Here is a 144,179-nt window from a genome sequence, read left to right as displayed (position 1 = left end):
TAATCTTAAAACAATTCAGTGCAATAAAAATTGAAAAACAATTGATCACCATGGATCAATACTAGTTAAATAACATTCATTATATAGGAATAGGACATGATTCAATTCAGGCTCATAATAATACATCATGCATTGAACATGTGTATTGTCAGCAAATGTATATAATTATCTATTATTTTATTAAAAAAATATAATAATATTCACATGTTCATATTTCTGGGCTCGTTATTCTTTATCTGGGCAACCAAAATACTAAAGATGGTTGCCCACAATAGTAAAAAGTTAGTTTCAATCCCTGGCATATCATTGTAACTTTATTGTTTAACTGCATTGCATTAAAATTGTGATTGAGGTAAGCTTGTTGTTTATAGTATATTTACTTTTGAGCTCGACTATTATATATGAAATATATATATAGTGTAGCTATCCTACTCACCCCGGCGTAGGTGCGCGCATTGGAATGTTTGCGTACCACCTCGAATATATTTCCTATGTCCATTGACATATTGCTTTCATACATGTATTTTGCTTCTTAACCAACATGACCCCAATGTATAAACAAAAGCAGATAACTGTATCAAGCATTTTGTAACAATTATGGCCTTTTTTTCACTAAGAATAAGCATATAATTGATAAATCTATTTTAAAGTTTGCGTACCACCTTTAAATTGCCACAACTTTTTTATTATGCTCTCCCCAAATTTTTTAAGGGGGGAGCATATAGTCGCCGCTTCGTCTGTCCGTCCATGCACAATTTTTGTCCGGACTATTTCTCAGCAACTAATGACTGGAATTCAATTTAACTTAATGGGAAGCTTCACTACCAAGAGGAGACATGCATATTATCAGCCGGTTCTGGTCAGATGATTTTTCACAGAGTTACAATGTATGGCCCTATGAAATTTTCCATTAACTGTACATATAACGCGATCTACCTGTTGGCGTATTCGCTATTACTGGGAAAAATCTAGTTTTTGATTAAATCACGAAAAAGTGGTGTTTTTTATTGCACAATCGCTATAAACATGTGGCTTGGCCGGAAGTACATGTAGCCTTAATAGCAACCCCAAGACAATTCACCCCCAGGAGACAATTGACGGGCTAGACAATTCAAATTAGATTTTTCATACCCCAATTTTTCGATTTTCGTAATCATTTTTGTCGTACCCAAATGTTTTTCGTACCCAAATTTTACGTACCCAATTTTTTTCGTACCCCTTTTTTTTCGTGCCCAATTTTTTTCGTACCCATTTTTTTCGTACCTAAATTTTTGTTCGTACCAAATTTTTTCCGTAACAATTTTTTTTTTTCGTACCCATTTTTTTCGTACCCAAATGTTTTTTGTTCCTAATTGTTTTCGTACCCAATTTTTTTTTCGTACCCATTTTTTTCGTACCAAAAAGTTTTTCGTACCCAAATTTGTTCGTACCCATTTTTTTTTCGTACCAATCTTTTTCGTACCCAAATTTGTTCGTACCCAATTTTTTTTTCATACCCATTTTTTTCGTACCCAAATAAAAAAATCGTACCCATTTTTTTAGTACCCAATTTTGTTTCGTACCCAAATTTTTATTTGTACACATTTTTTTCGTACCCAAATAGTTTTCGTACCCTATTTTTTTTTGTTTCCTTTATTTTTTTGTACTCTAATTTGTTTTCGTAACCAAATTAGTTTTTTTTCCTGCCCATATTATGTTCGTACCCATTATTTCTTCGTACACAAATTTGTTCGTACCCAAGTTTTTTCGTACCCATATGTCGTACTCAAATTTTTTTCGTACACAAATTTGTTCGTACCTAATTTTTTATTCGTACCCATTTTTTTCGTACCCAAATAGTTTTTCGTACCTTTATTTTGTTTGTACCCTTTTTTTTCGTACTCAAATTTGTTTTCGTACCCAAATTATTTTTTTTTCGTACCCACTGCCCACATATTTTTTCGTACCCAAATTTTTGTCGAAATAATCGGCTTTCAATTTGATTTGATCTCCCCACTCATTCCATCCCGCGAAACCCTTAAGGTGTCGCAACTCTAGTTAAAATGTAAGTGTGTAAGCATTGTGTATCATCTATTTCTATAAAGAGCCTCTTTATGCATGACATATGCATGAGCTTGCAGCCATCGAGTTTGTTCAGGTCTGTTTGTTCTGGCACGTGTTACCAATGCCTTTGTTCGGATATCAGTCGACTCGAATTACATTTCAATAAGTATTGTACATCTCTTTCTTGCAAATTATAAAAAAAGGCTCGGTAAACTGTTTATTTGCAAATATACCGGATACAAAATTCAATTATGACATCGAAGTTGCATAGTTAACAAATTTCAATTATATGAAAAACGCGATTGTATATTATAACTGTGATAATATATACAATAATGTTGAATACTTCAGAATGAGTACGAAATAACAATCGAATTGTTAAAATGTAAGTGTGTAAGCATTGTGTTTCATCTATTTCTATAAAGAGCCTCTTTATGCATGACATATGCATGAGCTTGCAAGAAAGCAAACCTAATAAAGCTGTAATTATATCGTTTAAAATCAATTTGGAATAATTACAAAAAAAACGTTTAATAACGTACTTAACTTCCGTGGTGTTTCTACATAATTAGAATGGGTCTCGGAAATCCATTGATAATTAACTAAAAAAAGATCTATTCACATTACGGGATCCCCATATTAGCGGCTGCTATAATTATCTTTGTTGTGTGTTTGTTTAATTCAAAAGTTTAGTCGTTCATACACCGACAATAAAATGTAAAACATTTGTGTTAATTATTTACAGAACTTTGGATGATGGATTGTTAAAATGTAAGTGTGTAAGCATTGTGTATCATCTATTTCTATAAAGAGCCTCTTTATGCATGACATATGCATGAGCTTGCAGCCATCGAGTTTGTTCAGGTCTGTTTGTTCTGGCACGTGTTACCAATGCCTTTGTTCGGATATCAGTCGACTCGAATTACATTTCAATAAGTATTGTACATCTCTTTCTTGCAAATTGTAAAAAAAGGCTCGGTAAACTGTTTATTTGCAAATATACCGGATACAAAATTCAATTATGACATCGAAGTTGCATAGTTAACAAATTTCAATTATATGAAAAACGCGATTGTATATTATAACTGTGATAATATATACAATAATGTTGAATACTTCAGAATGAGTACGAAATAACAATCGAATTTAAAATTCCTGTTTAAAGATTTTAAACTAGATCCTTTGAATAAACAATTAGCGAACTAATTCATTTTAAAGTGTCGCAGTTCTGCACATTTTTTTGCTGTGTAAATCAGTGATTCTCGTTGCCTGAAAACTCACTGAAGTTTAGTGCTAAACAAAAAACATTGAAATGCTTAACAGTCTTGTGAAACTGGATTATAGCACCATACTATTGTCTAAGTGCCAAACAATTGATTAACAGTAAATTAAACGGATAATTATATATTTATTGTTGATGCTTTTTATCTCACTCCAATATACATTTTGAAAATTATATTTTATTTTAGATGAAGCAAGAACGAAAATGCCTACTGTACCGATCCTGCCAATCATGGGAGTGGTTGTTCTGGTTATGATGATCGTAGGGTTCATTGTGTGCAAACTTCTTGGATGGTGCTCTTCAAGAGCCGAGATACCCAGTCAAGCAAACGGGTAAATCAATTTTTTTTTTTGGTTCGCATATTTTAATTGCGTGGTTTTGTGTTATTTTTTTATTATTGTTGCTTAGTATGAGGAAAAGGAAACCGTGAAGGTAATATTCAGTTGTATGCGTCTAATCTTTACTGTTCGCCTTTAACAGCTATCATGCATCGATCGACGTGCATATCGTAGTCGTGAACAATAGACATATTTATGAGAACGCAACTGCTCTTCCTGAAGGTCATCAGAACAGCAATGTATCTCCGTCACAAAATTGCACTGACCGAAGATGTCAGGTTTGCACGATTGGTGAAGAAGGAACTCGACTTACCAAACAGATCGTCGAAATGAATCGTTTCCGTATAAGTAGTACTGTAGAACTGATCGAAGATAACCAAGAGTTCTAGACAAACATATTGTTTCAAACGGCTCTGAAAGAGCAAAATGTCGTTATTATAATTACTCAATGCATAACTAAATAGTGTTCGTATGTATGTGTGTTTACTTAATAATATACGATGGTATCGAATGAAACTAAATTGTGTGGTTTGTGTGTCTTCACTTATTTCATTATTTGTGTCGCTATTATTCTTTTAGTTACATTCTTGAGCACCTACCTTAATTTAGACGTAAAAGAGATTGTCTCAAACAACATTTTTTCAGCTTTAAGTTCTACATTTAAAAGTGTTCTGAGTGGATGAAATGCTGAAATTAGGTTTGAAATTTAGAATTGTAAACATACTAAAATTACACAATATTGTCAAGCAGTTGTTGACTTCATTGAAGTCGTCACATTGTCGGCACTTTGGTTCTGGTTTTGATGCCCGCACGACTGATTGTGTTTAGCAAATGACAAGATGGTGGTCTTGTATCTCAATATTTTTGTTTCTGGGGTATTTTGCAGAGCGCTCTTTTACAGTTTCATATATTGTACATAATTTTAGATTTTATTTAATCCTCGAAGTGGGAGGAAAAGGCAAAAGTGTGCGTTCAGTTGTAGTTCAGTTGTATGACTGTTTGCGTTTAGCAACATACAGTCAACGTGCACATCGACTAGTGCAAAACGGACATACAGATGAAAATGGTTCTGCTCGTCCTGGTGTCAAAACAACAATGCATCTACGTCACATAATTGCACTTTTTGATGTTGTTTGGTTTGGACAATTGGTTAAGAGGGCCAGTAACTAAGCTCTGACTTACACACTTTGTGTCGACCATAACGCAGAAGAAAGTGTAACCAATACACAAACTAGAACACTTTGTTTGAAAGTATATTGAACTGGTGAAATGTTTACATTTATTTTAAAAAAGATTGATCGTTAAACAAACAAACTAGATTATAATAAGTCAAGAAGTGTTTAACTGGATTACAACAGTTACAACAAAGTGTGTAGAACGCAGATTCCCAAACATTTTGTATCACAAACCTAAAGGTATGTTGGGAACAAATGTCCACACAAAAGAAATTTGCATAGTTCCAAATTGTTATTTATATTGACATCAAGTTTAATCGCCATAGCATTTATAGTGTTTGAAGTTATGTGCGATACAAATGCAAAATTATATTTGTTAAAAAAAAGCAACTCCGCTTATGAGAAACTGTTGAAATAGATTTTTTCACAGATAAAACTGCCGTCCCCTACCTGATGTGTGTCAACAGAGTAAACAGTCCCCATAGGTTTAATTAATTTTCTTTAACTACCTTAAATTATGGCAGGATACTCATCTAAGTTTCAAATTATTTATGTAACAATTCAACCAAAGTATATTCTGGCGATTTTTTTTATTTATTAAATCACCATTTGGTCTCATATCCAAACTCGAGATGATACACCAGGTGATAGTTTTTGAGCCACAAGACTAATCAAGGTATACATAAAATGATTGCAACCAAATTTGATAAATATCCACCCATCCAACAGGGTGACTTGGTAGGATATCCAACAAGGTGAAATAAGAGGTCCACCCATCTTACACTGTTAAAAAAATTATGGATAAAGATAATGTCTCCCACCACTTTAGTGGTTTGAGAGACATTTGATTTACCTCTGTGTGTCTTTCTTTGTGTCTGTCACACTTAATGTCTGAACTCAAGTTCTTGTTTGTTTAACATGCATTTTGATCAAGCAAACTGCTGATTAGATAGCAGGAAATTGCATCATTTCAAGGTGCCGTTGAAAAGAAATCAATGACGGGATGGCAAACCCCACCCGAATCCTCCCCATTTGAGACCCCCCCCCCCTCTGAAGAAAATCTGGATACGCCTCTGACTCCTGAGTTTTTTTTTGAGAGTCGCAAAATCCTGATTATAGTTTACACTAAATTCGGTAACCAAGACAATAATAATTGTTAACTGACAAAACAACTCAAAAAGTATGCACATTACTTATATGAATTTATAGTTGTCGCAATATAAAGTAAATAATTTTACCTTATTATGTTACTAAAGCAACAACGAATTTTTGTATGACAAACGAATGTCACGTTCATATTCTGCGAATGACCATCTAGCCATATACTGTATTCGATCAGCATACAGCATCGTTTGAGTTATTGCCAGATCTAGACTCATTGGAAGAATGGAAAGACGGAGAGAGAAACAGAAACTTAAACTACGTTCATAATCCTCATATTACCCTCTTACCAAATACTAAGTTGCATCATCATTGTTTCGTTATCCCTGGATCAAGATTTTAGATTTTCAATTATTTGAGTGATAGTATCACGTGCAACAACAGTAACCGACGACAGAAAAAAACTGAAATAATATGCATATTCCATATATGACCTTTCTTCTTACCAAGTTTCAGCAAAATAGTTTGATTACTATTTTACTTAGTATCGCAGTACTATTTTACTTAGTATCGCAGAATCAATATTTTACTTTTTATATTTGATAGTTTCAATAGCGATCATAAATTGTGTCCTACCTCCGACGTCAAAACTAAAAAAACTGTGTTGATTGACATATGGTCCATACATTCAAGAACTAAGTTTCATCGATCGCGCGTATCTTCTTTTTTAGTTATCGCTGAATGTAGCTTCCAACGTCCTCTATCGTTACACCAGTGAGAGGCTTAAATGAAGCCAATTAAGAAATAAGTGACCATCTACATGCTTGATACGTTCACAAATGTATTGATAATCAATAACTTTTCTTTCAAGATCAAAATAGCCTTAACAAAACAAAAGTGTCGTGTTTTAAAAAGCAACATAGGCATCTACAACAAACTTGGGCTTTACGTGGTTGAAACTGCACATAAATACATATTTGTGCAAGGTTAAAGGCTAGTTAATACGATTAGATAGTTTCATTACACTGACAGCAAAAACAATCCGAGGTTCGAGTGACACAAGTTTAAGAGGGCAAAATGGTTTATGTAAAAAAAAACTTATTTGAATACGTATGTGCACATGCTCACATACTGGTTAATAGGTTTGTAAAGGTTAATCATGCTCAAAGCAAAACTGTTTGATAACGCGCAATACGAGTTACAAAAGACGTATCTTTCTTTTAAATTTATTGTTCACAACGTCGGTGTTGAAACACATTAAATATTTAAACATTCAGATGCGCACACTTATACGCTGAATAATAAGTGTTTATAATCATCAACATTATTATCACAGAAAATCATGACTTGTGACGTGTCAAAACAGCTTTCGTCGTTGAGGGTCGCCAGGAGAGGGCTTTTGTGGGACAACGCGTGTTTCTGTAATGTTCCGAACGTACTCGAACGTTGGTCTTGCGCTTCATGTAGGAGATCCAGAGCAGCCTTCGGAGACACTTGTTTCCTAATGCCTGTGTACTGCCTTCAGTGTCCAAATTAATCGTCTAGGTCTCAAAGCCGCAAAGTCGGAGGGAGACTACTAAGGACTGCGTGTACCGCAGAGGGGGAGCTATTGAAGCTGTTTGTCCACAACCTGCGCAGTCTTGCCAGCGCTGTGGTCGCCAAGACAATTTGACATGTATGATCACTGCCCGGAAAAGGTCTTGTGTTTGCCTTTTTAATGCTGTACTTAACCGTTGCTTTGCAAGTATGAAATTGGTCACGTTGTGTACCTTTGCCTTGTCTAGCATGCCTTTTTGTTCTGGACGGTTGTGTGGGTGCGGATTGTTGGCCGATGTGAGTTGGTGGCTTCTGGCTAACTCAAAAAGTCTTAAATCTCTGTCGTTGTGCACATCTTTACCAAATCTACCTAATTTCACCGACCAGTCTTTTAAGACATCTGGCCCAACCTTGGCTTCCCAGTATCATTTTACAATGTGAATTGTTTTCTTTGGACATTTACTATGATGTTCAATATGTTTTCATAGACATGTCCAAAACTTACCGTTTTCGTAGTCGGATATTTGTGCATGGATCTGTATGCGGGTGAAGTTGTGCGGGCTCGCTGAGGTACGAATGGAGTGCAAAAAATATTACCACCTCCTTCCTAAAGATGAATGCGACGCCATGCAAATGGCAACGTTAAGAATCATTGCCGCTGACCAATAGCTTGTGCCCTTGGTTTATTGAGGTTTCTCTGAAGCGTAGACAACTGACCTCGACTTGTCCCAGCGATAGCGCTTCAGCTCTTGCGCCAGTTCTTCGACCTTGCCGCACTCATGTAGTATTCTCACGTCCCTAGTTCCTTTACTAGGTCCATTTGTCGTCAAATTGACCGATGTAATAGCTCCAGCGGCTAACTCGTCGCATCAGCCCTGGACACTAGTAGTGGAGTGTTATTCTTGGCCGCGACCTATCCGCCTTAGTTTTCTGTGTTTTTTTTCGTCATCATTGCCTTTAAATAAGCTTGAGTGAATCTTGGCGGCGCCCTCTTCAAGAACTTTCAGCCTGTCGTGCGAAAAATGCCAGTCTCCTTTTTCGTCCGCCGCCAGACGCGATTACCCGGGTGTAGTTGAGTCGAATTCCCAGAACCAGAAGTGATAGTGTTGAGTCAGCTGAGAAGCAATTGGACCTGTCAATCCGAGGGAGCTGTTGCAAATATTAATCTAGCTTCATAAAATAATAAACAATGGATTTGTTTGGCAGTAAATATTTCCAGTATGACAGAAAATATTCTATTTAAATGTATTCATTAGGAAACCAGAATGGTGTTTGGTGAACTGGAATACATGTGTTTATTTGGGAATAATCGCAATCTGTACATATAGTTCCGCACATAAATCATACATATTCGCATTGATGCTAAGTCTTTTATCTTTCAAAATACATGTTTGTACTAGGTTTAAGGTAAATAGTTTTAAAAAAACAACAAGAGAATCTACATGATTTTGAAAGTCTATTGCAGATCTGCGAACTTGGTAACATATCAAACTCAACATTTAAAAATACATTAAATGATTTTACAAATAGTTTCTTAGTGCGCATTTATCGAGAAATCAAAAAGTGTTCAGCTTACTGGTCATTACGTCCTTCAATTACGTGAACATTCAACAACAGTTTACCCGGAAATGAAATGGTACTTTTTCTTCTAGTACCCTATGTGCTATGTCTATTCTAGTACATTACTCGTAGCAAACGTTGTTGATTAGTTTAATTCAAATTTATTCAGCTTTCATTAAGACGCACACGACATAAAGAATGAATATGGACGACTACATTAGGAGCAGTTAAAACACACTTAACTTGAACCGAGATAACACAAGTGTGCACTTGGTTTAAAGTATATTGCACACGTGGCTTGAACGCTGATTTCGCAGGACTGCTGATTTTAAATAAAGTTCTAATTAGGAAAAAAGTACTTTCAATAATAATAATGAATAATGGACGTTCCTTCTTAAATGTTTCAATGCAGTATAATGGTGTTGGAGTGAAAAAAGTATCGCCCTGTAAATATATAGATACATTATTATATTACATGTACTAATTGGTGAATAATTTTAGCGAAGCTTAGAAACACTGAACAATCAGCTTATGCAAGAAGTTAACTAAATTATATACGACCATCGCAAAAATGTCAAGTTTGTTCTCATTGCAACCCTGTGGTCTCAATAGGCCCCAACTCGAGTTTTCAATCGTTATAGAAAAAGAGTAGACGTCCTTAAAGTTGAAAAAATCTACAAATGAATGTTCGAAAACTAGATCATATATTATTTGTGTAATAATTATTTTGAGTATTTTGCAAAACAAAAATGTGTACAAAAGATTGTGATCTAGATTATATATTCATTGTAATGCGTTCTTTGTTAAGCATATGCATATTGAAAAAATGAGGGATAGATAACATGTTATCAATATGATAAGTTTACGAATATGTTTATACCACGTTCAATTTGCTACGTAAGACACTTCTGCTAGAATGATGACTTATGAACTGCGAATACAATCAATATCGTATAACCAACGATAAATATACTCAAGTGTTCATTTTGTTTTAAATAACGAGGACAAATTCGCCGAAAATAAATGTACACGTACATTGGGTGTTGCAGGTTTGAACATGTGATGATCGATTGAATTAGGTGTTTCAAACATTGTCAAAGTGGTCACTTCCTATATCAGTAGAAATGCAACATTTGACCCAGTTGAAAGCGAAAAATGAGTTTTGAATGTATAACTGTATTTAATGTGGATGGGGAGAGTAACAAACATCACGCCAATTGCTGGTATTTGCTGCATGTGTATACAGTTTAGGTTATAAAAACGTCTATAGTAGCTTTAGCATGGTTTACCATTATTGATGTGCATGCTAGTATAACTAATATTAAACATATTACATTGCATTGTTACAACACGTATCACTAACACCAAATGATATTCCACGGTAGTTTGAAAGCAAATAACTACGTTGAATTGTAAAGACCAGTTTGAAATTATACTACACAAGAAAATAAAAGATATAAAATCACACAAAATTAAATCGGAGTATTTTGTTGCCATATTAATTTATATATACATGGATAGGTAGTCGTTAGAGAATCTTATGTCGGAATTCACGTTTCAAAATTGCAATGAAACTTTGAAATCAAGCGCACACTATCTTGTCCACTTTAGAATACACGTTAGTTTATTCCTTTATAACCAAAACATATTTTTTGCACCACTTTCCTATGTTAGTATTTGTCAATAACCCTAAATTTATGAACAGAATCATAAAATAAAGCAGAGAAAACGTATCTGGATCAGCAGAAGAGAAATCTTATAAGGGGCAGGGGATATATGTTTAACCAAATTTCGAGTTCCGAAAGGCCGCAAACAGTCAAATCTATTTCCTCAAAACAGAAAGTGACACAAGAAAGACTTTTTGTGTCAGTGTCATAACATAGTCAACATACATTGATAATACAACCAAAGACAAGGCTGGCTTCTTCACTTGTGAAACTATGGCCATTGATCTTTCCCCCCCCCCACCTTATTTTTAATGACAAATTGAGAAATTTGACCCATTTCATGGCATGCACAGTACATTCAAACAGAATGCAATCCTAGTTGCGGTCATAAATTGCAACCATGTGCTGTGCTTTTTTACCTAGAAAAGTGTCTTCCATTCGTTTAGATTTTTCACATTTTACCTTCAAAGTTCTGTTCTGTTTCTGCAGCGTAAAATATTGACTTCCGCCCAAAGTGAAAACCTCCTTTTTGAAGATTCAAAATTTACTTACTACGGAGCTGTCATTAGTTTCAATGTTTTTTTTTTCAAAAATGTTAAAACATTGTTTTTAAAACCTTAAATACACCTTATAAATACCTTATTGATTTTTAAAGACCATAGGTTACCCCTACCCTAAAGATATGTAATTTTCATGGAACCCCCCTTTCACTGATATATCCCCTGCCACATTAAGTTTTTTCATATATGCATGATAAAACAAAAAGCTTTTGTTATATTGAAATATAATGTTTAATGAATTAAATGCAACATTTCTTAACTGTATCCTGTGTTTTGTTCGTATTTTATAGTAGTTCCAAAATTTCACACAATTCAAGGGGAACAACCAGAACAGAAATAATCCAAAAAGTGTTCCTATTCAAAACAGTACACTTTATATAGAGAAGCACAAGTTATAGTAATATGTTTAAAATGATTATTGACAATATCAATCAGTCTTACAGATGTATATCCCCTTATGATTACATAATACATGCACCAAATATTGACATTCGTGGTCAATGCCGAGAGAAAGTACAGTCTCAAAAGTTATTTGATTTATAATTGTGCACCGATTACAAAAAAGACACTGGATAAAATACCCATACTTCATCTGTAGCAACACATACTCAGATTCATAGATCATGACCGAACACTAGCCCTTCCGTGTTTGAAAGCAAAACTGCAGCTTTATTGTAATCTGTTTGCACTGTCCACAAGGGACCTAAATCCTATGTCCATAATTATGCAAGTTTGACTCCTCTGTATTTGCATTTGTACTAATTGGTACAATAAAACAAACAATATCTGGACATCTGACTCTGCTGCACTCATTATGTAGATAAAAATGACCAGAATTTGCGAAAACAATGAAGTGGCCTTATTGTTTACATGTCTATAGTGTTGAGCAGATGTATCTCTAAAAACATCTTGGATAAAAAACCATTCAAAATGAGATCACTCCATAAGAAAGCACAGCACAGATATAAAAACAATCACGCTAGGAAAAACAAAGGTGCACTTTTAAAAAAGGAGCATTTCCAAAATATAACTGCAGTCATGAGCGCTGTGTAGGGAAACAAGTTCAAGATTATATTCCGTTGAATTCAGACCCTGACCTGAAAAGTGTCGTGCGATTGGGTCATTATGTGGCTAACGATGTCTTGAAATGCGTGTAACCGTTCTCGGGATCAACTCGTTCTCCCTTTTAAACTGCGACCACGGCAAACAGTACCACAGTCTGAAAGTCAAAGTGCTTCAATTGGAAACAGTGCAAATATATCTGACAATGACATATTTGTAAACAAGACACAGTTTGGAAATATGTTCAAGTGCATGGGTAATCACAGCTGTAATTAACCTAGCCTGGATTACAATATCACAGACAGAAAAGGACTGTGTGTGGATATTAAGGTGTCGTGCCACAACTGTGACTTTTGCTCAGATGAAATTCCATTATACACCAGCATTCCACAGAAGTATGGCAAGCCACTAGGAGTCCTGAATATCAGCTTGCTTCTTCCAGTGCTATGCTCAAAATTGGACATATCCGACGTACAGTTACTGCGGGCCTGCCGTAATATACAGGCTCCAGAAAAGAGGGGCATGCAGAGGAAGCTTATTACTGTTGCTGACCAAGTGGAAGACATGGGACGACAGCAACTAGTGAAAAAACAGGAATATGTGAGGCATATTTCAAACCTTGCTTGGTGTTCCGGTGAAACAGATGTGGAGTTTGATGTCGCATATACAAGGAGACCACAAGCTGGATGTGACACCGCGACTCAAGTGTTCGCATCTGTAATTGAGAAAACAGCATCTAATCACCTGCCTGTAGATCTAGACATTGCAAATAAACTTTGCAGCAAACCCAATACTCCGATTTAATTTTGTGTGATTTTATATCTTTTTTTTTTCTTGTGTTATATAATTTTAAACTGGTCTTTACAATTCAACGTAGTAATTTGCTTTCAAACTACCGTGGAATATCACATGGTGTTTGTGATACGTGTTGTAACAATGCAATGTAATATGTTTAATATGAGTAATTACTAGCATGCACATCAATAGTGGTAAACCATGCTTAAGCTAATATAGACGTTTTTATAACCTAAACTGTATACACATGCAGCAAATACCAGCAATTTACGTGATGTTTGTTACTCTCCCCAACCACTTTAAAAACAGTTATACATTCAGAACTCATTGTTCGCTTTCAACTGGGCCAAATGTTGCACTTCTACTGAAATAGGAAGTGACCACTTTGACAATATCCAAAACACCTAATTCAATCGATCATCACATGTTCAAACCTGCAACGCCCAATGTACGTGTACATTTATTTTTTGGCGAATTTGTCCTCGTTATTTAAAACAAAATGAACACTTGAGTATATTTATCGTTGGTTATACGATATTGATTGTATTCGCAGTTCATAAGTCATCATTCTAGCAGAAGTGTCTTACGTAGCAAATTAAACGTGGTATACACATATTCGTAAACTTATCATATTGATAACATGTTATCTTTCCCTCATTTGTTTTCAATATGCATATGTTTAACAAAGAACGCATTACAATGAATATTAAATCTAGATCACAATCTCTTGTACACATTTTTGTTTTGCAAAATACTCAAAATAATTATTACACAAATAATATATGATCTAGTTTTCGAACATGCATTTGTAGATTTTTTCAACGTTAAGGACGTCTCTTCTTTCTCTATAACGATTGAAAAACTCGAGTGGTGGCCTATTGAGACCACAGGGTTGCAATGAGAACAAACTTGACATTTTTGCGATTATATAATTTAGTGAACTTCTCGCATAAGCTGATTGTTCAGTGTTTCTAAGCTTCGCTAAAATTATTCACCAATTAGTACATGTAATATAATAATGTTTTGTAACTCGTATTGCGCGTTATCAAACAGTTTTGCTTTGAGCATGATTAACCTTTACAAACCTATTAACCAGTATGTGAGCATGTGCACATACGTATTCAAATAAGTAGTTTTTTTACATAAACCATTTTGCCCTCTTAAACTTGTGTCACTCGAACCTCGGATTGTTTTTTGCTGCCAGTGTAATGAAACTATCTAATCGTATTAACTAGCCTTTAACCTTGCGCAAATATGTATTTGTGTGCAGTTTCAACCACGTATAGCCCAAGTTTGGTGTAGATGCCTATGTTGCTTTTTAAAACACGACACTTTTGTTTTGTTAAGGCTATTTTGATATTGAAAGAAAAATTATTGATTATCAATACATTTGTGAACTTATCAAGCATGTAGATGGTCACTTATTTCTTAATTGGCTTCATTTAAGCCCCTCACTGGTGTAACGATAGAGGACGTTGGAAGCTACATTCAGCGATAACTAAAAAAGAAGATATGCGCGATCGATGAAACTTGGTTCTTGGATGTATGGACCATATGTCAATCAACACAGTTTTTTTAGTTTTGACGTCGGAGGTAGGACACAATTTATGATCGCTATTGAAACTATCAAATATAAAAAGTAAAATATTGATTCTGCGATACTAAGTAAAATAGTACTGCGATACTAAGTAAAATAGTAATCAAACTATTTTGCTGAAACTTGGTAAGAAGAAAGGTCATATATGGAATATGCATATTATTTCAGTTTTTTTCTGTCGTCGGTTACTGTTGTTGCACGTGATACCATCACTCAAATAATTGAAAATCTAAAATCTTGATCCAGGGATAACGAAACAATGATGATGCAACTTAGTATTTGGTAAGAGGGTAATATGAGGATTATGAACGTAGTTTAAGTTTCTGTTTCTCTCTCCGTCTTTCCATTCTTCCAATGAGTCTGGATCTGGCAATAACTCAAACGATGCTGTATGCTAATCGAATGCAGTATATGGCTAGATGGTCATTCGCAGAATATGAACGTGACATTTTTTGTCACAAAAAAAATTCGTTGTTGCTTTGGTAACATAATAAGGTAAAATTATTTACTTTATATTGCGACAACTATAAATTCAAATAAGTAATGTGCATACTTTTTGAGTTGTTTTGTCAGTTAACAATTATAATTGTCTTGGTTACCGAATTTAGTGAAAACTATAATCAGGATATTGCGACTCTCAAAAAGAAACTCAGTTAGGAGTCAGAGGCGTATCCAGATTTTCTTCAGAGGGGGGGTCTCAAATTGGGAGGCTGCGGAAGGGGTTTCCCATCCCGTCATTGATTTTTTTTTCAACGGCACCTTGAAATGATGCAATTTCCTGCTTTCTAATCAGCATTTTGCATGATCAAAATGCATGTAAAACAAACAAGAACTTGAGTTCAGACATTAAGTGTGACAGACACAAAGACAGACACACAGGTCTCAAACCACTAAAGTGGTGGGAGACATTATCTTTATCCATAATTTTTTTAACAGTGTAAGATGGGTGGACCTCCTATTTAATCTTGTTGGATATCCTACTAGGTCACCCTGTTAGATGGGTGGATATTCATCAAACTTGGTTGCAATCATTTTATGTATACCTTGATGAGTCTTTTGGCTCAAAAACTATCACCTTGTGTATCACTTCGAGTTTGGATATGAGACCAAATGGTGATTTAATAATTTAAAAAAAACAAATCCCCAGAATATACTTTGGTTGAATTGTTACATAAATAATTTGAAACTTAGATGAGTATCCTGCCATAATTTAAGGTAGTTAAAGAAAATTAATTAAACGGATGGGGACTGTTTACTCTGTTGACACACATCAGGTAGGGGACGGCAGTTTTATCTGTGAAAAATCTATTTCAACAGTTTTTCATATGCGGAGTTGTTGTTTTTTTTTAACAAATAGATTTTTGCATTTGTATCGCACATAACTTCAAACACTATAAATGCTATGGCGATTAAACTTGATGTCAATATAAATAACAATTCGGAACTATGCAAATTTCTTTTGTGTGGGCATTTTTTCCCAACATACCTTTAGGTTTGTGATACAAAATGTTTGGGAATTTGCGTTCTACACACTTTGTTGTAACTGTTGTAATCCAGTTAACCACTTCTTGACTCATTATAATCTAGTTTGTTTGTTTAACGATTAATTTTTGTTAAATAAATGTAAACATTTCACCAGTTCAATATACTTTCAAACAAAGACATATAAGTGTTCTAGTTTGTGTATTGGTTACACTTTCTTCTGCGTTATGGTCAACACAAAGTGTGTAAGTCAGAGCTTAGTTACTGGCCCTCTTAACCAATTGTCAAAACCAAACAACATCAAAAAGTGCAGTTATGTGACGTAGATGCATTGTTGTTTTGACACCAGGGCGAGCAGAACCATTTTCATCTGTATGTCCGTTTTGCACTAGTCGATGTGCACGTTGACTGTATGTTGCTAAACGCAAACAGTCATACAACTGAACTACATCTGAACGTACACTTTTGCCTTTTCCTCCCACTTCGAGGATTAAATGAAATCTAAAATTATGTACAATATACGAAACTGTAAAAGAGCGCTCTGCAAAATACCCCAGAAACAAAAATATTGAAATACAAGACCACCATCTTGTCATTTGCAAAACATAATCAGTCGTGCAGGCATCAAATCCAGAACCAAAGTGCCGACAATGTGACGACTTCAATGAAGTCAACAACTGCATGACAATATTGTGTAATTTTAGTATGTTTACAATTCTAAATTTCACACTTAATTTCAGCATTTCATCCACTCGACACACTTTTAAATGTAGAACTTAAAGCTGAAAAAATGTTGTTTGGGATAATCTCTTTTACGTCTTAATTAAGGTGTGTGCCCAAGAATGTAAATAAAAGAGTAATAGCGACACAAATAATGAAATAAGTGAAGACACACAAACCACACAATTTAGTTTCATTCGATACCATCGTATATTATTTAGTAAACACACATACATAAGAACACTATTTAGTTATGCATTGACTAATTATAATAACGACATTTTGCTCTTGCAGAGCCGTTTGAAACAATATGTTTGTCTAGAACTCTTGGTTATCTTCCATCAGTTCCTCAGTACTACTTATACGGAAATGATTTATTTCGATCTGTGTGGTCAGTCGAGTTCCTTTTTCACCAATCGTGCAAACCTGACATCTTCGGTCAGTGCAATTTTGTGACGGAGATACATTGCTGTTCTGATGACCTTCAGGAAGAGTAGTTACGTTCTCATAAATGTCTATTGTTCACGACTACGATATGCACGTCGATCGATGCATGATAGCTGTTAAAGGCGAACAGTAAAGATTAGACGCATACAACTGAATATTACCTTAACGGTTTCCTTTTCCTCATACTAAGCAACAATAGTAAAAAATAACACAAAACCACGCAATTAAAATATGCGAACAAAATTAATTAATTGATTTAACCGATTGCTTGACTGGGTATCTCGGCTCTTGAAGAGCACCATCCGAGAAGTTTGCATACAATGAACCCTACGATCATCATTACCAGAACAACCACTCCCATGACTGGCAGGATCGGTAAAGTAGGCATTTTCGTTCTTGCTTTATCTAAAATAAAATATAATTTTCAAAATGTTTATTTAAGTGAGATAAATAGCATCAACAATAAATGTATAATTATCCGTTTAATTTACTGTTAATCAATTGTTTGGCACTTAGACAAAAGTATGGTGCTATAATCCAGTTTCACAAGACTGTTAAGCATTTCAATGTTTATTGTTTAGCACTAAACTTCAGTGAGTTTTCAGGCAACGAGAATCACTGATTTACACAGCAAAAAAATGTGCAGAACTGCGACGCTTTACAATGAATTAGTTCGCTAATTGTTTATTCAAAGGATCTAGTTTAAAATCTTTAAACAGGCATTTTAAATTCGAATTTTATTTCGTACTCATTCTGGATTATTCAACATTATTGTATATATTATCACAGTTATAATATACAATCGCGTTTTTCATATAATTGAAATTTGTTAACTATGCAACTTCGATGTCATAATTGAATTTGTATCCGGTATATTTGCAAATAAACAATCAGTTTACTTATATCTTAGCCGAGCCTTTTTTATAATTTGCAAGAAAGAGATGTACAATACTTATTGAAATGTAATTCGAGTCGACTGATATCCGAACAAAGGCATTGGTAACACGTGCCAGAACAAACAGACCTGAACAAACTCGATGGCTGCAAGCTCATGCATAAAGAGGCTCTTTATAGAAATAGATGATACACAATGCTTACACACTTACATTTTAACAATCCATCATCCAAAGTTCTGTAAATAAATAGCACAAATGTTTTACATTTTATTGTCGGTGTATGAACGAATAAACTTTTGAATTAAACAAACACACAACAAAGATAATAATAGCAGCCGCTAATATGGGGATCCCGTAATGTGAATAGATCTTTTTTTAGTTAAGTATCAATGGATTTCCGCGACCCATACTAATTATGTAGAAACACCACGGAAGTTAAGTACGTTATTAAACGTTTTTTTGTAATTATTCCAAATTGATTTTAAACGATATAATTACAGCTTTATTAGGTTTGCTTTCTTGCAAGCTCATGCATATGTCATGCATAAAGAGGCTCTTTATAGAAATAGATGAAACACAATGCTTACACACTTACATTTTAACAATCCGTCATCAAAAATTATGTAAACAATTAACACAAATGTATACATTTTATTGTCGGTGTATGAACGACTTAACTTTTGAATAGACTGATCCCGGAAAAGCACGAGTTTAGAATAACCCACTAATCACCCCGGTACAAACGACGCTGGTCCATTAAATTAACCAAAGATAGCTTACTTTAAATAATAACGGTTAATACGGTGTGTGATTTTGAAGGATTATAAATGGGTCATGTTTATTTCTACCAGCAGATTAGTGGGTTTTTCCAAAAAGTTGCTTTTTCCGGGATACATATATTAAACAAACACACAACAAAGATATTAATAGCAGCCGCTAATATCGGGATCCCGTAATGTGAATAGATCTTTTTTTAGTTAAGTATCAATGGATTTCCGCGACCCATACTACTTATGTAGAAACACCACGGAAGTTAATAACGTTATTAACCGGTTTTTGTTTGTTATTATTCCAAATTGATTTTAAACAATATGATTACAGCTTTATTAGGTTTGCTTTCGGTATATAAATTGAAAAACTGATGAAAATCGAGTATTGTTAGTTAAGGCTTGTTCAGATTACAAAACGGCTTTGAAATCTGCAAAACGAAAATATAATATTGATCGTACAAAAAAACTTGAAACATATAGACGTACACATGCTAAACTATACTGGAATATGTTAAAAGATGCTTCACATGTAAAGGCCCCGAATAAACCATTGTCTTCTTTTGAAACTTATTTTTAAAGCAGTAAATAATCCAGATGATCACGTTTTCAATCCGGATGAAGATGTATTGTACTTCAATGAACGATTTGTTAATAATGAATTTCATGTTATGTTTGGTGAGCTCGACGTACCTATAAGCAATATCGAAACCACAACTACCATAAAGGAATTGAAGACAGGAAAAAGTGCAGGTCCAGATATGTTGTTAAATGAGTTTTTGATACATGGATTGGCCAGTTATTACCTTTTCTGAATATCTTATTTAATACTATTTTTAATACAGGTCATTTTCCTGAATCTTGGTTGGAAGGATATATTATACCGTTGCATAAAAAGGGTGTTTTTAATAACCCAGAAAACTACAGAGGGATTACGCTGTTAAGTACTATTGGAAAATTATTTACCAGAATCTTAAACAATCGTTTAACTAAGTGGGCAGATCAATACAATGTTTTTATGCATAAGCAGGTTTTCGTAGCGGTATGAATACTGCAAATAATATTTTTGTTTTACATGGCTTAATTACGCATGTTATTAATACTGGAAAGAAGTTATACTCTTGTTTTATAGATTTTAGTAAGCGTTTGATTATGTAGAAAGAAATAGTTTATGGTATAAATTGATAAAAATTGGTGTTAGAGGTAAAATACTAACTGTAATTAGAAGTATGTATAGTGGTATTTAATCTCGTGTGAAATATAGCAATAAACTTAGTAATGTGTTTACATGTATGCTTGGTGTTAGACAAGGTAAATGCCTATCAACTTTCCCCTTCTCTATGTTCTTGAATGATATTGAAGAGTATTTGATTTTGAACAATTTTGACGGAATAGATACTTACATGACCAAATTATTTCTTCTATTATACGCTGATGATTTTGTTGTTTTTTCTGATACAGCAGATGGATTACAAAAAGGTATGGATTTACTTCAAGAATATTGTAACAGATGCAAACTTAAAATAAATGTTTAGAAAACTAAAGTCATGGTGTTTAGAAAAGCTGGAATTTTGCCAAGAAATTTGAAGATTGTTTTTAATAATGAAAATATTGAAATTGTTAAGTCTCTCTCCTACCTTGGTTTTGTATTTCCTCAAGGTGGGTCTTTTAGCGAAACTCGAGTACGTTAGCTAGTAAAGTATAGAAGGCAATTTTCAAATTAGACAGATATTTATTGAATTGCACTGATGTGTCTGTACTTCATAGATTAGAGTTGTTTGATAAACGTGTTGTACCTATTCTATGTTATTCATGTGAAGTTTGGCGTATTTATAACGATGTTAATATTGAGAGAGTACATACTCTATATTGTAAACGAATTTTAAGAGTTAAACGTTCCACACAAAATGATTTTGTATATGGTATTTTAGGTAGATTTAGTTTAGAAGATCAAAGATATATTATAATTGTTAGATTTTGGTTAAAATGTTAATAAGCAATGACAACAAATAAACTCGAGTAGTATATAATATGTTAAAAGCTGATGCAGATATATACCCTGATAAAACATCTTGGGTTACATTAATCCGAGATTTACTGTCCTAAATGGGCTTCTACGAAGTATGGCTTGCCCAAGGAGTTGGTGATATTGATGTGTTAATGTATGATTTTAAGCAATGTCTTCATGATAGTTATATCCAGTTATGGCACCATTGTCTGTGTAACTCGACCAGAGCAACGTTTTTTTCGGGAGGTAGTCGACTTCGATTTTCAAACGTTTCTTAAGTGCATAAATGCCCAAAAGTTCAGGATTGAATTCACTATGTTAATTGTTTCTTCTCATAATCTTCAAGTTGAGTCTGGAAGGTGGCATAGACCAACAAGTATCCCATTAGAAGATAGAAAATGTACTGTTTGTGATAAGCTTGAAGACGAGTTTCACTTTATTTTAGAATGTCCTTACATCATGATTTACGCAAACAATACATGAAAAAGTATTTTTGGTGTAGACCTAGTATGTTTACATGAAAGCAGCTGTTTGAAAGCAAAAATGAAATATTACTGCGGCGTCTAAGCATGTTTATATTTAAATTTTTCGAAATCAGAGAATCTGTAAATGATGCATAATTTGTAAAAGACACCCGGTGTCTTTTTTGATAGTGCAACGCACACTATTAGTATTATTATACGTTCAATTGTATTGAGCATCTTTGATAATTTAGAAAAGCATTTTAATCATAATCATATGACTGTGTATATTACAGTTGTGTCTTTTTTTTAATATGCCCTCTAGTTGCATTTCGATAAACATATTCATTGAATGTTTTGTAAATTTTGTATTCCGTATAAAATTACGACAGAGAAGACTCATTGTATATAGTCATATGTGTGCATTTGTATTTCGTCTCTACCGATAGGTATTGTAAAAATGCTATTTGTTCTTGTATATTGCGTCCCTACTGACATCTACGAGACACATGATTGTCATATGTAACTATCATATGCGTATCTTTTGGGCAACATTAAAACAAATCATTGAATTATCAACATTATTTTGTTTTTGAAAGTTACGATTATAAATGATAAATGTATAAAGATTCGGATATATACGAGATGCAAATCATTGTAAAGTAAAATAAATTATGTGGTATGTGTATATGGCCTTTGTATATATTTTGTATTGACATAAATTAAACGAACAGAGATATAGGGCCCACAAGACAAAAGAAATGTATAATTATATACACCTCCACATATTTGCGTTTTGTCCGATAACCCCCCCCCCTTTTTCCTCTGCTCGTATTATTAATCGGCATCTTTTTTTAATTAGTCAACACAACTCATTCCTATAAATGTATTGGTACTTGATTTATTTCAACACAACGTTTAAATTTTCATTGTGTCATTGACCTGCTATTACTGTTTATGTACATATTTGTATGTTCACATGGGCCTATGGCCTATTGATTCTGAAATAAAATCTTCTACATTACTTTTTAAACGATACTAAAGTTAAAAATGATTATCTCTAAACGTAGTTCTTCTTGAATGCTTTGAGCTTTAATGAGTACATACGTACAGCTCAAAGTTCTTCCTCGTAAAAGCAAAATAAAATGTAAACAATATGCCTCACAAATGTCTATAAAGTCGATTTCAATCAACCGAATACATCGTAACAAACACAAAACCTGTAACAATCAGCATCGATTTGCGTGTGTTTTTTTTGTGGAGAAATGCTCACAACACAAAAATGATAAAAAAACGTTATCCAGTCTAACGCGGAAGTTTTTAATTAACGATTCAATCTATCACACGGAGGTTTCGGACATAGTCGATTTACCACTATTGGTTGATTAGACACGAGATCATTCATGCGGAGGATTCCGGAGATAGTATATTTTAAGCATATTTTCAATTTCGGAATACTCGGCGTTGTCCATTGCAAAAACGTACACATTTTCATAAACTGTTGACATGTTTGAAACTTGGACTAATATCATTATTCTGCGAGCACACCATATCACTTAAATTTGTTTTAATGTGCGCATTACGAATATATTAATGATCTGTTTGTGTTTTTTATGCCATAAAATAGTCTATTTTGCTATATTATCGAGTAATATGCCGCTTGTATTTCAGGCGGCGAGTTTACATGACAAAAAGCCTTTAGGATTTTTAACTCCCAGCGATCCGGAAGGTCATTATCTGGGAGTCGAATTATTGCAACTATCTCTCAAAGGTATTACTTACTCACCGGTATGGAGATATCCTTGCATCACAAACGACATTTAATTTTCTCTGGTATTTGTTTACATTCCTATTTCTTTTCATACTTGCGATAGCATGTTGTTCTTCTCATTTAGTGTTATTTTTTAAAACAAAACTTGACTAAAATACAAACTGGTATTTTTATAATCTTAGGGCCGTAGTTTCTGTTTCGCTAGATATGCATCAAATACAGCCTACTTTCCAATCGTGATACATCGACTAACTCCTGAATCCTCAGTAAGATAGATTTATAGATTTATGTAATACATCTACTGCTGATCAAGAGTGCCTACTCTCATGTTAAACTATTGAACGGTGACAAAGCAATGATAATGCGTTAAACCGAAATCTACGTTCGTATACTGTTCGCTTATAACTAACATTCGATTATAACATTACTTTAAATTATGCAATTGCAAATATCTAAACTGTCATTAACATGCAGTTTCAAACGTATAAATATCGGTATTGAGAAAACAATTGATTTATTCGTAACAAGATTTTATGAAATGGATTTTTATTTCGGGATACAACATTTAATATAATTTACAGGCAAGAATTAGTCATGTATACACAAGACATAGTCATTTACATGAATCTAATATTCACTAACATTCCTTTCCGTAGAATTGAACTGGGATATGTAAAATAAGTAATAATCTAAAACAAGGTTTCCCTTTATAAGGCTCCATGCTTCGTTCTGTATTGTTTCACATATTTATCAATTACATATCCGTGTTATACACAACTGTAATCTGTATAATTTCGTAGAGGATGATAAAAAAAGGAAAGGCGCGAAAAAGCCTTGAAACTTGACTGTTGTAATGGGATAGTCGATTCAAGTAAATTATATTTACAACGTTGGTGCAAAAATATAACAAACTCATAAGCTCTATTGAGTTTTTGAAACCGACTTAACACAGCGAATATTTAATATCTATTGCAGCCCTTCTGGGGAAATTATGAGTATGTAACAATTTAACGACGTTCAGAACCAACCATTATGTATTTGTTTAAAACAATTTAGTACCTATAAGTAAAAATTGGCGGGAAACCTTTGCCAACACATCGCTGGAATGTGTATGACGTATATAAATTTCACAGTTAAATACATGTTTTTTTGGCGAATATGCAAATGCTGTGATAGCAGAATGAAAATATGTGACTGTATAACAATAATACAAAACGCGTTCCTTTGTTTCACTAGAGTCTTGGAAGCCTTAGAGTTTTGAAAAATACCAAAATTTAGGTCATGTTTATTTACCTTGTTTATCATTATCTGTTTTATTGTATAAAGCATATGATCTTCATACTAAGCACAATACCTTTATCGTCTAATGTTTACCGTGTTTATTTTTAATATCATCTATATATGATTAAACAACATAAACCGTGACGAGTCGTTTTGAATGCGAAGTAAATGTTGAACATCAATAACATTATCATAATTGTTACTTGCTTGAGTGACGTGGTGGTACCGTATCGATTAATCGGTGGCCACTATTATAATGCGCGCCGCATGCCAATGACACGGGTGCCAATGAAACAGCACATCGTAAGGAATTGAATTTCACTTCGATTAATATTCTTATTTTGATATCCGTAATTAAAATTTTCAAAAGTTTTTGGTTAAAGTGACCATAATTCAGTGCATCCATATATTTTTTATTGATATTTTATGTAATGTTTATTTCAACTTAATATCGTAAATCGACACAAATTAATGGTATCTACTCTTTAATATTCCATTTGATCTCTTTTTGAATTGAAACACTATATTTCCATTATTTGAAGATATTAAGTATTACCATTCATAAAAATGTCGTAAATATTTTAAAATGCGCATGTATCGATACGGAATTATCGACAATGCCTATTTAATACTATGTGATGAAATTGACACTCGTATTACGTATATTCATTTACAATGTACAGTATGACATCATGAATACTTCATATCTTTCTGTATGATGAATAGGTAATATTAAATGAAACGAAAATGTATTTCTCTTTATTTACGTGTCATAAAATCAAGCTGAAAGAACTAAATAATGAAAGCTGTGTCAAATTCAAAATACAGACAAACACTTAAACAAACTGTTCACTTGCACAAATAAGGTGATTTTTTTCCACACCAATGCTGAAAAAATACATTTGTCTTAAATGGTGTTGCGCGAATTCGGTGAATTGTTTATCATTTATATATTTTAAACTTTATAAATCAAATAAATAATATGTACACACACTTAAAACATGGGATAAAAGTTTTTTTTTTGTTAATTGGCTGAATAAGCAAAACATGTATTTGGCCACATACTTAACTTCTTATACAAAATATGATAAAATATATCAGTCAAATGCAACACCACTTAGTTAACATTAAATTACGCATACATTAATGTTATTAGCATGAATATACATATTATGACATATCGACATATCGAATACCATCTCGTCTTTAGGCATGAGAAAACTTATTATTCTCTTTTCTCCAAATATTTGGAAATTATCAGCATTAGCACAGTAGAAACAGCAGTGGCATTATAATCATTCAAATCACCATTATCATTATAAGAAGTAACCGAAATTCTTTTTTTATAAATAACAAACGGCATAAAATAGATCGACATAAAAATACTAGGTGACAGTTGTTCATATCCTCTCGACCTTCCGAATGAATAAACATCAGCGTCATATATTGATGTCTGAGCTTCTCGCGGAAGCGGGCTTGCCTGTACGCATACAAGTTCTGAATTCGAAACCCGGGACTGGCACACTGTTTAATAGAATTTTTCTATTTCTCTTATAAAGATATTAAACTTTTTCAGATAATAAAGTTGTGTTGTTAAATGTATATATTGAATGACATTTTTTCACAATAAGAACATTTGTAAACAAGCTCTTTTACGTCAGTAACCGTATACGAATAATCGATATTATCCAGGTAGACATGTGATGCTATACAAACAGAAGATTCATGCTGACAAGCTTTATCAATTGTTTTAAAAATTTAACATTAAGCGTTACATTTAGACATTGTATCCTGAACAAAAACTATTAGATTTGTGTTTTCATCGATGTATAGGCAGTTTGTAGTATATTGTTATGTATGTATATGAAATTCATTTATATTACATGTACTTGGAAACAAACAAAGAGCTTGTCTGACAAATTTTTCATTTGTCATTATAAACGGCTGTAAATATTTTCACCTTGCTAGGCAACATCAGCGGTTATTGGTTTGTTCAAGTGTTTTTTGTGAAATGAACTCTAACATAATGGAACACAATGACGTCAACGCATTCGTTAATTATTTGTACACTTTTCTAGAATGGTTATCTATCAAACATGTATTGATACACAACTAGGTCACACTGCTCTAAGAGCACTGAACTCATAATTGCGATTCAGGAAATACCTTTTCACTTTTGTTATGTTGAGTGGCTGTTAAACACATTCTCGCTATATCTAATAATCAAGAGTTTACAAACGTCTCGCGGAAATTCGCTGGCCATTTCTTGAAGTTATTGTTATGTAATAATTAAATAAATTAATGTTTATGCCACAATCAAGTGTACGTGTGTTTGTCTTCTTTGAAAATTAAATATATGTGGGACGCTATTGTAATTTCTTTTCCATTATTTGTGTTTTTATTTTAAAGGCATTTGTATCACATTACCTGATCAAGCTGTATTGGAGAGTGCTTATGGTTGGTATAAACTTGTTGTAACCTCAGATGAAAAAGTGTCATGCCCGTTTTGATGTGTTCTTCTGCATACTGGTGTTCAGTTTTGAATTATCTTCTAGATCATAACTACAGCGAGATGTATAATTTCAGCATTTTGGTATCTTCAGTGAAAGAGAATACTGATCAAGCTCAAGGTTCAAGCGCTGAGAATGCTGATATGGCCAGCATGAAGTGCGTGGTAAAAGAGATAAAACTCATGCTCTCTTGTTTTGGGAGTTATTTCCCTTTGTTATTTTTAATACTTTAATTTTTGCCGGAACTTATTTTGAAAATAAAAAGAAGTATAGACTACAAACATTATTGGTAGATTGCTCCCATTGGGTGGAAAAGAATACAATACAATTCAAAAGAACGACACATATATCTGCCACAGTTAGAAAAATGCGAATATAAGAAACTAAAGATATACTTAATTTGATTTTTCTGCTATTTAAGGGTCTTGGAATTCTATTAGTTTGGGAGACTTTATATAAATCTCATCTTAAACATGCCTTCTATGCAAATTTATGAGCCATTGCAACTGACAATTTTATTTTACTATGTATTGCGCATGAACACTTATTGCAATGTTATGGAATGATCTACTTAACTGAATCCAAACACTTGTGTTATCAAGCACGCATTCCATTGTCCGCTAAATCGATTCTGTTTGCATGTAAATGTTTTGTATTTGTTGATAGCAACAAGCATCACATTTTAATATTACGGACGAGTTCGATTATTCGAATTATATTTGTATAACTCGATAGAACCACATTTAACAATTTTTGATAAATAGGTTAATGAACAACAGTAGGCATTTCCCATAAATAAAATATATAAACGTTAATTACAACCATGGTAATAATAGTTTCATCGTTTTCCTGAGCAGTTTGAATATAAATACTTATTGCACGTTCGGTTAATGGTATCCAACTTGTATAAATAACACATTAATCCTCAGTCGTTTTAACATAATACATATGAATCATTTACTGTTCAGTTAATCGTCCTATAAAAGCAGAACATGTGATACAATTGGTTTGGGCCATTACACTAAATATGAAAAGATACACAGGCCAGCAATTGTGTTGACTTGAATGCTATTTTAATTTAAACCCTGTAGAATTGATAGCAATCTCCACGCCGGGCTGTCGTTGCTTGCTCTCATATACAAGCTCTGCTATTACAAGAAAATCCTGCCAGATTTGGTAGGATTTTTTTGTTGAAGTATTCTTTTATGAAAAGTAGAATCATTTTCTTTTATATTTTGAAAATAGCATATCCATTTAGGTTCATAATAAAAAATAAATTACTTTAATTTTAAAAAAAAGTTAAAATAACAACGGAAACATTATTGAACCACGTTGCTCGGGTTTCATAACGTGGTTTGTTATGAATGCAGGGATTTGATCCAGCTATGCTGGTTCCAGTCAATCTCTGCGCGGAGGTTGAATTGATAGCGTAAGGTCTTATTTTCCTTTGGCGTAAACACAGTTTTAGTGTCCGCTTTCTAAGCCGAGAAGAAAGAGTGTATTCGCCGTCTCAGTCAAATTATCAGGTATATGTGTAGATGATATCACAGTGCTTTCGGAATTTAATTACACGAATATTATATCATTTGAATATGAGTCGTGCTCTGTGAAAATGACGTTAAATGAAGGTACGTTAAGTGTCGTCCCATATTAGCCTGTGCAGTCCATACGGGCTAATCAGGGACGACACTTTCCGCCTTAACTGGATTTTTGCTTAGAAGAGACTTTCCGTAAACGAAAAATAGTTAAAATTCCATAAAAGCGAAAAGTGTCGTCCCAGATAAGCCTGTGCGGACTGCACAGGCTAATCTGGAACGACACTTTACCCACATGCATTAAACTCCCTTTTCATAGAGCACGGCCCATATATTTGTTGTTTTTTTGTTTTCGATAGCGTGATTCTGAGTCATCGGGTTTCAATCTGTTATATTATTGAATTGATGTTGTGGATAACATGTTTACAATTTAGTTTATTTAAAAATTATATTACATTGGTCCATGTTTGAAACGGTCAAATATTGGCAACTAGTTTTGCATAATACCTTTTGTCTTTTTTCAATGCAATTTATAATAAAATACTATAGAACCAAAGTTGTGTTGTGCCTGACGGGCATTACTATGGCTTTCAAAACAATTAGAATATAGTGTGCCTTTTGAGAGCTTAATTACGAATTCATAGGCGAAACATAAATCATACCTTTTGACACTTTTGTTTAAAAAATAATATACGCGTTTACGGGACAATCATGAAGTAATAAAGTCTACTGAGACCAAACAGTGCGAATGATTCTTGAATGTATTGAAATGCTTGCGACGCCAATACTGAAAGTCTAGAACCGTACCCTTTCATTCGTTATAATTTATTTATTCTAAAGTCTAAACATAACAAAATCGTTGAGATACCGGTATACGGGTAATTCATATAATGGAGTAGTAGGTACCGTAATTACTCTTCGAGCGCACTTAAAACTTTGTTTTCGTTTCGGCACATTTAGATATATACTATACGTACTTCATCAATGTTTGGGCATCCCCATGTCACTTGCCGACCTGCCAACGCGTGTTTGTAAATACCACTTATTTAATTGTTTCAATAACTGAACGATAATGAAGGCGTACGCATTGCGTTTATAAAAATGATTTTGTTTCCAGAAATTATTATTATGATTTGTTCGTTTCAGGTTGTGAAGATTTCATTTTATTTTCATTAATTGACAAGCGCAGCGCTATGCCTAATTCTGAACGTCATAATAAGCGAGGAAGAGCGTCAAGGGAACCTAGACAAACTATTGATAGAAGCTCAGGGTCGTGAACACAGTCTGCGACCAGAACAACACATAAAGATAGCCCAATCGAGGTAAACATGAAAGCAGGTCAGGAGTATAGCGACTATGGTGGAGGGGCTCAGAGGACACCCATTTCTCTTAAAATAGCTATACTCGAACAAGGATTAAATATCTCGTGGTCTAGCTCTTGTTGAGTTCTTTGCTATAATAACGATTTAGTATAGGTCCATCCGCACAAGATAAGGTCAAAACCAACCATCGGCGTCGTCAAGGTGATCAAACTACGGTCTTTTTCGAAACTGCTGCGACCTTGGTGTTAGCACTACGTTGTGTTTTCGTGTATTGTGCCATCAAGGCGGTCAAAACATATTTAAGCCAGCACACAGTACGAACGCAGAGCTTCGGTTTTTACTTTTAACATGTCCAAAGTAGTCACCGTAAGTCCGTCAACTTCGGCGTTCTTGGCGTATGGGCGCTGTCTTCTTGCGTTCTCAAAACCATGTAACGGCTTCCTAGTTCTTATGCGATCATACGTGGTACCGGGTCGCCGGATGAACGCAGTAAGACGCAAGTCTAGACTATTAAAGCCTTGGTCGGCGTACTCACGTCGTCCTGGCCAGACCGCCGTAAGATGGCTCCGATGTTGCCATAAACACAGCAACAGATCGATGTAAATGGGCCTTGCTCTGTGAAAAGGGGGTTTAATGAATGTGCGAAAAGTGACGTCCAAGATAAGACTATGTTGACCCCACAAGGGTGACACTTTCTGCCTAAACTGGATTCTTGCTAAGAAGAGACTCTCTGTAAACGAACACTATCATAAAAGCGGACTGCACAGGCTAATCTGGGACGACACTTTACGACATGCATAAAACGCCCTTTCGCAGAGCACAACTCAAATGCAAAAAACGTGATGCATACCATAGTCGCATTGGAAACGAAAAAGTATCTGTTCATAGACGCCAGGAGTCTTAACGGCGACCCTTCTTCATTTATTACGACGCTGTCAAGTTTTGATCATCGCACTGTCTTAGTGCAAGCTTTAAGTCCCAGAAGACACATCAAGAGACGCAATGCCATTTCCGATGATCGCTGTGTTCGAAGCAAGACCTCGGCGCGATAGTTGATAGTATCTTGATTTCTCACAGATAAGACACATTAATGTTTTTAGAACGACTATCTTAGTTTTCCAAAAAGTGACTTCTTTGGTTGTAGAAAAGACGCCTGTCCTTGGCACGGGGTTATACTTTTTATTACATGACGAGAACACTGCGTAGATTGGATAAAATTAAACCAGCGCGATGATTTCTGGTATGACGATTTATTACAGAGCAAATCAAATCAGTGGTTATGCTAAGACTATTCGCGTTTTTCATAAGCTGACTGTTTTGGGCGTTGAAAGAAACCCAGTCCGGTTAACAAGTTTGGTGCCAGTAAGCTATACATAACGCCGTTAGCATGCATATAAGGCTCTACGAACCCCTTTGTCTCCTTAATATAGTAACAAACTAAAGGACATATTAAATCATATGCGCATGGAAATTATGCATACAAAACTAACATTATACATGTGTTTATTCTACATCCACCAAAACAAAAGATTGTAGTCCATTCTTCAGGCAACATAAATCATTGGTATTAGGGAGAGGACAGGTAACTCACGAAACCTGATTTATGAAAGCGAGATAACTCGATTTTGATCTTTAATATAAGCAAATGAGTAGATCTCAATGTTTGCTTTCTTTTCTCATTTTAATTTTCTATATACGACATGTTTAATAAATGTTTTACAAAGAACTTGTCTGTTCGTACTTATACTATTAAAACATCAAGCTTGCGTTACTTTATTTTTTACACATATTTATAACACATACCTTTCGCGATGACTGTGTAGCTCGTTCTTATAAATAAAACATATTGTCCCATTCGAATCGCACTTCTTCAGTGAACGACTCTGCCAGAGAACTCGCATTTGTCCAGCAACCTTATGAATATTAAAATATTATTTAAGATGATAAGAAACATACCGTTTTAGAGGAATGCTTTGTTTAAACGGACATCCCTTGTGTTGAATTCAACTGTATCTATGTATTTACATGTTAAAGAACCCTTTTTAAACATTTTACTTTTTGAAACGTTTTCGTCGAAAATGCCTATATCATTGTCACATGTATGCTTGTTAAATCTTTAAATATGAACAACAAGACCCTGGTAAAATGAATTTGAAGTGGAAAACATGGTTCCAGTCTCTGAAGATATACAGAAAACAGTTGTGGTACCTAGTTTACGTAATGAACACGGAATGCATATTCATACAACACGTGAAGACCATTTTATGAAGAATCTATCCTTACCGTCGCAGTCAAGTATTCATACATGTACGTGTAATTTACCGACAATAAAATATTTAAGTGTTGCAAAATTCCTTTGGTATTGCAAATACCCTTATCTTTCCGTGCAGCTCTTTTTATGCTTTTGTGAAATGCACGCGGAAGTTATCGATACATTTCAATCGATTGCTGATTGTTTGAAGTTCCTGTTAATAAATACAAACAAAGCGTTATATAATTACATAGTTTGAAATAAAAACTGGAAAACCACTGCGTCATACCTATATTCGTCGTTCAATCTAATAATATCGTTCACCATGTTAAGGCGCATACTGTATATAGCGTTAGTAAATCTTCCCACAAGACACACGCTCTACGTTTGTTGAATCGCCACAAACAGACTCTATATTAATTGGTGAAACACTACGTTTGTTGACCCCGTTGACTAATTGTTGCAATAGGTGATCTATTTTTAAACTACAAAACACGTGAAATGATATTAAAATCCCTATCCAAACATAGAGCCATGCTATTGTTTGCTGGCTAATTTTGACATATAAAATCTTGATATATATTTAGCTTGCCCTACCAGCTTTAAATGTGTCTTTGGCAAATTTACGTAACGAGAAAATAATGTGCTCATTTTTCTTGAGCATATATATTTACGGCACCCCGAACGGTCCATGAGTATGTTCATAAAACTGCGATAATTTGGTCAAAATTAAACAAGATACCGGTTCTAATACGCACCCTACAAAAGCCATTGTATATGTTTACGTGTGTTTTAAATAAATCACAATATATAATAACAAAATGCTACTTTTTATAATTTTCAAAATAACACAATAAACAACCAAAACCAAGTATCGTAATGAAATGTAAAGCACATTAAAAAATATATTTTTGCGTAAATAGCTTTAAAAATGAATATTAGTAATTCGGAAATTAAAATACCCTACGATTCGGTAAGCATTAACTTTGAATTGTGTCCAAAAAATTGGTTTCCCATCAACACAGCAATTTGTTTTATACACATGACACGTACCGAAACTGCCATTTATGATTCACGGGTTTTGTTATCAGCAAAGACGAAGTAATTTATCGATCGATCGACACTTCATTGGCGCTATTCTAATATATATTATACAGTCAATAATACTACAGAATGGGGATTGTGAATTTAATCAGAGTCGGTGCGCCTAATAGATAAACTAGGTTACAGTATGTCAGGTCTGCAATTGCTACACTCTCTTAATAAATCAACACTGTTTATTTGAAGACACATTTTCCCGTATGGGCATCAGTCATGACTTTATGTTTGAGTGTTTCTTTGTACGTGTGGTTGGATATACATTGTTGTGTTTTACAAATTCAGCGTTTTGCTAAATGTTGGAGACTATATGATGAGATCTCAACAGTTGCCTGTATACATTCAAATGGAGAGTAGCCTTAAAAAAGATGGCCGTAAAACAGTGAACGACGATTCGCCTCAATCACTTTCTTACAAATCGCATAATCCATCTTTATTTTGTTTACATAAATAATGCTGGGGATGGAAAAGCTATGGTTATGAGGGTTTCTACGCAAACAATGATGAGTTTTTGTGTGAGCTGAAGTTATTGTTTATTCATTGAATTATTAAGAAAATATTTTAGTTTATTGTGACCATTATCATGTAATTGGTAAACATCCTGACAATAAAAAATACTAATTATAATGTTAACAAAACACACTGCCGCACTGTTGTGGTTTCTATATATTATATATAACGTGACTGTACACAATACTCGATTTTATTTACTGAAATTCATTTAATGTAGAATGGATATTAAATATCATCGCGTTATGCTGTACGTGCTTTTAAAGCTCATTCCACAACTTTCCAGTTAACATGTGTCCTTGGAAAATGATGTTTCATTATTTGAGAAGGAGAAACTAACGTATTCCTCTGAAATTGATATTATTAAAGTGACTCTGTTTAAAAGACTGAATTACAGTGTGTACGAATTTCTTTTGTTTTTCTGAAACGATAGAAACAAGACCAATTGGAAAAGATTTGTATTAGTTACAATTGGCTGGCCCTCAATCGCGAGTGATGATAGTATAAAACACTATTTACTTAATGGTTACAATTCCCGGTACTTTTTACACGTGTTAATCCGTTATAACAAAATCTTTTTTATTTAAAGAAAAAACATGGTGGAAACGTCCGACCGCAGAGGAAATAGATTATATGTGTTGGTTGAATGGTACTATAACAAATCGCGTTTATATGCAACAATACATATCAATTACTATTATTCTAGCTATATTGTATTTGAAATAATTATGACAATCAGAGCTGCTTCTTCCATTTTTGCCATTTTCATTCCGTACGAAATTACCGACTTATACGTTTTACATTATGAGTTATTCAATAGAATCTTTTTTTATTTTATTGTATGTACACTACAAAGTGTGTATAACAGGACGTATGAGCCCCTGGCGACCAATGATAGCCTGGCTCTTTAAAGTCCTTCATAATTCGCTGTTATCATATGTTATGTCTTCCAAGATTACACTTCTTATTACAAAGCAGTTAACAAGACTCGTGTTCAAAAACTTCCCGGAAACACTCTGCGTAGGGAGAACGAATGTGCATCGTAAAAACTATGGAAACCCACGTAGTTCTTGGAAAGAAGTTTATCATTCGACTAACTCGTTTTCAAACTAATTTGTTATAAATTTGCCTGCTCGTGAATCTTTTTTTCTTGCACAATGAAAACAACAATATACGAGGAATAAAAACTGAATTTCTAGTAGCAAATGTAGGAATGCTTTCATGTTATACAACTCCGGGTACACTATGAGATAATTATTCAAATCGAAACAATAGATAGAATCAGGTTATACAATCATACAGTTACACAGAGAGACAATATATTCAGACTTATATAAAAGAAAATCGTCTTCATACTGAAATATACACACAATGTTCTGTTACGTTAACAAGTTTCAACAAAATAACATAACATAACAGTAAATAGTATTTTAAGACTACACAAAGAAAAACAAAAGAAACAAAATCAATAACAAGTAGTTTCATTAAAGAAGATACTGATATTTACTGAAAAGTATTCTTTAGAATCACATATCTTATAACAAAGCTTCTTTGATATATTTACATACATTATAAATTTCTGATTTTTCTCATGCAACTTGTAACTTATGGAATTTATATATGATTGGAGTATATAAAATACAAGCTAAGATATTTTTTCTTGGCCCAGTGTAGCAGCGGCATATAAATATAAAATGCTACTAGTCTTCTATATAAGAGTAATTACAACATTTACAAAACGTTTGTTTCGTGGAATGTTATTCTGAGCTTATCTGCCAGTTAGGATTCTCAAAGGGTATGAGTAGACTCTTAATATTTCAAAAAATAAGCGCAGGCGATGAGGAAGTAAGTCTTAATATTCTTCATATTGCAACTTTGTAAATTTCTAATATAAAACTATTAGACATTTCACCATAGCAATCCAGTTTGAAGTTGGCGATAAGTCTACAATTGAATTCGCTAAGCAAACTATTAACTTGCACAATGTTTAGATTTTCAAATACGTAACCAAAAATTCAAAATTATTAAACATGTTCTTGACATTTGAGACCCAAATTGTATAATCTTTAAAACAGTCATGTAAAGCTTTGTTTACGCATATGGCATTATGCTATTTTAATTGTTAAGAATTTTATAATTTTAACAAATCTGTTAACCCACAATGGGTATCCACCCAATTCTCCATAAACAGCAACATTTTAACCTGTATTAATCGTTTGATGTTTTCAAACGAATGCTTTCAATATCATCTGACTTTGTGAACCTCCATACTTCGGAAGCATCATTTAATATAGAAGTTACAAAACAGTAAAACAATTGACAACATATTTTTGTTTCGTGTCAATATCATTGCATTTAAGCAATAATGTATTCAAATAAATGTTCTTGGTTTATTTAATTATCCTTTTTAAGGCAACACCGTTCCTAAGTAATAAAAGTTATCAACCATTTCGATTAAATAAATATTTTATGTCCATTTTTCGTTTGCCTTCTACCCCACACCTCTAAGAGTTGCAAAACAAATATAACTTGTCTTAATGTTCTACAGCAGGTGATTGCCTAAAAAAGCCATGCCATCAGCAAATAATTGAAACAATTAACACATTAACATCTATATTGAAAACAGAGATAAGTTTATCGTGTAAGTAAAGTTCAACAGCAAATTAAGAAAACAAAATCTGCAACATTACCTCCCCTTGCCTCAGTGCAACAGCATAACTCGAATAATCTGAATACGATGAACAAGATTTAAAACGTGACTTAAAATGTGGCCACATATCATTCACTTGTCGCAACAATTTACCATTTATACCGGGCTTAATCATGTTCATCCATAATGCATTGCGGTATAAACAATAAAATAATTTCAACATACAAACGTTCATTGTCGTTTTAATAATTAAGCACGATATACTTCAATACAAAAACACATCAACAGTTGAATAACCTTTCCTAAATTCGAACTGCGCAATCGAAATAACAGTGTTTTCATTGCAAAGCGTGTACATGCGCTTGTTAAATTTTTATGTAAAGGGATTTTAACCAATTCTGTCGATTTATCGGGAACAAAGCACAATTCAACAAGATGTGTTTGTGACACACTATGTCCCCCATATATTTGACCTTTGACCTTGAAGGATGACCTTGACCTTTCACCACTCAAAATGTGCAGCTCCATGAGATACACATGCGTACCAAATATCAAGTGCCAAATCTTCAATATTGCAAAAGTTATGGCCCATGTTAAAGTTTGACGTAAACAAACCAACAAACCAACAGACTGGGCAAAAACAATTTTTCCCCCAGTTTAGATTGGGGGCATAAAAATACCGTTAAACAAGTCAAACTAATGGGCGGATTAACTATCGCTGTTCTAAATAAAATGTTCGTTCAAAATGCAATCAATACTAGATGATTTATAACGTTTTAAATGTTTCATTGCATAGTTTACTTCTTCAACACATATAGGTCCGCCAAGTTCTGAAAATGCAGAATGTTAAAATCGTTGTTTACACAGAAATATTCTACTGTATAATACAAATAAAATATGTCGTACTTTTACTAATGATTTCTAAAACCGATGAAAATTCTTTTTTTAAATATTTTATTTTTGATGACATTATGGTGTTTTGATTTTGAAAATCGCCGAAAGTCCCTCGTTTTGTGTTTTCTTATTTTTTTCAAGCTCCAACATTTTAAAGTCCTTATAATATCTTTTACTGACATACTCGAAACGATTGGGACAAACATCTTGACATATTGATTAAGAGTCCACGTAAATGTTTTCTGTTTACAATGTGCAGTTATAAAGAAAACTTTTGAAATGCTAGGCGCAAGTTTCACTGATAAGCGTTTATTTAGGATGTTTAGAAGTCTATCATTTCTTTAAACTATTTTGAGAGGGAAGTTTTTGTTGAATTTATTTATATTTGGTCTACTATGATTAACTAGGCTTATGTTACACTTTCAAATATCTCGATACAAAATGATATTTATTTTCGGGAATATTACAAATGTTACATATCCTTTCTTCGAATGATATTGCTATTTGTTTATGCCATCGGCCAATTTCAAACTCTTATGAACAGAGACTCTTAGTTGTGTTGGGTCCAATTAGTTTTTTGGAAATAGTTACATCATTTAAAATGTATTGGAATGTAATTGACTCACGTAATTCGGAATTCCGCTCGTATGTATAAAAAAATCCGAAACTCCGTTAAAACAACTTTAAAATATAACATCTCACTCTCCTTGGTTCAGCCATACATCATAACAGCTACACTTTTCGAGAACTCTTTTAACCATATACACCTAATATGTCTTATTCAGATAAACATCAAAATCCCTGTATAATATAAGTTTATTTACCTGAGAATTTCAAAATTCCTTGGCCAGTTAATAAATTACAATAATAACAACAACAACAACCACACAATTACCAACTTAGAATCGGATTATAATTGCATACAATATCGTGTCAAATGTGACCGTAATCACCCGAAAAAATATCTCCATTAATCTTTATTTCGGATAAGTACCTAAATTTAAAGCAGAGATGCAATTTCTAAGCATCATTGGAGTCTTTCCACGAGTACATATAAATTTGTCATTGCACAAGAATTTAATATGTATTATGTATGAAATAAAATTAAAATAACACACACTAATAAATCCCACAAAAAAAATGCACTTAAGGGTCAAATACAGTATATATTTTACAGTTAATCTGTGAAACTAGGAATTTCATGAAATTCCTTTGCGATTCAGGATTTTCGTGAAATGACTGTTTCACTTAGGGACTTCACGAAATTCCTATTGTTTCAGGAATTTCGCGAAATAGCTGAAAATGGTGACACATTTTTACGCAGTGTTACTAGAGGCCTTCAAGAAGATTCATGAAATTTGTGTTATGTCCTTGTTTGATTTTAATCATTACATAAGTATATTGCTTTCTGTTTATTAGTGTATTAAGTGGTTGAAATAATACCATTGTAGGCACATATTGATTAGTTTGTTTTTTGTTTAGTTTTTTTAAGTTTTTATATGATTTTATAATTATTGACATATGAGCCGCGTCATGCGAAAATGGGCTGTATGCCCTATGCTGCATGCGTGGCTTCAGACCAGACTGTGCAATCGGGCAGTCTGGACAGGAGCTATGCTGTCCGCTATAAAGTCACGCAAGGTTTCGTGGTCTCCTTGGCGGACAGGGTAGCTCCTTACCAGACTTCGCGGATGCGGAGGCTTGTCTGGAGCTAATCTGGCCCTATATGGCTTAAGACCCATTTTCACTTGACGCGGGTCATATTGTTTATTCTGTTTATGTGAATTGATAACAATACAAATTGATTTCCTGTGTTATTAAAATGTGTTAAGTGTGACTACGGAACACATTTTGTTTAACCAATTTAGAAAGTTATTATAATTTGTAGGTTTGCTTGCGTTCACTTACAAATCTGCTTGCAAACCAATTTGATAACTAGTATATGAAAGTTATCTTTCAGGCTCATAATATGAGTTCTTGTTAATGAAAATTGCTTCAAATAATCAACGAGGAAAAATCAAAGTGACATTACCTTTATTGACAGCACACTTAACGAATTTATGACCTCCGTAAATATTGACCGAATTTACCATTAGTAAATTGTCAGGGTACATTTCATCCACCATGTACAGGAGTTCTTAGTTCTTAAAGTGTCCATCTTTTTAAATGAAAACATTAATTAAGTGGTATCTGTGGATTTTAAATATTCTATTTAAATTGAAAACAAAACAAACGTTAATCGTAGTTTAGTATCAATCGCGTAAATAAACAAAATCCAAATATGAAATGAGTGTCCAAATGCAAAAACATTGCTGTCAAGTAAAACTTCGCGTTCTCCGCATGGAAAACGTAGGCGGTTATAATTCAATTAAAAAGCTTTGTAGTATCTTAGCTAAATGCAACGAGTATATTCCTCAATACGATTTGAAACCAACAACATGGATCAAATACACGTTGATATAGAATTCAGAGAAGCTCTATTCAAGAGGTATTCAACACATGAGAAACATCTTATCCTGAAAGACGTGTATAACCCGCATCTGAAACTACTTCCACAAAATCACGTCATCAGTACTACATTCTGAAGAAGTACGACGAAATGCAGTGTGGTGACGTCGAGAAGCTTATTAACAAGAGACAGTCTCCTAGTGATCAACCTGGCTACTACGTAACCATAGAAGACACTTTCGATGTCATCAAAAAGGCTCACATAGCTACTGATCATGGAGGCAAAGACAGAATGCTAAAACATGTTAACGTCAAATACACCAACATCACCAAGGATTAAGTTGAACTATTCAAGTCCTACTGACAAATCTACCAAGAGAAGAAAACACACCCAAAGACGAAAGGCATTGTTGTCAAACCATTCCTTATCAGAGAATTGGTCCCATGGTCAGTTAGATCTGATAGATTTTTGAGTAGAGATATGAGCTTGCTTTATATGAAAAATTATTTTCATCTTTTGTCTCAATATGTAAAGTATGAAAACAGTGTGCAATATCTTGTTAGAGTTCATATTAATACAGGTTTTCAAAGATGTACACTTTTCTGAATAAATTAATGTTTTAATTTCAGTCGCATTCATTTTATAAAGCAGTTAACAATTGTGAATAAAGCTGAAATCGTTTCAGGAATTTCATGAAATGACTGAAGGCATTTTGCAGTCAGTTCGTGTAATTCCTGAAGAAATCAGGCATTTCGTGAAGTCCCAAAGTGAAACAGTCATTTTCGCGAAAATCCTGAATCGCTTAGAAATTGTGTGAAATTCCTAGTTTCACAGATGTAGTGTAACATATATGAATAAAAATGGAACATATATTCTTGTTAAACTTAAAAAAATAGTACCTACTACAACCATCTCATGAAAGTGTCATGAGAAACACAATTTACCAACTTTTTCATTCACACGTTTTTCCTTAAGCGAACTGTTTAACGCGTGAGTATAGTTGTTTGTGAATGAAGACACCATCAACACGTTTGTTTAAATATGTTGATAAATCTATATTTCCCGCTGTTAACGATAACCTTACAGTTCGATGAATTCAGAAATGCTGACTAGGTGCTTAGGCTTCAAGGGGTTAACACGACAAAGCACGTAACATATAACTGATCATCAAGAAATGTTAAATGGGTGCTAACGTTTGAAGGGGTTGACACGACAAAGCATGTAAACTTGAACTGATCGTCAAGAAATGTTAAATAGATGCTACGGCTTGAAGGGGATAACACGAAAAAGCACGTAACATAGACCTGATCGTCAAGAAATGTTAAATAGATTCTACGGCTTACAGGGGTTAACTCGACAAAGTATGTAACATAGACCTGATCGTCAATAAAGGTTTAATATATGCTACGGCTTGAAGGTTATTACACGACAAAGCATGTAACATAGAACTGGTCGTTAATATCTCGGCATGATTATTCAAGGCTCTTATAAAACAAAATTTAATGAAAATGCAAGAGACACTCTTTACCACGAGTAGCAGGCGTCCCAAGCATCAAACTAGCACACAGAGGAATTGGGGTGGGATGTGACATACAGGGCAACACGACCGTATGTACGCTTTCAATAGACACTGAAACGCATGACTATCAACCCTGTGCATTAAATGAAACCATGCTGGTGTCTGACTGAAGCCACTCTGTACATATCAGTTCTGAATAATCAAAACAGCGATGCAGATGCAACGGTGCAATAAACCATTAAATGAAATTGGAAATTCAGCTGAGAGAAAAGCTTACAGATACAGATAAGATACTCTTTGATATTCTTCATGATGGATTAATTCACTGACAGGGCTACCTCACGATGGGCCAGTCAGCTTCTACACTAAGCCTGTATCGTAGACCGTGTCTCAGAAATGTTCCTATGATCAAAGAAAGAACAGAGCTTGGATTCGCTATATACTCATTTAAAAACTATAAATTGTAGCAGTAGTACTACCGAAAACAATCAGTTGAACTTACATGCCCTCGCAAAGGAACCTGTGTACAACACGCTGGAATTACACATGCCTTTTACCGAAAGTGAAATTAAAGCGAATATTTAACGCTTAAACAATTATAAAGCAGGGAATGATAACATACTAAATAAATGCATACAATTAACTAACCACATGTTTCTTACCATTTATATAAACATATCAACATGCCCCTCGATACTGGTCATATGCCTGATGTCTGGCTTGAAGGCAATATTTACGCTATATACAAAAATAAAGGTGACAGCGGCGATCCTAATAACTATAGGCCTATAACATTACTAAGGTGATTTGGAAAACTCTTCACATCAATTTTAAAAGACGGACTCGAGAGCGTTTCTATAAGCCCCAGACGTTCGATGCAAACGAGCTAAAATAAATAAAATTCAAGCAAGTTTTAGAAAAAAATCATTATTGTACGGACCACATATTTGTTGTTCAATCTCTTATTAAAACACTACATAGCAATAAAAAGAAGTTGCACTGTACTTATATAAAGTTCTCTCAGGCTTTTGACAAAGTTTGAATGTTATTTATAATGCGTACTAAAATATCAAATCATGTGTTTCAATTGATCATAACTATGTTTTCAAGACCTGCTTGCAGTGTGAATAAACTTTAATTACGAAAACGTGGACTATCTACATACATTTTGTGAATTTGCTACTGCACTGTTAAGACGTGTCAACTAGTTTTTACCAAGTTTTGTGTGTGACCCTAGATACATAAAATTGAAAACAATAATCTTTTGCATTCATATTGTGTCAGAAAATATAACATTTTTGTATTTTTATGTTTGTTTATGTTTTGTCCGTTTGTTGTTGTTGGTGGTGTTCCTTGCACATGTAAGCCATGTGATCATTCATATATCGTGTGTTGGCACCACCTCATGTCATAAGCGCCACCTCCTTGGCCTTGGCTCAATCTCTTTTCGAAAAATACAAAATTATTTATCAGATCTGCAAGCAGCAATGTATTTGTACATGCAGCACAGTATATGTTGAACGCAATCGTTTGATGTCGTTCGGGAATTAATCGGGTGGAAATTTGCCCGTCACACAGGCAAAATATATCTATTTGCTTTCAAAAACTGCACCATTTTTCAATTTATAAAGGTCCTCACGTTTCCGAATGGGTTGTGATTTTGTTTCTATACATTTGTAGATGAATTAATCTTCGCTGCATCGCACTACATTGCTCGATGTTTTTAAATAATGCGAAATATGTTGGAAACACATATAACACCTACACACCACGAAGACTTATCCGTGAAATTTAAAAACATCCGCTCCTGAGCGCCACATCGGGAGTAGCATTGGTTCATTAATGAATATATCGCAAACAGGGTGGCGCCCGTGATTAAAGGCCGTGGTTGTGAAAATATCACAACTGAGTGCCAATCAGCGTAGTGTAATATATGATCAATGATCATGCCATAACGAAGTATCGTTCGAGTAAACATTCCGGATTGTTATCTTATAAACATTAACAGATGATTAACCTTGAAAAAATAGAACAGTAACTTCGTGGGGGAGAGTGTATACGCCATATATCCAGACGTCGGTTTATTTACGTTTTCTAGGGTGACGCTCATAGGTATACAAATGAGAAACCGATAATAAAACAAAATTAATAAAATATTACTCTGAGTCTTCAATTTGGAAAGGATCGGTCCCGAAAGGAACGGTATAACATTTACTCAAATAGTTGATTTTATTGTACTAATAACCCATATAAAATAAGTTAGGTTTTGAAGTTCTAAATCATGTTTCAGAATGAATCTCCACTTCCATCGTCGTATGGAACACTGCATATTTTGAGGGACTGTGTTTAAAATTCTTGGTAAAGTCGTCACTAGCTACGCTCTGCTCATATCCCCACCTTACGTACGAACTAAATACTACTCTGAACACTTCTGAAAATTGAGGATCAAACTGGAAGGGACTCTATATATCTATCAAATAGCATATATCAATCAATGGGAGAAACTCTTGCCATGCAACTAGATAGAACGATGATTTGCTTTAAATGTAATATTCACTTTCACAATGAATGGCAAGCATGATATTTAATCGATCTATTTACAATCTATGTTTATATTATGTTTGCGTTTTCTAAAACTTAACCGACTCCTAACATGGAAGTAGAAACGTAATCAAATGATCAAATCATTAAGAAACTATAATGAATAGCGCAAGCGCTTTAATTCTTATTAAGGTGTTATTAACAATCACGTTATCATGCATGTTTACTAGCTGTGTCGTTGTTTAAAGAAATGAGCCGATATTTGCTTTTATTTGAATAAATATTCCATTACACGACATTCCCCTTAACTGATAACGTTGTATTTGCTTTCTTAAGTGCCATGATAAGTTCACGTTGGTCTTTCATTAAGCCGCTATTTGAAAAAAACAGATAACACGTGTATACAAAGCAATTCAAGTATAAACTGAATTTAAAAAAACGTAGTGATAATGTCTATACAGGACTCCGTTCCCAAATCAAATTAACATCAACAAGGCAAACAGCGTTTTTTTTAAATAAGTGTTCATGAACAACGCAGCTGCCACAACATTTGATTAAAAGAACCATGTTTAAAATAAGCAGTTATTATTAAAGTGCAATTATTAAAATATGTCGATAGAAATCGTACTTCGCGACCACAATTTTACTAGTAATCACCACATACATTACATGAATGCGTATAAACACCGCCGCGCACTATTTATAGAAATAAGCTCCCTCTCTGAATCTTTGTACTCCCCAGAATTAATTTCCTTGTTGGTTGGACTGTTTCAATGTGCAAAACTATTTGTACACAACGATGCACGGTTATTTAAACTTGATCAAATGTGTTGTTATCTTTTTCATATTTATTTATAAATAACAAAAACTCTACAATTAATAATGTTAAATTTGTATTATAAAGTATAGCAAATTAAGTACTTTTGATACTATTGATAGTGAAAATATTTACTACTTACTACTTCCTACTTCCCAACTTGTGAATTGTACCATTGAAAAATTACCTTATCAATTTATGTCGGCTAAATAAAATAGTTATTAGTTTCTGTGAATGAATATCTCATTTGAATTATAAATGACAATCATTAACATTTTGCGTAAATACATTAAACCGTTGTAAGGTTGCGTTCCTTAAAAAATGACTGCGCAATTATATTAGCAGTCACACTGTTCGACTTGGAAGTAGGTACTATGTGATATCACTATAAGTTGTATGAAGAGGATAATACCTTTTGCAGTTATTTATTGTATGTAAATGGGCAAATCACACACAAAGTAAAACTAAGAAATATAAAATGATAAAATAAAATAAAATAGGAAACACTAATGTGGGCTTTATTAAATCCCAGATATGAATACTGATCTTAGTATATAAATGTGATGTATACCTATTTGAAATAAATATGTTTAAACCAATGTCAACAAAAAATACGCTTATTATGTCTCAAGCATCGTGAAAATAAAAAACAATATATTAATTCTGACACTGTTGTAGCATAACAATTAAGCCCCGCCACGGTCATTTGTCAAGGTATAATTGTTATTGAAAACAATAAATCTAGCACATTTGATAGCGCGAACTTGTTTGTGGCTCTTGGTTGTTTGAAAGTTGGTCCAGCCCATCTTGTAACCTGAAAAACAAATACATTGTTTTGTCTTTGTTTGTTAGTTGTCCTATAAACATACCGTAAGCATGAACGCCTTTGCCACGAACATCGTAACTACATATAATCGCACCACTGTCCCCGGGCATGCCAAACGCATTCAGATTTGGAATATCGCCGTATTCTGCTGCACCCGCGTGTTGTTCTTCAGAATCATAGAACTCGTTTTCAATAACCAGATATTTATACTGAGTTCCCCTAATATGGTAAATCGGGATTGATATATTTCCTAAACGTGGGACTTTACCTGCAGCCCATGAGTGTACCCTTTCACTCTGTAGTAGTTTGCTTATTTCCTTATCAGGTTTATCCTGAAAGTTAAAAATCATATTATTGCTATGACGACCTTTAGAGTCTTTGAGCCTCTTGTCACCTATATTTCGGGGTGTTAAAATTTTAACAGCTGCAATATCAAGTTCCCCGATATTGTAACCTCGATCAGCAATGGCGAATTTGATGGCAGGGTTAGGAAAAGAACTGCTGATATAAACATACTGTTCTTGAACGAAGGCACCATGTCCTCGCCTACTTGGGCCAGTGTTGTGATCCTCTGCGACATCAAGCAAGTGACGTGAAGTCAGGGCGTATAACTGATCAGCTTTGAATGCAAAACCGCCTAATGTTCCGCGTTTTTCATCTATTACAAGCTCTCTCCATGGTTCATAGTTGATGTGGTATTTAGTTATGTTATGACGCTTTAAGATATCACAAATGGTCTCGAAACTCTTCTCATTATATTTTCGATCGACGACAATTTGTAGGATATCGTGTTGATATCCAAATCCTTTTATGGAGTCGTCACATTTTAACAAATCGTCAGCCAGATACAATAATTAAACAATACTGTAATGTACGCTACATAAATGCAATTATTTTCTTGTAAGTATATAATACTGAACATGAAATAACAACAAAAGTGAAATAAATTTAGTTTACAAAACTTGTTTACGGGGTAAAACTAATTCGATTTCTGAAAGCAATATTAAATCATTCTTGTTGTAGCCTATAAATAGATATTGACTTATCAAATATACAAAGTACATGTTCACTTCAAAACCTGCAAACATTGTTTACATTTTAAAAACGAATACATGCTTACTGTTTCATCAAGGACAGAAGTTTCCTTGATTTTAATTTCAGGCCATTCTTGTCTCGGTGCGCAACTTCTGTTATAAACTGCCATCACGTCAGATACAAGGCGCTCAATTGCTTCCTCACCTGAAGCATGCGAATCATTTTGTGATAAATATTATGATGGGTTTTTAATAGTTGTACAGCATATACATATACATACATACATGTATATGTAAAAATAACGAGACAGTTACCTAGCATTATAATTTGTTTTATATCATATTAGACAGGTTGATAAAAACGCATGTATTGGCTATTTTTAACCAAATTTAAAGATCGACTCAAGTCGAACAACAACAACAACAACAAAAACGACTACTACTACTGCTGCTTCATCTGCTGCTGCTATTGCAATTACTACTACTACTTCTTCTACTACATCTATTATTACTTCTACTACTATTGATACACTACTACTACTACAACTACTACTTCTACTACCACTACTACTACTACTACTACTACTACTACTACTACTACTATTACTACTACTACTACTACTACTACTACTACTACTACTACAACTACTACTACTACTACTACTACTACTACTACTACTACTACAACAACTACTACTACTACTACTACTTCTACTACTACTACTATTATTACTACTACTACTACTACTACTACTACTACTACTACTACTACTACTACTACTACTACTACTACTACTACTACTACTACTACTACTACTACTACGACTACTTCTTCTACTTCTACTGCTGCTGCTTTTGCTGCTGCTGTTGCAGTATTAGTTGCTGCTGTCGCCTTTGCTTCTACTGCAAAGGTTGCCGTTTTTGCTACTTTACAATGCTTTTTAACTACAATGTGTTCTTTTTCTTTAAGTAATGATAATTATATTTATAATATTTGTCCCAAAAATCCATTTTTATGCCATGCTTTAAAGGGATCTTTTCACGCTTTGGTAAATTGACAAAATTGAGAAAAGTTGTTTCAGATTCGCAAATTTTTGTTTTAGTTATGATATTTGTGAGGAAACAGTAATACTGAACATTTACCATGGTCTAATATAGCCATTATATGCATCTTTTGACGATTTTAAGACCTAAAAATTATAAAGCGTTGCAACGCGAAACGATTGAATAATTTGGAGAGTTCTGTTTTTGTCGTTAAATTTTGTGAAACTACGAAGATTGCTTATATAAGGTATAAAATACTTCAAGTATATGTACTCGGCGGAATAGCTCAGTAGGCTAAAGCGTTTTTACTTCAGGACTCTGGCAGGACTCCAGGGGTCACTGGTTCGAAACCTGGTCCGGACAATGTTCTTCTCCTTTTTTTAATTTTATTCTTGATTTTTTCCTGGAGCTTTTACGATCCAATGTTTACATTTATCGATATAAAGCATTTAATGAATAAGTTAAAAAATGCCAAAATCTGTGAAAAGGCCCCTTTAAATACCTTTTTACGATGAAGCGTCGATGTTAGAGCGAGATGAAACATTTTGAAAAAGGTCCTTCAAAAAGCTTAGCACATATCTTTCCAAAAGAAGGTTTACATTTTCTTTCAACTCTTTAGTCGATGAAAAAATCACGTTCGCTCCTTTGTTAACAGTTTTGTTATGCTGACCAGTATCGAGTATCACTCCATAAACACTGTCCTCAGGCATATCCATGTTGTAGTCAGATATGAGGATTACTGGTTTTGGGTCTGATACTTGTATAATATCAGTGCTGTCAGACAAATAATGTTCAGTCCAGTTGCTTATACAAAATGATAGTGTCGAACCTACACTTCGTGATTCCATAATTGACGTTTCATCATCACTAGGTAAGGAATTTGTTTTTAATCCCAGATGTTCGAATTGTAATTATATCGCGGAAATGTATTACAAGGGAACATGGCCAATGAGCACTGAATGTGTTCCTTTTTTGCCATGTTATTTTGTAAATGGTAAATACGATTTATCTGTATATTTTTATACGCTTGTCGTACAAATGTTATTTAATTGACAAAAACTGTTCACACCAATCTTATGGTGACACTTCATAAACGTGAGAATGAAATAATGAATAAAAGATGAATCAAGATCGCCTTCCGCACTGTCGAATGGCGTTATCATAATGTGCGCGCTAACTGAATGTTTACAATATAACCCCCTCGCAGCTACTGTAATGATTTCAGATAACGTTTTACAGACATGCGCATTGTCAATATATCTATGTTCTGAAAATAAGGAAAATAGCGCGGTGCCTTTAAAGCAATATTAAACTTGGGACAAAGAATGTACTTATTTACATTGTGTATTAACATGGTTAAAATACATAAAAATAATAAATTTGTAACGCTTTTTACGGATTACTTTTGTTGATTTCTACGAATCAGAATTGTTTAACAGCAATCCAAAGCATTTAACAACTAACAACATAATCATTTAACTTATTTCAGTAGCGTTTAACAACAATATGTAGCGTTTTAAACAATCAGTAGCGTTAATGGATATCAGTAGCGTTTAACAACAATATGTGGCGTTAACAACACGCACTTGCATTTAATAGCAATCAGTAACGTTTAACAACAATAAGAAACGTTTTACAGAAATGAAGAGCGCTTAACATTAAAATTAAGCGTTTAACAATCAATAGTGTTTCACTACAATTGATAAGCGTAAACATTAATCAGTAGCATCTAACATTAATCATTATCTTATAACAGTCATAATAAGGGTTTGTCAATAATCATTGGCGTTTACCATTAACCAGAAGCGTTAAACTGCAATTAAAAGTGTTTAGCAACACCCAGTAGCGTTTAACTTAAGCTGTTCGAAATCTAAGCCTGGATTAGTTCACCAAGGTCTCGGATTCTATTTCCGGTAGAGAAAAATGTTCAATGAAAATGTGCATACACCTAATTTTCATACTTCCAGGTTTTTGATTTTTAATGACATTATAAAAGAATATGTGTACAAGTCCTTAAAATGTTAATAAAATTCAAAACGAATCCTATTTATTTCTCTACAACAATACTTAACAGTTAAAATGATAAGTATGTGATGCACATAAATTTTAATAATTAAACTATACAGTATTACATTTGCATATTGAACAAAAAATAAGGAAATTATAATTTTCTTAACAAAACATGATACCATTAAAAACAAGTGATGTATGTATTGTAATGGATTTAAACAAATTTGTCTATTATATATGATAGTTATGGCCTCTTTTTGTACAGATCTATTCGAGATAGAAAATCATCATCATCAGAAAACAAATAGCGCCATAAACAATAAGCAAGTGCGACTATTTTGCATCCTCGTTCGCATTTACACTAGTCTGTTGTGATGGTGGTTTGATAGTTTCTTTTTTTCTGTATCTTTTCTTTCCAAGAAATATTGAATATTTTAAAAAGTGTTGTTTGCACAAGTAATCTATCATGTGTTGTTATCATGCTCTAAATGGGACATGTATTTTTTATTTAAGTTCCTCCATTAATCTTGTTGAACTAAGACGCGGAATCTCATGCAATCGTTTATGATAATATATTTTTACAACAACGTATAACTTCCTGTTTTACATGCTTATCGTATTTATAGTTCTCTAGCCGAAATGAGTTTTGAATTTAAAGGCCCGGAAATGTAATGCAAAGTTCCTATGGCCATGCTGTCCGAAACGAACTCCATGATTGTGTACTATATTTGAGTCTATGACACTATGTAATTTCTAGTTCAGATACGATAACATAGGGTCCGAAGGGATAGTTTCAAATTAGTCCACGATTAATTTCCCTGAATATTACATCTGTTTACGAGTTATTACGTTACCATATGTCAATTAAAAATGAAAGTGTGCAACAAATGTCATAATTATTTTATCGACAAATTTGTGTCGGTATGGTGGGTAAATATTGTGAATGTCGCCAACACGCCAGAACGATAGGCAAAAATCAGCCCCCATACGCCTCTGCACGTTGAATTCTAAATTGTATTACTAATACTTTCCAATGCCATGGCGTTGATAGACACTAGTCGAATTTACTCGACGTGAAAACGTATATACAAACTGAATAATAAGCATTTCTATTACTCATTTAGGGCAAGAACATTATTCTTCATTGTTTCTTATAAATAATAATGCATTTACAGGTGCTGAATGTCATGCTAATTTTTACAGAAATTTGCTTTAAAAACATTACCTTTTTTTTTAAATCTCCAATTGTTTCAGACTAAAAATAATTCTTAATATGTTCGAACCCATCGTTGTTAACCTTCAAGGCCGATGTACTGCAGGTTGACAACTAAGTTTCTAGACATGGACGATCATATGTATTAATCGGATGCAACACCCACACTCAATCGTGTTCGCAAATGTTTATAATTGCACCTTTATATAATGAAAAAATAATTTACAGTTACCGAATGTAATATATTCCGAGTGACGATATTAGTTAGACTTTAAACTGTGTGTAATGAGATTATATACGTTTATGTTTTAATGGACATCTTACAGTGTATAAGTGTCTATCGCAACCGTTGTTTTTTTTTGGTGTTTTTACTTCATATACACTTATATTTGTTAATGCAGCATCAACATACTAAAACAATATCCCGGAAAGAGAAAAATAATGCATTTGAATATCAACCGTACTTTCGTTTTGACAACTGACGACAGAAATGATTCGATTTACGATGTGAATCTAAATCTAGTTTTAAGGATCATTTCGGCTTAGAGGACTGGGTGAGTCATGTAAAATATCTAATATATTATATTTTTTTATAAACTACTGGTAGCAAGATTAGTTGCAGATAAATGGTCAGTAACGACATTTTAACTAACTCTTTTGAACTCTTAATTCTTTTCAACTTAATGCAACAGTGAACAATGCCCATAATATCACTTTAAGAATCCGAAACACACTTTCAGAGACGAATCTACGAAGATCTTTAAACGCAAAGTTGATAACGTACAACTTCAATGAATGAGGCTTGTGTGCTACTTTTTATGTTGTTTAATCGCTGGAACAATATTGCGGAATATAAAAAGAATCTTAATGTTTTCGACCAGAGCCATACTTGTCGTGATACTTATAACATTAAATCATGAAATGTATTGAAATGAGTATTGTTATTTTAAAGATAATTTTCGGAAGTGGTCGTTTTACTATAAACAAAACATTTTATAAGCCTTATGTTCTCTAAAGTAGTAACGGATGACGTCATATGTTATCGTTCATAAGACGCAAAATACATTTAATATTTAAAATATGATAGAGAATCTGTTTTGAAAATTTTAATCTGTTACAATATGTCAACCACTTAACAATTATTATATTATTGAATCAACCACTTAACAATTATGATTTTATTGAATCATAAATAAAAAAATTAAAGGGAACGTTTAAAATATCACTACTGGTATATTACATTACTTGAAAAAAGTTGTTAAGTTTTCATATTTTCAGTATATTCGGTATAAAATTTTACTGGGTATGTGTACAAGGTAACTACCAGTTAACTATAAATAACGCAAGTAGATTGATCATCATCGTCACTTGGTAAACCCAGAAATGCAAATTGTGCATGCGTAGTATATGTATCTATTTTATATTTAAAATAATCAAACTACTTGCGATATTTATAGTGTGTATATCGTTATGTCACCTATTTTCGCGATGTACTTTCGATTTCACATCGCGAAATTTTATTACCGAATACATGTATACTGAAAATATGATTTTTTAACAACTTTTTCAAGTAATGAAATATACCAGTCGTGATATTTTAATCAATATAAACTAATAATTGTAAAAAATACGGTATTTTAGAACTTTTCTTTTTTCGTCAATCTGGCTGACGGTCCCTTTAAATTCGAACTTGACCGGGTTATAATTGGGACAAGAGATTTGGGAAAGTTTGATAAATTTATATGTATTTGTTTGCATTAAATATATTGGCTAGTGTGTTAAACGTTTTATATATATATATATATATTCGGTCCCAGCGCTCTTGTTATCAACTACACAGTTACAAACAAGTTATCATAAGGACATAGATTTCGACTTGAAAATCGGTAATTTAAACGAAAGCTGGATTGTTAACTAGCTTTTTATTCAGTTTGACCTAGAGATGAGGCTTTTGACATATTGTTTGATAACATAAAGTGGTTATTAAAAACGATCTTTAGAGTCACAAAAATCTTTTTTCTTCAATTCGACATAGTTATCAAGTTGTTGACACCAGTTTACCCGTTGTCGAATAGGAGGGAAATCATTAGGACAAGCTTTTTTACTAAGGTTTCTGTGGATTTGATAATGACTGTGAATTCCAGAGTGCTAAAAAGCTGTTCTTCATTTAAGGTGTTTGACCCTTAATCAACTATTTGTGAATTTGTGATTTCAGCCGGACAAAAGTTCTGACATTGTATCATAAAGTGTACTAATCTTACCTATGTTAAAGATTTAAGTTAAGTATAGTTTTTATTTGCGTCGCTCTGGAGAGCGGCGAATATGTAATGCATTATTTTTCGCCTATGGGAGGAGAAGTTATTTTACGGATCAATGTATATATTTTTGTTTTAAGAATATCTTGCATAGTAGTGATTTTTTGTGTAAATTAGTGTTAATAAGTACTGCATTTGTGCCTATTACATTTATTACAACATTTATTGCCAATAATGCAAAGCTAATTGGTTTAATTAATAACTGATCCACAACTGATCACAGGGGAAATATCACAGGGACTGGGCAAATACGCAAAACTTTCTGGTTTTGTATCAAAACAAAACATAATCAAAATATATTTATTTTGTGTTTGTTCTAATTTGCTTATTTAGTGGAGAATCAATGTAGTACGATATTTGACGACCTATTGCGCAAGCAAGTTTATTGGAAGGCGTAGTGGTACGAAAACGTACAATGTATTAGTTTATTAATAGACATATAATTACGATCGCTAAACACAACTTCACCAAATAGCAGAACATAAATGATGTCAGCCGGAATAGCTCAGTTGGGAGAGCGTTAGACTGACTGACGCAACAATCATCTAAAGGCCCCCGGTTCGATCCCGGGTTCCGGCACGAACGGAACAGTTCGGCGGCTGACATTTTTTTTCAGTCAGGTTATTAAATATAAAGCTTTATTTTATGTAGACATTTTAAAATCCATTTTACTACAATTGGACATTTTTATTAAAATTAATGGATGCCGCGTGGTGACAACGTTAATTAAAATTTCTTACATCACTAAAATATCTTATAAAAAATACACGTGGTTTTATATTAACAAATAAATGCAAACAACACACCTATTATCCATGTTTTGTTATGGTTGTCTATCATAGGCCCATATGTACTATCCCTACCACATATAGAGCGCGAAGCGCGACACGTATTATTGATTGTAACAATGAGTTGCGATAAAGGTGTGAATAATATATATAAAGCTCTAAGTTTACATAAACTATATAATTACTTCTGATATTCAAACTTTGTCTCTGTGGTGATTATATCGGGTGACTGGCAGAACCGAAAATAACATTTCCAAAATATTATCAAAGTTGTACATATTCTTATAAAAACATTAGTTTAACCTTTTTTTATTAAAGCTGTATCAAACGTAAAGCAGAAAGCGTGATGTATATACTAGCAAGTGTATTTACTTAGTAGATAATGTATTCATACTTTCAGAAAACACCATGAACGGCGCCGGTTTGCTTAGTTCGTATAGCAATGGACTAAACAGCTAAAGATCAAACATTCGATTTCCGACAAAGTCACGCATTTTGTGTTGGGGTAGGACAGTAGTGAGTAGGTAAAGAAGATAAGACTGAAATAATACTGAACACGGCAAAGGTTCAAAGATAAACAAAACGGTTCCAGGGCGAGTACACTTTGGACTTTTGATGAAAATGTGAATACCATACACAAAACCCACTATGACACGACCTCTATAAAGACATGCTAGCCAGTGATTTTTTTATGATGATGCATGAACTGGTAATGTAAATTTACATGAAAGACGATAATGTTCATGTACGTGCTGAAGATTCAACTTTTTTAGCACCGATCGTCACGTGTTTGAGAAAGAAAAATTGATTAAACAAGCTTTTACAAACAAAGTGTTCGAGTGATATTAAAGAAATTTTATAAATATTAAGATATTTGTTAAAAACATAGATAATGTAAGTTGAAACTTCAACATATTTTAATTTTAAGTTCCCAACAAAAACATTCCAATAGAAATAAATAAATTTTGACATAATATATAACAGTGCGCGATACTGTTGATATTTATGCTGATGTTTATATACTTCACAGGATAGTTAATCGGTATTTGTCATCCAGTCTATGTGATTTATCTAGTATTCAGATTTAGAGCATGGCAACATTACACATACAGGCTATATACGGATATCATATTGATCGTTCATCACTGTCCATATACGAGTATATGTCGAGTGGCTGAAGACATTTTAAATTGTATCTGGAGTTCACATTTTTCTGGTGGACAAGGCGATTAACAAACAGATTAACTCACAGCATCTTCATCTTCAATCTTATTTTTAGCAATTATAGTATTGTATCAAAATAAGGTTGTACACTACTTTAGTCGGCATTTACCGGTAAATGTTTGTTGATGTAAGGCGGCTACACATTGTTCAGAAAGCTTCCACGACATGTGTCATTACTCTTTGATATTATTTATTATATTGAAGATCGTTTTTTCACCTACAATAGAATACTTACAGTAATGCCGTATATATATATATATATTTAAAGATATTTCTTAAGAATTTGTATAATTGCAAAATTATTGCTTCGCCATACCGACTATAATACATATGTAAATATCACAATATATCAACACGAACATCTCATATAATTGCGATATACACGTATGTCAGGTTGAACACCTACGTCTTAAATGCCTTTTACAAATATATCGTTTTCATATTAAATAAATTTAAACAATTTTAATACGTAGGTTACTAATAGTGTGTTACACAGTTTAAAATTCCTGAGTGATCACGAGATAACGCACAATCGGTAAAAATAAACATAAAACAGGAACATAACAGAGGGGGTAATCACGTGATAGTCAAGATGGCGAAGTTCATGCCGATGCAGCCATTTTTCGCCGTATTATACCCTTTATTACTTGTACTTATTGTTTAAATGCCGATCACTTTCCAGCCATATCAGCAATAAAGTTACTAGCGTTTATTTCGTTTTGATATTCGCTCTTTATCTCGACTTTACTCGGTGCGAAATTTCTTAGCGGGATGACCTAATAAAAACTCCACTGAGAAAATTTGCGGGGAGTAAAGTCGGGATATAAAGCGAATTTTAATACGACATAAACGCTAATCACATGTTTACTGATTAGGCTGGAAAGTGAGCGTCATTTAAAAATTAGACACAAATAATAAAGGGTATACAACGGCGAAAAATAACTGTCTCGGCATGGACGTCGCCATCTTGACTATCACGTGATTTCCCCTCCTGCATAATATGGTAAATAAATCTAAAATCAAACACGCATGTTCTACTCAATTTAAATAAATTTCATAATGTTTAATTTTATTATACAAGAATATCCAGAAACAAATATTGCTGCTTATGTTATTAACGAAATAGATATTTGAAAACTGTCCGTTTATAAATAATACGTGTGGTTTTTCTTGTTCTTCCCTGAATAGAATATCTCACACTTTAATGCTACATATATTTAAACACTGAACGCATTTACTTAATTTTTGCTCTGCTGTTGATCTATTGTTTTCACATTTTTGCAACAACTTGGGTATATGTTTTCTTGATAATTATTGAGAAATATATCATCAAAATTACTGTAACATAAAAAACATAACAATACAACTAATTTGTTGATCACAACGTTTTTTTCTTACAACCAGTTTAACGGAAAATAAATCAACAGAACACAAACCTACACAAATGATGCTCATATGAAATTTCTTATTATTATATATTCAAAATAGAGTGTATATTTAAAGAAATGCTAACACAATACATATACATATTATTTAAAATATACGGCGCTGATTTTAGTTTGTGTTGGTTAAAGATAATCGGGTATATTAATGAGATCAAAGATCGCGAATGCCTTTCTTGTGCAATTCTTGGCTGCATCCCAACCATATCCATTATGGGAGGATAACTTATTTGCATGATTAAATACTTTTGATTTGTGACAGAAATACAGTAGAGGAACGCAAATGAAATAAAAACTGTAACAGTTAAATGGCCAAACCCGAAAAACCCGTACATATTTCAAATATTAATACGCGCGTTTTGCGAACAGACATGCTTAAGTTATATTCTTTATTTCCTCCGATATCGATGATTCGAACAGCATAATTATATAATAATCACAAAGCATGTTTAACATAGAAAGAGTGGCAAAATTTACAAAATATATAATCATGAATAAATACAGACACACACGCACAAAGTCCTAATGATATCATTTCAGCTGTTGTTATACATGTATTTACAATATCACATACCATAGTCGAAAGCGAAAGTTGGTGTTATATTTGTAAACTTATAAAGTATTCAATTACCACACTATTTCGCTATTATCGATCACTTAATTTACTTTACCTTAAACGAAAACGACAATTCAAGCTAAAGTTAGGTTATCCATAATATACTGACAATATCATCCTGTTAGTTATTACAAAGAAACATTATAGTCGATTTAAGCGAATATATTATAAACAAGTTAAAACAAATCACATATGAGTTTGAGTAAAACGAAATTGCTAAAAATGCCATCTTCAGGTACTGCTAATGCAAGACCATCATTGCCAATACGAGACGAGTCATAAATTGCATAAATCTGCAGTGCCCAATCACTCTGTACAATTCAACAATAAGCTTAGTCCTTTTGGATTCTGTTTTTTCACAAAACCAGAGAGTATGGTTCACAATACTGTCGCTGAACTTGAAACAGATTGCACATTTACTTGCAAATTGCCTCGACATCGCCATACTAAGGTTCTTCATTGATTTGTGGTTCACAGAGAGTGACGGTGAAGTCTTAGAAATGACGATGGCGGTAAGCGTTCTATCAGCTTCAAATAGCTTTGAATCATCGAGACATGTAATTTTATTTGCAATTTCTGAGCGTCTTTTTCTGTTTGTAATTATAACACTGTTTGTAATTGTCCGTTTCCATGCCATCTTTCCGGGGAATACACTACTTTTCAGATATGTTTCTAGGGTAGGCATCAAACTGTACTTTTGTAAAAGTCTGTAGATGTCAGGAATCAACCCTTGCATATTCACGCACCCTAAGTAATATCGTACAAGTCTATTGATGAACACTTTCTTGGCCAAAAATCTAACTGGAAACCCGCACAGTTGCCCAAAAAAACTCAAGTTTCTCAAAGTCTATAAGTTCTTCCGCGGATTCAATGTTTAAACATGAAAATGCAACATCGGTGTTTGTGTTCCTACCGACGCTAAGAATGTGTTTAATACATCTTCTATGGGATATTTCAAGTTGATTTATGTCACCATTAGAATTGTTGCACCATAGCGGCGAGCCATATAAAACTTTGGGCAAGACCACATTAACATATATTTTTCGAAGTGTTATAGGATTAATTCAGCATGATTAAATCCGCAAAGAAGAATAGAATTGAGAGTACCTCTCATCTTCGACGAAGCTTCACACATCAGTGCATCGCTCGACATGTTACGGTCACATTTCAGTCCAAGATGTGTGTACGATTCTGCTTCCTGTATAGTTTCACGTCCGAGTGTCCAAATACGTTCCGCTCGACTGCATCGCTGTTCGTTGAATACTATAACTGCACATTTTGATGGATTACATTCAAAGCGCCATTTACACGAATAGTCATAGCATATTTTCATCATGCCATCAAGTGCGTGCTTTGAAAATGCAATAAGAATCATGTCGTCTGCTACTGTAGGACTGTCCATATTCATTCCGTACATACAGAAACCTAGACCAGAATGTTCAAGAGCATTGAATAATCCATTTATATATACTAGATAGCAGTTCGGTGAATTTTTCCCGCCTTGGCGGGTTCCCTGGCGAACAGGGAACCAGTTCGATGTATGGCCACGATTTTTGACACAACCGTCATGCCACACTTTATCGAACAATTGTCTTCCATCCAGGTAGCACACGTATAGCTTTGATCCATGTTCACGTACAAAATAAACACTTTCACGTAACATGAATGACGTCATCAGACAGCAAAGGCTCCTGGAAACCACCCTGTTGAATGTTAATGTCGGCCATCTTATTTGTACTACACCGTTGTAGAAACACATATTCAAAGAGCTTTAACACAATAGATGTAAGGGTTATAGATCTGTAGCTATCCGGATTGTCCTTTGGTTTCGATCCTCCTTTATGTAGGGTTATTATTACACCACGCTTGAGAATGTCAGGAATGTACACTGTACGAAGGAATGCAGTGAATAGATGTGCTAATAATGGCGAAATAGCACTCGCTACTGGCTTGAGATGCTCGTATGTTATACCTTCATATCCAGGAGCCTTTCCCTTTGGACAAGAACGTATACACATCTCAATGTCTTCGGGCATTACTGTGGCGTTGCTGTCAGGTATCACTGTCTCACGCAGTTGCCCGACGTTTTGTGATACATGATCATGCTATTTGCCATCAAAATATTCAGAGTTAGATGGCGAATATAGTCTTTCAAAATAAAACCCCCATTGTTCCGTAATCGCTTTCTTGTAACGATATACAATTTCACCGAACTTGATACCAGATGTGGACTTATTACAGTTATAGGCCATACGACGTGTGTTGGCCTGTTTCCAGAAATCATTTGTATTCATTTCTGCAGATTCGTTAATTTTCCCGGTTCAGCTGAATCACATGCTCACTTGCTGCCTTTCTATGGACTCGCCGGAAGTCCCTCTTTGCCGCCTTATAGGACATATACTCTGTCTTAGTTTTGTTCCTCGGACGTCCAGCACGACACCACTAGGACCTATAATAACGCATCTGTTTATGGTATTCACGTAAACCACTATCCCAGTACGGCTTTAAATAAGACTGAAATGGTCTTTGACCGATACAAGTTCCTGCCGCTCCTGTCAGCATGTCACATAACATAGTATATGTTGAGTCAATATTTTCTTTACTATCGCACACATATGTACATTGATTCAGAGAGTTTGTAACATTTCCAACATAGTCACTAATTTGTGCATCCGTGGCTCTTTTCCAGCTAATACGTTTAAAATATTCTTTACTGATGTTGAATTTACCGTCTGACACAGGAAAGTTTATGCTTACTGTGACAGGCCTATGTCGAGATACATTAAGACAATCATCATCTAAAATTTCACAATGCGAAACGAGATCAATACAGTCACTAGATAAACAAATATAGTCAATCACTGATTCATATACATCATAATATGATACAAATGTAGACTTCATACCATTACAAGCTGGCAAACAGTTTACATGTATATTCTGCGAATCTGAAAAGAACTGCCTAAGAACCAAACTTCTTGGTTTGTCATCAAGTACAGAACAATGAAAATCACCCATAAGAATAACAATCCCTAACTCACAATAGGCACACCAAAGTTCACACAATTTCTGCACGTAATCCCTGTATTACACATTAGAGTGATTTGTACATGGCATATACATTTGAAAAATGAAAACATAATTACTTGGTGATATTTGTAACTGTATACCAATAATCCTTTCATCATCAATTTCAAGTGGCGAAACTCTGTCATTAAGTTCATGTCGCCAAAGAAGGGCTACCCCCTCCCCCCTTTTACTAATTTTCCGTTTGCTAGGCAATAATAGATCATTATCACACTTCACAATATATCTATAGTTTAAGCAGAGTCGAGAAAATGTACACTGTTATGAAGCAATCAATGTTCAGAAATACCACAAATATTTATGTGAAGGTTAGTCAATGTTTCTCACAAGTATGATGCGCTGGCCATAATTCCAGTTGCATTCCATGTCAATAGCTTTAACTTAAAGTCTGCCATTTCAACACATTAAATGGGGCCATTATCACAACCAACACTCGGTTCAGTCCATCTCAGTATCCAGACTGCTAAATCGATTTACCCAGGGGTCGTTATCATAGGAATCGAAGCGAAGAGCGTCCACCAGATTGTCCAAACGTTTACGTCGCTCTCGAAGTATCGGCGACTGCTCTTTCGCCGCCCGTGTACGCCATGGCCTACAAGAAATATATCTCGGCTAAAAGTCATATTCCAACAAGCGGTCGGTCATTTCATTATCGTAAACGTTAAGTCGAATCACAACCTTTCCTGGCCTTGACTTAGAGGGGAAAACACGCAGCATTAACACATATGGGCCTTTTCGTTCTATAACTTTTGTAAGAATGTCTGTGTTAATCTTTTCACTTAGGCCAAGTAGACAGAAACGACGCTTCCGCCTTTGCTTTTCGATTAAATTATTAAAAGTGTCGGTAGTCATCGCGGTTATACGAAATATTGTGGTCTTGTGTGTGGAATAATTCTTATAAAACCAATCAAAAAATGTAATTATCATGTAAATGTTGTTAACAAATTAACAATATATACTAACAATACCATGTGTTCATGATAATAATAATATACACCCAATATCTTTATAAAAGAGACATTATTGGTCAAACCATGATTATCATTTGCTTGAGTCAATGCGCTGAAAAAACAATCCGTTGACAGACTGACCGCGAACTGACAGAGAGTCTCAATACACATAAAGAGATACTTAAAAACACAAAAATTCAATTTAGCAAACTTGTTTATCACGGTGCCTATACCACGTGACTTTTTAAGATCTGTGTGGGGAGTTAAATGTCAACAAAAGCACGACAAAGGTAAGATTTTTAAGGATAACTTTTTTAATATGTCATCATTTTCAATGGGATAAAGTGGAGAGCTCGCTCATTCATGAGAGTTTTCTATAGGTATCATGCTTTTGTAAAACAAATGAATATTTTTTCAGTAAAGTGCAACCGCGCGTTTGAACGGTTAGGAAAAGGTAGGATCAGTGTGGGGACATTATTTTATTATGACACAGAAACATCACCTCTCGTGAAATAAAGCAATAAACTTTATGGGCGGAGCTTACACTATATCATTTTGCATTCTTTTTTCAGGTTTCTTTCATATATTTATGAAAACAAAATCAAGAAAAATATTCTAACAGTAATATGATCTGTGTGGTATACGTGTTTAGAAGGATCTGTTTGGTATCCGTGTTTCTACAATTTACGGATAAATTGAGATAATAACGACAATATATATATTTTTTAATTAATTTCAATTATTTCAATACAACAATTACTACTACTACTACTACTACTACTACTACTACTACTACTACTACTACTATTACTACTATGTCTGCAACTACTACTACTAATACTGCTACTACTACTACTACTACTACTACTACTACTACTACTACTACTACTACTACTACTACTACTACTACAACTATTACTACTACTAGTAGTAGTAGTAATAGTAGTAGTAGTAGATCTATTATTATTATTTAAAAATTCATTCATTTCAGTAATCACCTATTTGGCACTAGTGAGCGGACAAGGGTTAAGGGAAGAAAAAATAGAGGAAACAGTTTCACGAGACAGGAATGCCATACAGGAGGGGACACTAGGAGTAAGGTGGGAGCGGGCGAGACGAAACGATAGCAAACTGTTGCCAACAATAAGAATGCGGATAGACTAACACACTGGACATTTTAATTTTGACACAAATTCTGCAATAGAAATTGTGTCAAATATTACACAGGTTGACAAAAAGCAAAGGCATGTTCTTTCCTGAGTAATACGTATGTTTTAAAATCAAATTTGGAATGCAAACTGATAAAACAGAACCCACCAGAAGTATTGGCTTGTCATTTTGTTGTTATTTAAAGTTTAAGGTAAACGGTATGTTTAAAAACAAAATACTGGTCATAGTAGAAACATATATATATGTTTGTGTTTGTGTGTTTTATTTCATATATGGAATTCATATTGTTGCATTAGTTTATTACATAGTATAGATATTGACAATCATTCGCCATGTGTTGGTGATAATGTCATGTTATAAATTATGTCGTTGTATTCAGTGAAACAAGTGTATGCTTATCTTTAGCGTTAATTATTTTGACGAGAATATAAAAAGTAAATGAATAAATATTATATTAAATGATTATATATGTACGATTCTGTGTTGTGGATGGATGCAGCTCTGAAGAATGTCAAGACGTATTTCAAATTAAGGAGTATTGTATTGTATACACAACCACATTGCATACATTGTTTACTGTCAATTACCACGGCCTAGAGTAATTATAAGCAGGCAGTTAATTATGTAAAACAATCGTGTAAAACCCTAGTATTAGAAACCCTGGCTGCTTATGATTATCGAACTAGCTCGTGACAGCGGTATTTAAAATTGCAACCAACGAAAAAACATCGCAAAACTTTATTCAAGTTATAATTAAAAAAGAATCACATATTCGATAATACAAATCACAGATGCGATTTATTAATGAATAACGTAAATCCAAATTATTGCACAATTATTTGAGAATGATTTCAAACACACAAGCGAACTAAACGAAACCTAAAAATTAATCAAATTCGGATAACTTTAGAATCATTTTGAAAAGTAAAGTAAAAGTAAAACAACGAATAAAATAACGTAAAACGATAATGAAGTTTCACAGACAAACTGTAAACCATTATGATTTTTAATCAGTATTCACGGATTTATGTGAAGTCCTCACCAATCGAGTAAGGTTTGTTTTGCGTTTGTACGTTTTTAAAACACTCCTCACTATTGTAACACTTGTCATGCATGTGGGTATTGACGTGCTCTCTGAGGTCATTCTCACTCCTAACTGCCAACCCACACTGGTAACATTTCACCAATCCCTCTTTTTTGCACTTTTCTCCCTAGCCACGAGTAGGTACTTGTCCGCAAAGCTCCTGCCGCACTGTACACACACGTGACATTGGGGTCCTTTGTTCGTTGAAGCCTTCTAAGATTGTAGGCATCCTGAGAAAAAAACAACATATTTTATTCACGTGACATTTCAATGCGTAGACACGCTATTTAAACAATGTTAGTATCTGAGGACACGCGTTCGTTAGTTTTAAATTACAAACGATTTGACGATTATTGAGTTATTTCAAAATATATGATAACCTGAGAGATGAGATATATTGTATATTTGCGTTGTGTCAAGAAAATCCGTTCATCTGGTTAGCATAACTGTATAAAAATGTAACTATTTTTAAGGTATTTAATCTTACCTGAAATGCTTTCCCACAGCAGTTATAGTTTCCAGAGTTAGCGTGTCCCCTAATGTGGCGCAATAATCCAGCTCTGGTCTTCGACATTTTTCCGCATTCGGAGCATTGAGCCATACCTTAAAGCAAATATAATATCAAAAATAATATACGATACATTACTTCACCTCACAGTTGTGTTTGGCGCCAAAATAAAAATGGAATTTGATACAATAACATAAAGTGTGCACTTATTTAAGGTAAGCATGGACTTGTCATCGATTTAAGATGCTCCAGCGTAAGATTTTAATATTATAATGGGGATTGTACAGAATGCTTGTAAATCATAATTATGTATTAGTTCAACAAGCGGTGCAAGCGTAGTGTATAGCCATTATGTGTTTTACATGCTAGCGCATTTAAAAATCCCGTTTCAAATACATTGTTGACAAGCATTTTTTTAAACAACTAAATAGAACTGAAAAACTTAAAAACAGTATACCACACAGATCCGTTGAAAAACGTATACCACACAGATCATATTACTGTAAGAATAGTTTTCTTGAATTTTGTTTCGTAAATAAATAACAGAAACCTGAAAATGGATGCAAAATGATATAGTGTAAGCTCCGCCCATAAAATTTATTTCTTAATTTCACCAGAGGTGATGTTTTTGTGTAAAAAAAATAATGTCCCCACACTGATCCTAACCTTTTCTAACCGTTCAAACGCGCGGTTGCACTTTACTGAAAAAATACTTATTTGTTTTATAAAATCATGATACCTATAGAAAACTCTCATGAATGAGCGGGCTCTCCACTTTATCCCATTAAAAATGGTGACATATTAAAAAATTATCCTTAAAAATCTTACCTTCGTCGCGCTTTTGTTGATATTTTACTCCCCACACAGATCTTAAAAAGTCACGTGGTATAGGAACCGTGTTTATGGTAAGGGGTATTTTTCAGAAGAAGACATATACTTGTAACGAACTGTACTGTATTTATCAAGAAAAATTGCAGAAATATACACCTTATTCTAATAAAGTGATTTTGCTGCATTTTCAACTGTTTTTAACGCATTATGTGAAGAAAAAACACGGAGTTAAATTCGTATTATATACGCAATTAATATACTGTTTTGAAAAGGTGTCCATTGTGTTGTGCAAGAATGTGACAATCATATCGCTTTTTTATATATTTAAAGTGAACGTGTATACGACATACGTAAATATCGCATTTAGAATGCATAATATATTTAGAAAACTCGCTGAAAGGGCGTTTTTATTGAGTTGTTATTGCAATAACATTATATAATATAACACCACAACCACCACCGCCACCGCCAACGCCACCGCCACATCCACCGCCATCTCCGCAGCCGCCATCACCATCGCCATCACCGACCCCGAACCCCACCACCACAACTACCACCACCAACGCCACCACCACCAACAACAACAGCAACTACCACCACCACCAACGCCGCCACCGCCGACGCCACCATCACCACCATCACCACCACTACCAACACCATCGTTTATTGTTTTCAACATTGTTTGTTGTCAATTTGCTTTGTTTGATCGATCAAAAATACGTTTTAACAGTGGTTATGTAAATGTCCTGTAATTATTCATTAAGTCCAGGAATTAGAATTCTGGCTACTTCATAAAAACTTCAATGTATCATCAATAACCCATGGATCGAATCCGTACAATTTTGTGTTCCATAAGATCCTTCTATGAAATGCAATATGTTATATTTTCAATACTATCTTACATTTGTGTTCGTCTGGTTAGACTTTAAGTTTACTTTTTTTTTCTTATAAGTGGCACTTGTTGAACAATTAATTGAAGCACACGACAGTACTTCAGTATCTTAAAATTGACAAACTGTATATTGACAAGCAAGTGTATAAGGAATAGGACGTTAGTGAGGATGTCATTAAATGTGTCACATGGAATGTGGAAGGACTAACTACGTTTAAATGCTCTGATAGTAAGTTTTCATCTTTTCTTTACAACCACGATATAATATGTCTTACTGAAACTTGGACAAATAAAGACTCTACCATAGATATAAAAGGCTATAGCAAACCTATTCACTCGTACAGACGACTGTAACACCATAGAGCGAAGCGCTCGAGTGGTGGCATTGTGATTTACATTAAAGACTCCATTGGTACAGGTGTTACATTAGTAAAAAATGACATTGATTGCATTGTTTGGCTTAAATTAGATAAATTGTTTTTTAGTATTGAATCAGATTTATATTTATGTGTTGTATATATTGCACCTGAAAATTCCCCTGCTCATTCTTTGTATACTAATGATATTTTTCAAACTATTGAATTTAATATAAATTTTTATCAAACCAAAGGAAAGGTATTTTTAACTGGAGACACAAACTCGCGAACGGGAAAAAAAGCCTATTACATCGAAAATGATAGGTTTATAAGCGATACCGATTTTGATATTGTCCCAGATACTGAAACCCTAATCCCACGCTCAACCTGTGACCTAATTACGAATCGATTTGGAGACTACCTGTTAGATATATGTAAAGCGACTAATATTCGCATCGTGAGCGGACGTTTACATAACGATCAAAATATAGGTAAAATAACGTGCTATACATATAATGGTGAAAGCTTAGTTGATTATTTATTAACTGCGCGCACCAATTTTAAGGATATTACAGATTTTACCGTTAACAATTTCACGGAATTCTCGAATCACGCGCCTCTGACATTTGCCTTCCGCACGAATAACGCTGTTTCAACTAGTAATACTAATCCGATTGTTTATTTTAAATGGAAACCCGAAAAAAATGCGACTTCCTTAGTGATGTTTCGTGCAATGTACATAATCTGGAACAAATGTAATTATCACAGATTGGTTCAAATTCTGATCCGGATTTGCTAGTGGGAGAATTTTCGAACTTCTTAAATTCTAAAGGAGAACAGTATTTTAAGCGCATAATAAAACTTGAAAGTAAAGGGTTTATAGATTCTGATAAAAATAAACAAAAGTGATTTAACGAAGAATGTAAAACCAAACAACCTGTATGTACAAGAGCTATATACGTATATAATCTAAATAAAAACGAGCGTACACGAGAACAAATGATTGCATCGAAAAAAGATTATAAGTATACATGTAGGAAAACAAAATTAAAATACAACACTGATCAAAGCAAGCATATGAACACTATGAGAAGGAAATCACCCCGTGAGTTTTGGAGATTATTTAAACGTAAAAATACATCACAAAACTCAGATACGATACGGTTAATCGAATTTCACGATTATTTTAGTAAATTAGCGGACGAAGGTGACGTAAATATCAATTCGATTGACGCCGATACTTTCTTACATGAATTTGATAATAGGCTAAATACAGAACCCTCATACCCCGAACTCGACAATCCTATATCGAAAGACGAAATTATAAGGGCAACAAAACGGTTGAAAAACAATAAAGCTCACTCGAGTGACAATATTATCTATGAATATTTTACTGAAACAATCCATGTCATCGTCAGGCCGTTAGAGTTATAATTTAACTACATACTTGATAAAAAGCGTTTTCCCCGTAGTTGGGCATCCGGAATTATAATACCAATGCATAAACGTGGAGACATATCAGACCCAAATAACTATCGAGGAATTACTTTAATAAGTTGTTTTGCGAAATTGTTTACAAGCATATTAAATGAACGTCTTAAACAATGGGCAGAAACAAATGACATTCTAACGGATGCATAATTCGGCTTTAAACCAAACTGTAGCACGGTCGATGCAATATTTATTATTAATGCCCTTATAGAAAAACAGTTTCAGAATAAAGATAAACTATATTGTTGCTATATTGATTACCGGAAGGCATATGACGTCATCAATCGCGGCCAATTATGGAGTGAGATGATTAATGTGGGCATCGACGGTAAACTCTTAACACTTATTCGATCCATGTACGATGAAGTTAAATTACAGGTTAAACACATGGGTAGCTTATCAGACTTATTTAGAAGTAACGTCGGCCTATTTCAGGGAGAGATAACCTCGCCCATATTGTTTTCTCTCTTTATTAACGACATCGAATTCGATTTGCAAAATGGAATAAACGCCGGAATATCTCTAGATCAAATATCGATATATTTATTATTATTCGCTGACGACGCGGCTTTATTTTCTGAAACACCGGAGGGTCTCCAAGAGTCATTACATAATTTAGCAACCTACTGCGATAAGTGGAATTTAACAGTCAACATTGAAAAAACTAAGGTAATGGTATTCCGGAAAGGAGGCACAATTAGTAAAACGTTAAAATGGACTTATAACGGTCAAGAAATAGAAATTGTTAACAATTTTAATTACCTTGGAATTGTCATGTCAGGCGGTGGCTCATTTGTGGCCGCAACAAATACACTGTATGGCAAAGCTTTAAAAGCAATGCATTATTTGTTCTCTCTAACAAAAGACATGAACGCACCTATAAATATCATGTTTAATTTATTCAATGCATATGTATCATCAATTTTAAACTATAACTGTGAGGTTTGGGGATTTATGAAAGCGGAAAACATTGAGCGCGTTCATCGTAAATTTTGTTAAAGATTATTAAATGTAAAGATGTCAACAAACTCATTATAGCTATATACCGAAGTTGGTCGATTCCCCTTGTATTTAGACAGATATGTTAGGATCGTTAGATACTTTTTAAAACTATATACAGTAAAACAGAGTAATTGTATTCTTAAACACATTTTACTATCACAGAGACTAGAAATTGAACCAAAAAATAACACAAACAATTGGTCATCGAGAGTACGGGACATTCTCAACCAAACCGGTTTTCACGATGTATGGCTATTTCCCGAATCCGTGAACTCTAATCAATTAATTCCGTTACTTAAAACATATTACGAGATCAGTATATAACTAACTGGAATGTAAGTGTAACATCATCTAGTTCAATGATTTTATATAAGGAATTAAAACCAATATTCGAAAGATCTGCGTATCTGGATATTGTTGAAAATAAAAAAACATAGGAATATCATTGCTAAATTACGTTTGTCGTCTCACAAATTATTTATTGAAACGGGTAGACACAAGAACATTGTCAGAGATCAACGAAAATGTGTTTTATGCAACCTAAATGATATCGAAGATGAATATTACTTTGTTATTTAATGTCCTTACTATGCTGATGTTAGGAATTCATTTATTCCAAAGTATTATAGATCTCGCCCAAATATGTTCAAGTTTATAGAACTACTTAATAGTTCAAATAAAATAGTGCTAAGAAAACTAGCGATGTTTTGTTTAAAATGCTTTAAAATGCGAGAAAATGTCTTATATATGTAGGATAAATTATATGTTTTTCACAAAGACAATATGCTTATAATTATGTTATACGTGTTGCAATTAATAAACTACATTTTTACATTTTGTAATCACTATGTAGTAACCTCATCCATGTGACGTCCTCACTAAAACATGTTGTATTTCATTCCTTTAATTGATATTTCTTCGAAATGATGTATGTTTTGTATTTAATTTAACGCATGCTGTTATTGCTTATGTATGTTTATGACGACGAGCTGTATATGCTTAAGTCGTAATAAACTATTCTGTTCTGTTCTGTTCAGTGAATTAAAGTATTTTAATAATTGTTATTTTATTCTCATGACCATTTACTTCATAAATACACGTGATCGCATCATACAGTCCCAAAAAGGTTGTTGTTGTTTTTTTTTCAAAAGATTACTGCGAATGCCACGATGAAGAGGTACGATAGATAATATTATTCGAGCTTTTTAACGCTACAATACGATTAGATAAGAATTTATAAAACGAGTCAGATTGACAATTCAGCGCAGTTTTATGTGTTACATGTGTAATTCCAAAAAATGCAAAAAACAAAGCACTTTTCAGAGAGTTCGCACGATTTACACGATTGAAACGATTGGTAAGAAGTTCCGATAAAAGTGACTCATGTATTAAATCTTGTACGATTGTATTAAATCGTTACAAAGCGCAGTATAACTTTTCTAGTGAAACGTTCACACCTTGGTTAGCGCTGTCGCCATTATACATGAAAACCGTCACTTTCTGTTTCATAAATTGCAATCTCAAGATTAAATGGTGTCGAAAGTCAATTTTCGCTGTATTAAATGCATTCAGACGAACTTCTAGCTCTAATAGTTAAAACCGTCACTATAATTGTATAAATAAAGAATCTTTAATCTGATCGTGTTGGAGAAGAGCGCATAAATATTTGATTAACGTTTGATACCGTATCTCCTCGAATAACAAAGAACTGAATTTGGGAAAACATCTTGATGATCGTCACACTCCCAATGATTATCATATTCTCGTTTTCAAACTTGAGATGATTCCATTTAGGTCAAGCTATTGTAAAATCGTAAACAGGTCGCATACGTATCATAACGTACGAACGAACGATACTGATCAGTTACGTGTATCCAATCGTGGCTTATGCTGCTTATCGCATGACAGTATGAACCTAGAATTGAGATTTCAAATTCGTACGCAAAATGACTGATGTTCAATGTTAGGTTATTATGTTCATATTTTAGTAACAATAAACACGTTTAAGCGGTTGCCAAATATTAAATAAATCACCGCGCAGCAAAATATATGTAAAAAATTATGTAAAGCATGGTCTTCAATAAAGAGTCTTTAAAGTTAACATATACTTTTCACATTTATTCCACATAATGTTCGACATTCACACGCTTACCATTTTACATACAAAATATATTACGTATCATCGTTTTTAACATTATAGAAAGCAGTTTGTTATTACGGATACACATGCTATGATATAGCCATGAAATTAACAATTTAAATACCATTTACATTACAGAACAGAACGTTTATTTTACCATTAAGAATCTATGGAAAACTGAACACACACGTTAACAACAAACGAATGCATACACATGCTAAAGCACATCAATACAAGCTAACGTATACATCATTAAGATAAATTTTGTTCAAGAGTTGTATGCAAATGCTCTTTTGGATATGGAACAAAACACAATTCAGTGAAGTTAACACACATTTACTCTTTATTTATGATTATTTATATCTGAACTCAGACCTTTGTGATACAAACATATTAAATCAACACCTTATTATGACAATTTAAAACTTTAAACAATCAAGCAACACGTACGATTATATAATTATAATTGATTTATATATTATAGGAAGTTTATTAATAAAGGGTAGTGAATAAAACGCGGACATTATTGTCAGCACAAACTTTAAAGTGATTTTATTTATTATTGATGTTTCATCAAATATCAATTCTCTTTTTTGTCTATACAACGAAAAACCACAATAATGGAATTGTATACACAATTACATGTTGACAAACGATATTTTTAAAAAAGATATAACAATCTTTGACAATCACATAAAATTAGGGAAGACATTTATACAAACAACTGCTAGGTTGTCATTACAAATATCTTAATTCCGCTGAGAAATTGTACGCTGGCTAAACATAATCACGTTAATTTGTCTATTCATTCAAAGAGAAGTATTCCAATGTTTTCTCGCCTGCAAAAAGGACATGAACTTAAATATATCAGCATTTTCATTATTGATTACATAACAAACTAACTAAGTTATCAACTTAATAAAAATAAAGCAATTTGGAGAAGAACACGACACACATCAACTGGAATATAGCTTCACTCTGCATCATTTATATGTATTGATGCTATCTGTTTCAATCGTTCAATCGTTCAATCGTTGCATAGATGCAACAACCATTCACATCGACGAGCTTGTTTATAAAAAAATGAAATATCAGTTTCAAAAGTCCATACAGACCCGTTAAACCTTCAGAAAGTTTCATACGGATTTGTATGTAAATTTTAGATGCAAACAATGTTTAATTATAGTTGATTATCTCTAGGTTAATTCTTAAAGATGCTTGTTAACAAATATTCGTTCGTTTTATACGTATAAGCAAATGTTTTTACAAAATTTGGACAATTCAATAAATTTCAAATAAACATACAATCTTAGAAAAAAGGGATTAACACTACGTTGCCTTTACGTGTATCAGAATAAGGAGTGCAATCGGACGAGCTTTTACTGAATCATGAAAGCTTTATACAAGCAATTATTTAAATATTCTGAATATAGTATTTTAAATAATAGGTGCAAAATAGTGAAATATATAATTGTATTAGTGAAAGAAAATTCGACCGGTTAAAATATATAAAACTGTATAACTGCATATTCGTGTACATAACGCAAACAAAACATTAATTTGTATCAACAACAGCACCCATTCCATTGAATCATAAACATGACTACGTGTATATAGTATATACGAAAAAAAGTCAATAAAATAAAAGCACACAGCATGACACAGTTGATCAAACCTTTTTTTTGGGATACACACGTAGTCAAGTTTGCAATCATTTATGGGGTCGTATTTATGTTAACGATTCATTAAATACGCATTTATAAAAAATGTTTGTTTTACTCATTTTACTTTTTACACAATTATACTAATATGTATAATAATTGAGAATTATAATACACATTAAATGTACAAACTTTAAAATGTTATGATAAAATTAATTGTTTAAGTGGTTCTTTAAGCAACGCATTGCGCATGAAAAAAATATGCATAAGTGTATATAATCACAGAAAACACTAAACATTCACCCGCAAAAATTTAATACACATACTTAAATAACATCAAAGTATATAGATAGCAAATAACTATATCAATATATAAACACTGTTAAAGCCACAGTCCATCCAAACTAATTATTTCAATACTAAATAACATTATTCTTAAAGACATAAAATTACGATTTTTTATTGAATTTAAAACTATTTTGGTTGGAGAAAATTTAGGATGTTTTAAGTTCATAATCGATAGCGAATGGTTATAATGGAATTTATTCCAAATTATATGCTTGGTACTAGCGTAGTGCGCTTTTACGATTCATGTTAGATGTATAACCTGCCACACGCATATGAAGAAACTATATGTTAATGAATTTTGTATTGATTTAAATTTAGCTGTTTAGTCGTTATTGGTTACATATCCATTTTGAAAGGATTTCTGTAAAGTTTTGTTGTACATGTTAGGGGATTTAGGCTTCAACCCATACAGTATAAGATTTACCTAAGTGGAAAGTGTCTACAACGATTCAACAACAACTGTTCTCGTCGAAGGATCGCAATGCATTGTCTAATTTGTTTTACATTTACATGCATATGAAAACACTGCACAAGTTTTAATTAATAATAAATATATGTTGAATTCAATTTTCAGTTGTGTGTCAAGTTCTCGCATGTAAGTCACCTTTAACGAATCGCAGTATCATCATCTTATTTTGTTTAATGTTCATATTCAACATGTTCCTGATGCATATCAGCATGTGGCCACTTATATGAATTACCACGCAGACAAATGTATGTTAAAATAAAAGTAAAGCATGATCTTAAATAAAGTTAACAAGTACTCTACACATTGATTCCACATTTTGTTCGAGATTAACACGCTTACCATTTAACATATAACAAATATTACGTATCATCGTTTTTAACATTATAGATAGCAGCTTTTTATTACGGTTAAACATGCTATGATATAGGCATGAACTTATCAATTTAGTACCAAACTGTCCATTTCCATCACAGAACATAACGTTAAGAATCAATGGAAAACTGAACACACAAGTTAACATCAAACGAATGCATACACATTCCAAACAACATACATACAAGCTAACGTATACATCATAAGCACAAATTTCGTTCAAGAATTGTATACAAATGCTCTATTGGAGTATGGAAAAAAAATCAGTGAGGTTAACACACATTTTATCTATATTTATGATTATTGATATCTGATCTAAGACCAAATTGGATCAGCGCAAGACACCCATCGACAGGAATATAGCTGCACTCTTCATCATTTATATGTATTGATGCTATCTGTTTTAATCGTTCAATCGTTTCATAGCTTAAAAACCATTCACCTCGACGAACTACTTGTTCATTAAAAAATAAAAATATCAGTTTCAAAATTCCATACAGACCCGTTTGACCTTCGGAAAGTTTCATACGGATCTGTATGTAAATTTTAGACGCAAACACTGTTTAATTATAGTTGATCGTCTTTAGTATAACTCTTAAAGGAAGTTGTTTACAGATATCCTTTCTTTTTTTCTACGTGTAAGCGAATAAATTAATATAAGGTGGATAATTCAATGAATCAGAAATAAACATACAATATTAGAAAAAAGGGATTAACACTACGTTGCCTTTACGGGTATCAGAATATAAGGAGTGCAATCGGACGAGCTTTTACTGAATCATGAAAGCTTTATGCATCCAATTATTTAAATATTCTGAATATAATATTTTAAATAATATATGCAAAATAGTGAAGTATACAATTGAATTGGTGAAAGAAAACTGTATATCTGTATAGTTCTGTACATAACACAAACAAAACAATTGTTTTCTACCAACAACAGCATACATTCCATTGAATCATAAATAATACGATATTGTATATACGAACAAAAGCCAAGAAATTACAGAACCACACAACATGACATATTTGGTCAAATCTTTTTGTTTTGATACACACGTTGTCAAGTTTACAATCATTTATGTGTCGTATTTATGTTAACAAACCATTTAATACGCATTTATAAATACACACACATATAAATATAGAAAGCTATATATAATTGAGAATTATAATACAAATTATATGGACAACTTTAAAATGTTATGTTCAAATTCGTTGTTAAAGTATTTCTATAAGCAACGCATTGCTAATGAAAAAAATGGATTAGTGTATATAACCACAAAAAACAATAAACATTTACACTCCCAAATTTCACACACATACTTGAATAACATCAAAGTATATAGATAGCAAAAATATATCAATATATAAACACGTTTAAAGCCCCAGTCCACGAACAATAATTATTTCAATATTCAATAATATTAGTTTTAAATAAATAAAATAACGATTATTTAATTTAAAACTGTTTTGGTTGGAGAAAATGTAAGAAGCACATAATCGATAGCGAATGGTTAGAATGGAATTTATTCCAAATTATATAATTGGTAGTAGCGTAGTGCGCTTTTACGGTTCATTTTAGATGGTTAACCTGCCACCCGCATATGAAGAAAGTATATGTTAATGAATTTTTTATTAATTGAAATTCAGCTGTTTAGTCGAATTTAGTAACATATCCATTTTTGAAGGATGTAAAGTTGTGTTGTACATGTTAGGGGATTGGGGCTTCAAACCATACAGAATAAGATTTACCTAAGTGGTAAGTGTCTACAACGATTCAGCAATAACTGTTCTCGGCGAAAAATCGCAATACATTTGCTAATTTTTATTACATTTGCATGTATATTAAAACACAGCGCAATTATTAATTTATATTAAATATATGTTGAATTTAGCGTTCAGTTGTGTGACATGTCCTAGCATGTAAGTCACCTTTAACGAATCACAGTATCATCATCTTATTTTGCTTAATGTTCATATTCAACATGTTCCTGATGCATATCAGCATGTGGCCACTTATATATAAAGTTGCCATGCGAGTACCACATACACAATTCTTTTCAACGTCTTTGCGACTTAATGTAATTATCTTCAACCTGAAGACGAAAAAACATCCACGTTGATAAAATGTATTTGATATCTAACTCAACGCATAGAAGGCTTGCATGAATAGACAAATACAAACAAAAACACGCAGATACATTTTGACCAACTTACTTGTTTATTCTTGTCCACATATGTTAGCATAATTCATGTAATTTTTGGGCAAGTATGTTACACATGGTCTGAGTTACCTTACACTTACTGGATAATCTTAGTAAAGCGATATCTTAACAATATTTCGGATCGCTGGGTAAAGTGCCAATGCAAACATACTTAAAATGCGATATCTTAACAGTAGTAAGGCCTCTTGTATTTTTACGTGTTAGATAACAAATAGAGCATATATCTTGTCTGATAGCATATTAATATCAACAAAAAGGCAAAACAGATAAAACGAATGTTATCAGAGTCCTGATAATAACATGACAACATTTAAGCAAATAACTCTCTTTAGGCTTGATGTGGTCTATTACTTGGTAACTATACAATATGGACCTCATGTGGAATCCATATTTGTATGTGCATATTGGGGCTATATGGGTCCCAGTTGTCTACTTTGGACTTCGCAATTGCGTTTGTACCAGATGGGTCTCATATTTGATCCACATGTATGGTCGTTTCAATGGCAGACCCAAATGGGTCAATGTCAAAACAATCAATTAAGCGCTCAAAACACAAACACATGGCACCAGTCAATTTACCAAACAATAAATCCCATTAGAAAAGATCACCAGACAAACACACGGAAACTTGTAGATGAGGGGTTTACCAAGTTTCATGATCAAATTCTATGCTTGTTTGAGCCAATAATTTAAAATTTGAACCAGTTCTGCGGAAGGACGATTTGACTTAAAAATACATATATTTTGTCTTTTCCAGCGATAAACAACTGTTGTAAAAAGGAATTGACATGCTCTTTTTCAAATCTTGGTATTAGAAGTATTCTGTTGTCAGACTCATATTTCTATTCTTTACCTATGCATGAAAGTATTATTTCAACAGCGTTAAACTTGTTGTATTCATTGTACTATTATTATTATCATTATATTATCTATCATGAAGTAATTATTATTATAACATATTTGGCATATGGTCTAAAAATTATTGGCATGTCTATCCGAAGTATCGGCCCTCGTAATAAATACAAACGAATTTTGGAAGTGAAAAAATACAAAAACACGCGTGTGTTACAAGTCAATATATTGTTAAACGTGTATTCTTGGACATAACAACGAAAACTGCATTTTAATCGGCATTATTTTGACAAACCACTGGCTAACCTTAGCTCCCTGTTGTATTATGTATCATGCACAATTGTACTACAATATCGGTCCTTCTGATTGGTTAAGAAGGTTTGATATTATACGCATGAGCTTTTTATGAAAAAAGTATTTTAATAGAAAAAGGAAACTCTCGCTAATTGTGTTCTTAAAATATGTGTACATTGTATTAAAAAAATGCGGCATTTAAACCATTTAATAAAATAAATAACAAAATTGTGTGTTAAGTAATTGATAACTCATAGCATCAGTCCTTGAATAAACTTCACATTCTTTCCAATGAACATCGGAAATCATTTAAATGATCGTCGTAATAGTCATGAATAACGATCAAATAAATTTAAACTTCTAACAATTGAATTTTTGTTAATATCCCAGCACTTTTTGAGGGTTTTTCGGTAAAATCACGACACGGTAGAGGGCCGATAATATACGAATACTGGATTTATGTGATATTTTTTCGATTCTGCGAATAAAAAACCAATTCCAAACAAAAACAAGAACGCAAACCGTTGCATTCAATAACCAATTACACAACGATTTGTGTAACTATATGTACCACAGTTTGTCAGATGCATTCAAATAATTGTGAAAGAGTATTTAAAATTTCTCCAAAACCATTAATATATATATCAACGTATCACACATGGTGTAAGCTCCATCAAAAATCAAGCTTAACAGTTATGCTTATTATTTGCAATAGGAATATAGAAAATTATAATAAATGCTTTGCAAAGTTTTCCTTTGTAGTATTGAATAAATATTTACATATGTTCACATATGTTTTATTATAACGTCGAATAAGGGCTTGTCACAAACATTACAACTATCCTCGCATCATTGTGTCAGCTATGATCAAAAGAAATAAATCAGGAAAACGTGGATTATTAAAATATAAAGAGGTGTCTTAACAATGCTTTAGATGGTAATGGCATAAATGCAGTTAAACTGTTATTGCTTGACACATTCACAAATTGTTCGCTCCACAAACCTAGACTGGCATTGTCTTGCTATGGCTCAGTTTAAAAGTATATAACTCATGGAACAAGTTATTCGTGAAAAGCAAAGTGTCTTACCAATCTACAATTAAAGATGAGTATATATTGTAAGTTTCTATTTCTTGATAAATATGAAAGTTGACCGCTCAACAAAATTTTTACATTTAATAGTTGACCCTCATGTCGCCTACTCTGCGGGGATGTTAACGCAGTTACATTGATAGGCTAATAAATCTGACACGTGTGCTCGATGGTCAAACAAAATGCATCATTAGTAACGTCATGTAAGTTTTAATTTGATAAGTGGAAAAAATGCGCCACAAATTAAAACTATATTGTGCGGACTTTTTGACTGATCGACTTACAGAGTGTTTCCAATATATCCCCTTCCTACGGGGTAATACTTTTACCTTTGTCTCTAGTTTTGCTACTTTCCTACTCAGCGCGTCGAAACTCTGATGTATGAGTTTGAACTCATCACGTCTGAAATATCAACGGATAGAAGTTAGCAATATGTTTGTACTTTGTCTGGGAAAAACCAATTACCAATTCCATGCAAATAGAATACAATACATTAATCTCGATCTTCACAAATAAACAACGTGTTAGTGACATTCCATCAACATTAACAAGCTCATTTTAACAGTCATTTCAGCCATGCCAATAGGTGAGTACTATGGCACACACCAGACTGCTGGGATGTTAATCTTCAAACGCTCAAAAGGCTCACGGCGAATAATTATTGTGACTTTCATATCGCCACTTAAAAGTGTTGACATATATGAAGTGTTGCATTATTGACTTGCGCTCCAGAAGCATTGAGCATTATTCTCTTTCCCATTACCAAGTTCAAGGTTTCATAACTGAGGAAAAAGTGAATCGTTAAACTGGTCTTGCATATCCACAGTTCATGGTGATGACACATATTAAGTTTATCATGATGCAGTGGCTAACATATGCCTAACAATTCAAATTTAGTTTATATTCATATTAATCTGGCTGTTACATATGTATGTTAGAAATGACTTCAATATATTTGTAAATGCCTCTTTTCTTATTCGAGAAATTTCGTTGCAATGTTGTTTTCTTTTATCTACAAAAAAACTGATTAAATTCAATTTGAAAACCAACTCATATGGGCCGCGCAGAATTTATTTATTCTTTTTGTCATTTGATTCTTGACATGACAAACATATAAGCCAGATAGCTGACGCATCGATTTGTTTGGCTGTTTTTGCATGCATTTTATTAATTTTTGTTAACGTTTGTCTTTCAGAACGCGAATAAGTATTTGTATTCTGGGACTTATGTGATGATATATGATAATAATCGTATATACACGACCGCACAACGGTATACGCGAGGTTATCACATTTGTCTCTCGATGACAGATCTTTTATAATTATCGCCATTCGCCTTTACTACTCTTAACAGCGTTTTGATGTTTTCTTTAAATCCAACCTTACGTGCACGCATGTGTATTTGTTTTCAAGCAGTGCGGTGTTTAAAGAGTATTTAAATGGTGTACGTCTATATTATAAGATTTTACTAACTAATGTGTGCTACGGTTTCAATAACAATTTTAATATGTACTTAATAAACAAAACAATGTTTGCTTCATTGATGTTTTGTTCTAGAGTCTTATTTCTTTAATGAGCTTTGGCGAAGGTGCGTTTATTCTAAACAATAGTTTGTGCACCGTACCAAGATACACACAGCATAAATGGGCATAATAAGTATATAAAACAATTGTTTACGTACATTAAGCTTCTTAGTTCATCGTTCAGGAAAGCCTGCAAAACATGTTAACTAATTAGCAATCAATACACACCAAGTTGACATTATTTAAAAACAAAACGAAAATTTATTCATGTAAACGTACATTTTTATAAAGTTTCCAAACTGTTGACACATCGGTATTGTTATGAAATAGGTAAAAAAGTTAAGTGTGCAATGAAATTCGCTGAACACAATATATGATTTGCACGATATATCATTTGTAGCGATTTTCTCGTTTTAAGCACATTATACTATAAAATATTTACAATTTACAAATGACATTGTATGACAGTCATTAATTATTCAACAAAATTAGGACTTACAACAGAATCGATTTTATTATGCAGTAAATGAATATACACATATACATTTTAAATAAAGTTTTAACAGGTATGAATTGTGTAAAAAAAGATGCATGTTTTAAATAAAAAAACATGTATTGTACAATTTCAGCACTAATTAAATGTATACTCGATCTTATTCTGAATCAGCCCTTTACTATTATCCTTGTAAAAGTAATCATTTAACATTCAACTACTTACAAACCTTGCTTTTTAAAATATATCTTTCTGTTATTGCAAATACGGTTTGAAGATCATTTAAGAATCTAATATGGTTTATTCAGTATATACATTAGACAAACTGTCGATGAGTACACATGATCAAAACAAATATAAAGACATGACATGTGATCAGTATTGAATTTTATAATTTGTTAAATAAAGTACATGTATCAATACATGAAAAGGTCTCGGACACATTTTTTTGGATTACAACATTTATAATCTATTTCAAAATCAATGCTATAATGGTAACATCAAACACAACAAAGACGAATCTACTAGAGTAGAGAGCAAGAAGTCAAGTTTGGGTAACGCATTATATATATTTTATCATAATAATATTTATACAGGTTTCTTTGACTAAATGCTTTATGTACATACATAGCTAAGTTTATGTTGGTACTTGTATTATTTGATTGCATTATTTCAATAACTTGTATCATATTTGGTCTTTTCCATTAATATTTATTTATATACAATTTCCTAATATCATCATATAAAGAGCATTATAGTAAAAAATGATATTCATCCTCAAGGACATTGCAATGTTGACATGTTCTATCTTGAAATGGTATGGCTTCAGGTTTGTGCCATCTGCCTGATTCAATTTCTAATCTCTGGGATGAAACCCTAAACCTACAGAGATCAGATCTAAACTTTTTTATGCTAACATTTTTTTAAGTTAGGTTGGAATTCAAATTTACAAAACTGCCTGTAACTTATTGCTCTTGATAAATCATTACGTTCTGACATCCAATTTTGGATAAATGTATCATTTAATCTATACTTTACCAAAGATAAAAAACACTTTTATCACCTACACCTTGGTTCAGCCATGCATATTGGAAGTCTAAGGTTTGCAACAGATTACATATAGATTTTGCCCAAGAATGTTCATTTGGTTTATTTATTAAATTCTCACACATGTGGCTATAAATATACTTTACATACTGCATTATCTTCTAACTGTATAATTTTCAACTAATACCGTATTACATGTATGGCTCTTTTAGTTATCAAGGATGTTCTTCCAAGTTCCCTATATACAAACTTATTTTGTGTTTGAATTTTCACGCCAAGTAGTTTTTTGCAAAATTTAAGGTGAACTCTTCCAAGTGCCATAGACTCGGTTAAGCCCCATAGTTCTGACCCATAATTTAAAATTGGTAAAACAAGATGATCAAACAACTCTAATTTGGTAAGTATTGAAATTGTTGGATAATTTATTAAATATGAGTTAAGCTTAAAACAGCCTTTGAGGCTTGACCTGCAAGTGTTTAAAAGGTATTTGCAAAAGATCCTTCTTTAGTGAATACAATGAAGTGAATAATATGCATTCGCAGTATCGTTGTTTATCGACATTTCAACTTTATTTTTATTTGGTTCGTACAAATAAGTGAACATTGTTTCTTAAATATCAGCATCGACAGAGCTTTATATCAAAGGTAACGTGAATCGGGCTATTTGCTGAAGATTACCGTACCATTTGGTTGACGAATAGTATGTTTTCGGAGAAATATATAACGAAATTACTAGATCAAGATAACTAAGGAAACAAATGTCCTTCAATATCAGCCAATGGTTATGATCAATCAATTTTCACCAAGTAACCTCATGTTATTAGCAGTTTTCATCCATCATTTACATTTTATTTAAGGTAAACATATTCGTTTTTAACTATTGAAATGACGAATTATTGAGTACAAGTGCATTTAGTGAGGTAAAATTTTAAAGATAGTGAGACCGAAATTAACTTTTAAATAAGTATCAATATTAAACATAGAAACAAATAAATGTTTATTTATATAATAAAACATAATACATTTTTGACAGTATAACATAACAAATTAAACAAATACTCCAGATCTCGTGGTGACGCATTGGGTTTTTTGTATCATCATAACAAATAATTTATTTATACAATATATTTGAGTCAGAAATGATAACGTGTACATGTGTTGGGCAAAATACGGTCCTTTTCTCTAACATAACAAATCATGCATAATTTCATGGTGATTTTGGTTTGTCTCTATATAAATGAACAAAGAGGAATCTATTAAAAACTTACAACCGCTATTTATAATAACGTATCAGTATTCAACAACTGGTTAATATGATAGATTCATAAAAGATTAGTTATGCTATTTCCATCACAGTCACTCATGCATTATATTAAAAACTACCAATTACCTATACATAGCCGATACAGATATATCCGCCGAATAAAACTTAAACAGTCGCGTTTGACTGTTTTCAAGTTACTTTTTAATTGACAATAGTATATTGATGTTACGTTTTTTTTTAAATCACTCCGAACGAAGAAAGGTATAATTTATTTGAAGCGGAACTTCAAAGAATTTGTTATTACCACGATAACCAACATTTAGCCGTGAATATATATTTAGTTTATGATTATCAACATTTTATACCGGGGATATTCCTGTTTAAACGAATTGGTTTGATAGATTTAAGCATCGGGAATAAATATGTAAAATATATAGTCCAAGTATTAAATAGATAATTCAAACTTATAGCATAATAGCAAGAGGGTCAAATGTCCAAATGTGCTCGCCAGAGACACCCTATGTATTTAACTGATCTGAATATGTAGCGTTCACAATGTCTAATTATTAAAGGACAAAAAACTAACCCGCTGCGACAGCATTTTTTGTAAATTATCCATAGGCATTTTCAAACTCGGTCGATATATCAATAGAAAGAATGATACAAGTGGTATAATGATTGGGCTGATTTTTGAAAAGAATTGATACTAGTCATATAGTGAAAAACTGCAATCTTTCTTACATGGACCGTAACCATTAAAAAACTTTGCCGAGATAACCTAAGCACTAAAATTCTGAGTTTAAGCAAGATTCACGAGGATAGTGGAATATCCGGTTACCATTTTTGTCTGATGAGCTGCCCTGAAATAAAAACAAACGCGATTTTATAAACGATTATATATGTAACTTAAATCATGTCTGCTGATTTCATAAATGTCATGCTTAGCCTGCGTTATTTACGAATTAGAAAACAATGTATAACTTACATTGATCTTCTCAATTCTTCTACTATGTCTTCATCGAGGACATACTGAATTGAACATTATACATATTTTAATCCCTATCGATCGGGATCTCTAATAAAATTCAAGAGTGAAAACGACGCTTATGTAAACCGAAATTGGCCTTGCATATTCAGCAGTTCCCATTCAAACGGAGGCATTACAACAATTAAACAAAACAAAAGCCATGCGTTTTACAAATTAAGTGCAGAAAAATATATTATATGTAATTTAAAGCAGTTGCCATCGAACAAGTATTATTAGAACATTCGAATTCAAGTAATGAGTGGCATCTACAACTACGTACCTTGTTATGCCCCAGATCAACCCTGAAATATTATATGTAATATGTTTTGTAAAAATCGAATGTCTTCCTAACTATAGTGTTGGACTAGACAACACTTCATTTAAAATATTGCTAAATAAACAAATATTGCAAACACAACACGACCATACTATATTCTTTCTATTCTTTTGATGTGTATTTCAAACGAGAACTGAGAATATGAGTATTAATTTGGGATCCAACAGGCTACTTGGCTAATTACTCAACCTACTGAATGATTTTTTCACTGATACAGTTTTAGAGCAAAGGTTTTCGAAAAATATTGTTCAAGCATTTTACCATAAAATAAACAGTTCATTTCTATCGTTCGAAATACCACCATTAGCCCTTATACTATTAGCAACAAACCGATTACGGAAATCCATAACGGGTCAATAAACAAACTCCCCACACAAGGAACCAGTACTTTAGTTTCACAATTTGGGACGAGCTTGGGATAACAAACAAAAATAAGTATTATTCCATTTTCAACATTTATCTTGAGCCCTTTGTGTAATTTTGAGCCTGTTAATCGAGACGTTATTAGCACGCTTTCTGTGTTTGTTATTTTACGTACACGGCTGTTGCTCGCAAAAAAATATAATCAAAAGTAATATTATTTGTTGCTTTATCAGACTTTAATAGTATTCATAGTAATTTTCGTTATTAACTATGCCACCACAACCGCCTGAGTTAGCAAGTATAAATGAAAAAAGCGAACAATTGATTTAATTTCGTTACAATACATCACTTATACAGTTATTAAACATAAAATGTGGTTGTTTTTATATTTATATCAAAGTTGTTCACCGTGGTATGTTTTAAAGCATAATTAGTAAGCATAATTTCAGATCGTTATACTTATAAACATTCTTATAACTTTATTGTAACAATAATTTAATGTATTTTATGTTCATTTCACTCAATTTCATTTTTTTTTAAATTTAATTGTGAATATATATATTTTCAAGCGTGGATATTTTTTTAATACGCGATTGTCTTGTTTGTGTGTCTTTAGTTTTTCATTTATGAAATATTCTTGTGGTATTCGTCGACTTATAACGTTCTGTAAATTAAAATGAACATTATGTTACACTACCTATCATTCAGGCCTAATATAAAATAAAAAGATAGCGATCATAACAAGGCTATAGACGTTATACTTCAAACACGAAACATTAAATTATTGAAAAAAGAATGATACGGTTTCAATATGCAAAGTCGACCGATGTTTACGTCGACCAGATATTAAACAACAACATCAAGATTTTTACATTAAGTAAATCTGAAACATACGAAAATCAAAATGTCATAGACAAATACACTATTAATTACAAAAAATGCACTACGCGATACTATGCGAATGTAAGCGGCGACTACAACTATAAAATAATGATACATTATAGTAAAGCGTTGAATTGATTTTTTTTGTTGTTTGTTATTCTCTTTTCCGCAATATATTTAAATACTCTCGAAAACAGAAATTTAAAAGTCTATTACATTTTAATATATTATTAATTCCTTATTTATACCAGAACATAATATGGGCGCTAATGTAACCAGCGCAAGCCCCACATATAAACTTGCGTCAGAAAGAGAGTATTTGCACGATTCATATTAGCTTTGAAAGCAGTATTGAAATATTTTAAGATTGTTCATATAACCGGTTATTTGAACCGTTGACAATTATAGGTTAACAGGTAAATGTTTTGGAAACCCTCTCCACTCTTAGTATGAACTATTTGATATAACACGCATGTCGACATTATACTTGCTATTATAACACACATGAAACACATGTATATAGTACTTATGATAACACTATGTGACTTATAATACATAAACATATTTTGTTTGTTATATATAAATATAAAAACAAAAGGGCAAATATGGTCCTAGATCGATCAGAGGGATAAACAAAATATATTTAAACCCAGAATGTCCCCATTCTGACCCTGATCATGTTTCCTCTGAGGGTGGTGGCACTATTTGATAAATATTTAAACAGAACACGATTTTATCAAAGAAATGGGCTTCAGATACAATTTTAAGAGTTATTTTACGGATCAAATGTCTGTATATTTCATTGACATCTTCAATCCCATATCGTGACAACTTTTAATTCCATAGAAATGATTTAATGTAAATTAGCAAATGCCTACTAAAGAATATTCACGTTTGGGAAGCGCTGTTTTTGAGTTTATATTTCAAATTGTTTTGCCAATAAAGGCTTTATTAAGAAAGATATGGGATCGCCAAAGACCATGATTAATGTTAAAATTGTTAATTGATTGAAAATTCGTTGGTTCAGTTATTGCGCCTTACAACTAATATGATTCTAGCGACAGGGAGATGCCGGGTACGATCCCAACCGAGGGAGCGTTCTTTTGATATCCCTCAAAAGCACTATACATTGGTTCTACCCAGGGCGTGGACTCGATAACTCTTCCATAATCTTTACTTTTTGATACAATCGGGCTATAATAAAAATGTTTTAAACCAAAGTTGATGTCATGGCAGTGAGTAGACAAATTAATATTACTGCCTTCCTTTACTTTTCTTGTTACAAATTAGACGTTGTAAGTTTTGACATCAGGTCAAGATTTCAACATATTTTCTAGAAAACGACAAATATAGCATAAAACACGATCTTTGTCGTTTATAAAAATATAATTTTTGAATTTGATATGTCAACAAGTCTTTAGAAATATGTGAGACCTATGTATTGGCCATTGCGATCAGAATTAGCATATCAAGTATCAATCCTCTTGTCTTTGGAGAGGATTGTTGATTTTCTTTGATTTTTTTGTTGGGATTGTCAACTTTGGACACATCGACAAGTTATGAACAAACATTTTAAGTATCTCTAGATAACGCTTCACACACATATGACATTTCTGTTCAAGTATGAAAGCCTTGGATTTTCTTGTTTCAACCGCGAAAGTTTTCAAATGTGTCCCCTATATAAATCAACGTATAACTGGGTATCCCTAGGGCGAGGTCAATTTTGACCATAAGTTTGCTCCGCTGAGAGATTGATCCGTTAATCAATTACTTCGTTTAACATATATTTATTATAATGTATTTTAATATGCTCCGCTTTTATGTCACACGTAGAAATAGTGAACAATTTTGCGAAAACTTTTTATATTTTATATTTATGATGTTACATGCATGTGCACGGGATCACATTTGTTCAGCAAGGTTCAGATAAATTCAAATTGTAGAATAGTAGACACACGGTCATTATTCAATAAATTTCGACCTATAAAATATAACTGTGGGCTGATATGGAATTTAATTTTGATCGCATTACAATATTTTAATTTTTTTAAAACGATAATAGTATTTTCACTGTGGTAAATCCTGGATTTAGATAGAGAAGTTTTATCACAAAATGTAAAAGAAGAAAACACACAACATAATCTGATATAACGAATAGTACATATATGCGTCCTCTGGTTTAAAAGAAGGAGATAATGTTACTTTAAATTTTAAACAAACAAACTTGGTTAAGTTGGCCTTATTTGACATCAAAATGGGACGATGTAAACAATTTTCCTATAGGAATGTCTATGAAAATTCCTGCGAGGTTAAGGACAATGTTGTTTGAAGGCGACGGAAGGACAACATATATCACGGTAAACCAATAGTTACCCAGTATTGTTTTCAGACGTGCTAGATATATAACCCGTAACCTGTATTGACTTTAGTTCGATGATTTGAACACACTTTATACGGCTAATTTAACTTACACCAACGATTTCAGACGTCTGGTTTGTGACATAAGAAACTTTTATACGATGATTTTACTTTATAGATCGATATATTGACCCCTGGGTGAGGCTAGTTTAGACCGCATAAGAATGATTAAAAATCTTAAAAATAAAATAATATTGAATGTTACGCACAAATCATTTAACGCCTGAGTCTGATGGTTTTAGAACAAACGATTGTTAAAACATATATGTTTAAAATCCATTAAAGGCTTGATGACCTATTTATGATACCGGAACGTTTTTAAATCTTTTGAAGTTGTAATACAGCTTCTTAAAAATTTACACTTGGGTTTATTAGGAGATGTTGATTGAATGTGACAACGACATACAAAATGCAATTCGAAAAGATCAACCTCCAAACATTGCACATAGGTTAGTCTAACAAAAAGACTTCGTTGATACGCATAGTTTTTATTTATATTCTTTATATTAAATAATAAGCTATTGTTGCAACCTATAGTTGCAATGTATATAATAACTTGAAGTACATGATGACTACATGTTTTGTGAAGTTTAAAAAAAGTATAGTGAAATGCTTACATCGTTTGATTATCTTTTATTATCTTCGAAGACATAGTTTCAGTTTCCGGCGTGGTCTGAGACTTCATGAAAGTTCGAACTGCCTCCTTTTCACGTTTATGTATTTTTCTACGAGATTCTGGCAACATCTCAAGTCCTATAAAGAACACATTCAGTTACATCAAAACAATTATAATCTTGATAAATAAAGGATAACACAAAAGTTTGTTGCTTTTTTCAAATCAACTTAGGCTGTTACCTATATGGCATCAATGAAGTTATTTAAAGTTTTCCAATTTTGATGAAATAATTTATATCATTATTTCATTTATTTAACAAAAATCCATACCAAAGACAAAAATATGTTTTTTTATGGTATTAGCAAACATCTGCACAGAGAGACAAACGTCATTGTAAAAAGCACATTTAAAGTGAATTAAAAGTAATGTTAAAAGTGTTACTAAAATGTGTTAACGTTCTTGTGGTAGGGAATTATCCGCACGCAATAATGCAATACATGTAAAAATCGACCATTCATATGGTTATATAGATCAAACTTAAAACTCTATCTAAACGCTGCCAATGTTGTTTGAAATTAAATAATATAATTTCAAGTAAACTTGAATACTTTACTAAAGTTAAAAAAAAAACATTATTGAAGAATGCTTACATTTGCATATAGATAGAACACATTTTCTGAGAAGTAAGTAGTTGTGAAAATAAACATACGTGGATAGAAGACTAAAAAATCACAAGAACGCAAAACTAAGTTGCATCTTCTCAAAACAGAGTTAAATAATTTACTTTCAAAAGATTCTGACACCGAAAAGGACAAAATAAGATTAATCCAATTAGAAAATGATATTAAATATATATACAACTTTAAAGCAAATGGGACTCTTGTCAGCACAAGACTTAAATGTATGGGTGAGGGCGAGATATGTCAAGAAAAATCAAGACAAAGTAGAAAACATTGTTTGTCTCTTAATGTCGATGGTAAACACTATGGTATTTAAATTAGGAAGCAGTTGTTATGAATCATTATACAAAAAAGCCTGTATAAATCCGATTAAACGTTTTACCTTAATTTATTCTTAAAAACACAGTCAAAGAAAAGATGCTGATTTATGTGAAGCGCATATTTCCTTAAAAGAACTGTCAAATGTTAAAGCGAACATAAAACTTAATAAAAGTCATGTCCTAGACACTTTTACAGTCTAATTATATCAACAATTTTGAAATATTGTATCACTGCTTCACGGAATGTTTCCAAAATGGAGAATTGACGCATATCCAAACTAATGTATTTTTTCGTTGCTGTATAAGTTAAATGATCCTGAAAATTTAGAAACTGGAAATCAATATCAAGACAAGACAAGGCAAGACACTTTATTGAGACTTGTACATCAATAACAAATACGTACATGATGTCACGTTTTTAACATTTTGTTTAACATTGTGTTTTGTTTAGATATAGGTTTACAATACTTAAAAAAACTACATATATATTTATATATTACTTAATGGCAAGTTATAACATTAAATTAAATGCCTAACAAGATCAGATAAAACAAGTATAAGTACAGTATTACAGTGTTTAGGGGGGAAACCCTATGTATACTACAATTTAGTGTTCAAAAATGTATTTCTTGCTTTTAACGCATATTTAACATATTTTGCCAACATTAATAGCTCATTTGTGTTATTACCATTTAGTTATTGGTGGAATTTATACACAAATGGTTTATTGTAGTAAAATGGTTTTATATATTACTTTCTGATAGTGATATATTTAGTACATTTACATACAAAGTGGAACTCATCTTCTAAATCTGATTCGTTACATAATAGGCAATACCGTTCGTTTCTTGGGTTGTTTTGAGAAGCATATCTACAGTACCAGTCTGTATTCTAAGTGGAAGAACTGACAATCGTAATTAAGTAATGTATGCCCTCAGGGGTTTAGGAATAGGATCAAGGTAATGTTCATATACAAAAACAGGTTTAAATACACAATACATGTCCAGAACCGGGCTGTTGTCGACAATCCTGTGCCAGTTCTGGATATACATATCAATAACTCTACATTTAAATTGATGTAAAAAAAGATTAACATCGACCAAATTCACGTCATCAAAAGCATGTGAAAATCCATATGTGTCTAACAGCCTTTTAACATTAGTAACCCAATTTATATGTCTTTTATTGCTATCTTGCAGGGCTTGTAAATATACACTTTTTATAATAATATTATCAGAATTTTAAACCAGTATTTAACAATTCTTATAAAACGATTTATAAATAAAGGATGCCGACCCAACTCCCCATATACTGCTTCTGTTTAACAGTCAGCAATCTTTTGCAACATTTTTAATGTATTCGTTCAATTTCTTTTGACTTTGTGTTGCCCCAAACTTCGCATGCGTAGTTGAGAATTGAACCAACAAAAGCATCAAACAACTGACATACCGTTTTAGGTTTTAAATCAAATTCTTTACATTTAATGAATAAAATATTTAGTGCTTTTAGTGCTTTACCAGCTAGATATTCTTGGTTCAAAGAGAAGTTACCTGTATAATTAAAAACTGTACCCAAATAATTAAAATCATTGACAACCTCTATTGGTTGACCATTATATGTCCAATGTCCTGATGATAAAAGACGACCACGTTTCCGGACAACCATAATTTTTGTTTTAGTAATATTTACCTTAAGTCCACAGGTATTGCAGTATTCAAGTAAACGGTCCAAATGAGATTGTACTTCTTCAGGCGATTTACCTATTGTTGCCATATTGTCAGCAAAAAGCAACAATATAAGTATAATATCATCAATATGCAAACCGGAAGTAGAACTATATTGTAAAAATAATTCTAGATCTTCAATAAATAGCGAAAATAGTAGAGGTGACATTACTTTCCCTTGACGTAGTCCGACAGCATAACTAAAATATTCTGAATATGATGAACAATGCCTTATAAAAGATTTGGCATTATGATTCATATTTTAATAATTCTGAGCAGTTTGCCTTCAAAACCACATTTGTATAATTTAAGCCATAAACCATTTCTATAAATAGTATCAAAACATGTTAACATATCAACGTATATAACATATAACCTTTTATTTTCATTAACATATTTTTTGTACTAAAGACATTAAAATAAATATAGCATCAACAGTGGACCGCCCTTTTCTAAATCCGAACTGTGCGTCCGAAATAATATTAAAGTTGTTACAAAAGGTTTCAATGCGTTCCTTTACATCAGAGGTAAACAGTTAAGTTAAGCAACTACGAAGTGTTATTCCCCTATAATTATTAATATCTGAAGTATTTCCTTTTTTGTGTATAGGGATTATTATACCATCAGTCCACTTTTCTGGATAAACACCAGAGTTTAAAATTTCATTAAATAGGTCACATATATGAGATGATATAATATCTTTACATTCAAACAGATATTCAGTCAAAGGCAATCACTTCCACAAACTTTATTTCGTTTCAAAGACTTAATACCTTTAATTATTTCATTAATAGTAAATGGTTGGTCAAGTTCCGGAAATCGAGTATTCGGCAAATGAAAATTATTATTGGAACAAAATGATTCAGCGTCATCATTCTCGAATTCATAAATACCACTGCTAATACTTGAGAAAAATGAACGAAAATTATCTAATTATATAGTTTCACCTTTGTTTGCATATCAACTATCAACACAGATTACACAACTTTAGCAAGTTTAAACGTAGCGTTAACTAATTGCTCTACCAAACATTATCAGTCTTGATAAGCAAGGACTTATTAAAAACATACTTATTGGGTGCAATATTCGACACATACAGGGTATAATCGATTATTCAGAGCTACTATAGACGGCGCGCTTGTATTTGTTAATTTTAAGAAGGCATTTGATACAACACAATGTATCATGATGATTAACGTTTCAGCAAAATAGAATGTTTACATTTGCATATAGATAGTAAACACAAAATTCGGTTTCAAGAGCAACTTTATAAATATGGTATACAAAATGTATAACGATATATGTTGTTCATCGGTTGGCAATCAAAATGTTTCCAAAGACACACAGGAATACGACCAGGATGTCCTATTTCAGGTATAATTTTTATTTTAATAGCCGAAATATTAGCCATACAACTTCGTTCTTGTTATCAATATGAAGGTATTACGGTGTAATGCAACCGAAATGTTCGAAATTTTAAAATCACACATCTTACAGATGATACTACACTTTTCTTAAAACACACACACGAGATACCTATTGCGTTTAATATAATTCTGCTAGATGTGAAGAACTTAATTGAAATGAAATAATGTATCTTGTAAAAAAATTAATTCATGGATTAACAGAAACCGGCCATTTATATAAGAGTAACATCAATGAACATTGATTCAATAAAGTCAATACCCAAAGTGAAATGGAAATCTGGCTTTTATGAAAATTATTTTCACTTTGATTCAAATGAACAAGGTCAATAAGCAAAAAAAATGCACACACATATGTTTTATATAAGAACTGATATATAAACCACAATGGAAAAAGCCTTATTTTCGATAATAGATACATTCGAATATAATTTTAATGAATTATTTACTTTCCAATAACGGCTTAGCTAAGGAAACACATATTATTTCAAAATTAGAAAACACATCTAACTGGATTACCGAGTTTAATATAATACAATGATTAAAATCATCAATTCCAAAAGATTGGACTCGTACTTGGCAATCAACTGAATTTGTTAATACCTCGGTTGTGTACGTATATAATTAGAATGCGAACATCCTTTATACTATATACCCTAAATACCAATTAAATTGTAACAAACTATGTATGCTATGTTTTTTATATTATTTAACTGAAGGCTTTTTATACAGTTTGAAAAACAATATACAACTAAACTATATAGAAACTATTGCAAACACATGTTTGCAATGAATGGTTATATCACTGAAAATGTATGTAACTGTATTTTATAACTGAAATGACTTATGGTATAGGTGGTTATTTTTGTGAATAAATAATTTGACATTTTGTTACTATCATGGCTCTTATAGGATTGAACATAGTGACTTGGAACATACCTGGGATTATGTCGAGTGCCGCATACCTATCAAATGTACTAAGTGATGGCAACGTCGACATTTGCGGTCTATAAGAACACGGGTTACTGCTCTGTAATGTTCATTTTATGGACACTATTTTAACTGATTATAACCATTTCACTATTTGTAGTAATACCGAATATTCAAAGTCTTCACGCGCAACTGGTAAAGGAGGCGTGGCTATCATATGGAAAAACAAGTTGAACAACTTGATTACACCATTGACCATTGACAGTGATTACGTTGCAGGAATACAGATGCAAATTTCTCCGAGAAAATACATTTACATTTTTCAAGTTTATTTACCATGTGTTAATCATTCTAATCACATATATTGTGAATGTTTAAACATGCTTTATGATCTATATAATACGTATTGTCGGCATGGTGAAACAATATTCCTAGGAGAGTTCAATGCAGACATTAAATCTCCTAACAATAGCTTTAGAAACAGGTTATTAAATCGATTTGCTTATTATTGTAATTTGCATGCCGTTAATTCTCTTGAATCATGTATTGGTCCATCTAATTCATATGTTTCCTATGACGATAGATATTCCTCATTAATTGACTTTGTTTTTGTACCAACTGAATTATTGGCGTCGCACTGGATTGCGGCGACTATATATGTAATGCATTTTTTTCGCTTATGGGAGGAGAAGTTATTTTACGGATCAATGTATATATTATAGTTTTAAGAATATCTTGCATAGTGGTGATTTTTTGTGTAAATAAGTGTACATAAGTACTGCGTTTGTGCCTATTACATTTATTACAACATTTATTGCCAATAATGCAAAGCTAATTGTTTTAATTAATAACTGATCCACAACTGATCACAGGGGAAAGATCACAGGGACTTGACAAATTCGCGAAACATTCTGGTTTTGTATAAAAACAAATGTTTTGTATAACACAAAACATAATCAAAATATATTTGTTTTGTTGTTTTTCTAATTTGCTTATTTAGTGGCGAATCAATGTAGTACGATATTTGACGACCTATCGCGCAAGCAAGTTTATCGGAAGGCGTAGTGGTACGAAAACGTACAATGTATTAGTTTATAAATAGACATATAATAACGATCGCTATTCACAACTTCACCAAATAGCAGTATATAAGTGAATGTCAGCAGGAATAGCTCAGTTGGGAGAGCGTTAGACTGAAGTTGTTTACGCAACAGTCATCTAAAGGCCCCCGGTTCAATCCCGGGTTCCGGCACGAACGGAACAGTTCGGCGGCTGACAACTTTTTCAGTCAGGTTAATAAATATAATAAAGCTTTATTTTATGTAGACAATTTAAAATCCATTTTACTACAATTGGACATTTTTATTAAAATTAATGGATACAACGTGGTGACAACGTTAATTAAAATTTCTTACATCACTTAAATATCTTATAAAAAAATACACGTGTTTTTATATTAACAAATAAATGCAAACAACACATCTATTAACTATGTATTGTTATGGTTGTCTATCATAGACCCTAAGTACTATCCCTGCCACATATAGAGCGCGAAGCGCGACACGTATGATTGATTGTAACAATGAGTTGCGATAAAGGAAGCAGCCGCTTATCAAGGAGGAGCTGTGTCCCAGCAACCCGTTTCCTTAGAGTCAAGCAGTCCTCGGATTTTTTTTAAGAACCATATATAGAGCGCGAAGCGCGACACGTATTACTATCCAGGTGGTATATTCCCTTTAGCATTATCCGACCATTACGTCCATAGTTATCTTCCGAAGAATTTGAGAAATTTTGAAATCCTTGTTCGAAGTCCAAATTTTCATCCGATTGTTCCCAAACTTGCACAGGTTTTTTTAGAGCGCGAAGCGCGACACGTATTATTGATTTTCATCCGATTCTTTCCAAACTTACATTGTCTTCATATCAATGAGCATTTTTACCTCATTTAAAATGAGAAACATCGGGACAATAAGTCCAGATTTTTTTTCTATTAAATTTTACAAAACAAATAATTTCCACTTGTTTAAAAGATTTCACAACTTTAGGCTGAATCTTTCCAAACGTGTTAAGTGTTAAGTGTAAATAAAATGAACTATGAAATATTTCGGGGTTACAACACAAAATCATAGATAATGGTTATTTGGGGGTTATAACACAATATCATAAATAATGGTTACTTGGGGGTTATTACACAAAATCATAGCTAATGGTTATACCAGTATCTTTTTCTATTTTGTTTAAAATAATCGGCCAATATATTAATATTAACAGTACAATAAAATCGTTCCATGTAACTTCATTGAGTGCCATTTACACTGAATTTCCCGACGCCCTTTGATGCTATGCATCAATACTTATCTTGTTGTATTTTGTGACACATTGTGAAATTGCTGATGATGTCTGTCTAAATGTTTCTAGACAGAGACCAATTTTATGCTGCTTGAATTTTGAGATTCATGTTGATGACAATGGCAGTGATTTTAAAAAATGTATTAACTGGAAAGCTGCTCACAGTGATCATGTTTTGCAATATTGTAACATTCTGTGTGAAACATTATCTAAAGTTGATACAAATAAAGCTGTAGATGCAAATGAATTGTATTCGGTGCTGTCTAGCAGTATGCGTGATTGTGCTAATACCTGTTTCCCCACTATACGTAAAAGGCGTAACTTGAAACCGTTCTGGACGAAGGAGCTCACGGAACTACATGCGCATATGAGCTCGTCACGTGGTGCAGCGTTGGAAGACCACGTTTATGATCCTGATCCAGTCATTGATACTAACACCCTTCTCGCACTCCGTGAAATGTATCGCAACTCAACAAGCCGCTTTCGCCATCGAGGATTGATCTCGGAACCACTTCCGATCGGGCAAGGAACCCGTCAGGGAGGCAAAAGTTCGCCGCTGTTGTATCTAATTTACATTAATGGCCTGATAGAGAAACTTGAAGAGAGTGGTAATGACCTGTGCTTTTATGGCATTAATATGGCTTCGCCTACCGTGGCCGATGATATGGTTCTAGTATCATACTCTAAAAATGTTCTCGAGAGGATAATAAAGATTTGCCATGAATATGCAAACAGGTGGATGTTTCTTTATAATGCATCGAAGTGTTCCGTACTAGTCTATAATAAGAAGACAGAAGAGACTTAAACCTTCTATCTAGGGCATGAACGTCAGACCGCTAGCGACAAGTATACCCATCTTGGTATTGAAAGAAACTCTTTTCTGACCACTAATTATGCGATTCATGATGCATGCGTGCGACTGCGAGGAACATTCATGAGCTTGTGCTCTACCGGGATAGCCTTTAAAGACTGACTCCACCAACTCTAACAACAATATTTAGCTCGTCTGTTATCCCTAAGGCCTTATATGGCTGTGAGCTATGGAACAACAAATCGCAAAGTGATCTCGTACAACTTTCTATTGCACAGAACTTTTGTCTAAAACATATGCAAGGAGATGACAGAAACATCTCAACAGATTTTTGCCTGTCAACCGTTAATACCGTTCCGATAGTGAATAAACTGGAAATCATAAAACTAACATTCCTCGGCCAAATATGCAGATTAAATCCTAAATACCTAGCGAAAGATATATTCAACAATAGACTTATACGTCACATTGAACTAGAAGGCCAATGCCTCGGATATATCCCTGATGCATACAGGATACTACAAAAGTATGACTTAATGAACGTCTTACGCTCATACGTCCTGGATGGAAATTTACCCACAAAGCGACAATGAAAGAAAGTAGTCGAGAAAAACGTCGTAATGAATATAAAGAACGAAATACAGAGTCGCATCAAGGGCAACGATCAATGGGGAGTAACTGCGCATGTAATAGACTCCAATAATTACTCCCCTTTATGGAGAGTAGCAAAAGACAATCCAAAACTAATTAACGTGTGTAAAACAATATTGAATAGCATAGGTATGTTTGTGTCTAGACAGTATGTACGAGAATGCAGACATTGTTGCTTGAAAACCGCTAATCTCATAAGTCATAAGTTGTGTTATTGTCACTTGCTAGAGGATAAGCGAAAACATTTATGGACGATTCTAATTGAATGCATCGGAATAACGGAATTTTCGCGCTTCATCCACTTAAATGGCTTAGAACAAAGTGTATCGTTGCTGAAAATGATATCTGAAACTGTTGACTCATATTTTGTGCATTTTAAAGTGTGCAAAGCTGCTGTTAGCATCCTGAACTAGGGTTAAACGCTCTGAGCCATTTTTTTAACATATGTTGACATGTCGATCCAATCTATGTTAGTGTACCTTACAGTATATAGCAGTCTTCCGTGGAAGGCAAAACCTGTGACATATATGAAGTATATTCGCCTATTATGTCTTTATTTTCGTTTTCGCTTGAAGACATACCCTCGGCGAATAAGTTACACTGAAAAAAAGGTAATTATTATTATCTCAATGTGATTATTTTCCTTAGGTATTACAGGAATTAACAATTATTTATCATTTATTCATAATCTAATTATGTTATACTTATCTTTGTAAATAATCTAATGGCTGTATTGAGTTGTTTCATTGTTTATCTGTTTATGTGTATATGCTCGATTGTTCTTCCTTGCTTGTATTATATGTTATGCTCTTCATGAATGGAGGAAAATAAAAGTCTATCTATAATTAAAACAAGTTATCTATTGCTTAGATGCAAGAAAACGACAATACACACATCAAGCAACATGATTGTATAGTAAAGAAACCCATTTGGAACGGATTATTTGAAAGTTATATATTTTAACCAAGCTTAAAAACGAACAAAACCTTATAATTACGATGAAGTTATCTTTATAAAAGAAAACGTGCACGCTAAACACCAATACCGGTACCCCAATTGTAATTTATACTAGGGTCAATGGTTTAAGAATTTATTTTGAAACGAATGCTAAAGTGATTTGTTAGCTCATACCCGTTTAAGGCATGCGGAGACTTGAAGAAAAAATCACAATCTAATATAATAATTGTATGAAACCAATGTTCACTGATGTGTTAGTTAGTTACAAAATGTTTTAATGAATTAATATTAATCAGCAATAAACTATTATGATAAATTTAGTTTTAAAAACCATACTAAGTTCATCAGCCATTCTTGTTGACAAAAGATCAGAACCAAATATAAACAAAGCTTAACTCCAGCTGCTTCCATAGGAGACCATTCTTATTAGCCTTCAACTTGCTATTAACACATACAGAAATAGATAAGACACACATACAAAGAAAAATATACAAAATAGAATAAAAACATCAAACATAGCTTTGGTGGTTAAACACCTGTTTAAGGGTTCCTCAGCCTCACACTTGACAAAAACGTATTCAAAAAATGTATAAAATGTTTATAATAATTAATATCATAGCACCACTTCCGAAATATAACTTCAAAAATAAATGCTAATCAATTTCAATAAAAAAAGGTGTGACGCTTACAGAATTTCTGAGATGAATAAAACAACACAAAAATACACACAACTACATCTTGTCTTTAACCAACAAGCTTTTAAATTAAATAGTAAGCATCATACAATTTTGTCAAAAGCCAAATCACATAACGTCCTGGTGTATGTTTCAACGGAAAAAAAACTTGCTTACCTTGTTACGTAAATGGATACACATGTATGACAATATTTCCGTTAGCGAAATGAACACAAAACCAAAATAAACGCGTTTTAAACAGAAAACACTTTTATTAAAAAAACATAATATATTACAAATTCCAGAAAATCGAAATGCTTCACAAGAAAATGCCTTTTACATGTTGTAAAAATGCAAGATATCATAGCTGGAATAATTATGAAAATTAACCATATTTCATATAATTGTTATATGACAAGTTGTGTACTATTTATCTAAATTGGTCATGACATCAAATAAGTTTGAATCTCTCTGAGTAAGCTTATGTAATCAAATTGAATTAACAAAAGAAAACGATGGACTTGTAAAAGTATGACTTTTAACGTAAGAAAAGAAAGAAATGTTTGAAATGAAACAAAAAAAAAAACATTTTTTTAGTAAGATTGTATTATGACAAAGCAGAATTCAATTTTACAAGGTATAGTGCAAAATTATGCAAATAACGGTTGACATCAATATTTAAACAAAACAAATAAAAAATACACGTATGCGCTTTGCCGAACGAAAAAAAAATAGTACATACAGTTTCACTAACTTGGAGTATTAAGTTTCTGAAATTGTGAGTATGACACACATGACAACAACCAAAATAATTTAAGAGACACAACGTGACAATGTACATCTTCTCATACTTTAAAAAAAACTGCAATATATTTTCATCAAATTTAAATAATTACTTATTATTGAGCTGTAATACGGAAACGAAATGACTGTCATCAGAAAATGTATGTTGGGTAAAAAGTCCATAGTGGAATCACCACAGATTTTTTCTTTCAAACATTCTGAACATAATTTGCCGCGATCTCGCGTAGAAACTATTACTCAAAGAAAAATGATTCCCGAACAAATCAAAGGAACGTAAAGACCTGACATTATGCGCATGTCCATCATACACGAATAATTCATATTAATGTCTATCTAATTATACCTAAGATCCTTACAATATGTTATATTACGAGTCTAAACACGTTTACAAAATGGTATGAAAGCGGTAATACGTAAGACTAAATTAACAAAACGCTTTATATACAAATGTTGACACAATTTGAATAACAAGAGACTATAAAAAGAAAATTCGATCATAAAAATTCGCTGAGTGTAAGTAATAAGTAAATAAAGAAACAGGCTAAAAAAGTTTAAAGTTGTTTAATAAACTTACGGAAACGATCGTGAATTCCTCGTGGTTTGCACCGAATGCGTTTCAGAAGTTGGTACATGTGCAAGAGACAGTTTAGCGGAGGACAAACCAACGGCCTGATTGCGTACTCTTTAATTAGGAAGTACCTCTGGAAGCACCACAGACTGTCCGACATCACGTGAATTTTATTGAACGTATAGCTAAAATCGCAGATATTGAAAGCAACTCAATTATGTATGTGTATGTATGTTTATTTCATATCAGATCCAGAAGGCCAATAACAGCCCAAGTGGACAATGGTTATGCATACAGTGTTTACAAATTTGCAATATATAAGGATATCAATGTATGACAGTTGAAACATAAATACTACTACTAGTTATGATAATACTTATAATACTAATAATGTTAATAATACTTATAATAATAATTATACGAATACTAAGAACAAATATTTTCTACTATAATGATGCAAGATATATCATGTAAATTTACATAACATGCAACTCAAAATTGTTGGTTAAATCACAGCTCAAACCGCTTAAGCAAACGTGTAATTATTATTCTAATGATAATAATGCAATGTATAAAATGTACATTGGCATACAACGCATTGCAAAGTTATTGATGAAATGACAAATATAGCCGCTACAGCAAACCTGTAATAAATGTGATAGGTATAATAATGATAATTATACATGCATCACACAATTATTGGTTGGATAACATATAAACAGGCAAAAGCGGGCTTGTACAATTATATGCGCGTGTAAAGTAAATAGTAACCATCTCGTTATTAGGGAATAATTTGTGTAATCAGATAATATAACATAATACGAATAACTACGAGTCTTTATAATTTCACAGTAGAGTAGTAAAAGCATGATATAACCTTTTTGTATCTATTAAACATTGTTGTTATTGTTACAAAGGCTCTGTTAAAGACTGTATAAAAGTTACTTTTAAATACTAGCATAGACTCGATTACTTATTCGTCAAAAGAAAAGTTACATTTTCGCTAGCGCCTTGTCTTGGCTACCTATTCGAAATTGAAAAGTAGATAGCCCTAAGGCTTGAAAATGTTTAAATAAATGATAACAAACTTATTATAATGATCATAAAGGATATATAATATTCCTTTCTAAGACTCCAGCTGCCTTGACTATTTATTCGAAAAAAAGAATAAATAACACACGAGCAATTTTAAAGTACGTTTACATGTTTACGATTAACAAATCATTGTATTACGGTAAGCATGTACAACCACATCAACATACGGAAGAGTGCTGTTACGCCTTTGTAGTACGTAAATGTATAGAATATATGATAATAAAGTGTATATACCTGAACAGTGCAATAAGTAGGTTGACGAGTAGAATGTTTGCAAAAAGCAAGTAAACGCCCATCATAATGGGAACGATCATCTTTCCAGTTTCGCTTGGGCAACGTTGATATGTTCCGTTGGTCCACATCGTAGCATTATTGGTGCAATCCATCAACCCTGTGGCAATACATGTAAATCGAGTTATGTGCATTTTCTGTAACACGGTATATGTCGGTTTATTCAATGATACTGTTTTATGAACTTATTTATCAAAATGTGGAGCAACTGATTTTAGAAATAAGCGTTGCATCGCTTAATTGGAATTGTTATGTGCCGTAGATTTTTAAACCTTAATGTAGTTTGGTCTATATAACTGCCCTATCTCTAGATAAAGAGTGCGCCGTCATATATTGGCCGTCTTGACCCTTGCCAATACAATTTAAAAAAAAAATAATCATATACAAAATATGAGATTTTTGACCCCAACTTGCAGTCAAGGAATCAATAAATGTTATTGTTCAGATAATGTGTTTATATTATACTTTGCATTACATATGATATTTAGTGTATTGTTTGTTTGTCCGCTATTTAAGTTATGACAAAAATATTGTATGGGGTCGATACAAATGGTATGGTGCTCGACGTCTCCGGGCAATATTTTATTTTGTGTCCGCTGACCTTAAATGTTTTGTAAACTTTATTACAAATTTTACAGCGCAATAATTTCCCATTTAATCGATTTTCTCTTTGGTCAGATTACGAACCAAATGCTCGATATTTGTTTGTTACGTAAGTTTATTTCAATATACAATGAATATACTAGAATGTGCTGTATACAAGAAATAGACTAGGCATCTTAAAGCTTCCTCGCCCTATTATATCCCCCTAGAAAGTTTACGAACGTTATAAGACCTCGACCTTCGGCTTTGGCCACATAATTGTTTCTGCGCTAACAAGTTGCTATAACACTATTTTGCATGTTCCTGAAACTCTGGAGCTATTGATATAAAAATCGAAAGAGTTAATCCTTGCGTCAATACTAACCAGGATATTAACTGACATGATCCTTATTGCGGGGACTTAATGTTTCGCTTCCTTGTGACAATTACCGTTGATCTAGTGAGAACCATTTAAATATGATTTTGTCGTTGAATATAGGACACAGCATTGAGTCAAACGTTTTTTTTCGGTTACTTTGTTTTTTACGGTACAAACGTTATTGCCCTCTTGAAATATGATGTTTAGTTGACGAAATGTTAAAAAATTTATTTAACATTCTATTTGTTATTAACTGTTAGTTAAGTTTAAGTTTAATAAGTAAATATGACCACATGACCAAAAACTCAACCCTGACAATCAATCACAGTTTTGGGTCAGCATATACATTTCAACAAGTCAATAGGGTTAAACAAACAACTGTTTAAGGCCTTAACATGATCGCGGTTTAATGCATTCTTTTGATAACGTGCGAAAGCAATTTCATTACATAAGCCCTCATGAACTTTACCTTATGTCATCCAAATAAAGAGGCCTTAAAATTTTCTTCAGAGTAACCAGTATTTTTCTTGATCTCGTAAAGCTACACATTTCCAGATATAACCCCAATTTACACTTTATCAGTGACCTCAACATTACATAGGTGTGTTCCCGTTCTTTCAAGTAACAAATTAAAACTGTTAAGAGGACAAAAGTTCAAAAGGGTCACAATATTTTTTGAAACAATTGTCATGGTACAAGTTTTATTAACCTTCGACACGCTGACTTCATAGTAAAAAAGCGTGTTCCTTTTCTCTCAAATAGCCACAATTCCAAATGTTCTGTTGTAAACAAATAATCTATGGAAATTACCTTCGATAGACATTTTTCTGTCCTTCAAGTAACCCATCATACAACTTTGCATGCGATGAGATTAAATTATCGAAAGATGAATTGCGGTACTTAAACGATTTGTGGACCGACCCATCGACGGACTTGTGCGAAGAATTATAGCTCATCTCAAATTCTTCGAAGGGTGGTATGGTTAACCACAAAAAGTCCAGATCGTTCAATAATACACATATCAATGTATACATAAATGTTTGTTTAAATAATAAGATTACCTTCCGTTTCGTCCAAGAATAGCTCTCCATACAGATGCCAATATGGTCTTCTTAATATTTGTCTTGCTGTCTCCCATGTTGCCGGAGAATTCGGGTACAAAATCGAATGTGACGAAATTGCATATGATACAAAAAACACTGCCAGAATCAGCAAAAAATAAAGAAGATCCTGGAACTTAATTAAGGACAAAGAATTTAAAATTAGAGATAGTACGTGTTCAAAATAAAACGAGAACCACGGAAAATTGCTGCAACGATTGATACAGTTTCAGCACACCTAAAGTTTGATCAGTTTATATAGCTTAGGTCCTATTTGATCATTGTATTCATTGCATGTTTTATGCGTGTAATTGAGAGCTTTTTAGAAATGTGTTGAACGTAACATAATTAATCGTTTTGAGATCACTTTAACCATTTTTCTAATGCTTATATTAAAGACGTTTTATGTATGTCAGTGTATGTATTCGAAAAAGGTCGAAACCAGGTAACTAGTGTTGTATGGTAGAAACAACGCCCTAAACTGTGGGACATTGGAATTATAATGCCGTACTCGATATAATATGTATCACACAGCGAATGTTGTTTCGTGTGAAGTATTTTAATTAACAACACGGTTTAGTGTTCATGTCCTTTATGGGTTCAATCTTCATATAATACTTTCTCTATAAATCAAATATATCATTGAATTTTTAATATCACAGAGTAGTTTAAGCAAAAAAAAATTAAGCCATTTTTTATGGTTCTCGTCAGATTTTGATCACGTAATTTCTCCATGTTGATTTCAATGCAATAATTGTAAACAACAATATGGCAAGCCAGTTTAATCCATCCATATTTTATAATATTCAACTAATTGCTATTATTTAATTATCCTAAAATGTACACAAAGTTGTCAAATATTAATAAACGTACCATTTTTTTTATCATTATCAGTTTTGGACCTAACACCTTTTGAAGTGAGAAGATGTGAATGAGACGCAAAACGAAAGCAACAAAAGCAAGAGACAGCACGACTCTAGGCGCATCAAATTCGTCTGGAAAGTTTTTGAATCTCAGCCCAAACCCAATGAAAAAAAGGAAAATCGAAATGAAATCTATTGCGTTCCATCCGCTCTTGATGTGCTTTGTTTTATCTGTTGCTGTAGCCACCTATATGAAATAAATATGATATAAGAGTGTGGCTAATTGCAATCGCTACAAATTAACAATATAAATGATACCATTTTTAACACAATTGGTTAAACATAATCGCTTTTAAGGAATGAAATATTCACTTAATTAGTAAAATATATCAATGTAAACACATACCGTAGACATACCACCTTATATTACAGCGTAACATGAATACTCAAATGTTAATAACCGTTTTTCATTTACGGGTATGGCATGCAATATAAACGTCCTACTATCGTTATAACCGTTTTTAGCATTAGACATTAGCAATTATCCGTGTATGTATGTATGTATGTATGTATGTATGTATGTATGTATGTATGTATGTATGTATGTATGTATGTATGTATGTATGTATGTATGTATGTATGTATGTATGTTTGTATGTATGTATGTATGTATGTATGTATGTATGTATGTATGTATGTATGTATGTATGTATGTATGTATGTATGTATGTATGTATGTATGTATGTATGTATGTATGTATGTATGTATGTATGTATGTATGTATGTATGTATGTATGTATGTATGTATGTATGTATGTATGTATGTATGTATGTATGTATGTATGTATGTATGTATGTATGTATGTATGTATGTATGTATGTATGTATGTATGTATGTATGTATGTATGTATGTATGTATGTATGTATGTATGTATGTATGTATGTATGTACGTACGTACGTACGTAAGAACGTACGTATGTATGTATGTATGTATTTATGAATGTATTTATGTATTGATAAATTTATGTATTGCTAATTTATGTATGAATGTACGTACGAACGCAAGTATGTATGTATCTTTGTGTGTATCTTTGTATGTATCTTTGTACATATGTATGAACTTAAGGAGACACGAATGGATGGATTAATTGAGAAATGCATGGCTGGACGGGTGTATGGGTGAACGGGTGTAAGGGTGTAAGGGTGGGTGGGTGGATGTGTGGAAGGGTGGATGGGTGAATGGATGGTTGGATGGTGGATGAATTGATGGGTGGAATGGTGGATGGGTTGATTGGTGGCTAAGTGAATGTACTAATAGGTTGATGGATGGGTTACCTGTCGGATTTCTTCAACAAGCATGCTGAAAACCCATGTCATCAGTGCGTATTCAATGGTCGAAACATTTCTTGCGAGACCAAACAAAATCACATATGCGTAGATAATCAGAAATGCAACATACATCATCTGGTGGAAGAAACGACGAATTTATTTAGGCATGGGGAATGTTATACACAATGTTAATACTTGCTCTGGTTTCATCCAATGACACAATTAGAAATGTGATCAAATAAATCAATGTCTGTTTACGTACCACATTGTATGCGAATTTTGTCATCGGGATGTCGAAGAATTCTAGTCCGCCATTGAATATTACCAGGAATGGGAACAGTAAATATATCGCAAACTGTAACATAATTTAAATATATTTGCATATATATGTATATATATATATATATATATATATATATATATATATATATATATATATATATATATATATATATATATATATATATATATATATACTACCAAAACCAAATCCGTTCTTACAGTAATGCTATGGCATCACTCATACTTGCCAGTCTGCATTTGTACTAGTTACATTTCTAATTGATACCACATTAAATTTTTGACATATCCTCCGGGAAAATTTGAAATACAAAATAAACACAAAGCACTATGTTCAGAATATCTAGTAAAATAATGGCATATTTTTTACTTGTAACGAAGGATAATAAACATCGCTTATTAACAACTTTTTGATGAGAAATAATGACTGCACGTTTGAATATTTAAACGTGAAAAATATAGGATAACGCATCCGGTCCATATTGTATTTAAGGACCGACGGACGGACAAACAGACGGACGGAAAAAAACAGACGTTCTTTGCGATTCTGGTGTATCCACCCTGTGTTACGTTGTTTCGGGTGATATAATTATCTGATAATTATTGAACATTAATCTTTCTCTGTGAATTCTCTTTAAACTCTGGGTCTAACATAAACTGCAAAAATGCTTATTGCATCTGGATAGGCTCTAGGAAGATTTGGCTTTGTCAATTACAATTTAATACAAACTTATTGGGGAGCAACTACTATAAAAGTTTATGGAATAGTGTTCAACGATTAAGAACTGTAAATCGACTGTTTTATTTTCGGTTATTACTTTGCATGCTTCATAGTGCAGTGGTATTCCGTATCCATACACAAGCTTTAAGAAGAATTACATGATTATTAACGAGCATCGGACATATGTGTTTTTCCATTTTTAACCACCCATTTACTATAATTTCAAATTATACTAGTTTGAGCGAGAGGTGATGGAACAAGTTGAAAGCTTGTCAATCATAATTTATTGGTAAAACATGTTTACACCTGATAAAACCCATTTCTGTTTTTTCTGATATATACTTGTTATAGCAGAGTATACACAAAAGCTGTACCGATATCCACAGTGCTTACGTTCACCATGAAACGCTTAAACAATTAAGGTAACATTTTTATATTGTAAATATACTTGTAAACACATTAACCATTTAAAATTGTTATGTACCCATTAGGGTACAACTGTTTGTTTTACGGACATTATGGTTTGTCTTTCAAACTTCATGTGCTCTTCTGCATGATATTTTCCTTATGTTTACACACTAACACATCAACTCAAGATTTTTTCCAGTAATCGGCTTTAGAAAAACAATTCAAATTCCTTCTTAATCACATACATAATGTTTACAAATGAACGTTATTCGGTATTTTCCATACTTTTAACGTCTTTTATATTGAAATTTGAATCGTAGTAATTACATAAATTAGAACAATTGAAATTCCCATTTCGCAAATCAAACAAGATTTACAACCAACATGATAACGCGTAACGTTGCCGCTTAAACATAAGTGTGCTTACATTTAACTTGTATGTGTTGATCAATGCGCACCTCTTTTTATCATTGGACCGAAAAGTACATACAATGGAAAGATAAATAAGCCTACCCATTAAAGGCTCAAAAGTTAGCCAGTAAATATACGTATATGTTCATTAAGTTTACGTAAATTTACATTTAGGCAATTAATGTTACATTTGGGCTGTAATATCGCATGTTCTACTGTCTGTTGTATCAGATACGGATGTGTAGCAAGGGGCTCTCTTCTAGCGAAAAGTCGTCAAAGGAGACAACATATACTAACGTTACACAAAAACACTATACACATCGCCTTATATAAAGGTGAAAATTATAACCAAGATGGAAACAACTCAGTGTATTTCAACATTATTTGGGTATGAATTAAGACACATACATGTACATATGCCGTCGCTTTATATACCGCCGTTTTCAGACTACTTTTCCACAGTGTGTAACTTGTGCTTTTGAAGCGGTGGTTACATATTTTTAATGAATTATTACTCTTGAAATAAATACTTTACACAACTGTTCTTGTGTGCCAAGAGTCCGTATTGACACTTCTTATGGTTGAAGCGATTGAGCTTATACTGTCGAACGTATGCACGCCATTATATTGTTATAACCTATCAATTATCATCAAAACATTATGTATAATTGTGCACTTTGAGAGCATGCATAGCATTCCATCAGTTGAGAAATATAACGATGATAATAAATTATGCCTCTGTACATCTTTGTTTGAAATCGGCATTTGTTGTCGTGGTTGGCAGAGCTGAGTTTCGGGAGACTATGCTGATGCGCTCTGTTTGTCACCTCTGGGAGCAAGGCCTGCTGTGGCTAAGCAGGTGGATGCGAAAGCGGCAGTCCTTGTTGCACAATACGCACGCAAATTGCTTGCAGTTGGGGGAATGGCGGCATGCGCTTTTCGCATGCTTCTCTATCGAGTTGCATGCTCGGATCTGCTTGCCTCGGCTGCCCCGATTCCTCTATGAATTGACTGTCTCCAGGCGATGCTGAGTCTCCTGGTGATTGTCGCGATGCCGCATGCTTTAAAGTCCCTCATGAAGGCATCCTTGTACCTGAGGACTTGGCGAGCCAGTTGCAAGATGACCGTACATCATGTCCTTTGGCAGGCGCCCATCATCCCTTCGGCGCACGCGGCCAAGCCAGCAGAGGCAGCGTTGAGTTATCCCAACACGTTCTACAATGTCGCTGTGCGGGCTGCGATCCCGTTACTTTATCTCCAAAATTCGCTTTAGGCACAACATATGAAAGGTGTTGAGGCGGCCGTTCATGTCGCATGAGGGTCGTCCAAGTTTTGCTACCATAAAGCAGGTTGCTGCGGACACAAGCCTGGTATACCCTGGTCTTGGTTTTCTCTGTTAGAAGCTTATTTTCTCAGACTCTCTTTGCAAGTCTGATCATGGTTGCTGAAGCCTTTTCGATGCGCTTGCTAAGCTCGGTATAAATAAGCGGGTTTCCGCTGATAGTGGACACAAGGTAGGTTAAGTCGTCGACAACCTCCATGATAAACTTCCCGATCTTAATGCAGGGTGCTTTACTGGAATCCTTGTACATTATGTTTGCCTTTTTCAAGCTGATAGTAAGCCCAAAGTCTCTTCATGCCTTAGCAAAGTGGTCTATGAATTTCTGAAGGGCCTCCTCTGTATGCATGGCAAGGGCAGCATTCTCCGTAAACAACAGCTCTTTGACGAAGACTTCGGTCACTTTTGTTCTGGCCCATAAGCGAGCGAGGTTGAACAGTTTCCCATCCGACCTGGTGTGAATATAGATGCCATCAGTGGACGAGTCAATGGCATACTTCAGCATCAGCGAGAAGAAAATGCCAAACAAGGAAGTGCAAGCACTTAACCCTGCTTAAAATCGCTACTGATGGGGGATGGCTCGGAGGATGACCCATCTAAAACGACAGTCTTTGTAGGGTCGATAAAGGCCAGTAAACTGGCATACCCTGTTCTCTGCACTTTTCTTGGAGTTGACGTACATTAAAAGTCATGGAAGTGCTTGATCTTTCGGCGCGAAAGCCACACTGAGACTCAAGGTGCGACTTCTCGCACGTCGATTTTTTTTGTTGGCGAGAAGAGCTGAGGGTTTGGTTGCAAAGACTGGTTAAATTTCTTGGAGATTGGCGTTGAACAAGTCAGGATTCTATCCCTCCTTCTTTCCAAAGGCGGCAAGGGCGACATTGTAGACGATGTTCCAGATGGATTTCCATCGTCCCATATCCCCCGCTCCGGAAGGTCTTTTAGAGCTTTATCAAGGCTGGTAACAAACTCCTCCCTGCTCTGACAGTCACCAATTCTAACTGTGTTGATACGGGGCCGACCTAGGGGTTTGAAGCGTTTTAGCTTGCGGGTGATGAATCACATCTTGCTGCATATTTGGGAGTGGTCTTAGCCTGCGCTGTGGTTGCTGCGTGCTCCCAGTAGGCTTCTAAGCAGGGAACGTCTGGTAATGGCAAGGTCAAGCTTGTGCCACCTATTGGACTTTGGGTGAATTAAGGACACGTTGTTCTGGTGTTTTAGACTGGAATAAGGTGTTCGTGATGCAGAAGTTATGATTGGTGCAGTGCTCCAGCAATCTCTGACCTTTGTCATTCATATTCCCAGTACCATAGTGTCCAAAGCAAGACGGCCATAACAAATGATCCATCCCAACTCTGGCGTTTCAGTAAACGAGGAGCAGGATGGGCTCAACCTTGGGAATTCCGCCAAGCAGATCGTTAAATGTGTCTTTTTCTTCATCGGCAGTACAAAGACGTTGCATAGACGCTGAAGATAGTGTTGAGACCTTCAGCTGAGTTGAGCCCAACGGTAAGGATGCTCTGTACTACAAGCAGAGGGTTTGATGGAGGCAAGCAATGTTTCCTCTACAGCAAAACCCTATCCATGCTACCAGGGTTGTTCTGACCCCTTCCTTTACCAGAGGAAAGTGTAGTTTTCTACCCTAATGGAACCGCTAGATGATAGTCTAGTTTCTTGGAGGGCGGCGATGCAAATGTCCATTCTGGTAAATTATATGTCGATGATGGCGTTCTTCCTGCAATGGTGAGCAAAACATCAGAGATCCCAGGGCGCATGGTTCTCCAATTCCAGCTTGCGAAAAGGGGTGCTGGATATTTCTCGGTATTTTTCCTGGTGCATGGTTTCCATCTGCTTGTCATGCATACTTACTGAGCTCTAAGCACCCATTGAAGCAGGCGAATGTTGGCGGGTCAGCACCTTATTGACTGGGGATTTTCTAGCGCTGACGGTAGCTGACCAGTGAGACATGGCGGTCTCTCCCACCGTCGGAGTCATTCCGTTGCGTACTTTCTCTTCGCAAAACGAGTAACCCGTGACTACTGCCTCCCTCTCTTTACAATTGTGATAATTAAATGTGGCACACAAATATACAAAAGTTACTATTTGTGGTTTCATAGTAATAATTTAGTATTCTATATATTCATAATCCATAATAGCCCTAGAGGTGATGAATATTAATCCCAAGGGCATGATTTGAAAGAAAATGCAGAGAAAATTCAAAGAAAATGTATAATAGTTGTTTAGTCATAAAGCAAGCTCGCCAATAAAACGTTCAGAGTAATTCTTCTATCCAGTAGCAAGGTATTTAGAGGAAACGGTTCTAGTTTGAAAAAATATGCCATTGACCTTTTTTCAACATCAGCATCGTCACATGTTGACTAGTAAACACTAAAGAGGCAATCTGGGTGAATTGGGTCTAAAACAGGGTCTTTAGATTAAACCTTACAACACTTTGTCACAACTCGTAAATGTATGGTTATGTGACAATTGTTCGGAATGGTCATATTAAAAATATCTAGGATAAGTTCGAATATTTGTCCAGTCGGATATAAGATTATAAGAACATTACCAATGTACAGTCTTCATTTTGGCTCAAACTTGACGAACTTGTTAAAGGTAACAAATGACAATAGCAAGGACATGTTTAAATATGTGGTTATATGGTTTTAAAAACTAGTTCGCTGTGTAACCTCTTAGAAAAAATATATTGCATCATGTTTTCACAGACCAAAAATCTTAGTCTTTATTAAACATGTTTCCCATTGGCTATACCCAGGACATGATTTGAAGACACCTCATAAAGCAGTATACTGAGCCGTCATAAACCAAATTTGAAACATGTGCAACTTGCGGTTTTAAAGAGAATTTTTCAAGTTTCATTTAAAATCGGTATTTGGTAGCCCTGTGAACCTTTATATGCAGTGCATCAAAACGATTTTAAGAATTGTGAAACACGATTATTCCTGAAGTTTCATAAAAGTATTTCCTTAGGTTTAAGAGAATATGGTGTTTGATTTATAATTTTACAACATGTATACGATGAACGACGCGGACATGCTGTTGTATAATACATCCCGAACATGCTATGCACAAATTTAAAAAAGTGTATGTGTTCACCTGTAATGACGATATTTTTGATGAAGATCCCATCCAAATTATGTCCAACGTATATTGGCATACGGGGCTCTCAACAAAGGCTAAATTTTGCGATTCGATTGCAAGTTCCAAGCACGTCGCGTTATCCCAGAATGGTATATTCGTTAAAAGTAATTCACTTGCCAAATCTCTACCTTCTTCTAAAGGACTTCTTAAGTACTCATCAAGTGTACCGGTTGCCAACCGTGACCATTCGCTGAAGAAACATAAACACACAAACAATTAGCACATATATACATGATTTCAGTAATCGACTACAACCTATAATATATTAGTAACACAGTTTGTAGAGTATTTATTAGAACCTACGATACATCATATTTTAATATCAAACTAAATCATACACCATGTCCTGTTCCATCCTAGCCTCAAGGTTCTTGTCTTTCCATTTTGCTAGACGTTTTGTCGAATGACACAGTTGGTAGGCAATTAATGCCATTGCTGTTGGTTTCTGAAATAAAAATTTGGCATGACTAGTGAATAATTTAACTTGTATACCTTTCATATTAAACAACACATAAATCATACTTAAATAAATTAAGGGAACTAACAACTTATTTTCCAATAACTTACAGCAAATTTGCGTCGCGGTCGACAGCAACGCAATTTATGTTTTCACATTTGTCGTTTTCGGCACTTATATAAGAAGCTGGTAGATACAAAGTCGGTTTACTGATAAAAATTCCATTTTTCTAGTTAACCTATTTGTGTTTTGTTTGTGTACTTAATGTGTATAACTAAGAACCTTCAAATAAGGCGTGAAACTTAACATATTTTATTATTTTATATATCCTGACTCGTTTGAAAATAGCGAACCTCTTCGTCGAATTTTGTGAATGTGAGCAAATACAAAAAATCTTACTACTTTTTTTAAAACAGAGGAAGAGTTGAATAATAACAATCTGCAAAACGTTAAGAAGTAATGGTAACATAAATCAAGGTTATTAGAGTTTTGTTCAAGCGCATACTTATATTAAGGGCATTGAATTTGAATTTCTGTAAATATTTCGCAAGTTCCCGTCTCTTTTTATCTTGCGCACTATACTAAGTGTAGTAGATAACACGTATTATTTCCGTGGAACGTTGAAATGAAAGTATCCCTAAACGCGCCAATACTTGACATGACCACGTTTGCATTCAAACGTGATGTTTAAGCCTTTGTCAACCTGTTTGCATATCCTTAGTATCACATTCCTATACTGACTTCTTGTATTTAATTGATTTCCAACTAATGTGGTGTCTTAAAATGTTAATCAGGTAAATATTACAATCGTTTACAAACATAGAGAATGCTAGGTTTTAAATGCAGATATGTTCATTTATTAAGACCCAGAATTACTTCAGTACGATCTTTAGCGGTTTTTGTTCAATTTTCGTGTTGGCAAACCTAACTTAACTTAATCGACAGCTGTCAATGCACATGTTTTATGATTATCGCTTATTGTTTGCTTTAATTAATTAAAATATAATACGAAGGCCTTTTACCTGTTCACTAGCGGTTCACCGGTACAAATATATTTTATTGTGTAGTACTCGTAAAAATGTTGATTGTGGGAAACAAAAGTTATAATATATACGCATTTTTTTATTACATGATCCTCCTAATCTAATGGTATAATGTTTTCCGCAGATTAACGTATTTCAAAACAGTGTAAAAGCAACCTTTCATAAGACCGTCCAGAATGAAAAAATATATGTTTGATTTAAGAACACCTTTAAACTCACAAGTGTACCTCGACTTTTTGAAATACTACTTTTGCCATGTCGTGTTGTCGCAACAGTATACACCAAAGGAATATATAATTCCACCATGGCAATGATGGCAGCATATGTTTCCTTTTTGGATTTTTTTCGCTTCCATACAAATGGTCAACATGTTCAGGTGGAGACTCTGAAAGAAAACATTTCAATGAAAATATATTTGATAAAGGGGACAAATGTCGATCGCTTGTAACCAAGAGATATTGTATTTGTTTTATATACGAAAATAGAAAATCAATACACACAAGAAAAACGTATATTATTTTAAAACTAAAATGAAAAAAAGAATGAGGTCACTAATTACTTGTATCGTATTAATGAATACACTAAATAGATGCATTCTACATTTCTCATGTAAAAGCTTTATATAAAAACTGTTTTAGGGTTTTTTAACGTCATTTAAAATGCCAACGTCATACTTAGTACTAACTCCCTGTATAAAATAACATGAAACAGTCGTTAACATTAAATATTATCTAATATTAATACAATGTGAGCGTTAACTGTAGCGATATCATTTGAAACTAGTTATTAACGTCTAATATCGGTTATACAAATTGAAACGTTGGTTTGTAATCATATTTTAATAACAAGTGGCTTTAAGTGTATTTAAAAAACCTAGCCGTTTTCGCTTACAGCACGATGAATGGTAGGATTTAAACTATTGCCCAGCTAAGTGAAATCGAAATCTGTATATTATATAATGACCATTACTTTAATAATTGTTTATAGCATAATTATGAACGACCCAATGCGCTTAAGCTTAAGTTGTTAGAGTAGCCCAACCCGTTTCATTTTAGTCGGTAAACTTCAAATTGGTTACATAGTAGTGTAGTTGTTGCATATTACTTTGAGTCTGTATCGTTTATTATTAATTAACTTTATAATATTAGACGATAATGTGTTCAATTTGTTCGCCCAATACAAGTTGAGCCTCGCCAATAAAGTTCGAAACTCGCCTTATACGAGAAAAAGGCGGCCAATATGGAAAAAAAACACTGCCAATACGGAAAAAGGTCGGCAAAAACCAGATTTAGCCAATCAGAAACCAAAGAAAAACTCGGCCTTATATAAGAATCTAAAATTTCGACAATTTGGACGCCATTATGAAGTTGTATGCTTAATTTTGGTGCAAAGTTTAAATCTTTAAAAATATACTTTAAGCACTCAACCCCTAATATATTCTGCTCCCTTCAGAAAATACTATATAGTTTCCCTATATAATTCAATGTAAAAGCGACAACTTTAAGCCAAAATAGATGCAACATTTTGCACATAGAGACCCCCATAACCATACCTTTTCTTAAAGGCCATTCTAGGCGGAATCGATTTATGCAATAAAAAAGATATGTCATCTTCATTGCAAGAAAAAACTTGACGCAAATCAAAATCGACTGTTTTTGCAACTTTTTTTTCGGCCGTTGCTTAGTGGAATGTAACCTTTTTCAGTGCAATGTTTTACCATAGTTTTCAAGTTTTTCATATTTCAGGGATTCATTCGTGAAAACCTATTCATGCCCTACCATTATCTCCGAAAGATACCACCCAAATAATAGTGCATAATAAATATAGAACAGAATTTGTGCTATTTTTCAGAACTTCATACTTAATTTAATAGCAAAAACCTGTAATTCGAAAGTGAAATTAAAGCTTTTCTTGCTGAATAATATTATTAAATTAATTAATAAAATTGTAATTAATTAGTTGAATTCATATTGTCTTTGTTATTGAGCTGTAGACAGCCGTATTGGCCTGAGGCCGCATTGCGGAAAAAACTTATCATTGAATTTGCGAAATGGAAACAGAACATGGTAAAAGGCAATAAGTTTTCTCGTATTTTACAGATTGTGGACAGTGTGTGATGGTAACGGAAAATCAACATCAATAATTCAAATATTTTTGTAATACATATATGCCACCTGATAAGCGGCTTGTCGTATATCTTTAAAGAATATTTGTATGATATTCGTCGTATTTCTTAAGTACTTGTATACACATTGACTTGATGATAATATATAAGTAACTTACTACACATTCTTTTGTCAAACTGAACTGGACGCCTTGCTTGTTTTCTTAGAATGTGTTTAATATGATTTTTGTCCTGAAAGTGTTGAGAACATGTTCGATTTGCAACAGGTGTTTTCAAAGAAACAAGTAAAGGTTATCATTAATCATATGATTTTTTGAATTAATTTACCATTGAAGGGGATATCAACGATTTCAATAGTCGCGGATTGTTCTTTAAAACAATCTCTACATCAGATAATAATACACAGAAATGGGTGTTTCAATACAATTGGAAACAGGGCATTCATAATAAAAAGGCTTATATGGCACACGCGTATTTCACATATGAGTATTGCTTGTGTACTTCAAACAGACAGCAAGTATTACAAACTAAACATTTTAACTACCACTCATACTCCGAAAAAAAGGCTGCAAAAGCTATTAAGTCAATCCCCAAATAACCACAAATATCACATAACAGCTACCAACCCCCCACCCCTCCATAAAAAAAGACAATCTATAGAACGCGTTTTATTGATACATTGATAAACGCAGAAGAACGGTCGCAATATTGAAATTTGATATAATATAAGAAAAAGGTACTGTTTATGCATAAGAGAAAAAAAGAACGCATACCAACTACATTGCAATTTACTATCTTATAGTATTAAAAGGCATAAGATCATTTCTGTGAAACAGAAAAGTAATAGCAAAATGTAACCTACGTCACATAATTCCGAACAAAATGGCGGAATACAAGGAATAAAAAAACAAACTGACACGCCTGACAAGAAAATCGATTAAAATTTATGACATCTGCAGTCATGCAGTTAAATATACCAGTCATGATATTTTAATCAATATAAACTAATAATTGTTAAAAAATATGGTATTTTAGAACTTTTCTTTTTTCGTCGTGTGTGGTTTACGGTCGCTTTAAAGTGTATACATGACATAATAAGTAATATGAGTCATATCACAGTGCACTTTCAATTCATTTTTTTTCTGTAATAATTGTTTACAAAATTGTACAATCATGGTTTGCTATCTACTTCGCGTATCATTATGCAGTTGGTGCAGCCGCCGACTTCTGATATACTTTAATGACTTCGATAATACTTTTAAATTTGCGAATATGTTTTATTTATTTTAAGATAACGTCTTTCATTTCTTTCATTACGGTATTAAAATATATTAGGAATTCAATCGACAGCGACATGGATTTTTTTACGATATATAACGAATCAATCTACATGACCCGTGGCAATACACATTTTATAAATCACTTAAAAATCATAGTTAAGCCAAAAACATAAATATAATGACGTTTGTCTCATTACTGTCTGATACGTATAGCCAAACACAAGCCATCAAATAAATAATGCAATGTTAACCTCTGTTGTGTCGTTAAGCACGATGTTATTGTTTTGTCGATTTAGCATTTTACAATTGTTTTAAACAATTGTATCATATGTCTTTTGTCGGGGGCATTATGGGTAAATAATAATTTCAAAGGTGGAAGTATATTACAATAAATAGTGATAATTACCAGGCACTTATTATCCATAGAAGAAAACATATTCAGCTTCAAGAGACGTTGTTACCCATTTAAAAGTAAATCAGAACCTTTATTGTATTGTTTTGGAATTAAGAAAAAGTATCAATAGTACACTTGTCTGGCAACATCTATATCTCCAATAAATAGAACAATAGCGAGAGAAAATCATTAATTGAAAGAAGACAAGGTTACGAAAACAGTGATTCATCGATTCCATCAAAACCTATTGCTCTTTAAAAACGTTGCTAAAACCAGTTACACATAATGACCTACCTCATTGGTATGAGGATCGTTTAACTGAAAATAGAACACATATTTTTGTAGTTTTAGTTTTAGCAATGTTTCTACTTAGTCAGAAATAACGTGTGTCATGGTCAAAAGGCGTATATATTTGTATAAAATACAATGCTAAAAATGATGAAAATATAAATCAACAGTGCAAACACTGTACCAACAGTTATGACATATGCAAACATTGTGTCCTTTATTTTATGATGAATCATAACAAAATGTGTATTACCTGTTTTATCAATGGTTTCAGTAGTCCACCATCTTCAACCTAAAAATATATATCAATTTTATGTAAGCCCTTGCCAAAGAGCGAACAGTCAAGTTTAAGAATGCAAGGCATGGGTGTATAAAACATATGTAATACCAATATGCGTCGGTAAAACAATAAACAATAATGTAATATGGTAAATAACAATAAACAATAATGTATTATGGTAAATAATGCATAATTATATCAAATATGGTGCATGTTGTAATGAATCTTACCGATTTGATTTTCAAGCTGACCATATCGCCCCAAAGTATAAAGTAGTTCGTCATAAAGCTGGTTTCTATTTCTTGCAAGTGTGTAACTAAGTCGATTCGGTTTTCACACAGTGCTGTGGTTATCACATTAGAGTAGTCAGGATCGTTACGGTCCTGAAATATTGTCTAATGATTGTAAAACATGCATATTAAATTAACAGCAATCAAACAATACGTTGACGTTTGAATCGCTTGGACAATCGTTCAAGTGTAATCAAAAATATATTCAATCTCATAGATGACTGAATTTAAGAAGAAAATGAGATACCTATGTTGTTCGCGAATATGCCACCCAATAACATCCAACATATAGATGAAGCAAAATTTTGAAATTAGAATAAGGACAAAACGAAACTCCGGAGATATTACTATGAGATAGATTAGTAAAAGCCTTCAAAAGTCTTTTATTTAAGGCGAGTGAACAATATCCTTTACACTAAAGAACCATGCAAACACAATACACATCACACATAACACGATGATTATTGCCGAGGTTACTGCTGTTGGAAGGTCAATGTCAAGCATGGAAGTATTAAACACGGTTCATGAAAAGCCTATCCGAACATAGCCCAGATTTAATGACAAAACACACATGTGTAAAAAATAATATAAACCTAATATCCATGTAATTTAAACGAACAAAATACTAGGGGATTATAATTTGATAAAGACACAACCGAACATCAGAACAACATTATTTTAATATCAGATGAATAGAAATAAGTACACATATCAGCTTAACCGTCCATGTAAACAACATTTCGGAAATTAGAATTATATAGTACACATTTTATCCCATCGAATCTTAAGAAAACCAGCAATATATAGTGCAAAACGTTCAATTAGGTAGCTTGTTTATACATTGAAGACATTTCTTTGTAAAAAACCCTCACATGTGTATTTCATTAATAATTTTATAAGTGCTTTTTTCTGCAAATGTACATTGCAAATCAACGCAATGTTCACATGCACAGTATATGCACATGTCTTACACGTTGTTATTATGTATCGTTATAAACGGGATATTTCACTACGTTTTCTTGCAATCAGCCATTCCAAATGAACGTGTCATCATCGGCTGTTTGTCGTAGCATTTGACAAACATGTTAACTTGTTTTAGCATTAACAAACACGGAATGAACAGATGAAATTAACTTATATCTGTCGATGAATATGACTGTATCCGTTAAACATCAGCCTTAATACTTGCATGTTTACGCAACCGTTTCAAAATGTCAATATAAAGTGATGGGTGAAAAATCCCAGAAATCAATAACGAATTTATGGGTTTTTTACAAACGTAGTAAATTGTTTGCCTTGTCCATGAAATAAATATATTTGTTAGAATGGTTGATAACTTAAAACAATGGTAAGCTTTTTGTAATCCATTCAATCATATACTCATCGCCTGGAGGTCCATGCGCTAACGTTTTACTGAACTCACCTAGTAGGAATGAGTACAAAATCTGCAAACATGCTGGGCAAGTGTGCAATATAATTATGCACACTTTATATGGGATATCATTCTTTTATTTTTGTCTGTTAAAATACATCATAGAAAGTATGATGATGTCTAAAATTCCGGTGTTTGTATAAAATAATAAACATGTTTTGAGATGACAATAAGATTTAGTATTTATGTTATTTAATATTCAATTGCCTTATTGTTAATGTCTCTTTATTTCATTAATCAACTATATTTATGTGTTGAATAGTTTTTCGTTTATTTTCTGAGCGATTTTATAATGTTTTTTTATGTCCCCCACCACTATAGTTGGAACATATTGATTTGCCCTGTCTGTTGGTTTGTTGCTTTGTGTGTTCGTTTGTTTGTTTGCGTCAAACTTTAACATTTGCCATAACTTTTGCAATATTGAACATTTTGAGTGGTAAACGGTCAAGGTCATCCTTCAAGGTCAAAGGTCAAATATATGGGTCAAAATCGCTCATTTAATGTACACTTTTGCAATATTGAAGATAGCAACTTGATTTTTGGCATGCATGTGCATCTCATTGAGTTGCACATTTTGAGTGGTGAAAGGTCAAGGTCATCCTTCAAGGTCAAAGGTCAAATATATGGGTCAAAATCACTCATTTAATGTACCCTTTTGCAATATTGAAGATAGCAACTTGATATTTGACATGCATGTGTATCTCGTGGAGCTACACATTTTGAGTGGTGAAAGGTCAAGGTCAAAGGTCAAATATATGGGGACATAGTGTTTCACAAACACATTTTGTTTATTTGTGTAATTTGTGTCTATATATGTGCATTTGTTAACCGTTCCTTAATTGTGTTTACTAAATATGTATATGTTAACAACGGGTTGTTTGTTCTACAAACTACTTTTAAAACGGGTTGGTCAATTTAATTGTCCACGTAATCATTAGGAAAAAAGTATTTTTCCAAATGTTATATTCCATACATAGCAAAGATGCAAAATACAGTTGTACAGGGAATGTTGTGTGACATTGAAAAATGCCTTAATGAGAATGGTTGTGGTCATTGAGTTGCTGTATAATTTTCAAGGTTGCTGGAAATTAATCCACTGCAAATTCCATCTGATTTACCACGAAAAGAAGAGGGAGTCAGTGTTTAATTGAATCTTCCAAAACGAGTCAACCAATACAATTAATGCTTTAATCATCAGCGTCTACTGTAATGATATATGATAAAAAAATTAAGATCCTGAAAACGACATCTACGTCGAACATTTGTGCGGCATCGTTTTCACGTTTTTGCAATATTTTAACATCATTTTTGTTCATCGTTACACAATTTCAATATTTTTATTGATATGATGTATTTAGATTATAACAAATATTACATTTGTGTCGTTTAAAATGAACTTGCATTAAAATAAGAAACATCTGTCAGGAATTCATGTAAAAGCTCCGTACTAAAATTATGCTAAAGTTATGTATACATGTTCGTTTTTCCCAGTTGTTAAGCAACCGTATTGCATATTGATTTATTCGTTAACAAAGCAATGTATGAGTTTTGTAATAACACTAACAAGCTAGTGATGTTCATTCAAACGTATATGCAGACAAAAGCGCCTATGTAGACACAAGCGCCAACTGGTCACGTAATCAGCACGTTTAACGGTCAGGGCTACATTGATCAAGTATAATTATTATGGTATACAAACTATTCGAGTGAAACAGCAGTCATATTTTATCAAGCAAATTCCAGATTTTTCGAGAGTCGTTGCTCAGCTTCGCTCAAGGCGATCTGGCTGGTTATTACTCTTGGCAAACATTTTAAGATCACAATCGTTGTAACCAAAAATGATGATGATACGATTGAGTTTATGTGTGTGATGACAAGGTTAATATGGTCAAGGGCCAAAACTCAAAGGTGATTAATGTGAACATGCAGGTTTTCAATTCCAATTGAGGCGATTTTGATGTCCACAAATCATTTAAAAGAAATTTCTTTATGATCCGATTGCAAATGCTTGAGTTACAGCATTGATAATAATTATTTGATTTTGTATACAATGCTTCATGCGATCTCGCTAGTAATCAAATTTTGGTTAAGAGGGGATCTCAACAAAGAGAATCACACAATTTTAAGATGATCCGACATAAAGTGTTTGATATAGAGAGCGGGCATTTGTTTTTACTGTACGGGCTATACTTTATAAGTGAATCAAGCGATCTGACTTGTTAAGATAGTATCACCAAATACGTTAAATAAAGATCCAATTTAAATTGTTTCAGTTTTTGAGCGGACAGTGTTCTCGCTGACGCAGCCTTCTGCCGCCCGCCAAGGGTGTTTCACGTAATATTGCCCTTTGTTTTAAACAAGCGCATACAAACGTTAAGAAAAATTAAAACTGATTTTGTAAAATATTGTACAGAAAGTGTGTTCATCCATTTCACAGAAAACCACTGACAATACAGTTTAATCTACTTAAAATCAAATGCAATACATGTTTGGTTCAAATATGTGTACGTTTGAACAAATATAAAATAAAAATCGTGTTTTTATTTTTGATTAATTTATTAATGACGTTAATGAATATGCTCTGAATACTTGCCCACTGAATCCCTTTGCTAAGTTCCTTGCAACGATTTGCCCACCGAGTTTGTGAATTCATATGACCTGAAATAAATGAGAAGCATGCTGCTACTGCATGTTGATTATTCCAATAACTATGGAAACAAATACAGTATCAGTCTCCTACTAACACACTGCTCTTCAAAACCTTACGACTCAAATCGGGTCCGAGTGACTTTGGTTTTCGCCCATATACTAAATGTGTATCTACGTATGGTCTACACTCAGAACTATACCGGATTAATCTTACCATGTCCAAAGCGTTCTCTACGACTTTTCGTTATAAAGATGTTATACGACGAATTAGTTGTTGTGACGTCTATATTAGGTTCTATTTGAGGACGATCGACAAGAGGACTAAGGCTTTATTTTACGGTTTGAGTTTTGAATGAAACAAATATTCTTTTTTTTAATCTGTTATTCAGTCCTCACATGGATCAATCGTCTTTTGACCATTTAATCTGGTTTCAATAACATTGGACTACAAGTTCCAAATAAATTGCATTGTCCATTTTAATTGCTTTTTGGCACGTCATTTGAGGCCGTTGTAATGCCTGAAATGTATACCCTAAAACGTTGATTAAACACAAAATTCAGATCATATAAGACACATTTGAAAACACTTTTGCTATATATATGTATATATATATATATATATATATATATATATATATATATATATATATACAGAGAGAGAAGAGAGAGAGAGAGAGACGAGAGAGAGAGAGAGAGAAGAGAGAGAGAGAGAGAAAGAGAGAGAGAGAGAGAGAGAGAGAGAGAGAGAGAGAGAGAGAGAGAGAGAGAGAGAGAGAGAGAGAGAAGAGAGAGAGAGAGAGAGAGAGACATATATATATATATATATATATATATATATATATATATATATATATGAAACTCGATGGCTAGAAATGGCCGGGACCGACAACAAAAGTTCGAGCCATCCGGAATTCGAGCCATCCGATTTATAGTACATTTATGTTCACTAACATTAATCCGCTCGATCTCCAGGACATGTGAATCTGTAATAGGTATTAATCTCCAGTCGAATAGATCCATCAAATTAACATTGTTTATAGTGTGATGCAGCCATTCAAACACTAATAATACTGCATTTCCAAATAGAACGCATAATTTTATACAAAAAGTTATATTTTACTCAAATCAATTATCGATTGAGTCGATGATATGCTTGCAAATATGGCTTGTCTTTAATCAAGCGCTCCTTATCGATTAAAAGCTGTATGCGACCCGCAGCGAGTTCGAGCCTAACGAACAAAAGAACGTGTGAAAACTGTGACCCGGACGTTCGCCTTTTTTCTAACATAAAAGATCTAATATCGTCGATGAGTCAATCGACATCGACCTTAGACGATTCCGGTTTGGAACGTCACAGAGGGGAAGCGTTACCTATCATATTTGTAAAACCCATATTCATAGACATATTATCTTCGCCAAATAAGTGCATTATGCAATGTTTTGCTCAACCATATCTATTCGATTTAATTTTTAATAAATGTTTTTACATTCATAAAGTCAATAATTAACACTCATGCATCATCTATATTGTAAATGTATATATTTGTCCGTTTGTCTTAATGCAAATTTACCTTTCCAAACCTGACGAATGTGGGCAATTGCAACTCTCTCAGGAAACTTGTTAACATCAATCCATGGATCATTTTGGCTGTGTCTGCATTAAATAAGTGATATAATTCTTATAATGTATAATATGTAATAGACCTATTGAATGATATTGTTTACATTCGGGATTTTCCGCGCATGCGCACTGGTTGGTTGGCAAAAACACTGGTTACAGTAACGAAAAACATGTATAAAGGGCTTTTGTTTAGTCAATAAATTGGAAATCAAACCAAAACAAACATTAAAACTATTAAAAAATAGTGCCAATATATCATATTTAGTACCAAATAAATGTATATTCACAAAATAAAAGTTCCTCTTCATAAAAATACCATGTAGGTATAAGCATAGAGTAAACGTGATCGGACGACTAAATACTGCAATTCCACAAAACAAAACAATAAATTAGCCGTATTTTTTCTGATATTGAGACTTAAATAAAGTATATTTTAACAATAATAAAACATATATTAATTGTATTATAATTATAAACGGTGTATATAGTGTTATTTTTCGGTATCAGGAGAGGTGCCCCCCCCCCCGGAGAAGTGCCCTCCGGAGAACTGCCCCTCTATTTTAAAAGGGGCGGAGAGGTGCCCTCCCATCAAATATGTAGGGGCAGAGAACTGCCCCCCTGTCAGAATTAAGTAGGCGGAGATCTTCTTCCTCACAATAATTCAAGGGGCGGTTAAGTGCCCCCCCCCCCCTGTGTCAACTTAAATTAGCATGAAACGTCGGGCATAATTATCACACCTTTTTACCGCAAACAGTTACTCAAACAACCATGGTTTGGCGGATAAATTTTCGTGCGAAAATTTCTTGTGGCGGAAAAATTCAGATAGCTGACAGTCTCCTTTGGTAGGCACATTTTTTGGAAATTTAAATATTATAATAATTCTGAGGGTGCTATTTTTGTGTGGCCAGTTGTCTTAGGATTGCTGAGTATAAATCCATACTTGAGTGGTTACCTTCTGATTATTACAAAAAATTAGTTTATTACAAAAAAATAGTTTTTTGCGGAGATGGGTTTTGCTCGGATATAGGTAACTCCCAGCTCTTATTTGGCTTTTATCTGGATAGTTAGTCACTTTGCGAAATTGCTTTGAATTGCGGATTTGCATATTGTGGAATTGCTTTACATTGAGGAACTTTGCGGATTTGGATAAAATTGCGATTACTTTGCGGATTTGGATAACATTGCGATTAATGTTGCGGATTTGCTCACTATTGCTTATAAAAACTTTGCATTAACTGTCAGCTACTTAAAATCAGGAAGGTCACTGGGTGTAATCATTCCTGATTTACATGTAGTTTCGTATATTTGATGTTGTGGCTCAGTCTCTCCAACTAAAATTTTGTTCTTTCTGAAGTTTAATTATTTTAACCTAGCCAATATGTTCTAGTCATTTGCTATTGCAAAGGAAAGGTAAAATAAAGACGTTATAACTTTATTTTGTGTAATTTGAAATTTATATACTAAAATAATGGTTTCTAACGAGAAGTTCAATGCAAATGGTGAGCACTAAATTACTTATTGCGAGTACGTAGTGAAAACAATACTTACGGGTAATTTTACGTTATACTTGTACACATTTATCCGGTAACAATTTAATTTCAGTACAAGTATATTTCCATTTAAACTACTGAATAATACAAATTTTCTACATCCACGTGATAATATTATTTAAGTCCCTTTGTACTCATCTGCACCAATCACTATACATGAATACCATGTAAAAGTCGTGTTTTAATGAGAGCGCGAAACATAGTCGAGTCCACGCAGGAAAAGCGCGCGTGTTAATACAGACCATGCGTCGTAACTAAATATAGTTATGTGCAACTAAGTACACGTAGTACATGAAGTACTTTTGAAAGAAAAAATACATCGGAATTAATGTAAACACAAAGATAGTATTGAGCCATTGAGAATAGCGATAAAATACGTAAATTTACAAATAATAAATTAAATACAACAGCGCCTTAGCCACGCTGAGGCACACCGAGGCAGATGCCTCGGCTAAAATTTGCAGAGCAATCTTGAGATTACCAGGAAAAAAGGAAAAATGATGTTAAAGAATAAAATCTATATACGAAATTGAGGCAATTTAATAAATTTAAGGCACTATGATATTCACAGAGAAATATCATTGAGTACAATGTGTTCATGTTGAGGCAGATAATTATTTCAAATAAATAAGTTCCATTCATGATTGATGCCAAAATGGCTCAGCAAAATGATTTGGAAAACCGTATATTTAACAAAGCGTCGCACTGTACACATCGATGTTATAATCATGGTGGACATCGGAACGTATCGAGCTATAATCGGGTGTTTTACTGCCAGGTCTGGGTATTTTAGGACCTAGACACACTTAGGGTGGTAGGCGTTATCGGCTTTATTGGTATTCTCCTTTGTATGACCTGCGTCGAGTTAAATCCGGGACCGTTTCAGGTGGTAAGAATCTTTGTTTACTTAAGAATTTCAAGTCTGTTCTGTTTAATAGTCGATGTAGTGTAGTAGATGATAGAACTGACAGAAAATTATGACGCATTGCTCAAACAACATTTTACACAGGAAAATTGAAAAAAATGGCCTGAAAATTTACTTATTTAAGTTAAATATTTGTACTCCTCGTGATAATCAATATGTCCATGTGACGCAATCGGTAAGGCATAAGACTCTGGATCCATTGACCACTATTATATTGTCACTGCGTTGGTTCGAACCCAAGTTGGTCCGGGTTTTTTTCCAAATAACTTCCATCACTGATCCTTTTTATATGTGCTTATGATTAGAAACGCTTTTGATTAAATGCATTTAAACTTTTTATTTGGAAAAAGAGCCCCATGGGCTTTCAAGCTCTAAATGGAAAAAAATCGCCCATGAATTTTTTCACGGTGAACTTGTCTGAACTTTAACAGCAAGTTTGCGGAAGCTGATTTGATGTAAACTCAAACATAAAATTTATAAAAAAAAATCATAACGAATATATCTAAAGTAAATATAATGTTATTATATAGTAGCATGGAAATCGTTAATCGTTTATGGTAACAGAATCTAAATTTGACAATAAACTTGTAGCAGATTTTTTTTCTTAACTTTATTGATACTAAACGGTCATATGTAGCGTCCACGATTCCGATAATTTAGGTATAAAAATTGCAATTAAAACGCAACAGAGACGTTCTAGGTGTAAACACATTTCAGCGGGGGGGGGGGTGATACATGCCCCCGGACACCCCTCGAATGACCTAAGATACTGCCTTGGCTAAAATTTGAGTCTGGCTACGCCACTGTACAATAGACTAATGGGGTTGTTTACCCTCGGGACCTCGGTTAGAAACCATTGCCCGAGCGCAAAAATAGGCAAAAAGGATGCCTATATATAAGTTAGCACATAATTGTCTACCGTATAAATAGGCATCCATTTTGCCACGTTTTGCATTATTTAGGATTTGACGAAAAAATCGGTTTCAGTTTGCTTTAATTTGCAGCCAATTAGGCAGGCTGAGATGGTGTTACCTTTAACGATAAGCACCGCGATCTTTTAATCTTTTAATTGGTAGACCGGACCAACTTAAATTGTTGAGCACTTGTTACCTTTGAAGAAAGCTGCATACGGGTTTATTTTATTGAACCGTCGAAATCCGTAATTGGTGAAAACAAACAAATAAATTATTGTTTTCAGATTGCATAAGAATGTAATTAATTGCATATTAATTGTTTGTTTTAATTACGGTGAAAATATCAAATAATTCAGCCGCGAAAACTTTTTATAAGCAAAAAGGGATTTTTTCTTTGTTCACATAGGGGAAAATCACGTGAATATCCATATGGCGACGTCCATGCCGAGGCAGGTTTTTTTGCCATTTTATACCTTTTATTACTTGTATATTATTTTTAAAATTTCGCTCATATTCCAACCATATTAGCAAAAAAGTTACTGGCTTTTTTGTCATTGTAATACGCGCTCTATATATCGACTTTACTCTCCGCGAAATTTCTTTATTTAGGGGGCACTTCTCCGGGTCATCAATTTTGACAGGAGTGCACTTCTCCGCCCTCTATTTTTAATCAGAAAGGCAGTTTTTCGTCCAATAAAAAACAGTGAGGGGGAATTTATCCTAGAGCCTTTTTTTTCATCAGCGATCGATAGTGTCAGAGGTGCATTTAATCAATTATTAAACAAAGTCTTAGAAAGCGGAATACATTACAATTTTTAAATATTGTGGTAATTTTATTTAACATGGAATGAATTTTCGTTTCGTTCACATTGAATGACAATTAATACAATTTAGCATACAAACGGAAAACCCCTGCATATTATGCAAATTGAACTGTCTTTGCATGTATATTGAAATCTCTTAACTAGTAATAAGGAGTGATAAAAATCTAGCGTTTTATGAAAAATGCGTATATGTTATTTATTTAACGCAATTATTTTTTACCCTATTGTGATTGCTTGTGTTCATGGTGGTGTTTCGTACACTGCAGTAATTTACAATCTTTACACGTAAAAGCGGAGTTTACTTTTGCCGGTAACCGTTAAATACCTCAATTGCATAGCAGTAAAATTGCGCAATATTTTAAATGCATAGTTATTAAACAATGTATTATTATGATTAAACTGGCTAATAAATATATACACTTCTTCCTGTTAATCCATTTCCGACAAATGTCTTCTTTTTTAATGTTAAAATATTTTATTGAAGCAACTGTTCAGTATTTTAGCTTTTAAATTTGGCCTAAATGACTGCTCAATATGCCAAGAGAAGACATGGAGGTATAGTAACTTGTGTTAAATGACCAGACACTGATCTGCCACATGTGGTTTATGCAGGGACCCAAGTATAGGTCCATGGGTTTATGACACCATGTTTTCTTTGTAATTGTTTGGACAGTATCCGATCATAACGAGATAATCGGTTTGTGATGAACAAAGGTGCAATTAAACATCGGGATATAAATGCTGAAACAAAGATTGTCAAAATTAGTGTAAAAAATTAAATAAAACAATTACATTTATCAAAAGAATTTAATTAATGTGTAACAAGGTAAGTTTTTTCCAAAGACCTATAAAATACATTATAAAATAGACTGTGAAATTTTCCCAAAGTGTTTAGGTTACACCCCCTTCAGAGTAGACCGAAGAAGCAAAGGCGGAGGAGTTTTTATTTTAGTGAAAGACACAATTTTGGCAACTGAACAGAAACAGCTAAAATCTAACTGTGAAATACTCTGAATTAAAATTCATTTAACCTCATGTAAACCTTTATATATTGCAGCATACTATCGACCAAAAGAAGCTGACGTGCAAAGCTCGGAAGAATTTAGAAAATCTCTAAAGCTAACCGCCAACCTGAAAGGAAATTTTTGGATACTCGGAGATTTTTATTACCCCAAGCTCTCCTGGGATACAGACCACAGACCCAAAATAAAACCTGGATGTAGTAATGTACAACTTTATGATGACTTTATTGACTTGCTTACTGATTTCAACCTTACTGAAATGGTGACTGAAAACACAAGAGGAAACAACATCCTGGACCTTTTCCTGACCTCTAATCATACTCTTGTTCACTCTGTTAAAACTCTTCCAGGTATTTTAGACCATGATATTGTATCTTTCATTTCAAATCTTAAAGTAAAAATAGCAAAACAGAAACCCAGGGTTGCACCGCTGTATAGAAAGGCAGACTTGGATTCTTTTAAAACATACATGCAAGGAGTGAGTGACAGGGTTCTTGAAAAAGGTGAAAGTACCTCGGTAGAAGAACTTTGGTCAATTTTTTCAGATGAAATATCAACTGGTATTAAACAATTTATTCCCTCAAAAAAATATAGGTACAAGAAGATCACTACCATGGATTACACAACCGATAAAATGACTAAGGAGAAAAAGAGATAACCTTTATTTCAGACTTAAAAACAATGGAACACATAATACCAGGAAAATGTTTCTCAATATTAAAAACCTTATCAAACGAAATACTAAAACTGCTTATAATAAATATATCGAGTCCATCTTAGGAATTGAAGACCCTGACGCCCAAAATGACAGATCCAACTTTAATTCGAAGAAACTGTATACTCTCTTAAAAAAAACTCCAAACAAGACGCTCAAGGTATATCTACTCTTTTTGACAATGTTTCAGGAAAATCAGCATCTGTGAATCAAGAAAAGGCCAATGTTTTGAACCAACAGTTCCAATCCGTTTTCACACCTATGTCCCCCCTTACCCTATCTCAATCATGTCTCTCTTTTTTCAGAAATCTTAATGGAATTTCATCTTCATCTTTCAGAAAATTTCCAACAATGCCAAAGATCACAGTCAGTGTCAATGGGGTGCAGAAGTTGCTATCCAATCTTAAACCAGACAAGGCAGCAGGTCCAGATAACATCAAACCTCTTGTTCTTAAAGAATTAAGTAAACAAATTTCTCCAATAAGAACACTTCTTTTTCAGAAATCATTGGACTCCGGAATTCTACCAAAAGTATGGACATCTGCAAATGTAAAACCACTGTACAAGAAAGGAAACAACGAAAACCCAGCAAATTACAGACCTATCTCTCTTACCTGTATTTTATGTAAATCCTTAGAACATATTGTTTCCTCAAATCCTTCAGCTCACTTCAATAAATATAACATACTTTATGACTTACAGCATGGCTTCAGAGAAAAGCGTTCCCAAACACAACTTCTACAACTCATTGATGACCTGGCACGAAATATGTCATCTGGACAACAAACTGATCTAATATTGCTTGATTTCAGTAAAGCGTTCGACAAAGTGAACCATCTCAAACTGTTTTCAAATTACAGGAACATGGTGCGGATAAAGATACTCTCTCATGGATCAAATCATTCCTTATAGGTCGTACTCAACGTGTTGCTCTAGATGGAGACTTATCATCCGAGGTACCAGTGACATCTGGGGTACCACAAGGGTCTGTGCTTGGTCCGTTACTTTTTCTTCTTTATATAAATGACTTACCTAAATCTATTACTTTTCAAGTTCGCTTATTTGCAGATGACACTGCCGTTTATCTAACAATCAACAATATGCATGACTGCCAAACTCTACAAGATGATCTAGATAAACTTATGAAATGGGAACATCTTTGGGACATGGAGTTCAACCCAAGTAAATGCCAAGGTTTAAACATAACCAGAAATAAATCAAAATTCTCTTTTAATTACAGACTCCATTGACAAATACTAGAAACTGTTGACAATGCAAAATACTTAGGTGTGGACATCTCAAAAGACCTTTCCTGGAACACCCATATAAATAGAATTACAAATAACGCTACTAACTCTCTTGGTTTTCTACGCAGGAACATACAGACAAGAAATTCCAACATTCGCCAGCTGGCATACAAGACAATAGTTAGACCACAGGTTGAATATGCTTCTTTCGTATGGAGTCCTCACACTTTACAAAATATACAAAAAATTGAAAAAGTACAGCGTCGAGCAGTCCGCTGGGTCAAGCATAATTATTCTCCATATGACAGTGTCACCTCCATGCAACAGGAAATTGGTTGGCAGACCCTACAAGACAGACGAAATAACACTAAATTAATAATCTTTTTCAAAATTGTTCAAGGTTTAGTAGCCGTGCCGCTGCCATCATATATCGAGCGACCCACCAGATTCACTCGTCACATGCACCCCCTCTCTTTCGGACAGATCCATACCACTGCAAATTATTATAAGTTTTCATTTTTCCCAAGTGTTATTGTGATGTGGAACAACCTCCCTGCCACTACAGTATTACATCCTGATCTTGAAGGGTTTAAGCGGTCCCTTCTGCCCCTTGAACTCCGAGAGACATGTTTTTATCAGTTTAAACTTTAAATCACTTCACCATGCATGATTAATCGAACATACTTTTATCTTTCTCACTTATTCACTTTTAACACTTTTATCTTGCACTGACTGCGCACCTGTCAATAATACCCGCAAGAGGAGTAAGACAGTATAGATAGATAGATAGAGATACATTTTACGGGTCTTTGGTTTTTTTTCAGACATATAAAGGTTCAAATCAGTTATCCTATGTTGCTTACATAAAATTGACCTATTGGTTGTTTGTTTTCATCCTAATTTGTTTTCGTTTATTAAATTTTATTTATTCTAAAAGAATTTCAATTACTGAGAATGTTTTAAATAAAAATGGTCGCGAAAAGTGCCAAGTATAGAGATTTTTGTGGTTACCACATATCGAGCTCTTAGATTGTGTTCCACTACCGAGTTCGTTGTTAGTAAAAACAAATAGTGACAACAATATAATCGTTCCAAAGATGCATTTTCTTGCATGCTAATGTTTTATTCAGACAAAATTAGTAAAATTATATTTGATATTGTGCATGATTATCCTAAAAACAATGATTTTGTCAAAATTCTCTATATGCGTTTATATGAATTCTACCTCTTTTTGCCAACCAGTGGGCGGAGTCTAAACTGTGCAGGTTCGCGTGACGTCACTCGTCAACTGGTCTAAAGCATTATTAATTTTGTACCGATTCGGTTATAAATGAACAAATATATGTGATTGTCTGACAGAGATCTCAACCCTATCTACACAGATTCACCAAGATTCACAGTTTACTCACAAAAGCAGTAAACCTTCCGCGTTATATACGAATTATGTCCTTATTGGTATGTTTTGGCATATGATCGTGAGTTTAAAAATGCCTCGAAATACACAGAAGCGCTACTACAGGCTAATTTAATTTAGTGTTATAAATATATCAGCAGTACTTTTCAAGTTACAAAGTAGGTCGACCTTATTTCTAAAGACGGCTATATCCCCTGTTTAAAGTGAACATAATATTCATAAGTCTTCGTGCTGGTTCACTTGCATTTATAAAAAAATCATGGTAGAAACAATAGTTTCAAATTTCAAGCGTCCAAAAAATAAACAAACATTTTGTTTTATAATGCATGTATTTGTTATGGTAATGTCGGAAAGACGAAACCAATATACGCTTGCAAAAATACACGCTGGTTAATGCGTTTGTAACATTTGATCACTCTAGCAGCATCACTAATTAAATTAACCACAAACAACTCAAACAAAGTAAATTGTGTTCTACGAAGGTGCGATGTATCTTATCAAGTCATAAATAATGACCCCAAAAACCATGTGAGTAAGTTATAATGGTGGGGGTCAATAGGTGCTTGAAGCTTTAACAGTTAAGCATCAAGCATACTTTAAGTTTATTTAAAAAATTAATCATAATGCCACTTTAAAGACAGCAATTCCTTTGGTAATTTTCAAATAAAATAATACACAGATACAGCCATCGCTTTCAAATAGAACACGAAAGACAATCCGACGGTCACATGCCATATGTAACCGCTCCACGGCAAGTGCAGGAATACATATATACATATGGATACAGCTGTTGTCTTACCTGCCGTTTCCTAGTAGAAAGGAGTTGGTAAAACAGGCATGTGAACGGAGAACTGAAGGCGAAGTGGCCTCACTGTCGCAGCCGACAACGCCGTTTCCTAGTAGAAAGGAGTTGGTAAAACAGGCATGTGAACGGAGAACTGAAGGCGAAATGGCCTCACTGTCGCAGCCGACAACAATGTTCATGACGGGAATAATAGCAGGAAAGTCTAAACAAATGATACCCCAGAGTTAATTGTTACTTGCTTTGAATAGTAATAGTGCACATAAGTGTCGCGTCATTGTGACATATATGTTTTTTAAGAAACTCAAACTATCTCATGAAATTATTTGCAATTTAAGTAATCAATTCAAGATAATATAAACATCCGCGTGTAAGGTTTAAGTATAATGTTTAGGATTTCTCGATTAAATTACGTGTATTGTTAAATGGAGCTAAGGTTGCTTGCAGTGATGTTAAGTATGCCATCATGTACTTGAGATAATTGTGTACTGGAATCCAAGAGGTTAACAAAAATACACGGAGATTTGACATGGAGGAGTTGGCTATTTGTATATCAGAGTTATTACATGAACACCCCTATAAGATGTGATAGAACACATATTACACCTTAGGGCTTACTAATGTTTTACCATGTCTATATTAACCATGGTACACATGGAACAAGGTCAGCTATTATCCAATGGACATTATTTTCACAAAACGATTTGCCATATCAAGTTTAACTTCTGTTTTCATCGCAGTATCACACATGTTTTTGTATACTTACTTCATTCAACAAACCAATATTTACTATTCGACCCAACAGGATGGATTATATTTAATGTCGAGTGCATGCATTTAAGGAATTCTTTTAGATGATTCTATATGATGTTACATGAATATATAATATAATATTTGGAATAGTATAACGAGGGTTAAAGGATAATGTTTAAACTTTACCCTATACTATTTTTGCGTGGCGAATAATGACGTTTTTTTCAAGATTTTAAGTTTTTATAAGACGAAAACTATATTATGTCATAGTCCTAATATCAAAAGTGTGAGCCCTGTGGAAAGCTAACCAAAATGTGACCAAATAGACATGAATCACAACATGTTACAACACAAATGCAAACATGTAATCACATGATGTATTCTTACTGGTTTGGCTTTTTGTCAACAATTCTATCGCTATTGCGTTTTGAAGATTAGCTCGAAACTCGATATCTCCTCCAAAATCATTCAGCGTGATGTCGCGCGCAATAATAAATATGTCACGGTTTGGGTCTAAGTTAAAGTGACTGCTTGTTGATTGTTTTAAATCCTCATCATCCTCTTTCATGGTATACTTGCAGAATTGTAACTTATTTTCCTTAAAAAGAACGTTATAATAGATATACTATGCGTCATATAAATATCAGTACGTATCTCATTCCAATATACCAAAGGGCTAAATGGCCATTGATTGCTCACATGTGCAATATGGCGTTGCAATTTGGAACCATGTGACATGATTTGACAAAACAAAGTACAAGGCTATTCTTTAATAATGGAACTTGCAGTGAAAATAATTTTCAAAGTTACTTACTATTTTACTCTATAAAAATAATGTTACCCCTGTGGGAATAATTTGACCATAAATATCAGACGACCACATGTTACACACCAAATACAAAACTCCTGTTTCTATGGATTTCAGAGAAGATGACTTTAAACGTTTGCATTAAAAATATCTGGTTCAGCCCTGATGACGTACACATACATTTGGCAACATACATATGCAACGGTTCGGAACGATTTGAGTATCTTTAAACGAGTTTCATTAGATACTTATGCAACGTCTGTTTAAAATCTCGCCAGTGTTTCAGGAAAAGATGTCGTTTGAATAAAGTTGACGCACGGCTGACGTTTGGCGTAAGACGACGGACGACGTAGATTTTACTGAAGGCGGGCCCAAAGCTAACTCTTTGCATTGCACAGATTAGCTAAAAACTAAATATACTGTATAATTATTTAGTGTGGATTGCGTTTAAGAAGTAGTAATTAAAACTATCATCAGTGTGCGCATTGTTTACTTTAAACACGGAAATAATTAAAGAGGTGCAATTACTTCAAGAAGATAAATGAATGAAAAAAACAGGGAAACATGCGCACGACTCGTTTGAAGGGAAGCTGCCTCAAATGACATCGAAACTGGCTAAGTATTTCATAAAAAGAGTTAGAGTAAATGGCATATAAATGTATGTATCAAATTTGAATCATTAGTTCATAAGATCTTGCGTTAAAATATAACCTTAAAAGGCTGCATTTTTGTATTAAATATCAATAACGGTCTAACGAATCTTTGGAGCGTAACGACAGTACACAAATAATTATACTGATTATAAGGTCCCGATATATTAGGCGTTAACGAAAAAGTCCGTATACCCACTGATTTTAAGGTTAATATTACCACTGGTCAATTACTCCCGGTGTTTTAGAAACACACGACACATGTACACAATTTTAACTTCATATATTACGTATTCACGCTTATAACTTTTATGCATGACGTTTTGTTGTAAGAATTTAATAATTTATTCTAAGAATTCCACACAAAAATAAAATGACTTAGCTGATATGATCTTTGTCTTTACAATTATTTAAAAAATATATTAACATTTTGCTGAAACAATAATAAAATGCTAATGCAAATATGTATTATTCCTACTGATAAATACAGTTGTAGTTTAACACAACATCTTCACGTAATTACAGTTATCAATAAAACTTATAGACATATCACGAAATACAAAGTAATACTGTTCGCTCGTTGACTATGTCAGGCTAATAACTAACAGCCTTACTTGTAGATTTCAACGCATACAACACGACAGCAAACACGTTTTAAACCGTTGACACGTAAGTATAAAGTGTTTGCGTATGAAGTCGCGATATAATAATGAAAGCGCTCTAGGCGCTGAAGGCCTGGGGCTAGGTTTAGTGTGACGTAAAATGCATTAAGGATGTTTTGTCCGAATTCCTCTCTTTGTCCGAATTTATACGGATTGACCCTAGCGGTTAAGTGCGGAAGCTCAGAGACTGTAAGAAAAGACAATAGTTGTGTATATACTACAGTGTACATAGACGGTCGAGAACAACACGATGTTGGTTGTGGGAACGATAACCTTTTGTTCAACTCTACAGATCTGGTAGCGGTTCGGCTACATAGGCGGTGAAGATATAAAACAACCAACAACATGACCGCAAAAAGCTGTTATCGTTGGCGTCAAATAAATCACTTTCAATAGCCTAAAATAGCTTTCTATTTCATAATTAACAGATCAGGAAAACACTCCTTTGTAATGTATATACAAAAGAAAATCCACTTAAGACCAAGTCTCACTTTTGCCGGTAGAGCCCCGGTCCATCCCGGTTTGCTAACGCCGGTCGACCGGCGAGGGCCATGATGATTCGTAGAATTTTTTTATTTCCCGGTGTCGCCCCGGTTGAAACCGGTCAAAAGCCCGGCAGAGTCCCGGTCAACCCGGACTGGCTACGGTTTATCCCGGTAAAGCCCCAGCAGAACCCATGTTGTCGCCGATAGTGCCCCGGTGAAAGCCGACAGCGTCCCGGCATAGCCCCGGTTGTCGCCGGTAGTGCCCCGGTTGAGCCCCGGTGAAAGCCGGCAGCCTCCCAGCAGAGCCCCGGTATACCGTAACACCGCCGGCACTCACCGTGTCTATACCGGCATCAGACCCCGGCAGAGCTACGGCAATGCCCCGGTTTCACCCCGGTCGTCGCCGGTAATGCCCCGGTGAATGCCGGTGGCGTTTCGGCAGTGCGCCGGTTTTTTTATATACCGTAGCTATACCCGGACTCGAACGGCATTCACCGGGGCGTTGCCGTAGCTCTGCCGGGGTCTGTATGGGCCCCGATTGATCTACGGTGCCGTCCCGGTTGTTCCCGGTGCCGTCCCAGTTGTTCCCGACGCCGCGCCGGTCGTTGCCGGTCCTTCCCGGTGACTCCCGGTTCATCCCGGAGGTATTAAACATTTTAATACTTTCCCGGTGGAGCCCCGGTTTTTCCCAATTCATCCAGGTCGTCCCCGATGGAGCCCCTTTCATCCCGGTAAAGCCCCGGTTCATCCCGGTAGATCCCGGATCACGCACCGGGGCTACGCCGGCATCATAGTGAGACTGGGCCTTTACCCTGATAAAGAACGGTGTACAGATTGTGTACGTTGTCTCAAGTAGAACTTTTCGTGCTCGATTTGCGCGCTCGATCTGCGCAGTGAAATATCATATCCGGTAACTTCGTTTATTTCCGAGAATGATCATGAATATTTGTTTCGTTTTTTTTCATTTTTTTTTCTTGAATGTCTCGTTAACGCAAAATAAAATAAGAATATCTTAAAATATGTTTATAAATACCACATTTAATGTCGTTAAAAAATGTATCAGAAAACAAATCTTCTTACTGTCTCCGTAGACACTCGTATCATTTCGGCCTAGACCGTAAGTGAGGAACTTATTCTCGCATGTATATGCAAACAATAATGAAAACTATGTCGTAACCAATGCTTAGCAATTTTGCTTCAATAATATTTTTTACACGTTTTATGAACCTGTCATGTTATATAGTGATTTTCTGTATTTACAATGCGGGTTATTGAGATCTGCGAAGAACTTTTTGATTGCGCATGAATAACCGCCAAGTGGTAAATCGGACTTTTGGGAATTCATTCATTCATGGGTTTTGGCAGGCAGCCAATTCTGACTGTCTCAGAAATTTGTATCATTGCTATGGCCTTAGGGCTACGCCCCAGGCCAAAAATAACGACGTGTATGGACGTTTTATGAATATAGTTTATCGGAAATTTAGTTAATAAAATGCCGTAAAACTATACAATTACTGTCGAATATGGTTTGCAAAACCTTCATGTGACCGTTTAAGTACTTATGCATGTTTTGATTCTCATTCGTACCGCGGGAGCTCTTACCTAAAAATTCATCGGCTTAACTGTGATAAACTTACAAAGAAGAACCTGATATTATAAATAAAACTTCAAAACAAACAATACAAAAGTTGTGTTTAAACATTCCAACTTTTAGTCATTGAAATACTTTTTTTGTTTTTAAAAGTGAATGTCAGATTAAAATATAGTATAAGGAAAAACTGTTATATTTAGATCAGTATATATGATTTATTTATTTATTTATTTATTTATTTTAAAGGGATCTTTTCACGCTTTGGTAAATTGACAAAATTGAAAAAAGTTGTTTCAGATTCGCAAATTTTCGTTTTAGTTATGATATGTGTGAGGAAACAGTAATACTGAATACTTACCATGCTCTAATATAGCCATTATATGCATCTTTTGACGATAATAAAACCTAAAAATTATAAAGCGTTGCAACGCGAAACGATTGAATAATTTGGAGAGTTCTGTTTTTGTCGTTAAATTGCGTATTACTACGAAGATTGCTTATATAAGGTATAAAATACGTCAAGAATGTGTACTCGGCGGAATAGCTCAGTAGGCTAAAGCGTTTTTACTTCAGGACTCTGGCAGGACTCCAGGGGTTACTGGTTCGAATCCTGCTCCGGGCAATGTTCTTTTCCTTTTTTTAATTTTATTCTTGATTTTTTACTGGAGCTTTTACGATCTAATGTTTACATTTATCAATATAAAGCATTTAATGAATAAGTTAAAAAATGCCAAAATCTGTGAAAAGGCCCCTTTAAGGTTATTCGACGTTTTTCTGTACAATTTGGAGATATATTTTGGCGAGCACACACTTTGAAGTCATATTGGACGAGCCGTTAGGTGAGTCCATTATGGCTTCAAACTGTGTGCGAGTCAAAATATATCACGTATTGTACAGTTGAAATGTATAATAAACTTTGTATTCTATATCACTTTCCTAAACTAATTGTTTAATTTTAATGCTGCAGTATGCATTTGTAATTGTTATTTGCTGTGAAACTTATTGAATATATCCATGAGAAATGTGTGGATTAGCAATTGCATTTTAATTAGCGTTGGTTTTAAAGGCATACATTTATTGTATTTACATATTTACTATAATGGGTCCAAACAATCAATCCACTGATCGTCTTGTTACGTTTTTTTTTTAAGACATACAATCTTAATATCATTTACAAGGCGGATGTGACATCTATGCTATTTTCAAGAAAAGCGCCTGTGTGAATCTTGGACTAATAAACTGCACCAACACATTAAGTTGAACATTAATCTGTGCGCAATATATAATCTATCAAGCTGACTTACTTTTATGAGTTTCCCGCAACACAAGATTCCGACGTACGGACGTCAGACGCACGAAAGGAAATTAAGACTATGGAAAAAAAAATTCCGCCCCCTATCCCTTTGAAAGTCGGAGAAAAAATATCATTTAAACTTAAGGGGACTGTCAACCGCAATTGACGAAAAAAGAAAAGTTCTAAATTACCGTATTGCTTTACAATTATCAGTTTATATTCATTAAAATATCACCACTGGTATATTACATTACTTGAAAAAAGTTGTTAAGTTTTCATATTTTCAGCATATTCATTAATAAATTTTACTGGGTATGTCTACTAGGTAACTACCAGTTAACTATAAATAAAGCAAGTAGATTGTTCATCATCGTCAGGTGGAAAACCCAGGAATGCAAATTGTGCATGCGTAGTGAATTGTGTATATATATATATATATATATATATATGTGTGTGTAATGATCAATCTACTTGCGTTATTTATAGTGTGTATATCGTTATGTCACCTATTTTCGCGATGTACTTTCGATTTCACATCGCGAAATTTTATTACCGAATAAACTGAAAAATATAACTTTTTTCAAGTAATGTAATATAACAGTCATGATATTTTAATAAATATAAACAAATAATGGTAAAAAATACGGTATTTTAAAACTTTTCTTTTTTCGTCAATCGCGGTTGACAGTCCCATTAAAGGTTAATCAAATCAATAAACATACATCCACTAGAAAAATATTTCGTACAGACGATTACAAATCACATACAAGTAGGAATTTAAGTTAATAGACTGCAAGTCTCAATTTTAAGAGTGTGAATACTATTGGAACAAAACCATGTAACACATACGGAACGCGTCCCTGCGTTCTACCAACACTGCCAAGAGCAACTGCTGTATTTTATATGCTAGCGCTCAAAGACAAAGATACGAACACATATTCAAAGCATCGTTTCAGACGTGCCATATATTCATAAGAACTGTTCAAAGTGAACACACGTGGTGTCCTAGGGCGGTGTGAATGACGCGTTCAAGTATGCTTTGGGTAATAAACGATTCGAAATGGTAAGGATATGTTTGCCAATTACTAATTAAAGACAACATGGAACAAAAGGCAGAAATAACAGAAATATATGGCAAGGGTATCGTAAATTCTTACTTTTGCTTCCCGGTAAGCTGTCTGAAGGATTTCATACATTGTTCCTGTTTCGCCATTTTGCACTGCCGTAACAAATTCTTTATGACAATCCCCTGGTGTGTACTTCTTAAAATGTTCTTTAAACTGGCGGGCGATGTTATCTGCATTATATTAGTATTGTAGAAGGAGGAGCAAAATATATACAAATGTCGATCCCTAGGGAACTTAAATACCAAAGATGATACAACCGGGTGTTTTGTTGTGAGGTCAGTAAAATATAATGAAATGACTTGCGAGCTTAAAACATTTGTTCACATATTTGGATTTTCTAAAAATCGACATTCGATTAATTTGCTTACAAGGCAAACCTATTTCGGGATAATCCAAAACAATAATAATAAAACGAGAATTATTTGTTTCGCGTTTACAACAAAACCTAACGCGCTACCACTGGATCATAGACGGCGTGCATGATTTGCGATTTAGGTATTTTTGACGTTATCGACATACGCATGAAGTACGCATTTTTAATATAATTTTAACTCACGTAAGCCATTATTTACACAATATTTTAGTATTTGTATGTTCTGTTTAAAACAAAATATTTAGAACTGCTTTTATGTAAGTTATACACTATTTATTAAGTTAAAGATAACGTGTTTTTTTCGAATTGTCATTTCGCTAACTTTTGAACTAATCTGTTTAAACATTCACAGGCATGAATGCAAACATGTTTTTAATATTTAATAAGCTTGCTAATGGATGGGCTTTAGATGTGGCGTTTACGTACAATTGATTTGAAAATGAATTGTATAAAGCTGTCTTGAAAATAAACGAGTCTTTTTTGGCTCGAAATAACATATACGTGTTCTTATATTCCAAAGGTTTTGTTAATGAGTTGTATAAGAGAATACCAGTCACCGCACTGTTTGTAAGCGCTTTTTCGGAAATGTATATTTTAATTTAGAACTTTCAGTTCGTGTTTATATCCAAATTATTATGTTTGAAATATTGCTAATTAAGCACTGTCAGCAATTTCGGAAACAAGTTTACCAGTTAAGTCCCGTACAAAGAAAAACCAGCGTAAGTGGTAGAAACTACGTTGTTATAACAAACTTAACATGTCTCAGGAATGAACAAACGATATAAGCTCATACAGTGTACGATTTGTTGAAGCATGTACTTGATATATATTAAAAGGCATTTTCTTTTGAAAATCATAATGTTTTATTATGTTTCAAGTTTCAACACACGCTATTAACGAACATAGAATATATAGGCTAACTTACCTTTATTTAACGATGACAATTTACTCAGCTCGATAGACATCTCGTTACCGCAAACGCAAACGTGTATCTTATTTGTACTTCTCTCGAACCCCGGTAATACATATTTCTCCGTAATTAAAGCGATTTTCCCTTGCGCCTAACAAAAAAAAACAGTGGGCTTTCAACACAGATAAAATTAGGGCAATTAACATTCAAATCGTCTCACATTTTAAGTTTCAGGGCATATACGTTAGTTTTACACATTACCAGTGCAACTTTGTAATTTCACTAATAATCCATCGTAAACACACACACGCGTTAACTCGATAAACGACTGCGTACCCAATGACCTGAATGACACAATCAAGTGATTTCGTCAGCTGTGTCGTAAAATATGGTCTATCGAATTTAAACAGGTACGCAATCGGGTGAGCACTTTACTTCTCGCTATTCAACGCTAATCGTAGTAGTCAATTTATCCCACCCAAACATTTGTTCTGTTGAATATGTCATATATATATTTTTCTGCAAAATATGCACATTTTTTTTCCAATGGGTGACCTTAAAATTCGATCAATGAACAAAACAATATCGACCTTATTTGAGCGAATAACGCATGACGTCATTTGAAAAGTAGTCTGTGCACGTGACAGGTATATTCATCAAGTTGGGGTACAGGCTAGTTTATTTCATGAGGTGTTATAATACCGTCAATGTCGCGGTGAAGATGGGATAAAAAAAGGTTTACCCCTAACGTTTGGTCATGTCTGATCATAAGAGGCATACTTTTAACAAAGTTACTTAATCGTATTATGCCATGTTAGTTCCCAAATATTTAACTCACGCCATTTGCGGTTTAAAGGAAAAATACGTTTCGAGATAATATGTATCAAATTTATTTAACTGATTTCCTATATATGCAGATTACAGCAATGTGCACACTGGGAAAAGGGATCTAAAAATCAATTTTGTGAAGTGTTGTTACAATATGGCAATAGGGAGGATATATTGTTTGAATGAAAATATTATGGACAATTATATAATAATAAAATATGCAGATGTTTTAAACAGTAATCATTGACTAGAAGTCCATATAAATAAATCCTTTACTGGGACTAGTGTTGACCGCAAGGTCCTGGTTTATACCAACTGTGTATAGGACGTTTTAAATGTAACCAACCGACTACAAAAGCTATGTTCCTTGTGGTTTAAGCGAAGATTATTATTTTAGTTTTGAATAAATAATGTGGCCGTTGAGACATGGACATGATCTGAAAAAAAACTGCTGAGGACTATTTTGAATTTTACTCACAAAACATAAAACCTTCCAATTGGGGGAGATTCTAATCTTGTCTTATTCAATTAAAAAAACTATAAATCATGTTACAGTAACTTCAGAGGATTAGCACGTTTTGATTCCACGGACCAAATGTAAACCCATGTTTTACAGGGCCACCATATAATTTTACATCCCACACATTAAAGCTATGTGACTGGTTGTCGTGGAAACTGAATAGTTATTTACTATAAACGACTTAATAAATAATATAAAACCTTGTGTGTGACCAATAGTCATGATATAAACTCACCCAATGTACGGCAGATGGGTCGGAAGGGGGTGATTGTTTTAATGAAAGTGTTTTAACAATTAAGTCCTTTGATTAATTGATAATAAATCTTGCTGAAATACCTACAATAAACGTTCATGGAAAATTATTTTATTGTTTTCCAAAATTGTGGCAAACGCACAATAAATTTGCAAAAATCGAGCGAACTTTTACTGGGTGTACAGCGTCTCGCGTTCGTTTCGCTCCTAATACATGGCCGTTAATCACGGGCGCCAACTCTTTTTTTGCGATGCATTAATGAATGACCTAATGCTACTTTCGAGGTTTATACAAATACCAATACAAATACACTTGTATAACGCAAAAATTTTAAATATTATATTGCGCTTCACAAAACGTCCTATATACACAGATTGAGATATCATCTAGTGAGCTTGCAGGTTACATGAATGCATCTAATTGTTGTGGAATCGCTCAAATATGTAGGTTTTGAGTTTGCTCTTAAATGCTGTTTCCGAGGCAGCCGATTTCAAATGTCCGGAAAGCATGTTCCACCATTTTGGTCCTACCACTGCTAGTGACCTGTCGGCAATATTTGTTCTATGCCTTGGCACACGGAACTGAATGCCTACTGATGATCGCAAGCGGTAGCTTCCTTGTGCATGTGTAAACATCGATCGGAGGTAAATAGGCGAGTTGCCCTTCACGACCCGGAAAACAATGACAAGCACTTTGAACATTATTCTTGCCTGCACGGGCAGCCAATGTCATCGTTTAAGCAAGTCGGTACTACGTTCTTCATATGATGCGGAGGTTACTAACCTGGCAGCATTGTTTTGAATTATTTGTAATTTGTTCAAGTGATA

General features: G+C 33.6%; 3 protein-coding genes, 1 long non-coding RNA gene and 1 other non-coding gene across 5 annotated transcripts; 2 read left to right on the top strand and 3 right to left on the bottom strand.

The window, feature by feature from the left end:
• Window positions 1-2,694: 2,694 nt before the first annotated feature.
• LOC127843932 (uncharacterized) lies at window positions 2,695-4,184 on the top strand. Its single transcript, XR_008032456.1, has 3 exons — window positions 2,695-2,814; window positions 3,513-3,657; window positions 3,806-4,184. It is a non-coding gene; the product is annotated as an uncharacterized LOC127843932 (long non-coding RNA).
• Window positions 4,185-53,581: 49,397 nt separating this feature from the next.
• On the top strand, window positions 53,582-53,666 carry Trnav-gac (transfer RNA valine (anticodon GAC)). Its single transcript is given in 2 exon segments — window positions 53,582-53,618; window positions 53,631-53,666. It is a non-coding gene; the product is annotated as a tRNA-Val (tRNA).
• Window positions 53,667-63,446: 9,780 nt separating this feature from the next.
• LOC127845627 (zinc finger and SCAN domain-containing protein 26-like) lies at window positions 63,447-64,839 on the bottom strand. Its single transcript, XM_052376636.1, has 3 exons — window positions 64,785-64,839; window positions 63,936-64,051; window positions 63,447-63,678 (listed from the first exon to the last, which is right to left on the bottom strand). Exons 2-3 carry the CDS (start codon window positions 64,047-64,049, stop codon window positions 63,517-63,519), a joined length of 276 nt encoding a protein of 91 aa, XP_052232596.1. The 5' UTR covers window positions 64,050-64,051; window positions 64,785-64,839; the 3' UTR covers window positions 63,447-63,516.
• Window positions 64,840-70,806: 5,967 nt separating this feature from the next.
• On the bottom strand, window positions 70,807-113,705 carry LOC127845626 (transient receptor potential cation channel subfamily M member 3-like). Its single transcript, XM_052376635.1, has 16 exons — window positions 113,554-113,705; window positions 112,165-112,271; window positions 111,782-112,016; window positions 105,748-105,840; window positions 105,492-105,620; window positions 104,164-104,400; window positions 103,252-103,426; window positions 101,173-101,329; window positions 99,850-100,028; window positions 87,953-88,088; window positions 83,616-83,637; window positions 83,294-83,337; window positions 83,147-83,168; window positions 79,664-79,695; window positions 78,313-78,385; window positions 70,807-75,617 (listed from the first exon to the last, which is right to left on the bottom strand). Exons 1-16 carry the CDS (start codon window positions 113,647-113,649, stop codon window positions 75,582-75,584), a joined length of 1,773 nt encoding a protein of 590 aa, XP_052232595.1. The 5' UTR covers window positions 113,650-113,705; the 3' UTR covers window positions 70,807-75,581.
• A 301-nt stretch (window positions 113,706-114,006) lies between these two features.
• LOC127846059 (uncharacterized) lies at window positions 114,007-134,442 on the bottom strand. The gene is made up of 9 exons (XM_052377236.1): window positions 134,239-134,442; window positions 133,096-133,303; window positions 123,636-123,718; window positions 122,009-122,073; window positions 117,924-118,076; window positions 117,667-117,705; window positions 117,420-117,443; window positions 115,610-115,682; window positions 114,007-114,014 (listed from the first exon to the last, which is right to left on the bottom strand). Exons 1-9 carry the CDS (start codon window positions 134,417-134,419, stop codon window positions 114,007-114,009), a joined length of 834 nt encoding a protein of 277 aa, XP_052233196.1. The 5' UTR covers window positions 134,420-134,442.
• Window positions 134,443-144,179: the final 9,737 nt, after the last annotated feature.

The sequence above is a fragment of the Dreissena polymorpha genome, chromosome 9 (genome assembly GCF_020536995.1).
Source record: "Dreissena polymorpha isolate Duluth1 chromosome 9, UMN_Dpol_1.0, whole genome shotgun sequence".
Taxonomy (NCBI): domain Eukaryota; kingdom Metazoa; phylum Mollusca; class Bivalvia; order Myida; family Dreissenidae; genus Dreissena; species Dreissena polymorpha.
The sequence above is the reverse complement of the archived record's forward strand: the minus strand, read 5'-3'. Positions and strand labels throughout refer to the sequence as shown.

Excerpts from the sequence above, each read along its gene's own strand:
- LOC127845626 (XM_052376635.1), bottom strand. The coding sequence starts at position 113,649 with ATGCTGCCATCATTGCCATGGTGGAATTATATATTCCTTTGGTGTATA. Across the intron at positions 101,330-103,251 it reads ATTCTTGGACGAAACGGAAG|GGTTGATGGATTGCACCAAT; the intron begins GTAATCTTATTA and ends GTATTGCCACAG. Across the intron at positions 79,696-83,146 it reads CAGCTCATCAGACAAAAATG|GCTTTCCTGAACGATGAACT; the intron begins GTAACCGGATAT and ends CATGTTTTGCAG.
- LOC127846059 (XM_052377236.1), bottom strand. The coding sequence starts at position 134,419 with ATGAAAGAGGATGATGAGGATTTAAAACAATCAACAAGCAGTCACTTT. Across the intron at positions 133,304-134,238 it reads GTTGACAAAAAGCCAAACCA|ACTTTCCTGCTATTATTCCC; the intron begins GTAAGAATACAT and ends TCATTTGTTTAG. Across the intron at positions 115,683-117,419 it reads ACGATCCTCATACCAATGAG|GACAAAAATCATATTAAACA; the intron begins GTAGGTCATTAT and ends CAACACTTTCAG.
- LOC127845627 (XM_052376636.1), bottom strand. The coding sequence starts at position 64,049 with ATGGCTCAATGCTCCGAATGCGGAAAAATGTCGAAGACCAGAGCTGGA. Across the intron at positions 63,679-63,935 it reads GCTGTGGGAAAGCATTTCAG|GATGCCTACAATCTTAGAAG; the intron begins GTAAGATTAAAT and ends TTTTTTTCTCAG.